At 40.0% G+C, this 121,896-nt stretch overlaps 1 protein-coding gene and 1 pseudogene across 3 annotated transcripts; one reads left to right on the forward strand and one right to left on the reverse strand.

Annotated features, from left to right (window-relative positions):
* Window positions 1-3,759: 3,759 nt before the first annotated feature.
* Window positions 3,760-117,134, reverse strand: EIF2B3 (eukaryotic translation initiation factor 2B subunit gamma). Of its 2 annotated transcripts, XM_086385299.1 has the most exons (12): window positions 117,095-117,134; window positions 114,125-114,281; window positions 104,619-104,767; window positions 75,647-75,806; window positions 63,665-63,776; window positions 45,757-45,846; window positions 28,011-28,138; window positions 26,682-26,872; window positions 24,802-24,879; window positions 24,122-24,270; window positions 11,723-11,826; window positions 3,760-3,921 (listed from the first exon to the last, which is right to left on the reverse strand). In XM_086385299.1, exons 2-12 carry the CDS (start codon window positions 114,270-114,272, stop codon window positions 3,872-3,874), a joined length of 1,359 nt encoding a protein of 452 aa, XP_086241425.1. In that variant the 5' UTR covers window positions 114,273-114,281; window positions 117,095-117,134; the 3' UTR covers window positions 3,760-3,871. The 2 variants fall into 2 exon arrangements, with proteins under 2 accessions (XP_086241425.1, XP_086241435.1); XM_086385309.1 differs by lacking the exon at window positions 104,619-104,767.
* On the forward strand, window positions 72,188-75,271 carry LOC147375220 (glycine cleavage system H protein, mitochondrial pseudogene; annotated as a pseudogene). The gene has a single exon (XR_015158018.1). The product of XR_015158018.1 is annotated as a glycine cleavage system H protein, mitochondrial pseudogene (transcript).
* Window positions 117,135-121,896: the final 4,762 nt, after the last annotated feature.

The raw sequence follows: 121,896 nt of genomic DNA on the forward strand, positions 1-121,896 counted from the left end.
TGCTTCAACTATGGAATAGCCTGGTTCACAGTCACTTCCACTGGACCTGGGTATGTGTCTTTGGCCCAAACCCGAGAAATTCTCCAAAGACAAACAAAAGAGAAAAGGAATCCTTCATCACCACCAAGGAGTAAATCTAATTACTGGTTTATGGGACAAACATTCCTTAATGTCTCTTATGGATCCACCCTTTTCTAAACTCTGAGGTTGTAGGGTACCTGCTTTTTAAAAGTTCATAGCCTAAGAGGGTTAAGCACAGAGACCACAGGGGAAACCCCTGTGAGCTAGAATACTCAGGGAAATTTCCAGAAGTGAGAGGAACTGGATGGGAGAAGTGGGAGGGTGACAGAATCTAAAAGGAAAGGACATGGTTCAAGGTCTGGATCTTTCATTTACCGGCTATGAGATCTTGGGCAGATTACATAGTGTGACATTTCCCTAAGGTTTAAAGGAGATAATATATGTAGGCTAGCAGCAGTGCCAGGAAAGGTGAGGCGAAACACACACAGTCATACTGTTAGGGAAAGTGGTCAGCCTGGCTTCAGGGTAGGGTTCATGAGGGCGGACTAGGTCAAGCTTTCTTTCCCTGCCATTCTCCAAGCTACTCACTCTCCACGCTTTGGCTTTGGGCTGGCTTCTGTTATCTGGGCCAAAGTCAATAACCCTGAGATGTGGGGGTGAGAAGCAAAGGCCCTAGCAGCCCCCCACTGCCACCCACTATGTTTAGGGACCACGTCTGTATGCCCCTTCCCTCTAGGCAGATTTATGCCAATAAGACCTGCCAAGTCGCTAGTGCTAGAGGATGCAACCAGAGATCAGAGAATGGCCTTTTACCCTGGTGGTGAGGTAAGGAGAGAGGATTAAGAATCAAAGTAGAGGCAGTTTCCTGGTGGTTCAGTGGCTAAGACTGTGTCCCCAGTGCAGGGGGCCTGGGTTTGATCCCTGGTCGGGGAACTAGATCCCATATGCCACAACTAAGACCCTGTGCAGCCAAAAAAAAACAATCAGAGTAGAATTTCCCTGTTTATCCATGGCAGAAAACCCCCTGATGGAAGCCTCCTGGGTGGTGGCAGATGGCTCAGGTTGAGGACAGGGCATCCTGACCTCTAGTAGAATGTGTTCTCCTGCTTAGCCTCTTTCCCTGTCAGCTCCTTCAGAACTGAGCTTTCTGGACCTTCTGTCTGGGTGGTCCTTCCCACATCCCTCTCCCCTTTCCTCAGACACATTTAACTATTTAGAAAGCAGTATACCAAGACCTGGCTTATGTATTAATACTTCCTTAGGGGGAGGGATGCTTGTGGATTAAAAAAAAAAGTATACTCTTTGCAATTCTCTGGAAACAGAAACAGCTTCTAAACTAGGCTGTGCAGACCCCTAGATCACTCTTGGGGGTCCAGCTAAAGAGAGTTTTCCCCACACTTTCCCATGCAGATGGGAGTGGGCTAGCAAGAATAATGTGGTGAAGTGGGAAGAAGTTCAGCTTCTGGCCTTGGCAGTCAGTCCCTTTATAGGCTCAGGGAGCTCCTGCTAGCAAGTAGGGGAAAGGTGTTACTGGGGGTGGAGGTGGGGGTTCTTGGAGCAGTAGCCATCAAATTGTGTCTGATCTGGCAAGCTCCCAGAACCCCGTTTCTCACCTCCTCAGAGACCTCCTTGATTTGCCATTAAAGGCTCCCTGCCCTTCTCCTTCACTCCCCTCATGCAGCACCACTCAGAGAGGCAGGGCAGAGCCTGTCAATCTTTTGCCTGCCTAGCCTTCTGTCCCATGAAGAGGTAGCTGGCCAGTGGACATTCAGTTGCTCATTCTATTTCAAACCTCTGGAGATGTTGCCAAAAGAAAACAAAAACTGTCCTGCCTTCTGGCAGACAGAGTGAACAGAAGAGAAATCAAAGCATCTTGGGCACCCAGCCAGTTTTGGAGTTGGTGGAGACAATAGCAGCAGTGTCCCAAGCTGGGGGATGCTCCCAGCTGGGACTCAAACTCAGCAAAGGCCTTCCCCTGGGGAAGGCTCCCTTCTTTCAGCTCCCTTCTTTCCTTGGAGTAGGAGCAAGGGAAGGCAGAAGAGAGGCCTTTTCCTCTAGCCGAGGGCTCGATGGGGAAGATCAGAAAGGAGAGTGGGAAGGTTCTGGGACAGTATAACCAATCCTTTCCCTTCCCTGACCCCACCCTTCCTCCAAACCCACCCACCTCTAGCCCCTTTCTGAGGTCAAGGAGCCATCTCTGCACCTGGACCCCAAGCATCAGAAAGCTCTGAGAGGGGATAAAACCTGAGATTACAAGGGCCCTTAAAAGTCACCCAGTTCAACTTTTCCATTTTGCAGGTGTGTAAACTTAGGGGCAGTGACCTGTCCAAAGCCAGACTACATTCCAGAGCGCAGGTCTTCTATCCAGGCCAGGACTGTCTCCAGCACCATCGCTGCCCCACACATTTAATTTCAGCTCCAAACAGGATCATCTTGGGCACCACCACAGCTCTTTATTTCTACCTCCCCACAGTCTTCTCGGTTTCAACCACTCTGCTGGGCCATTTCAGCTTCTCTCTGATGAGGGCAGACTTTCAGGAACCTTGTCCTGACCAGTGGGGAGAATGTGGAGCGCTAGAGCAACCCAGAGGGCTGGTGGAGGTGGAGCTCCCCCAGAGGAGGAATGCTCAGTTACTCTCTATGAGTTAGTCCAATGACAGCAACTAAGATTCAGGCAGGATCACTCAAATGAACTTGAGAGACTTCAGATTTTTGAAGCAATGTAGAAACCAGTATTTCAAATCATTCTTTATAATTACTGCCACCCACAGTGAACACATCAAGAGAAACCTTTACTTTGATAATTCTAGGAGGTGAAATCTCACCCCAGGAACCACTTTCATCTTCCAGCCAGCACCTGCAGGTGGTAAAAGCGGTGTAGGGAGAGGCAGGAGCGGAGTACAGTATCTGGGAGTAGGGGTGGTGCAGACAAGGTGGATGGGGTTCCAGAAGAGCTGTGAGAACCGAAGTCTCATTTCTCAATTACCTGAAGCAGCAGAGTCTATATAATTAGGATATAAAGGAGTGCAGCTGGAGAAGAATCAGTAAGAATTTCAAATGATGATCTGGGTTCCTGGCTCTTCCTTTCCCAGTTGGGCAGACCTCCCTAAGAAGAGGTGAGAAGGGGTCTGGCTTCTCTCAGCCCACAGCTTTCTTTTATTGTCCTTGCTTCCACTAAAACCTGTGGGGATAGCATTGCTGGCTAGGCAGGGGCTGCCTCCTGCTTGCTTTAAGGGTCTCCAGGGTATAACAGTTGGGCTGGATGCCTCCCAGACACTGGGAGGATGGGAAGTAAATGGCAGGGGTGGGAGGGTGAGGCTGGGGTGGCATGGTGGCAGGGGCCAGGAACCTGTGTGGGTAGGTATGGGAACAGAGTAGTTAAGTCTGGGGCTGAGGCTGCCCACACTGGCAGCTGCAGGAGGCGCATCACATGCAGAGGTGGCAATGGCAGCAACTAGGCCCACAGATCTAGAAAGCCTGATTAGGGTTGGGGGCTGATGGACCCTCAAGTCCTTTCAGGTGGGAGATGCTTTTAAGGGCTAGGCTGGGCCAGCCAGTTGGAAAGTAGCCCTCCTGGGAGCTTGACCACTGGACAGCTGCTGCCCCTGCCTGATAACCTTGGTGTATAAGAGCCAGGCCACGTGTCCTATCTTGTCCCACACGCTGGCTCTTGACAGTTTTTCCAACAGGAACATACACTGTATCCTCGGAGCCCAACTACTCCATAAGTCTCCAGAATGCCTTTGGGAGCCCTTCTTTTATTGGGAAATAAATACAGAGTCAAACAGGTGGGCCAGCCAACATCTGTACTTCTGGGGGCCAAAAGGAAGGAGTCTGACTTGCTCAGAACTCAGATCTCCAGGAACTGGTCATTCCCCACGATCACATTCACTCGTTTGGCTATAAAAGAAAAAGAAAAGGTTGTTTGAGAACTGGAAGCAAATGAGTTCATTTCAAATCCGATTACTTCTAATTCTGTGTTCATAAACATTTATTCCTCTCCGATGTGGCTCTGCTCTTTAGAAGCTCTTGGGAAAAACAACTTGCCAAAAGGTCTTTGGGAGAGACAGCATCTTCCCACCCAGGAGGTGGGGACTGACACCTGGCTTTCAGGAGACGTTCCATCAGAGGGGAACTGGAACTGAGTCTTAAAGAATGAATAGAGTTTTTTCAGGCAGTGTATCAAGGGGAAGGCATTCCAGGCTGTTAGAACAGCATGAGCAAAGACATAAAGATATAAGAACGAGGAATGTGAAAAACTCTGGTGTAGGATAGGGCATGGGGGAAAAAGAGTGAGAGGAAAAGAGACTAAATAGTTAAATGGAGATACTCAAAGGAGAAAGGGAGATGTCTCCCATGTCATATGTAAATAATATTGCACACTCGATAGGGTTATTGTGAGAATTCAATGAGTTAAAGCATACTGAGTGTTTGATAAACAGTGGTTATTATTTTTGTAAAGTTCAAACCCATAAGGCCCTCTATGACCTGACCCTTGTCTACCTCTCCAGTTTTATCTTCCATCTTTCTCCATTTGTACTTGGAAGCCATATTGTTTTATAGCTCTAGACCTTAGTATATGCTATTTTCTCTGCCTCAAATGCCTTTCTTCTCCTCCCTACTCACCCTAAATACCCTAATCAAGCATCTCCACTATGTGGTGCCTTCCCTTCTGAACCATTCATTTCCTGGTTTGTGAAAACACTCTACCTTGGATGTATCTCTATTTCTCTGTAAGGATTTTGAGTGCAGGGGCAGTGGATTTATGATCATATCTAGCATAGCTGCTGGCACATGAAAGATTTCAGAGGTCTGTAGTTAAATGACAAGGAAAGGGTGTGACTGTGTCTAAAGTTGCAAGGAAGTGAAGGTTGGTGAAGTAGAGAAGATCAGGGAATGGTGAAGCCGAGGGGCTGGATGGTTCATTGATAAATACGCTGAAGTTGTTCAAGATGTTTGGAAAAAGAGAGGGAGGAAGCGGGAAGACTGTGAACCCTTGATACATTTAGGAGACTTCCCTGGGGGCTGACCAATTACGTGGTAAAAGGTAAGAAGAGGGTTAACTTTCAACAAGTAGGAGCTATAGAAAGGGGGCAGTGAACCAATGGTCGGGAAGGGGCAGGGGAAACCAGGCATGCCTTCTTCCCTGAGGGCCTGGGGCAGATGTAGGGGAGAGGGGAGTGTTCAGCCTTCTACTGACTCAGGCAGAAAAGGCTGACCACCTGGCGGACAATGGATTCTTTCTGGGTGAGCCTGACCTCTGAAGGTCCAACAGCTTTATTGCCATACTTGGGACTTTAAGTGTGACCCTGATAGGTAAGGCAGAAACTCTTGACTTTCCTGCAGCTCTACTTCAGCCTCAGAAAGGTTTGGTGAAGCAAAATGAAAACCGTTGATAATGGTACCAAGTTTGATAACACGAGGTGTTTTGGTCTGTTCATAGTGCCCACAGCCTGGAGCCTACTTCTGCTCTGCCAGTAGAAAGGGGGTTTCTGACTGAAGCCCTGAAAACTTTGAGATTTCAGACATGTCTTCTGTTCTACCCACCTTTCTAGCTTTGTTTCTTGCTACATCTCCTTTACATACTGTATTCTAGATTTTCCAAATGATTTGTAGTTCCCAACACAAGAGACTGTTTTTTGCTTGCCTGGTTCCCCTTAGTTTAAGAGGTTCTTCCCTTTTGTATATTTGATGTATAGCCAGCAATTTTAAAATTTAGCCTAAATTCCTTCCTTTGAGATGGTATGCCTGATCCTTGTGCCAAGAACTGAATGATTTCTCTTTTCTGTCCTTAATGAACCCTGACATCATACCCGTGAAACTGTACTTAGTTCTTTACTTATCTGTGTCTCTATAATAGACTGAGCAGCTGGACAGTAAAAGGCAAGTCTTACTCATCTTGACACCCCTAGTCTCCCAGAGCCTAGAATATAGGAGGTGGTATTATTGAAGAAAGTATGTGTGTTCTCGGTGGTTATGTGAGGGTACAGCAGAAGGAAAAGGAGCATGTATAGAGGAGAAGGCCTCCAATCCCCTTGCCAAAGAGAACACAATTGACACACTGGTGCATCACAGCAAAGGTGCTAGGGGTTGAGAGCATCTTTGGGCCTGTCTCTCTAATGTTCTCCAGTAGGAAGAGAAGCTCAGGTCTAGGCCTTTCACAAAGTTTTTGTTATAGCATTGTATTTGACAGAGGCAACCTCCTGTGAGAGGAAAAGGTGACAATGCAGAATAGGAGAGCTCTGAGCCACAGAGCTTTGAATTCTAACTGGACTTTGATCACATTATTCCATGTCTTTGGTTTCCTCATAAAGCTGTGGGGATTCAGTAAGATAACTGATGTAAAAAGCCTTGGTAAGAATTAAATGGAAGTTGCAGAATGCACCTGGGTTTGGCTTGTGTGGTCCTGCCCCAGAAAGCCATCTGCTTCCTTCAGTGAGAAGGATGGGAGGGAGGCCCAGACAGTGCTCAGGCTTCTACATTCCCAACGGCTGGGGCTGGTCTTGGAGTATGACTGTCAGTCAGGCTTGACCTTGAGGTAAGACTGATCAGAAAAGAACAAAGGAAATGCATCTTGGGCTAGCTTCCCAGGAACTTCCAAAAGTTCCTCTTGGCCCTTATGCCCTCTGTGGCCATGAGTTAGCCATATCATCTCATGTCTAAATTCTGACATCTGCCTTCCCTTCACCCAGGCTCCTCCTAGTTCCCAGGCCACTGGAATGTTCTGAAGACAGTCCCAGTTTTATTAACACTCTTCTTGGTCCTTAGTGCTCCAGACCAGAGGGGTGAGTGAGGTGTCAGGCTGAGGCAAACAACATCTTATTCTGCTCTGCTAGGCTCCAAATAAATACCTGCACCTTCTCTGGCTTGCTCACTGGCATTCAGAGGAGAATTATTGCATCTGGCATTTTGGGGGAAGATTTTATGGAGACTTTCAGTAAGGTGGAGGAAACCTGAAGGGGAAAAACAAGCAGTGCTAGTTCTGCTTGGCCAGAGTTGGAAGCAAGCTTCAGTAAACACACTGGAAAAGTTCTGGGCTGGAATCAGGTCAGCAAAGATCCTAAAGAGAAGAGCACAAGGGAGGAAAGAAAGCTGGGGAAAAACCAATGAGACAGAGGGGAATGACAAGTCACATATGAGAAGCTGCACTGTTGGGAGGCTGGGGAGGATTCCTGCTAGGCAGGACTTGACCTATGTACCCATCAGGTCTACTTTCATGGCCAAAGGACTGATCACTGTGGTCCCAGGGAAGAGATCCAAGTTCTCTCTCTGAAAGTAATAAGAGACTCAGATGAAATGTCCAATTAGTCTCCCAGGTTTTGACTTTGTTGGCTATAGCTTTTCAGTTGGCTTGAGCAGGAGGTCAAACTTGGCTGCCAGGATTTTTGCCAGAGATAATCTCATTAACTGAGCATGCTGGGTGGGGTGAGAAAGGCTGGAATTGCTAGAAAATGCCTTGTTCTCTCAGTAATGCTAGAAAAGGGCAGTGGGGCCTACACTGGGTTATGAGAGTCCTGTTTTTGGTGTAGAGTCCCATTTTTGCTATGGATGTGGTGACTCTGTGGCATGCAAATGATTGGGATTTGGAGAGAGGACAGTATTACTTCTGAGGATGAATGTTTTTTCCTAAAATCCCTTCATAGGAGAAAGACTGACTGGGGACCCTGCTATCTCCTGACCTCTTTGCTAGTGAGGACCTAAGTTGATGTTTGTCTAGGTCATCCATAGTAACAGGTTGAGATTGCTACACTGATGGCTGGGAATTTGCTTTCTCAATATAGCTCAGCCTCAAAGAAAATGATAGTGGGAACAGGCTGACGTCCAGGAATACCTGTGGCAGGAAAGCACTGACTACTGGGCTGGCCGCAGCGATCCCTCTAGCATAGAGGACAGAGTAAGAAATGTTGGGGATCTCCAGTTTAGAGACTTCCCTGGCCCCTTCTTCAGGACCCTTAACGAGACACATAGTGTTAGTTAGAACCAGAAAGCGCAGGAGACATTGCAGCCTGTGACATCTTAGGGGTGTGGCAAGCCTAGCCCTGTGCTCCTTGATGGTAGATGATGTGCCTCAAACCCTCACTGTCTGGCATTCATTATTCATTCATGCCTTCTGCACACAAAACTAAGAGGGGTCCTTGCAAAGGAAAAGAAAGGCACACTATGACTTTGTTGGAGGTGGGGAGAGGAAGGAGGAGAAAACTGTGAGGTTCCAGGTTCCAGCATGTAAGAAAGCCGGGGGCGGGGGGTGGGGGTGGGGGGGGGGTGGCGGGTATGACCCTGCAGGGCAGTGGCAAATGGAGTTCACACATTCAAATATGCCTGTAAAAACAACAAAAGGAAGCATCTCCTGGCTCTAGGAGGGACTAAAACAAGAAAGCACTGGGTATTTCTACTTTTTTGCTGAGCAGGAGCTAATTTACAAAGCAAAGAGGCAAGAAAGAGGTAGAAGAAACATTGCATGGGGCCACAAACCCAAATAGAAGAGAACAAAAAGGACAGAGAAATGTAATGAGGAGTCAGGGAGCGGATGGGATTATCCTATCCTGCTTTTGAAGGATCCGTTCCAAGGCCTTCCACAAAGTCAGAGAATAGGCTGAGGTTCTGAATTCTATTTTAAAGAAACAACCAATAGGCCCTAGATGATCAAAAACCAAATTTCTCTTCAAGCCAAGGGTAGGTATGGGTGAACTGGTATGTTGAGCAGGAGAAAGAGCTAAGAGGAGAGAAAAAGCCAGGATATGGAGGCCAAATATATTTTTCCTACCTGTTGGGGAAAGATGGACTAAAGGGAGAAAAAGAGTATCACTGTTAAATTTTGCTAGGCAAGCCAGGAGTGGCTTCTTCCTCTGGTCTTTTTGGAGGCTGTCAATAGTTCAGGCTCAAGACCCAGTTGTGTTATGTACTAGCTGTGTTCAGTTCAGTTCAGTTCAGTCGCTCAGTCGTGTCTGACTCTTTGCGACCCCATAAATCACAGCACGCCAAGCCTCCCTGTCCATTACCAACTCCCGGAGTTCACTCAAACTCACGTCCATCGAGTTGGTGATGCCATCCAGCCATCTCATCCTCTGTCATCCCCTTCTCCTCTTGCCCCCAATCCCTCCCAGCATCAGAGTCTTTTCCAATGAGTCAACTCTTAGCATGAGGTGGCCTAAGTACTGGAGTTTCAGCTTTAGCATCATTCCTTCCAAAGAACACCCAGGACTGATCTCCACTTTTGGTAAATTTCAACTTTCAAAGTCTCAGTTTCCACTTTACCAAATGGGTCAATAAAGAATCCCTACCTCAGAGGGCTTTCATGAGAACCCAATAAGACAGTGCACGAGAGAACATTTTAAAGCTGTATACAATAGCCATAAGCCAGTGCAACACCGCCCCCCCCCCCAGGAAGGCAGTGCCATCCTTGCCCCTTGTCCTGGGGTTCAAGCTGGTGTCCCAGCCCTCTCATCTAGGATCATACCTTCAGCTTGCATGGGATCATGGCAGAAGGTACCAACAGCTGGGGAGCCACTACTGCCCAACACTCCAGCTCAAAGGCTCTCTAGTGAGATACCAGGTGGAGTTTGTCCCCCACAGACTGAACTAAAAATGCCAGCCTTCCCCACAGCAAGGGCATGGACAGATAACCTAGGTTTGACCTGTTAGTGTAGCCACCAGAAACCATGAGCTGGGAACTAGTGACACAAAAATATAGGAACCAGAGAGATTCCACTTTGGGGCTGCTGGGCAGCTGGAGCAGCAGAGCAAGCGTGTAGTATCCAGTGAAGATGGCAGCAGTGTCCTCACCAAAATGATCTGGAGGGTAAATCGTGGCTGTGACCCATTTTCTAAGCTTGATTCTGCAGCCATCGTGGAGCTGTGAGCTATCTAGTATCTTTTCAATGAATTCTTTATCAGTTTAAATCACCCAGAGATAGTTTATATTGCTTACAACAAAGAACTTTATTGGTAAACTAGTATCACCCAGAAAAGGCCTTTCAGAAATGACAATTCTCACATGTAGAGGAAGAAAGTACTTGAAATGTGAGGAAAGGCAGTGAGAAGAAGAGTTATGTCTAGTCTCTAGTGAAGAAATAAGGCTGAAGGGTGGTTTCAGGCAAAGGCAGCATCTCCTCAGTTCATTTATCAGTGTTGCATTTGGTTCTTTCATCAGCGTAAGTTTAGGAAAAAAGTCAGAAGAGATCTCATGATAATTGCAACTGTCTCACAAATGTCTTTTTTGGAACCCTAACTCTCTGCCCTGAAATGCCCCCAAATTCCCTTTACCAAGGGATCCAAAATTTATTTGCTCATCTCTACACTTCCCACATCTACTATAAACTAGGACCTGTTCCGAGAGCTAGGGACACATATTGAAATAAGTCAGTCCTTGGTCGGAGGTTCTTAGTCTAGTAGTGAAGATAGATTCATAGATAATTGCCATTTGTCTATGTGCTTTAATTAAGGTATTGACAAAGGTGTGGAGGAGGAAGGAATGCTCAGTTTGACTGTGAGGAGTCATGGAAAGAGTCAGGAAGGTTCTATAGAGAAAACACTTGGGCAGAATCATTAAGAATTTCAGACAGAGAGAGGGCATGTGCAAAAGCACGGAGAGGCACAAGACCATGGTACATATGTGGAGCTCTAAACCCCATGGTATGCTCCAGAAGTTGTGTGTAATCCTCATAACATTTAACTGTATTTAGTTCTCACAACGATCCTCCAAAATAAGTTATTATTGTCTCAGTTTTTCTAGTTTCAAACATCTGAGGCCTAGAAATTAAAAACAACCTGGTGCCCATCCAGTGATTTGCACAGCTGAGATCTGAACCCAGGTCTGTTTTGAGTCTAAAGCTCACAGGAAAGGTATATGACTTTAAAAAATAAAAGGGAAGGAGGAAAAACGGAAGAAGGCCTTTACTTACTGGGAGAAGGAAAAGGTGGCTTCCACAAACTCAGAACTGGTGGATTTAGTTCTTTCAGCAACTCTCCTACCCAACCCTAGTTTAGGTTTAAGGAATAATCTGAAAAGCAATGTGCCCTCTTTACTGATCTTGAGCTTTGGCTACTTTTTGGTTAAAAATCCTCAGCCAAATTATGGACCATTCCAATTTGCCCAGCCCAGCAGGAAAACCCTGATGTTTGTATGTCTTTTAAGCATTACACAGACTTTCTATAGCTACAGAGCAGAGCAAGCTAACACTAGAGCATCTCTAAGCAGTTGAGGATGGCACCGAGACAATGGCTTTCAAGAAGCTACTAACCTTCTTCCAGGCCAAGAATCCATGGGACTCCTCTCCCTTAATTACCAGGTCAGATGAAGTACCCAAGGACTGCAGGAGGCTGCCAGAGATAGTTCCAGAGCCTCTGTTGATCACTGGCCCTTTTCTCTTATGCCTGACAGCCACCTTAAAGTATTGGTGCCAATCTGGGTCATTAGATATTTCTGGTATGTTTTAAATTTTTTGGTAGTAAGGCTGCATAAATATATATGAAGACTTATCTAACAAGATAAATTTTCAAAGATGGAACTGTGAAGTCAGAATTAAAAAATTTGACAGTGATGTCAATTGCCCTCCTAAGATGGCTTTTATCAATTTATATGTTTTCATCTGTGGGGTATGCATATGCTTGTTCCCCAGTTCTCATCAGCACAGAGCATTATCTTTGTTAGTGTGATATGAAAACAATGGTATCTGTGATTGTAATTTGGGTTCTGGTTTACCTTTGGCTTCAATCCTCTGGCTACTTCCAATTAGGCAGTTCTTGATGTCTGCTCCCTTCTCAATTACGGCATCGTTGCAGATGATGCTGCTCTGGATGTTGCTTCTGTAACACAGTAGCCAAATTAGGGAGTGTCCATGTCTCTCATCACCATCCTCACCCTTATGGGTTGGAGGTTCTGGTTCCTCCATATGCTAGGAATAGCTGGCCAGTCTAGTTAATGGTTACATGATTATGTTAGAAGATAGACTGCCTCAAGAGAGGATTGGGCTTTAGAGAAGTCCAGAGTCTGTATATGCTCATAATGATATTCACCCAAAGCCTGCAAAGAACAAACAGTATGACTTCAGTTCTTTAGGCACCCCAGACCTGGAGGTCTAAATTCCACCCAATTGCTCTTCCTTTGGTCTGGGGGTGGAAGCTGGCCCTGACCCCTGGGCTGATCCATTGCTTCTGCCTCTCATCTGGGAATATATAAAAAATTTCAGTGGAGGCTCAGATCCAGTGAATCTTCCTAGGAGATAAGCTATAGAAATAATGGGTACCCCACAGCTCTTACCACAGACCCTGGTTAATCAAAACCATAATTATTTAGAAAAATAGGATATTTTAAAAGCCAACTCCATGCTATATAAGAGACTACTCTAGACCCTAAAGCCACACTCTCAAGAGTAGCACCACTGGCTCTTAGCATTTGAATGTGTTTAAAAAGCATCCTCTTGGCTTCTGAGGATGGGGGGTGGGGGTGGGGGGAAGTCCTTCTGAAAATCTTCACTAGCATTTATTCCATACCTACTTCAGGCCAGGCACTATGCTAAGCAGGCTACATATATTACAGAAGTGAGTTACCTAGATGATTCTAGGAGTATCATTTTTACCTCTGATAAAATAACCAAATTTTGCAGATGAGATGACAGATTAAGAGAAGTTAAATCATTTACCTAAAACCACATTAACTGCCAAGTAGCAATTTCAAAACTAAGTCTGCCTGACTCCAGAATCCATACATGCATGGTCAAACAAAGAAATTAGGGGAGAAGACTAGAGGAAGCCTGGGACTGCTGAGTTGTTTTTCTGGGCCAAGATGGCTCTGTGGAATGAGATCTATCCTAATAAGGGAATATTCAGTCCCTAAAGAGTCAGAAGTGGGCAGCTGGAGGGGAGAAGGAGGTAAGTAGGAACGGTCTGAGTGTCCATTTAAACAAAATAAAACATCAACTAAGGAAAAATCCTCAAGCAATCCAAGAGGCATGGGGGATGGAAAAGAGGCCATTCCAAGGACTGAAACTATCATCCACAGGTCATAAAAAAGATCCTTGCCAAGTGCCAAAATTTTAGTAAAATGCAAAAAAGTAATTCTAGCATTTTATGGCATTTCAGAGCCTTCTTTATTCTCCTAGAAGGCTAAAGCTTGTCAGAAAGTGGCAAAGGTCAAAGCCATAGTACTCTGCTGTGGGCTAGAGATGGGCAGAGAAAATATTAGGTTTTTTTTTGGCTGCTTGGTGAGGCATGTGGGATCTTAGTTCTCAACCAGGGATCAAACCCATGCCTCCTACAATAGAAGCATGGAGTCTCAACCCCTGGTCCACCAGGGAAGTCCCAGTACTAGTTTTTTTGGCTCAAACTCAGGATATGCTCAGTGGGTGGGCATTAAGGGACCTTCCAGAACTTTTCAATTTGCCCTCCCTGAGAGAAAGCAATCCAATCAGCAGTTAGGGTGATTCCGGATCCTGGGGTGAAAATTCACCCCAAAAGAGTAGTAAGGAAGCATACAGAAAGCTTCAGACACAGAGGCTTCTGAGGTATAGTAGTAGGTTTATAACTGGCCTCTAGTTTGTCATTGAAAAGTCTCACTTCTTTTTTCAAAATGGGAGTAAGGAGATGCTTCTTGCTCAGTAGTTAAAGAGTATATAGTATATAGTATGCTCTGGAGTTGGGCAAGAAGTAAACATAGTCAGTAAACGAGAAAGAGCCAACAGGAACTCAAGCAGCCATAATCAGAGAGTACTAAATGACTATTTTGGAATCTGGGACACAAGTGGGAACCATCTCTGGAAGAAGAGTCTGGAATGACTGAGGTCAGATTTCTATAGCAATGGAGAGCGTGGGTTCTGATGTTTTACAGGTCTCACTGAAATCTTCAGGAACCGCCCATATTGCTTTGTTGTTTGTTTCATCTAGTTTGTGTTCCTCTGAGACAAATAAACCACCACTAGTAAATCTGCAGATGTGATCGGGAAAAAGTGGAAGCTCTTGGTCAGTGGATCTGTGGAAGGCTTTGAGATGAACACCTGAAAAAAGGCCTTAGTGAGTATGAAACTATTTTCTACTACTTGTTTCTTCAATTGTTTCCCATGATCACTGTTGCAGTCACAAGTCACCTTCATTAGTAAGGCTGAGGTACTCTCGAAAAATTTTAAGCCAATTTAGCTTTCCCCCTGTTGAAAAAGAACTCCAAGGTTAAGGATTTTACTGCAAGTATGTGTGTTTGCTCAGGCTGGAGAGGAAGGACAGACACTACCATATCTAACAAGCCCCCTCCACGCTGCCAGTCCACAGTAAAGACTGCCTTGTGCTTAAAGTAGGAGGGGGGATGACTTCCTATACAGCTCATGAAAAGACCCGGTCCAATACCAGAACTACAGCTTCTACATTCTACTTTAAGCTCTCAGCTGGGTACTAAGGACTCTGCTTGGAGATGGCTAAGATTAATGGACTTTTGATGTTCACTTCTCCTTGTGTGTGTGCACAGTTTCTAAGTCATGTCTGACTCTTGTGACCCTGTGGACTGTAGCCCTCCAGGCTCCTCTGTCCATGTAATTTTCCAGGCAAGAATACTGGAGTGGGTTGCCATTTCCTATTCCAGGGGATCTTCCCAACCCAGGGATTAAACCCACATCTCTTGCATCTCCTGCATTAGCAGGTGGATTCTTTACCACTGGTGCCAGCTGGGAAGCCCTCACTTCTTAATGCTGTCAAACTTTAAGCAAAGCTGCAAGCCTTGGGAAATTACCCTGAAAACCCTAAAGCTTCAGTGGACAGGAGGCCATAAGAAAAACACAGAGGCCTATAGTAAGATCATTGCTTAGCCAGGCATACCATGTCATATCATGGCACGTGGCATGAGGAAGAAGCCCTCACCTGGGAATCAGGGATGCCTCCAAATTCTCATTCCTCTTCTGGTTTTAGTTAGGACTTTTTTCAGTTTATTTCAGGACAGAAGGGAACTTATATAAATGTAATGTCTAATACAGCTCAGTCACTACACAAAGCACTTTATATTCATTATGTAACTTAATCCTTTTAGCAAACCTGCAGGAATGGTGGTATTTATTCTAATTTTTACACAAAAAACTGGGGCTCACAGAGATTAAGCCATGTGCCCAAGCCTACACAGTGGGAAGTGACCCTCCACTGTGCCACAGGCTTCTGCCTCAGCTGCTGACTGGCAGTGTTTGGCAAGGAGCCATGAAACTTTTCAGTAACTCTGAGGACAGGCAGGTTCTTCTCTGGAGATTAGCTGGCAGGCTTGCTAAATTTATTCATAACCTTGGGGGAGAAAAACTTTTTAGGCATATGACTAAAGGTCCACTCTAGGCCATCCGGTGCTTCAGTCCAAAGATTATGGCTGAGTTGCCCATATCTCTCCAGATGCCAGAGGCTCCTTGCCTTGGCCCAAGGGGCTCTGGTCCAGGTGTCTTCTTTTAGAAGAAGAATCATGTATTATTTTCAATGAAATATTTCAGGCATAGATAAGTCCCAGGTGGTACTAGTGGTAAAGAACCTGCCTGCCAATGCAGGAGATGTAAGAGACGCAGGTTTGATCCCTAGGTTGGGAAGATCCCCTGGAGGAGGGCACGGCAACCCACTCCAGTGTTCTTGCCTGGAGAATCCCATGGACAGAGGAGCCTGGCAGGCTACAGTCCACAGAGTCACAAAGAGTCGGACACGACTGAAGCAACTTAGCACTCAGCACAGCAGAGAAGAATACAGAGAATATAAAGAACCCTCCAAAAAATAATACAAAAATACAGCAATTTTCTTTGTTCACATTTCCCCCCCTCTCCTCCCAGAGGTAACTACTGTTTGACTCTGGTATTTATTGTTCTTAAGCATTTTTACTTCATATAATAGTAAATGATACATTGTATTCTTCTGCAAATTTTAAAAATTTTATATAAATGCTATCATTCTCTATATCTATATATCCTAGTGCAACTTCCTTATTTCCCCTTCAACATCATATCTGTGACATTTACCCAGGTTAATTCATGTAATGAGATATAATACTTGTAAAAATATCTCACTTTCTGTCTGTCTCTAGTCACTCTTGCCCTTCGGTCCTATAGATTAATATGTACTGTCTCGGGGACGTCCCTAGTGGTCCAGTGGTTAAGAACCTGCCTTCCAATGCAGGGGACGTGGGTTTGATTCCTGGTCTGGGAAGATCCCACATGCTGAGAGGCAACTAAGCCTGTGCGCCTAGATCCTGTGCTCCACAAGGGAATTCAACACAATGAGAAGCCCACACACTGCAACGAAGAGTAGCCCCCACTCTCTACTACTAGAGAAAGTCCATGCCCAGCGTTGAAGACCCAGTGCAGCCAAAAAATAAATAAGTAAAATGTACTGTCTCCAGTGAGTAGGCTGAACATTTCTTCCTTTTAGTTCTATGTCTCCCTTCATTACACAAGGGTTTAGTGGTAAAAATGTCTCCCTCCTAAGAAATTGAATTATATTCCCTAAGCAGAGGCAAAGAAAAAGAAAAAGAACGGTTTGGGAGGGAATCAAAATAAAGAGGTAACAATTAAAAAATATATATATTATTATTATCTTTTTGGTCATACCACATGACTTGCAGGATCTTCGTTCCCCAACCAGGGATTGAATCTGGGCCCACAACAGTGAAAGCATGGAGTCCTAATCATTGGACTCCCAAGGAGTTTCCAAGATGTAACAATCTTAAAAGAAATAAGCTGGAGTATTCTCAGAAGATGGGTTTAGTGCAAATGGTTCAAATAGAGAATGAATCAAAAGTCCTGAGGAGCCCCTTAAGTCCAGGGGATCTTGTCAAAGTTTTATAATTTGCTTTTTTTTTTTTAATATAAAAGTGTTATTGAAGAAACATGGACAGAATTCTTTTAATAATTATGATCTTTTTGCAACTATCACTGCCACAGACTTACACTCAATCTACCCACTTATCAGTATTTTGTTTCATTACCTATTTGGCTTTTATTATGTCTTCAAGCAGAGTTTTCTAGAGGGTTCATGGGCACCACATCTCCTAAGCCTTGGAGTATTTTTGATGATTTTATACTTTAACCCTAACTTCACTATCTATAGGATTCTTAAGTCACAACTGTTTCCCTTCCAAATTTTCTAAATGTTGTTTTACTGTCTTCTGGCCTCAAATGTCATTTTACTGTCTTCTGGCCTCAAATGTCATAGAAAAGTATGAGACCAGCCTGGTTTTCTCCTTTCTCTGTGCCCTGAGATTTTGTAAAAGTGATGTTTACCATTTCTCCTTTGGACTGCCCATGTCACTGTTCCTTATGCTGGTCCAGTCTTGGTGTTCTTTTTGGATTTGACCTAAATTTCTTTGTGTCCTTTGTGTCTGGCAGATACTCTCTAATCTGTGTACGGGTACATGGCAGTTATCTAGTTTTATTACAGATGAAGCTTCCTTCTCTGGTTTTGTTTTCATCTTGGTGAGTTTCAAGGAGTTAAGTACTTACTCCAAGAAGTAAGTACTTTACTTTTCTAGAAGTAAACAGGGCTCTCTTGACAGAAATCCATCAATTATAGTAGGAGGGCTTAAATCAGGTATCTCTATTTTTCATTTAGTAAATACTCACAAGGTATCTAGTATATGAAAAGTATAGTACTGTGAATTAAGGGATACAAAGATACATGAGAAGTATTTCTGCAGAAATTATAGTCTAGTTGAGGAAAAAAGAAAGATGCATTAAATATCATACAAGCATAAGTGATGGTTACACCAGGAACATAGAGGTGGGGGAGATAATATCTGGCTAGGAAAATTCAAGAAAACTGCATGAAGCAGCTGGAATACATATTGGACCTTGAAATATGGGTAGGATTTCTACAGGTAAAGATCTCTAGAAAGAGACAATTCAGGCGAAGTCAATGTCAGGACTAAGAGGAGTGGAAAGGTAAGGGGCTCAGTGGGCAGGAAAGTGGTTTAAGTGTTGGTACAGAGGACACTCAGGGTAACAATGTGAAACAGTAACATATTGTTTGGTTTGGAGGGCTGTACTTGCTGCCTGTAGAAAGCATGGGAAATCCAGGTAAAATCCTGGTTCCCCAGCCTGCCTGCATGTGAAGGTGTTACCCTAGACTGCTGCTTGGGTCATTCACCTTGGACTAGGAGGAAATGCAGGTGTTAAACAAGACCAGAAGATCAAAGACGCAGAGCATGGGATTGACAATTAAGTTTTCACCATACTTTGGATTGCTGAGCATCAGTTGTCATATAAATTGGAAGTGGCAGAAAATGAGAAAGACAGGCAGAAGCCTTCTCTGCACAGTCTTGCCTACACATTTCCCAAGGTGGTTCTATTAGCATCCTTCAAACCCTGAGGACCTCAGGCAAGTGTTCAAGCCACTGTCCAAACCACTGCTGGCAGAGACAAGCAGACCAAGAATATGAGAAACTCCTTTCTAGACAAATTCATGCTCCTACTCTGCCATTTAGTCCAGATGTAATAGCATCAGGGTAATCAAGTCTCACATGACTACAATTTAATCACCTTCCCTAAATTTACTGTAAGTAATTAAAACTAAATGACCTGAAAATAATGGGAAAAAAGATCATATGGGATGCAAGATGTCTGATCATATCACGAAGAGCTAATCTGCAGGGTTGGGTATTCTCTAATGGCCTTCCAAGTCATTAACCCCAGGTGGGCTACCTAGAGCTTCACTTAAACTTTTTTTTTTTTTACAAAAACAGCAGCAGCCACCATTTACACCTTTACTGTTTCCCCAGCTAGATGCCTTATTAGGCTATCCGAGATTATACCTCCACCAAATATGACTCTGGGATATTATGCTAGGTCTTTCTATGAATTTCTCTCATAAATAAACTGGAGTTCCCTGGAAGCCTTAGTTTCCTCACCAAGTTTATTTATATCAATTCAGGACACTAACAGTGGGCTTTAAACAGCTGCTCCTTTGTCTGCCCATCCACAGGGAAAGAGGGAGAGGTTACCAATTAAAGCAAACAAGAAAGTTATAGCACTCTCTTTGCTGGAAGGTCTGAGGTAAGATGAGACAGAGAGTAGAAGTTATAAAGCCTCATGAGCTACTCTAGAACTAAGTGATCAAATGGACAAATACAAGTGTAGTTCTGGTTTTCAAGAGAATGGTGACATCTTCAGTCTTATGCAGGAATCTGGAATGGGACATGGAGTAGCACAGGTACAATAAGAAAAAAGTCTGGATTGATACTACCATTTATTCCTTGTAAAAATGCAGAAATTGAGCTGGATGATTTCTAAGACCCCATTTCATTCTAACATTCCAGGACCCAGTGTTGGAGCTAGATCATGAAAAACATGAGAAACCTTGAAGTTGAAACTTCATTCTAAAACTGAATCAAGGAGCAATAGATAACTAGAACAGACCAATCACTAGAAATGAAATAGAACTTGTAATAAAAAAAACTCCCAACAGACAAAAGTCCAGGACCAGATGGTTTCACTGCACAATTTTACCAAATGTACAAAGAGGCACATATACTGATCCTTCTCAAATTCTTCCAAAGGATTGAAACTTTATTCTAAAGATAATGGAATGGATTCTTCAAAAGTTTTTGAATAGAACAGGGATATGATCAGATATTCTTTCAGACAACAACACAGGGAACATGCCACCTCTGTGAAGTGAGATAAAGTAATGAAGAAGATGATGGTGATAGCAGCTAACATTCTTTGTGACAAGTGCTGTTTTCACTGCTTTATGTCTACTAATTCATTTAGTATTCCTAGTAAACCTCTGAGGCAATTGGGTTTTTATTCTATTTTATTGTGAGAAAATTTGGCTCAAGGACATAAAACCAATCCCCTAAGTGACTAATAACTGATAGACCCAGTATTCAATCTGGCAGTCTGATCCCAAAGTTCATGCTCTACTCCATAAAAAAATGCTGAAAGCGTGGATTTGGCAGAAAAAGAAAAATGGAGACAGGAAAGTATGTCAGAGAACACAGCTCAATGATTCAGGAAGAGGTCTCTGGGTCTGACCTCTTTTCCTAACCTCTACTCAGAAACTGGGGTCTTCCCTAGAAGCTCAGTGGTAAAGAACCTGCCTGATAATACATGAGAAGTGGGTTTGGTACTTGGGTTGGGAAAATCCCTTGGAGAAGGAAATGGCAACCCATTCTAATATTCTTGCCAGGAGAATTCCATGGACAGAGGAGTCTGGTGGTATATATAGCTCATGGAGTCGCAAAAGAGTCATACACAACTTAGGGACCAAACAACAACAATCACTACTTAATTTTTCAGTTTTAAGCATTGTCAATAGGCTTTGCGTAATGGAAGATGAAGGTTTAGCTCTCTTTTCTTCCTGACACTGCTTCCTTTCTCCCTTCCTACCTTTCATCCTTTCAATGTAGTTATAGCAAAATTTTGGTTAATGATCAGTGTTTGTTTATTCATTTTTTAAAAATTATTTTAACAATTTTCTTTCTTTTTGGCTGTGTTGGGTCTTCATTGTTGCTTGGGCTTTTCTCTAGTTGCAGTGCACAGGCTTCTCATTGTGGTGGCTTCTCTTGTTGCAGAGCACAGGCTCTAGGCATGCAAGCTTCAGCAGTTGTGGCTCCCAGGCTCTGGAGCATAGACTCAATAGTTGTGGCCCATGAGCTTAGTTGTTTTGCCACATGTGGTATCTTCTTGGATCAGGGATCGAACCTGTGTCTCCTGTGTTGGTAGGCAGATTTCTTTACCACTGAGCCACCAGGGCAAACTGAGCCACCATAGCAAACTTTGATGCCTTTTCCTTTATTGTACAACTTTTTTTTTAAAAACAGAGTTAATATCTGTTTTGTTTTAATTCAAACCTGACTTTTTAGCCAATTATCTAAATTTTTCAAGATGTTTATATGTATTTATCAGTTTCATCTTCCTGTATAAGTGTATCCTGGATTCCACTCTGGACTAATTGTTCCCTTTATGCTTCATGCATAGCAGTCATCCTTGGATGTGCCTTCACTATCTTCCCATGGATTCTTTTCAATGTTTATTTTTGGCTGTGTTGGGTTTTAGTTGCCCCGAGGCATATGGGATCTTAGTTTCCCAACCAGGGACTGAATCCATGTCCCCTGAATTGGAAGGTGGGTTCTTAACCACTGAACCACCAGGGAAGTCCCCATATCCCACAGTTCTTTTTGTCTTTTTCTGAGTGAGATTCTCTTGTTTCTCATCAGTCTCCTTTTGGTTTACTTTTCATTTTGGTGGGACATACCTTTTCATGTCTGAAAATGTCTCTATTCTACTATCACATTTGACTAACACTCAGCTTGAGTACAGAATTCTAGGTTGAAATTAATTTTCCTTCAGATTTTTGAAGGCATTGTTCTATTACCTTCAAGTTTTCATTGTTGCTACTGGTAATAAGTCTAAAACCATTCTGATTGCTGATTAGTTGTTTATGACCTATTATTTCTCTTTGTAAGTTGGTGGCATGCTTTGTATCCGATGTTCTGAAGTTTTACAATGATGTGGGCTTATTTTTACCATTGGGCTGGCCCCTTAGTAGGCCCTTTCATTCTATAGATTCATATTTTTCAGTTTTAGGACATTTTCTTATATTATTTCTTAAATAATTTCCTCCTCCGATTTATCAACTCTCTTTTTATGGAACTCCTATTCAGATGTTAGACATCCTGGACTTTCTCTCTTACTTTCTATCATTTCTTTTATATGCTCCATCTTTTTATCTTTTTTTGCTGCTGCTGCTAAGTCACTTCAGTCGTGTCCGACTCTGTGCCATCCCATAGATGGAAGCCAACCAGGCTCCCCCATCCCTGGGATTCTCCAGGCAAGAGTACTGGAGTGGGTTGCCATTTCCTTCTCCAATGCATGAAAGTGAAAAGTGAAAGTGAAGTCGCTCAGCCATGTCCGACTCTTAGCGACCCCATGGACTGCAGCCTACCAGGCTCCGCCGCCCATGGGATTTTCCAGGCAAGAGTACTAGAGTGGGGTGCCATTGCCTTCTCCTACTTTTTGGGAAATTTCAAATTTATCTTCCTATTTTTTTTACTGAGGTTTTCCCTCTTTGTTACCATATTTCAAATTTCTTAAGAGTTTCTTTCTTGTTCTTTGAAATGAAAGGTTGTCTGAAAGCATCTTTCTCTCTCTGAAGAGTCTCTGTCTCTTTTTAAGTTGCTTTTTTCTCTGTTTGATTTGGTCTGTATCTTTCATGATAGAGGCTTTCTTTAGATCTCTGGTAATCTTTGATTATCTCCTCATATTTAGGAAAGAATTTTAAAACAGTACATGAATGGAATCTGTCATCCATAATTTTAACTATAGGGTGATTTGACTGGGCTGTTAGAAATGTCTTATGTAAATAAATTCAGGTTCTTCTTCTTGGGCTGGTCAGATTCTCCAGCAAAGATTCTTCCAAACTCCCAACAGAAAACTTAGGCCTATTCACCAGGGTTCTGGGAATCGTCAGGTTGTAGGCTTGGGGGAGGACATATTATAGTACTTTTCCTTTTCACCCTGTCTCTGTCGTCTTCCATCAGCCATTCTTTTTTTTTTAAATTAATTAATTTTAATTGGAGGCTAATTACTTTACAAAATTGTCATCAGCCACTCTTTCTAAAGAGCAAAGGCTTAACCTTTAGCTCTATCCCTATGTAGTACCTCTCCCCAAAATGTTTCGTTTAATTCCAAGGACAGTTGTGAGAGGTAGTTCAGCTTTTACTGGCCTTTATAATCTTTCCGTTGGAGAAGGGCATGGCAACCCCTTCCCGTATTCCTGCCTGGAGAATCTCATGGACAGAGGAGCCTGGTGGGCTAGAGTTCATAGGGTCATAAAGAGCTGGACACAACTGAAGCAACTTAGCACAGGCATACAGTCTTCCCCTATCCTTCCCTCCTATCAGTTCCTGGACAGAGAAATCAACAGATGTCAGAGGTAGAATCAATCTCAGGCTGACCTAGCCTACTGGCTTTTTTTTTTTGGCCGAGCTGAGTGGCTTGCAGGATCTTAGTTCCCTGACCAGAGACCGAACCCCGGCCCTGGCAGTGAAAAATGCAGAGTCCTAACCACTGCACTGCCTGCCGGGGAATTCTCTCACCTAGTGGTTTTAGCCACAACTCCAGGGCAGTCCAATGGTTAAGACTCTGCCTTCCAATGCAGGGAGTGAGGGTTTGATCCCTGGTTGGGAAACTAAGATCCCACATGTCATGGGGGGTATGGTCAAGATTTGGGGCTTCCCTGGTAGCTCAGACGGTAAAGAATCTGCCTGCAATGCAGGAGACCAGAGTTCGATCCCTGGGTTGGGAAGATCCCCTGGAAAAGGAAATGGCAACCCCGTCCAGTATTCTTGCCTGGAAAATCCCAAGGACAGAGAAGCCTAGCAGGTTACAACTCATGGGGTTGCAAAGAGTAGTTTTTAAAATTTGTTTTATAGATCAATTTGCACCTTCCATAGGAAGGATAAGTGCCCCTCCCCCACTGTATTCCAAACAACAGTGCCTTTACCAGTTTTAAACAATGAGTTTCTGCTTATCTTAAGAAAAAGTTTCCTTTCTAAAAAGTCTGGAGACCATTGGTAATATCCTTCTTCTCTTCCACCACTAACTTTGCATTTTATACAAGGTAAAAAACCTGAGGTCCATATAGAAGAAGAATTTTATTAAGCATCATTTAAGTCTTACTCCAAGTTCAGGTTGTTCATAAACCAAGATTTTAGGGCATTCCACAGCATCTTAAAATGGGAAAAGATTCTTTCTAACTAGTAACAGAGAAGCTTTCCTTTGAAAATGGAACGTGTCTTATACGTCCACTCCTTGCAGGCCTCTGCTTTCTGTGGGACACTGAGAGGGGGCAGGTGACTCTTAGACATTGGTGCAGTGTCATTCCAGCCCTGCCACGGGCTCACTACTGTGGTCATCCCATCAAGCAGGATACTAAAGCAAGAGAAGGCAGCTTATCTCAGGACTCCAATTGTCATGAGAAAAATGCGAGAAATGCTTTCTGAGACTATGTTATTTTTGGCACTGAAACCAAGGCCTAGGAACTATTCCTTCCTTTCCCCTATCTTCCCCTCCCGAAGCTGATCACCTCCCTAGGCTAGGGTGGCCTCCAAAGCCTCCCAGAGACATCAGGGGCCTGGCCTCAAGGGGTACAAGGGGAGACATACCCTTCCTCCACGGTAACTGAGTTCATGAGAAGGCAATTGGTGACAGTCACTCTATCTCTTATGACACAGGATGAACCAATGACCGAATGCTTAATGGATGACTTCTCTCCAACCTGTGTATCTGGCCCAATGAGGCTGTCAGCTCCAACCTGTAAAAGGCAAATAAAAATATAAAATATAATACCTTGTCCCTTCATCTCAACCAACTGCAAACCAACCCTCCAGATTCCTTAAGCTGGGGTCTAGTGAGATCTTTTCCTAGAGACACTTCAGCAAGAGGGATCATCACCAGTATTTCTCAGGGCCACAAGGTCCCATAATATCTCTGAGACCAACTCAGACTTACATACTCATGCACTTGTGTATACTGAGGTGCTCTCCTGAAGGCAGTGCTCAAGTCAGGGTAAGAAGAGGGACAGAAATGGAAAGATCCTGTGTCTGAGTTCAAAGGCTGTAACGAACCTTCCTTAAAGGGTTTGTGTGGCTGGGCTCAGCACCTGTCCAGGCAGTCTGCTTGAGAGCCTGGACTGGAAGGTAAGATTTTATAACCAGAATCCAGTTTGGGACTTCCCTGGGGCCAGTGATGTTCAGGGCTTGACACCCCAAACCAGCTTCTCAAGGACAAGCCTCAGTGTACCCAGACAGTGCCCCATACCTGCTCTGCCCAAGCCAGCACTTACCATGTGTTTGCTGACAATCTGGGCTGATGAGTGAATCAGCGATTCTTCTGGACAGATAACAGGTAGCAATTTGGACACCTTGAAGAAAGAGGTTTGGTCACTAAAGTAAGACCAGAAAACACCTGAAAGCATGTTAAGTATAACCCCGTGTTCAGTTAAGAGATGTGGGGAATTTTTAGCCACTGCCTCCTGTCTGGATGAGGCAGGCTGATGTATTTCCCCCAAGACAAGGATCATTTATGCAATAGCTTCTATACAGTCTCATCCTCAGTTTCCTAGCTGAGAGCCTCCTCCCTGAAGTACTGCTATGTCCCTCAACCGGGAGGCTGTGAGACAGGCCTTCGAGATAGCCAGGCAGCATTTGGGAGAGGAAGTCTAAAGAGAGCAAGGGGAACCCTGAGGCCTAATCACAGTCACCCTAGGTTCCTGTTCACCTCCTGAACCACAGCGACCATGCAGGAGGGGAGGATGGGAGTAATGATAGATAACTCCACAATCAGGACACACCCTAAGGAGGCATCCATGTTCTTTACCAACAAAATAAAATGCCTAAGGGGACATTCACACTATTCTCTTTCCAGTATGAGAAAACTGAAAATGTTATGGGTGTGGAGTGTTTTAGTTCTGGACCCTTTAAGGTAGAGATAGTATATCTGTGATTCTCAGTGTGGACAGAATGCTGGTCAGAACACTGTGTGTGGTAGACACTCTAACTGAGGGAGGCCTGGCCAGACTGGCTATACTGGTGATGTGAAGGCTAATCCCTCTGTCCCTATCCCTGGGATCTCCTCTGTTATACTTCAGCCAATGCCATCCAGGCCTATCTGACGCACAGCCCCCGCTGACACGCCAGAGGATACTTCTCTGGCCTCAGGGTATCCATCAACTTGCTTTCAGACCAGCCAGACAGACTCTAGTCATAGAATTGAATAAGGAGAACTAAAAGTTAAATTAAGGAAGCCTTCTATATACCTCTAATGCTACATAGGGGCAACTTTCCCCAGGACTGCCCTGGGTAAACATGGGACTAGCTGGGACTTCTCATAACCCTGTGGCTTGGATTCCCTTGACTATAACCAATCTAGTTTGAGGCTAGCTTGAGGTCTGGGTCTGAGACTGCTACTACCACATGGTGTGGGTCCTAAAGATTCTTGAGTCAGGTTTTCTTCAGAGATTCAATTCCAATTCCAGTTTTCCCCTCCTCCTGTCCCTTCTACACAATAAAGAGCTCTTGCACAAAAGCTGCCTCCTTATTGTTCTGCCTCTTCACCCTCGCCTTAAATAAAACCTGGCGGGCCTTAAGGCCACTGCTTCCCCTTCAATAGAGTCTACTCATTCTCCACACTTCACAAACCTCAGGGTTAAAAGGATGGGTTAGCAAGACTCTGCATGCTCTAATGCTGTTCTCCAGATTTCTCTCACAGAGGCATTCCTTCCCTGATGCTTTGCCATCTGGGTACTCTATACTCTGCTCCTTCACCTTCTAAGGAAAGCCTCCCCTGTGTGCCTGGTTACCTCCCCCGTGTGCCTGGTTACACAGTATTTATCTGCTTGTTTATGAAGTGTTATGGATATCCCCATGCTGAGCAGAATAGGAGAAATCTGTTGAACCTAGAGGCCAGAAGTTAAGCCTTCCTGGAGATCTTGGCCTTTCTTTGGAGCCACAGCGGCTCTGCCTCTGCATCATGCCCCTCACTCCCCCTTTTGCTGTACTTGGGTACCCCTGTGGTGTCTCCTGACACACCAGGTTTTGCTCAACCTTAGGAATGAGGGATTCTGTACAAGTTACTGTGCACCTAATGAAGAAATAAGACAAAAGGCTCCGGTCTGTTCCTGGGAGACGAATCCCCATGATTTCTCTTCTGAACTCATCTTCTCACCTGTCTGTTGGCTTCCATGTAGAGTCCTAGGGTGCTTACTCGAGAGCAGAGTCCCTCTTTCATGATGTGGACATAGCAGCGCACCTGTGATCTGGACAAACCTTCCCAGCTGTCTCCTCGACAGGCGTTCCAGCAGGTATCATAGGGAGCAAGGGTCAGTGTATTGGCTTCTTTTATAAAACTGTAAATATCTTCAGAACCAAAAACAAGCAAGTACATGAGACAGATAACAGAAAGGATATAGACTCAGTCAAGTTTTGAAAGAGGGTACAGCTCAAATCTCTTCCCCTGCAACTCAACCATGCAGCATGGACCCAGGGGAAATCCCACTAAAACCTGAAAGACTAAGTCAAAGATTAAAAGAGGCAATGTGCTTTCATGTACATTTGAAATATTATGACACAAAAATGTTTTAAAAAAAGGTCCTGTAAGTGAGTTTGACTGATGATCTAGGACTACTGGGGAAGATAAAATAGACTCTTGTACACCATGGAGAAATACAAGTGGCTGTCCAGGCTTTAGTGCCTAGCCCTGTTGGCTTTGTGCTGCTAGCCTCTATTAGCACATCTGGTAGTTGTGCTGTGAGAGAAACAGCACAGGACCTGGGCCCCAATTTTTCAACTCCTACAACAGTCATTTGAAATCTTTAATTTTATGATAAAGAAAACTGGGGCTCAAAAGCCTGAAAAATCTGCCTTAGGTCACAGAACTAATAAAAGGTAGAGTCAGATTTCAAACCCAGGTCTGAGATGCTAAGCCCTGATATCTTAACCATCATGCTATACTGTCTCGATTTACTCCTTTGATAAACACATTTTTTGGGAACATCTACTATGAGTCCAGGACTGGGCCAGGGACTAGGCAAGAATATGAGAGCAAAGACTGACCTCATCCCTATATCCTTGAAAGGAGAAAGTCTGTTGGCTCTGGTTGGACTGTCATTATACAGCCCTTCACCTTTCTTCCCTTGATAGGAGAGGCTGAGTTTAATCAGCAGTGGGGCTTCCCAGAGTCTAGAGAACAGGAGAACTGAGAAATGGTGGGCAGAGTGCAAAGTCAAAAAGGTCTAGAGACGAACATGGCCAAACCAGGCCTGTTAACCAGAGAACAGACCCGAGGTACGGTTAGCCTGTCCCTGAAGAGCATAGGGACAAGAATCTGCTTGAGTAAGCCTGCCCAGAGCTCAGGGAGTGGTGTAAGCTAACCTGGCCTGCCGTTGGCTGGATTAGAACCTGATGCCTTGAGACAGGCATCTTGGGATGGGCTAAGTTGTCCAGCCACTCTTTCCATAAGTGTCATTACCCGTACTGCACTAATTCAAGCACTGACCTAAGGATTTCAGCTCCTTTTTCTTTAGATCCTCCTCTTTTTCTTCTTGTCCTTGTTGTGATGAAGCTGAGGAGAACTGCTTTCTTACTAGGTATGGAATCAGTTCACTCCGGATGGAAGTGATTGACCTAGGAAGAAAGAGTAGCCAAATATCAGAAATCTGATGGTCTGGATTCAATTAGAATAAAAAACTGTGCATCCAAGGAAAAGCCAAATTCCTTCCTGTCATGCCACCTTGGGACTGAAAGAGATCAGAAATGGCAAGGGCTTGGCAGTTTTGGAGAAGCAGAGAATCTAAGTTTTCTCAGTTCAGGCTGGAGCTGGGCGAGCAGTGTGTTGAATCTGAGATGCCTTTCCCCTGATCTATGCAGAAAACAGTCTCTTACAATTCCTGTTTACAAAGTATGTGCCTGAATGTTTGTATGTGTGTGCATATGTCTTAACATGGTGTCTAGACTATTAACTGACAATAACTCATGAGAAGGCAGAATGTTCTGGCCTTTTGAAAAAAAAAAGTTGTTTCAAAATATTAAAATTTTTTCTACAAAGGCCTTGTATTTTCCATTAGATTAATCAGAGTATCTTAATTTTGGAGGGGTTAGTATTATAGATGGTGTCTTTTCAACAATTATTTTCTTCTTATTGGTAAAGAGAATCTCATTTTACTATATTTCAATCTTGGGGCCAATTGCCTTGATAAACAATCTTAATATTAATAATTTATTTGTAGATTCTGACAATCATATGAACTATGTAAACAACAATTTCCCTTCTTCCTTTCTAATTCCTATTTTTCATTATCTTACCATATTGGCTAAGACTTTCAATACACTAATGCTGAACGGAAGCACTAACAGCAGTTCATCCTTACTTATTCTTGATTTTAAAGGGAATTTTCCTTTTTTATCATTTAGACTAATGATTGTTATAAGTTTTATCACCAAAGCCACCATTTATTGATTGTCCTCTATGTGTAGACATTGGGCTTTATACTTTATAGCTAATACTTGGCACATGTTATTGGTTTTGTAGATACCCTTTATCCAGTTAAGGAAGATCTCTCTTATTCCTAAATTTGCTAAAAGCTTTCATCAATGAATGGGTATTGAATTTTCTCTTTTTGCATCCATGGAGCTTATCATATTTTCTCCTCTTTTGCTCTGTTATAGTAGTGGATTAAAAATTTATCTGATACTAGGACTATTGATGCTTTTGAACTGCGGTGTTGGAGAAGACTCTTGAGAGTCCCTTGGACTGCAAGGAGATCCAACCAGTCCATTCTAAAGGAGATCAGTCCTGGGTGTTCATTGGAAGGACTGACGCTGAAGCTGAAACTCCAATACTTTGGTCACCTCAGGCGAAGAGTTGACTCACTGGAAAAGACTCTGATGCTGGGAGGGATTGGGGGCAGGAGGAGAAGGGGACGACAGAAGATGAGATGGCTGGATGGCATCACCGACTCGATGGACATGAGTCTGAGTAAACTCCGGGAATTGGTGATGGACAGGGAGGCCTGGCGTGCTGTGATTCATGGGGTCACAAAGAGTCAGACTCAACTGAGTGACTGAACTGAACTGAACTGAGGACTTCCCTGGTGGTCCAGGGGTTAAGAATCCACCTGTCAATACAGGGGACACAAGTTCGATCCCTGGTCCAGGAGGATTCCACATGCCACAGAGCAACTAAGCCTGTGCGCCACAACTACTGAGCCCACGTGCCACAACTACTGAAGCCCGCATGCTCTAGGGCTTGTGCTCCACAACGAGAGAAGCTACTGCGATGAGAAGCCCGTGCACTCCAACTAGACAACAGCCCCTATTTGCCACAACTAGAGAAAGCCTGTGTGCAGCAACAAAGACCCAGTGCAGTGAATAAATAAATATTAAAATTTTTTTCTGATACTAACAAGTTGAACAACACTATTCAAAAACCATTTATACAATTTCTACTCTATACTCTCTTACAGTAGTAGAATTATGGATGATTCTTCTATTCTTTATGCAAATTATCAAATTTTATAATTTAAACCATTCTTTATGTTTCTTGTCTTTTATTTTCTCCTAGATTCTACTCTTACGGATTCTACTACTCTCTTGGTTTGATTCCAGACTCTACACATTTAAAATCCATTTTAATGACTAATCCATCCAAATCCATTCAGTGTTTCCCACACAGATTTCAGCCTCCATTCTACTGAAGAGTGGGCTCCCTCATATTAATAACAGTTGTACTCATTTACCAAGGCTACCAAAGAATTTCCACAACAAAATTAACTTCAATTTACTTTCATGAAATCAGATCAGTCTAGGACAGCACTTACAGAAAGAAAATCAGACCAAAGCTCAATATGTAGAAAAACTTTTAGAAGGCAAGAAATTTCCTATACTATTTTGTATCACTCAGATACAAGCAGTAAGCAACCCTGGCTAAGAGGCTTGGAACACTTCCATTTGGCCCCTCTGAGTCCCAGGAGGCATGGTGCTTCCCCATGGGTGCTGAACCAGGATGTTTGGTTTAAATGACCAGGAATCTGTAATGGGGAAGAACGACCTGATCCTTAGTACAGTGAGTATGCTTCTAATTTATACTTAGCAAAGGAACTGCAAGACTACCATATGATTTTTAATTTCTTCTCTCACACTGTGGACCTTTTAGAATTTTAAATCACTAATCACCTTAGAATTTAACAAGACTAGTAATCTGCCAGTGACTTTGCTAAACCTTGGAAATACACTTTTTTTGACTTCAAAAAATTCATAATCTAGTGGACAATAACCTGAGTATGGATTTAAGGAAAACAGTAGAAGGAGATGAAGCTGCTTACGGAGGCAATGGAGCCAGATCATGAAAGCTTTCTGTGGCAGTCTAGAAAGTTTGGACCGAGACAAGCCAGAGGTAGTTTTTAAGCAGGAAAGTGACATGATGAGTTTTATTTCTTAATGAGGTGATTCTGGTAGCAGTGAAAATAGGCTTGGAATAGGAGAATGAAAAGAGACCAGTTTCAAGACTCTGAAAGATGAGATAACGTGGCCTGAGAGAGGGGTTAATGTATGAAAGCCCAGTAAATCTGACTGCTGCTTCATACTTCCCATCCCCTCTCCCAGCCCCCATTCAAAGAAGTTCTGCAGGCTGACACAGGACCACACAGATGGAGTGTAGGTAGGAAGGCAAGACAGAGGCGGAGGCTGAGGAGGGTAAGCAAAATTACAAACCCTGGAGCTACACAGTTCATGGTTTTTGTCATTTTTTAAGGATCAAGTCAAACACCTTTGAAAAATTCTGTGTAAGCTGGAAGCTCTTGTATTGAATTTCAATGTGATTTTTCTTCTGATCTTTTGATGAAGATTAAAAATTTCCATAAGAATACGAAGAATGAAACAACACTTATTCTTAGCTTTTTTCTCCCCTTTTAATACTCCAAGCCAGTGTGGGTAGCAAACGTTCCTTGGCCCCACTCTAGTGGAAAACAAGTCAGTTTCCTTTGAAGAAATGACAAAGCATGGACAGCTGGGGGATTTCAGAGCCATGATGTTTACATTATAGGCCAAACAGAACTGTCCCTGCAAGAGGGAAGCAAACAAGCCTTGGCACACAGCCTCTTTAGGCAGGACCCTTTAAGGAGATCAGACAAGGATTTGAGGAGAGGACCTGAAGCATTCCTGCCAGGTCCCACCTGCCTCTGCAGGCACTCAGCAATCACGTCGATTCTCATAATGCAGTTGGCTTAGCATCATGACGGAGGACAAAATTATACTTCCTGCTTCCTGGTCAAACTAAAAGTAGCTCAAAGCTATACTAAGAAGTGGGAAATGCCACCGTGAACCACTGTGAACATCCATTGGGGCTGAAGACCAGCAGCTGGATCCACTGCCCTGGGCCTTGGCAACCTCACTTTCTCCTTTTCTTCTTCTTTTTTAAAAAAAATTTCACATTTATTTATTTGGGTGAGCTGGGCCTTAGTTGTGGCATGTGGGATCTAGTTTCCTAACCAGGGATCAAACCCAGGTCCCCTGAATTGAGAGCAGTCTTTAGCCACTGGACTACCAGGGAAACCCCCTCTCCCTTCCCTCTTAGATAGTTTTCCCAGAAACACCTGCCTCATGTCATAAGCTCCTAAGAGATAAAAAAAATCACAAAGGAGAACAAAAGATTTGACTCCTAGCTGCAAACAAGCAACTCCACAAAGTAAGATAAAATAATTGCTACAAATAGAACAAAAAATTAATATTCTTCACAGATAAATAGATTAAAATGTTTCAAAATATATAAAAATATTTAAAAAATTAGTATTAAAATAAGATGCAATTTCTCTCACAAATTAGCAGATTTAAAATAACTCACACATTAGTGATAAGGGTACTTCTCATACTTGTAAATACATAAACTGGTAAAAATCTTTTCTAAAAATTGGCAATACATAACAAAGGTCTTGAAGATATTCATATTATTTTATTCTATAATTCTATTTCTATACATCTGTGCTCAATAAATATATGCTGAAAAAATAAAATAATCAGATAAATAATATAGGATCTTTGAACAAAAAGATATTTAATGTTTTTTATAAAAATAGCATTGTTATTTATAAAATAATAAGTTATGAAATAGTTATTAAAAAATAACTCAATGTTATTTATAAAGACAGAGAACCACCAAATAGTCAACAATGGAAAAGCAATAAAACACATATGTAATAGAATAGCATATAGGCAAAACTCAGTAAACAATGACACAGGAAAATGCTTGTGAAAAAATACTGAACAAAGAAAGCAGAAGGCAGTTATTTATACAGCACAATCTCAGGTGTGTATATGTATATATATAAAAAAATAAAATGATGGAAAGAAATACATTAAAATGTTCAACGGACTTCAATCCCTGGTCAGGGAACTAAGGTCTCTCATCCCACAGGACTTGGCCAAAAAAAAAGTTAGCAACTATCTCAAAGTAATAGAATTATGAAAGTGTTAAGTTGCTCAGTTGTATCCGACTCTTTGTGACCCCATGAACTGTAGCCCACCAGTCTCCTCTGTCCATGGGATTTTCCAGGCAAGAATACTGGAGTGGGTCCAGGGAATCTTCCCAATCTAAGGATTGAACCTGGGTCTCCTGCACTGCAGGTGGATTCTTTACCACCTGAGCCACCAGGGAAGCATGAGTAGAGTTACGGGTAGCATTTTTTTTTTCTTCCTTGCTGCAGGGCAGGCAGGATCTCAGTTCCTGGACCAGGGATTGAACCCATGCCCTTGCAGTGGAGGCATGGAATCTTAACCACTGGACTGCCTGGTAAGGCCCCTATAGGTAGAATTTTAAAAATATTTTCTGAATCTTCCAAATTTCACTGTCATAGGTCATTCGTTCCTTACTTCCTGTGGTATCACTTTGTTGATCTGTTTCTATTTCTGATACCTCTTTCTTTGTTTCCTCTAAAATATTTGGTGTTTCTCAGGATTTTCCTTTTTGCCTGTATTTTTCTCATGCTATTCGTCTCCCTGAGATAGATCACTTGGTGACTTCTTTGCTACTCATTCTTAAATGTAAACCCATAGCCAAGTCCTCTCTTCTTTTTAGTCTCATATTTTCAACAGCCTGATGGACCCTGTCATTTAGGTGACCCATAATACCTTAAACACAAAGTCTAAAACTGAATCCATCATCTTTCTCCCAACCCTTCTCCTACCCCCCACAAGCACTGATTACTTTGCTTAGTGATATGGAGATTCATTTAGTCACCCAAGCTAGCAACATGTTAATAATCTTGACTCCTCCTTCCACTCTTCACATACAGCCAGTCACCAAACACTGCTGATTTTATCCCCTAAATCTCTTTCAAAACTATGAACTCACTGCATCTCTACTGCTACTGTCTAGTCTAACCCACTGTCATTTTTTGCCTGGACTCCTTCAGCTGCTTTCAATCGGTTTCTCTTCCTCCAATCTTACGGCATAAAATCTATCCTTTGTATTGTAGACAGAACATCCTTTCTAAAGCACAATCTGATCATGTCTCTTCTTCCTTCAATCCACCCTCTGTGTTGCAGGCACAGTGATTTTTCTGAAGTACAAATCTGATCTTATCTTCTTAAATTCATTTAACACTCAAGATAACAGTTACTTTTGTGTGCAGGGGATAGTTGCTTAAAGGGAGCTTCTGGAAACCGGGTAATATTCTACTTTTTTATCTAAATAGTAGTTACAAGGGAGTGTTCACTTTGTGAAAATTTACTGAGCTATAAAACCGCTCTCAAGTATTATCTCTACCTGGAAGCCTTTTGTAACACTTATAGGTTTCTGTACTGTCATAGCAAAGACAGTTATTTGTATTGTTTTTGAATCAATATCAAGTGTGAGTTTCATGCTAGGAAATTAATACATATTATCTCATTTTCTTATAGCAATCCTAATGGTAGGTATTGTCATCCTCATTTCATAAGTGAGGAAATCAAGGCTTAGAAAGGTTAGTTATTTTGATTAGGTCAACACAGCTTTTATAAGTGGTAGAGTGGAAACTTAATCTACCTCAAAGCCCAGGACTCTTTCCACTACACCATTCTAATCAGTATCCTGTGTTTTCTGCAACCACAGCACTTTCTACAGGGTTGAAAATTTTCTGTTTATTGTCTCTATACCAATAAACACGTAGTCAGTGCTAAATAAGTATTTATTTGAATAGATGAATGAGTGGATATGTGAATGACTAAGTGTAATGCCTTTAAGCCAGACAGCTGGCAATAATTTCTTCTTCTGATTTTTGGAGACAGAAAGAAGAACTTTCCTGATTTGGAAATGTACTGAACTCTACATATGTTTCTGTATTATTAATATTACTAGCATTAAAAATCCAACATCTAAAAAAAACACATGATACTAGTTCTGCTTAAATCTATTATTTTTAGCATTTTGCCTTGATCTGGGATCAGGTCTTTGTTGTAGCTATAAGTTTTTTTTTAGGGAAAGTCTAAAAATTATGTCCATGGTAAAGGGAAAAAATTGGTTACTTTTACATTCTGCCTGTTCTGTTTTTGTAAGCAAATTTAAAGAGACTTAAAATCCTCTGTCTTCCACTTCAAGTCAGTCCTTAAAAATAGTAGTTATCAAAGAGGCAGAACAGAAAACCTACTTTTTAAGGCCTGCAACTCAAGACTGCAGAGAAGAACACTAAAGGTTTGGGTTTCCTGCCTTTTCTCTCAGTGGAGCTGTAACTGGAAAGAAAACATGATTGCTGAGTTAACCCTATGCTTTGTTTTCAGGCTTTTTTTCTTCCTTGCTGATAAAGGAAATAGATATAACCTGGAATAGTAAACAGGAAATTGTTTTAGATTACAAGGTATTGACTTTAGAACCAAGTATTTGGTATACAATATTCTGAGATTTTTTTTCCTCTTTTTAACAAAATATTGAAAGCTTCTATAAGAATAAATTTTTGATGCTGGTGCATATGTCTTGAGAAAGACAAACATATTCAGATCCTAGCAAGCCTGGCAAGACTGCTTAGGCTTAGGGCAAGTCAATGAATATTTTATTCATTTGAATTTATTCACTGAGTACCCCAAATGTGTCAGGCACATTTTAGACTGTAGGGATATAACAGTCAAAAAAAAACAAGTAAATCCATGCCCTCATATTGATAGGGACAGAGTAAAGGGACAAAGTTGGTAATTAAATAGTTAATCCCAGTAGGGGAGTGTAAGTGAAGAAAAAAGTATGGGAGACCCCTGTAAATTAATGATCACTCAAGAATTCAGGTCTGCCTAACTACAAAACCAAGCAAGTCCACTTTGCAACAAAACCATGGAACAGAAGCATGAGCCACACCACTGAACAATCATGGTATGAGACCCACATCCTGCCCAGTGAGCTCAGTAAAATTTAGGACATGTTCTCTGCACACATGAAAAACAATACTTTATAGAAAAGTGATGTTTCAAAGTGAAAGATCCTCATTGTACTAAGACCTGAAATAATGTTTCCAGAGTGCCATAACAGTCCTGGCTTGACCAAGTAGGGACAAGAAAACTCCCCTGCCCAACCTGGAGGAGGAGCTGATGATGGAAGTGTGACATCTACTCAAGAATGAGGAATAATGAGGTGGATGAACCTAGAGACTATTAAACAGAGTGAAGTAAGTCAGAAAAACAAATACTGTATATTAATGCATATATACGGAATCTAGAAGGATGGTACTGATGAACCTATTTGCGGAGCAGCAATGGAAATGCAGACACAGAGAACAAACTTGTGGACACAGATAGGGAAGGAGATGGTAAGACGAATTGGGAGAGTAGCACTTGAAACACACTTTAGTGAAGTGAAAGAGAAGTCGCTGAGTCGTGTCCAACTCCTTGCGACCCTATGGACTGTAGCCCCCTAGGTTCCTCTGTCAGTGGGATTTTCCAGGCAAGAATACTGCAGTGGGCTGCCATTTCCTTCTCCAGGAGATCTTCCTGACCCAGGGATTGAACCCGGGTCTCCTGCATTGTAGGCAGACACTTTACCATCTGAGCCACCAGGGAAGTCCTGGTGAAAACATACTTTACCATATGTAAAATGGATAGCCAGTGGGAATATGCTGTATGACACAGGCAGTTCAAACTTCATGCTCTGTGACAACCTAGACGGGTGAGATGGATAGGAGGTGGAAGGGAGGTTTGAGAGAGAGGGGATGTGTGTATATCTATGGCTGATTCGTGCTGATGTACAGCAGAAACCAACACAATATTGTAAAGCAATTATCCTTTAATTAAAAATAAATAAAAAATAAAGAGAGAGGGGATGTGTGTATACCTATGGCTGACTCAGGTTGATGTATGGCAGAAACCAATACAATATTATAAAGTGATTATCCTCCAATTAAAAAAAAAAGATAATAAAAAGAATGAGGAAGAAGGTGGTTTTTCGCCCTTCCTTAATTTTTCTTTGATTATAAAACTGCAGCCCACTAAGTTCTTGGCCCTCTTGCCCACCAGCCTGTAAGCCTCGCAAACATCCTACTAACAAATCACTTCTTATATATCACTTTGTCTCTTGTTGAATTCTTTCTGCGCTGAGACATTAAGGACTGGAGCTCCTCGAAGCCCCTTGAAATAGCACTTAGAGGTTTCAGGATGAAGTTGATGATCTGGCTGCCTTTTTATTTATAGAGCATCTACTATGTGTCACAAGATGAATCAGAGTTGGTTTCTGTCTTCAAGGAGTTAACAAAAGTAGAAAAAAAAGACATGCAAATCCAATTTAATAGGATGCATGTGATAACTGAAGATTATACAAGATCAGAAGAGAGAATGATTTCATGCCTAATGGAGATAAACACAGACTACTATGGTAGCACAAAGCAAAGGTACCTATTCTAAGTGGAAGTGAAGAGAAAAAAAATTGAGAAAAAACTTCCTAGAGGAGTAACATCTAGGTGAGTTTTAATGGATATTTAAGAATGTTGTCAGAGAAGAAAGAAGGCAAGCATACCAGTTAAGCATTACTACTGAAGCCCATGGGCTCTAGAGCCCGTGCTCCATAGCTAGAAAAAGCCTGTGTGCCGCAATGAAGACCCAGTGCAGTCTAAATAAATAAATAAATGAAAATCACCATCAAAAAACCAAAATGAAACAACAACAACAAAAGTCAATGTGCTGCTAGGACTTTGTCCCTTTCTCAGCAGCAAAGAAGTCCCAGAGATCAAGATTACTGTAACCAAGAAGTCCCGAGAAGACTACCCTAGTTTAATTTTGGTAGCATCTATATATTCAGATATCAGTACACAGCTACCATATAACAGCTCTGGTTAGAAGATTATGTAAACCATAAATTCTTACCTTAGTTTTATTTGGTTGTTTAGGTAAAAGATACCTCATACAATCTCTAGCACATCTAAGGATAGGAACACAAGTACAGATAAGTTCATATGGATACATGTACTGAACAGTAAGAAATCAAGGTTCCTGCCTATCTCCCATGGCACTACATGGTCCCTCATCTGTCTGTCTCTTCTCTGCTTTCCTATGTGACTCATGGCTTTTCTAGGCAGTCTATCACATTATCTTCCATGCGGCTTTAACTATCACCCTGATTCTGACCATGTAGCATAGTTGCCTATTCCCAATTCCTGACTTCAGTTTGTAGAGCCCATCCTTACTCCCCTCCATCTCTATTTAGCTAAGGCCAGGAAGCTGTGACTGCTCTCTTATCCTTCCAGGTATACATGAACATGTGTGTGTGTCTGTAACAGAGAGACATCTGAGATATGTGGTGGACATTGCTAGCAATCAATTCATCAACAGTAGCTGATTTTATTAGTGCCCTGACTGTATGACATTGAGCAAATTATTTGAAGCTTCATTTTCCTCTTCTATAATATGAAATTAATACCAAATGAGAGAATTAGTTTAAGGAGTGAATGAACTGAAGTGTGTAAAGTACCCAGAACAGTGCCTGGTACATGGATGGTGCTCTGAAGGCCAAACCCTAAGGGTGTATGTCCTGCATACTGGGTTTTAACACTAGGAGAGGCTGATTACAATTTTGGGTTCTTCTGAACAGAAAGGAAGTATTCAGTTTTAATTCTTCCTTTTTTAAAGATTAATCTCCTCTACATCTCTTAAACTAGCTAGCAGGTCTAACAGGTCAGGAAAAGGAAAAGAAAGACAATTCTTTCCCCGGGTTTCTGTGCTAAAGGAAACCAGTACTAATTCTGGTATAAACTTCCTGTCTTCCAAGGCTTCAGCTCAGACAGCCAACATACTGCTTGAGTGCTTTACAGGGCCAGTCTCCTTTTGGAGCAACTGTTGCTAAGTCACACAAAAAGTTCCAAAATGGCCAGCTTCCTTAAGCTTAGATCAGATTACTTTGTAAAAGAGGAGAAACTTTTAGTTTACCACTCAGCCTCAAGAGACATCACAGTGATAATACTCAGTCTAAGCTCTGCTCTGGCCATAAAATCCAACACATTTTTGAATTAAAAATTTCAGACAATCTTTGGACTATCCATCTGTCAAACTACATTCAGAAATGGATTAAAAGACCTTCTAAAACATATTTATGTATATCTTTTTATTTCTTTAGAGCAAATAATTGAATTACATTACACTGAAAATATACACTAATACTGCAGTTTGCCTTTTTTTTTTTTTTTTTAAGTAAAAGTATCTTGGAAATCTTTCCACATCACCACACAGAGTCATACTTCATTCTTTTTAACAGTTGCACAATAATATAATTAATTATCTTGTTTAAACTGTTACAACTTTTCCCTGTTATGAACAATGCTGCAAAGAACATTTTGCAATGAATATTTCCATACTTTTAAGTAAATATTTCTGTGGGATAGAGTCTTTGAAGAGGAACTGCTTAGGCAGGGAGTATATAGTTGTAAGTTCAGATAGGTATCATCAACTACCCTACAAAAAGTTTATGTAGAAAAGTATAAGAGAATTTCCCCACAGCCTTGCTAGCTTCATCACAAAATTTAAAAATCTCTGTCATACAATAAGGATAGTATTTTAAAACTGCTTAACATACATTTTTATTTATGAGAGTAGGCATCTTTTGATGTATATTAGCTTTTTCTACAAACCCACTACTTACAGCTTTTATCCATTTTTCTACTGAGTCATTAGTCTTTTTCTTATTGATTTTAAGTGCTCTTTGTAATGTACAGAAACTAGTGTTTGGGATAGCTTGGTATTTGTTATTTATTTCTGTTGTTCTTTAGTTGCTAAGTCGTGTGTGTCCAACTCTTTTGTGACCCCATGGACTGTAGACTGCCAAGCTCCTCTGTCCATGGGATTCTCCAGGCAAGATATTGGACTGGGTTGCCATTTCCTTCTCCTTCTCCAGGGGATCTTTCCAATCCAGGGATCAAACTCACATCACCTGCATTGCAGGCAGATTCTTTACCACTGAGCCCCTTGGGAAGCCCCCCTTTATTTTTATACCATGTTTACTGGATTTTTTTTCCCCCACAACACAGAACTTTAAAAACTGGTATTAGTCAAACTTATCAATCCTCTTTTTTTTTTTTTTTTTTAATGACTTCTAAGATTTATTTGATACTTGGAAAGCTTGAGTTAGAAATAACTCAAGATCACATATTGATGAAGCTAAGTGCCTTAATGCACATGTAGACTAGCAGACATTCAGCACGACATTGGCATCCAAGTCAAACAGTGGTATCCCTAAGGCAACTCCTGCCACATCTTTATTACCCCAGGCACTACTTCCTGGGCCAATGCATTACTTCAACTGGTAAATGTTGGACGTGGCGATGCTCGTCAACTAGATATGATGCAGTCAGATTTGCAATTTAGAAAAGTCCCCAGTAGTTTTGTGAAGGATGAATTAAAAGAGGACAGGCTGGAGGCAGAGGCCTAGCAAGGAGAATGCTATATTAAGCCAGCTGGGAAACGATAGACTCTTAGCTAAAAATCAATATTGAACGACATTACCTTATTAAGCTCAGCCCAGTAACTGTTCAGTCTCTCCCTCCCATTGCTGCTGGAGCATCTTTCTAAAGCATAGCTGTCATGACACTCCTGCTGCCTGAAGTGTCCTTTTCACATTTATTAAGACTGGGGATCTCTGACTCATTTTTTCTCTTTTGTTTCATAATATAATTTTCTCTAGGTTACAGAGACAATGGTCTGTAAAACTGTATTCATCTTGGTATCCTCACCCCCCAACATAGCAATTGGAATATATTTAGGTATTTATTAAATGTCTATTGTTCTGAATTTTTTAAAAATTATAAGTCCAATTCATTTTTTAAACTTTTAAAATATATATATATATATTTTGTAAATTAAATATAATAAAATGTACCTATTTAAGAGTTCCTGGTGGCTCAGATGGTAAAGAATCTGCTGGCAATGCAGGAGACCCGGGTTCGATCCCTGGGTCAGGAAGATCCCCTGGAGAAGGGAATGGCTACCCACTCCAGTATTTTTGCCTGGAGAATTCCAAGGACAGAGAAGCCTGGTGGGCTACAGTCCATGAAGTTGCAAAGAGTCGGAAATGACTGAGCAACTAAGACTTTACTTTTATTTAAAACACACAGTTCAATATGTTTTATCAAATATATACTACTGTAATCACTACTCCAAATCAAGATATAAAGTACTTCCATCTTCCCTCCCAAATTCCCTTGTGCTTCTAGCTCACTATTATACTACTCTTCTATACTCTCGTACTACTTAGCACATTTACTGTAATAATTTAACCTGCCTGCCTCTCTCTAAACTGTGAGCAACCTGAAGGCAGAAACTATTGTTTCATCTTTAGCATCCAGCAACACAGGTGATCAATGAAGTCTTTACTGTGCACCAAGTACTACTCTAAGCTCTTCACAAGTATTTTTCACAATCACCATTATGTGTCAGGTACCATCTGTTCCAATTTCCAGCTGAGGAAAGTGAAGTACAGAAAGGCAGACACCTGTCTAGGGTCACACAGCTCAGTTTAAGTTTCTCTTGTCAAAGACTGTACAGGTTTTCTTCTTTCCACACCCTTCCCTATAGCTTTTCTACTCAACTGCAGAAATACTCATCTTCTTTAACGACTGATGTACCTAATTACTTCTGCTGTCTAAACTGTCACAGCATCTCCTTTTCTTCCATTCATCAAGCATATATTGAATGCCTTATCAATCCAGGTAGGAATCTAATCTCAAGGAATCTGCATGGAAGACATTAATATGTATTAATAGACAATTAAAATTTACAGGGCCAAATGGTAATTTTCATAGGTGAGAGAAAGGATTGCTAAAACAGTCCTTTTTTGAGGCTGTATCTCCTAGGTTTCCTTTTCCCCATCTATCTCTAAAGGAGTCATTTTTATAACCAGATTACTATAAATGCCTCCTTTACTCTCACCAAGTCTGAGAGGTAGAGGGGGAGAAGGAGGGGGAGAAGGAGGGGGAGAAGGAAGATATAAAGGTTTTTAAGACCCTGAGGTGGGGAGGTTGTTTGAGCTGAGGCTCCGTATCCTCCTCTGTTACAGCAAGCTCTGGCAAAGTCCCATTTGGTGGAGCTTCTGGCCAGGAGCCATAGAATCACCAAATTGAGGCTGGTCCTCCAGGTACATACCACCACAGTACACTTGCCAGGTGGGGGACCTGCTAACCAGTGGGGGTCAAATGAGCTACAAAGGAGCTGCAGCAGCCAGGATGAGGCTGGCTTTGTTGCAAAACTACTGCATATTCAGATACCAAAAGCTAAAATCCCATTTGGTAATGCTGTTAGATTTTTTTTTTTTTAAGTGCAAGAGTAGTACTGAAGTATTGTTTAGGGATACTGAAATATTTATACATAATTACAATTGAAATCATAACAGATGAAATTATAATAATTTGCTTTAAAATAATCTGGTATGACAGTGGCAAGATTGGTGGTAGCAAATATAAACTAAGATTAGCCATGAATTGGTGACTACTGAAGTTGTATGAGGGCTTGCTCAAAATTCTCCAAGCCAGGCTTCAACAGTACGTCAACTGTGAACTTCCAAATGTTCAAGTTGGATTTTGAAAAGGCAGAGGAACCAGAGATCAAACTGCCAACATCCGTTGGATCATAGAAGAAGCAAGAGAGTTCTAGAAAAACATCTACCTCTGCTTTATTGACAACGCCAAAGCCTTTGACTCTGTGGATCACAACAAACTGTGGAAAATTCCTAAAGAGATGGGAATGCCAGACCAGCTGACCTGCCTCCTCAGAAATCTTTATGCAGGTCAAGAAGCAACAGTTAGAACCAGACATGGAACAACAGACTGGTTCCAAATTGGGAAAGGAGTAAGTCAAGGCTGTATATTGTCACCCTGCTTATTTAACTTATATGCAGAGTACATCATGTGAGCAGAGTACATCATGTGAGCAGAGTACATCATGCGAAATGCCAGGTTGGATGAAGCACAAGCTGGAATCAAGCTTGCCGGGAGAAATATCAATAACCTCAGATACGCAGATGACACTACCCTTATGGGAGAAAGCGAAGAACTAAAGAGCCTCTTGATGAAAGTGAAAGAGGAGAGTGAAAAAGTTCTCTCAAAACCCAACATAAGATCATGGCATCTGGTCCCATCATTTCATGGTACACAGTCAAAGGCTTTGGTGTAGTCAATAAAGCAGAGGTAGATGCTTTTCTGAAACTCTCTTGCTTTTTCTATGATTCAGCGGATGTTGGCAATTTGATTGCTGATTCCTATGCCTTTTCAAAATCCAGCTTCATGACAAATAGATAGGGAAACAGTGGAAACAGTGAGAGACTTTATTTTTTTGGGCTCCAAAGTCACTGCTGACGGTGACTGCAGCCATGAAATTAAAAGATGCTTGCTCCTTGGAAGAAAAGCTGTGACAAACCTAGACAGCATATTAAAAAGCAGACACATTATTTTGCCAACAAAGGTCTGTCTAGTCAAAGCTATGGTTTTTCCAGTAGTCATGTATGGATGTGAGAGTTGGATTGTAAAGAAAGCTGAGTGCCGAAGAACTGATGCTTTAGAACTGTGGTGTTGGAGAAGACTCTCGAGAGTCCCTTGGACTGCAAGGCGATCAAACCAGTCAATCCTAAAGGAAATCAGTCCTGAATATTCATTGGAAGGACTGATGCCGAAGATGAAACTCCAATACTTTGGCCACCTGATGCAAACAACTGGCTGATATGAAAAGACCCTGATGCTGGGAAAGATTGAAGGCAGGAGGAGAAGGGGATGACAGAAGTAGACATGGCTGGATGGCATTACCGACTCGATGGACATGAGTCTGAGCAAGCTCTGGGAGTTGGTGATGGACAGGGAAGCCTAGAGTGCTGCAGTCCATGGGGTTGCAAAGAGGTGGATGTGACTGAATGACTGAACTGAACTGAAGCTGTATGAGGGGTACATGGGAGTTAACCGCATCACTTTCTCTACTTTTTTATCTATGTGAAATTTTCCATAGGAAATAATTTTTTTTTAAAAAGTCTCTACCGTTACTGTATCCTCTCTCAGCATGTCAAGGCCAGGACCTGTTTGACAGTGATTCATTTTCACTTGAGATTAAAAAAATAAACCCTTTCATGGCAAAGAATTAACTTCACTTTTAAAACATGGATAGCCCAGACACTGGTAACTAGAAAATGGGTCCTGATAACTTTAATTCTGTAAGGGCAGAGCCCCTATCTGCTTATTCACCATGGATCCCACAGCTAATTTAGCACAATGCCTGCCTTGTAACAGGAACTTAATAAATATGTGCTGGTTGAATGAAAAAACAGAATAAGTCAGAAGGGAGCAGGGCAATACTGTCCTGGTGAGAGAAAACAGAGAAACAACAATAGCTGGGAAAGCTTTCCAGGAGCCCAAATAATTTGTTTTACCATTGGCTCTACATGGGGTTTCTGTCTATGGGGTCGCACAGAGTCGGACACGACTGAAGTGACTTAGCAGCAGCAGCAGCAGGAGTTATAGGTGGTAAGGGTTAGGATGCTGCAAAAAAATATTATATTGGGCATGGAGGGACAATTTCCCTTCCCCTCAATATTCTTGTATATATCCAAGTCCACCAGTCAATAGCATGCTTAGCACTTAAACTCAGGTTCTCAGACTTCCTTCCCCAGCTCGTCTGAGGGAACTTATTGATGTCGTACCAGCCTGACTGCTTTCCAGTTACCAGTACTATGCAAGGTAGAAACTTATCCAGAAGCCATCAAGGAAGACTAGCTGTTCCTCTTCTTAACCAGGTAGTTATTAAATTTTTTCCTACCTGTTCTTCTGAGGACTCTAGTTGCATTGCCTATCAAAATCCTTGAGATTAGGCTTCCATGTTGGCTCAGTGGGTAAAGAATCCACCTGCCAATGCAGGAGACATGGGTTCCATTCCTGATCTGGGAAGACCCCACATGCAGCGGACCAACTAAGCCCATGTGCCACAACTATTGAGCCTGTGCTCTACAGCTAGTACACCACAACTACTGAAGCTTGTTCACACTAGAGCCTGTGTCCACAACAAGAGAAGCCACTGCAATGACAAGCCTGTACATCACAGCTAGAGAGTAGACCCCACTCTCTGCAACTACAGAAAACCCGCGCGGCAAAGAAGACCTCAGTAAAAAAATAAACAATAAATAAATAAAATTATGTATGAAAAAAATCCTTGAGATCAACCACAAATGGAAGTTTTCTTTCTGGAAACCCACCCACATCCTGTGATCTGCCAGACAGTCTCTGGCAAGTGTTTAAGGCCCACAGTTCTATTATCAAAGCAAAACTACACAAAGTACCAAATTTCTTAATTCATGAAATTAATGAATTCATGAAATTCATAAAACTTCACTCGGAGAGGTGGACTTCTTTTACAAAATTGGAGGAAAACTTGCTTTTCTTTCTTTTCTTCTCTTGGGTAAGTGTCTGGCCCTTTGCTAAGAGGGCCCATCTATGGGACAATTGCCCAGGGAAAGGACATCCTCTTGGAGACAAATAGCACAACAGTTGGGGAGCTCACCCTTGCAGAAAGAAGGAAGAGCCTGAAGCTGTGTAGAAAGATGCTTCATACGTGAATATTAGTTTTATAAAAGTAATTTGCTGGTTATCATGGCACAGGCCCCCAAAATATAAGCTGGTATAGATGAATTATGCTGATAACATAATTTCGTTTCTATAATAAACTATGTTATTTATACAAACTAGTTATTTATATAACTGGTTATTATCAAGGTTTAAAACTGTTAACTAAGTCACAGGGTAGCTTAAGTGTTGTGAGTTTGACTCAATCTCCCTCCTTCTTACTTATTTTCCATTAGGAAGTCCACAACGTATTTTTTCAAGCAGTAGAGGTGGGCGTCCACAAGGCCTGTGTGGAAACGTATTCTTGGGTGCCTGCAAAAAGAATGAAAGAGAAGAGGGTCACATGAGTTCCATTCTATTATTAGGTAGTACGCGTTAGGAAGTTTCTGAGGGTCAGAGTCATGCTGCCTACACCTCACTCTGGGGAGACCAAGAAGGTGATTATCGGCTCTGATGCTATCACAGAAAAGGTTGTCTCTTTATTGAAGCCCTATTTCACACTTTATGAGGTCTTTAGGCTTCCAAAGACATGAAACCAAAACTGGTAAGCCACCAAATCACTGACAAGTCATCTTCTATTTTACTACAAACTCCTACCCACGATTCTTGTAACTAACATTTTCTTGGTTCTACTCCAACTGCCTCACTTCCTGCAGGACATACTTAAGCCATGCTTTCCTTTAGTATTTGATATACATTACTCCATGTTCATAGAAGATGAAGTAAAATTTTATGAATACTCTCTAACTCCCTACTCTTAATTATTCATCAGGAGTTTCCTCAGGTTTACTTTCTTAGGAAATCTTCCCTGAGGACCCAAGTTTGTGTTCCTACAACACTTGGTACCCACTTCTACCAGATAACTTAGCATAGAGCAAAGTAACAGCCTACTTACTTGTGCTCTTTCCCACTAGACTAAAAGTTAACTGAGGGCAGAGATTTATTTTTTAAAATATTTATTTGGCTGTGTTGGGTCTTAGCTGTAGCACACAGGAGCTTTTGTTGTGACGCATGAACTCTTGAACTGTGTCCAGGCGGGCTGCACTATGCAGGCTCAGTAGCTGTGGTGCACAGGCTTAATTGCTCCCTGGTATATGGGATCTTAGTTTTCTGACTAGGGATCGAACTTGCATCCCCTGCATTGCAAGATGGATTCTTAACCACTGGACTACCAGGGAAGTTCCAAGATTTATTTTTATAGTCTTAGTACTTAGCACTGGCTCTCACACAGAATGGATGTTTGATAGTGGCTGAACAGACAAACACACAAATAAATTAGGTCAAATTAAGGCATTTGCCTAGTTGCTATTTATTGGCTTCCCTGGTGGCTCAGTGGTAAAGAATCTGTCTGCCAATGCAAAAGACATGGGTTTGATCCCTAGGTCAGGAAGATCCCCTGGAGAAGGAACGGCAACTCACTCCAGCAGTCTTGCCTGGAAAGTCCCATGGATGGAGGAGCCCAGCAGGCTAGAATCCATGGAGTCGCACAGAGTTGGACACAATTGAGAGACTGAACATGCACTAGTTCCTACTTAGTCTACTAACTTTGGTTTCAGCCTGAAGAAATGGCATGTTTCTTTAAAATGTTCAAAGTCATTTTATTTAATAAAATAAAAGATAGTTGAAGGAGAGGAGGGGAGGAGTAGGGTGGAAGAATAGCAGTTAGTTCCAATTGTAGCTGCCTGGTTGTTATCTTCTACTCTGTGTTACTCTCCTTTGACTGCTTATAGTCTGAATGAAAATTATTCTCATAGGATCTAGATACTTTAGAAGTAATTTCCCAGGTGGCACAGTAGTAAAGAATCTGCCTGCAATGCAGGAGACAAAGGGGACACAGATTCAATCCCTGGGTGCGGAAGATCCCCTGAAGGAGGACATGGCAACTCACTCCAGTATTCTTGCCAAGAAAATCCCATGGACAGGAATCTGGTGGGCTACAGTCCACAGGGTCCATGCGGTCGCAAAGAATCATACACAACTGAGCAACAGAACATACACACACACCACCCTGGGCTTCCACTCTTTTGGGAAGAAGGGGGAACAAAATGCTTCCAAAAGAGCAAGAGAAAAGTCGGATTTCAGATCTCACATCTATAACACACACACCCCCCAAAAGCCAATTACTGTATACAGTGAGGATAAAGAAGAAAGTTACATCCCAATTATCACTTCCTGAAATTCCTGAGTTCTAAGAAATTCTTCAGGAAACAGAATTTTGCAAATATGGTTACTTACCTTGTGGTGCCCAGGTTTGATTTGAAGTTCACACTATGATAATTCTCCCTTGATCTAACCCATTTGGAAAGCTGAACTCTCTTGTTCAGTTCCTTGGTTTGTGAATTCCTTAACTCATTCAACATATTCTACTTAAATTATTCCATCCTTGCACTACCTTATGAATTATATATCTCATATTTATAGCTGAAGTCAAGTTGTATCATACACCTGGGGAAGGAATAACTTAAAAGTTTGAGTAATCATCGTCTAAATTCTTACCGATCCCTACCTCATATGGCAATAATATTCAAATAGCATTTTACAGTTTATAAATTTTTTCAGCGTTTTACTCTCATCATATAAAGTAGGCAAAACAAAAAAATTCTTCCTTTAAAAACAATTTCCAAAAATTTAGCTGGTACACTCAACTCTAGAGATTTAGCTACAAATTTGAAATACAGTAAAGGAACAGAGATGGGCAATTCAGAGACTTTTTTTCTTTCACATGAAATTTGTATTGAATGCAAATCTTGGGACCAGGATTTAATGCCATTTAAGTTGCCCAAAAGGTGTTTTCTTATTTTATTTTTCCCCATTTAATTGTTTTTAAATGGCATTAGAAATAATTGATATTTTAAAATAAAACAAAATAAAACCAAAAAACCTCAAAGAGGCACCAGTAAATATGGGTAACTGGTTGATTGCTCTGGGCCAAGAAGATGTTTTTGATTTGTACAAAATAAAGAAATCAGTAATAGAAATGATAAGACATTTAGAAATAGTTATAATATTTCTAGGACAATATAAGCCATCAGGATTATTTTTATAGACTTATTTTTTAAATAGTAAGTTATATAATCTAGAATTCAAATTTATAGTGTTTAAAATTTAAGGGAAAACAAGCATCTTTTTATGATCTTAAAAACAGGAATACCAGTTTTTAAAGCAAGGGAAAAAAAGCCAACAGGCAGTAACTATAATTATTAATATTATTTTAGAATAAATGAGGAATGTATAAATGAAATAAATACTGGGAAAGATGCGAGGATAAGCATTTACTGTTTAACTGCAATCGATCTTTGCAGTTAAACAGTAAATGCTTATCCTCGCATCTTTTAAAGTATCCTCAAGAAAGTCCTTAGCTGGTTTGTACAATTTACTATTTTAACCATTTTCAAAGATATATAGTTCTGCGGGATTAATTACATTCATTTTGCAGTACAACTGTCACCAACATCCATCTCCAATACTTTTACATCTTCCCCAATTGAAACTCTGTATCCATTAAACACTAACTCCCCATTCCCTTCTTCCTCCCAGCCCCTTGCAACCACCATTCTACTTTGTCTTTATGATTCTGGCTACTCTACTGCTGTCGCTTCAGTCCTGTCCGACTCTGTGGGACCTCACAGACGGCAGCCCACCAGGCTCCCCCGTCCCCAGGATTCTCCAGGCAAGAACACTGGAGTGGGTTGCCATTTCCCTCTCCAATGCATGAAAGGGAAAAGTGAAAGTGAAGTTGCTCAGTTGTGTCCGACTCTTTGCGACCCCATGGACTGCAGCCCACCAGGCTCCTCCCGCCATGGGATTCTCCAGGTAAGAGTACTAGAGTGGGGTGCCATTGCCTTTTCCAGGAACCTCATATAAGAAGAATCATACACTCGTTCTTCTTGTGACTGGCTTATTTCATTAGCATAATGTCTTTACAGCTAATGTTGAAGCATGTGTCAAAATTTCCTTCCTTTTGAACTCTGAATAATATTTCATTGTATGTGTGTATCACATTTTCTTTACTGATTCATTTGTCTATAGATACTTGAATTGCTTCCACCTTTTGGTTATTGTGAATGATGCTGCTATGAACACGAGTGTACAAATATCAATTTAATCTGTTTCACACACACATTTCTTAAATTTTAATTACGGAAATTTTCAAACACACACAAAATAAGAGAAAAACATAATAAATTCCTATGTGCCCAAATAGTTTCAATTATCAACATTTTCTAATCTTTAAAACTTTTTGCTGCAGTATTTATTATGGGTTAAATTGTGTCCCCCCCAAAAGATAACACACAATACCTGCGAATATGATCTTAATTGGAAATATGACAACTGTAGATGATCATATTAAGGTTAGGTCATTCAGTTCAGTTCAGTTCAGTAGCTCGTTGTGTCCGACTCTTTGCGACCCCATGAATCGAAGCACGCCTGGCCTCCCTGTCCATCACCAACTCCCAGAGTTCACTCAGACTCATGTCCATCGAGTCAGTGATGCCATCCAGCCATCTCATCCTCTGTCATCCCCTTCTCCTCCTGCCCCCAATCCCTTCCAGCATCAGAGTCTTATCCAATGAGTCAGCTCTTCACATGAGGTGGCCAAAGTACTGGAGTTTCAGCCTTAGCATCATTCCTTCCAAAGAAATCCCGGGGCTGATCTCCTTCAGGATGGACTGGTTGGATCTCCTTGCAGTCCAAGGGACTCTCAAGAGTCTTCTCCAACACCACACTTCAAAAGCATCATTTCTTCGGCACTCAGCTTTCTTCACAGCCCAATTCTCACATCCATACATGACCACTGGAAAAACCATAGCCTTGACTAGCTGGACCTTTGTTGGCAAAGTAATGTCTCTGCTTTTGAATATGCTATCTAGGTTGGTCATAACTTTTCTTTCAAGGAGTAAGCATCTTTTAATTTCATGGCTGCAGTTACCGTCTGCAGTGACTTTGGAGGAGCCCTAATCCAACAGGACTAGTACCTTAATAAAGGGGAAACTTGAACACAGAGACAGATATGCAGAAGGAAGACAATATGAAGACATGAGGAGAATGCCATCTACAAGCCAAGAATGCCCGAGGTTTCCAGAAGATGGAAGGGTGGAACAGATTCTCCTTCATAAACCTCAGGAGGAACCAATGCTGAAAATGTCCTGATTTTGGATTTCTAGCCTCAAGAACTGTGAAGACAATAAACTTCTGTTGTTCTAGGCCACCCAGTTTATAGTGATTTGTTAATAGCAAACTAATATAGTTTTTAAAAGCATATTCCAGACACAAAATCATCTTACGGTAAATATTCCAGTATGTGTAGTATGTATTTCCAAATGATAAGGACTATGAAATACAATCATTATGTCACCACACATAATAAAATTATCAACAACTTCACAACATCTAATATCCAATCCAAATCCAGATTTCTCTTTTTATAGCTAGTCTGTCTGAATCAGAGCCTCACAATGCATTTGGCAATTTCAGTTTAAAAAAGTTACCCCTTTGTATTTCCCTGACAAGCCATATGATTAGAGTGAATCATCTGTTTTGTAGAACACTGACTGCTTTGAAATATCATTAAAAAAAATAGATTTATTGATACATGCCACTGAGAAACTAAGCCTGCACATCTTAACTAGAGTCTCAAGCAGCCAAATAAATATATTTTTAAAGATGTATAACATGATCCTTGGGGCTCAGACTATAGCACACTGATTATCCCAGGACTCTCCTATGCTCAATTCTCTTCTCAGTTATCTATCGCTTTGTGTAAGCTTTTTTTTTTTGGCAGACAGGAGTCATGTCTTGAGGCTGGCGAGATCAGTTCCTGACTTAGAATAAAACCTGTGCCCCCTGCTACTGAAGCATGAAGTCTTAACTACTGGACTGCCAGGGAAGTCACAGTAAATAGTTTTTTGTTAATTTTTGTTTTTGAAGGCATAACCCCTGTCTTGCTGTCCACTGAACTCAGGGTAGGCAAAGCATGAGTCGGGAAGCTGGAAGAGAACTCGAGGAGGCGTAGGAACTGCAGACATGTTTATTCTCTCCAGGATGGCACAATAGCAAGACATGCTATATTCTCTCTTGGTGGACCCAGCAGGCAGTCACAAGGGCTTTTCAGGTGGTGCTTATATAGGTCATGATGCACATGTGCAGTGCTACAAATGATCTCAGCTGTTACATAACCATGCAAAGTTATTATTCACAAAATGTGGGGTAAGAGCAAGAGGACATGGGGGTGAGAGGGCCTGACCACCACCATATTGACTAATTTGCTCTTTCTCTATATTCTACCCCTTTAGGGTCTCTCACCTCACAATCCAGGCGCAGTCCATCTTCTGCGATATTTCCTTGGCTTAGTAACACTGACCCTTGAACCCACATTCTGCAACAGCAGTAGATGCTACAACAGCACATAGTTACATCCCTAATACATAGCAAAACCCAACTCCAGGTATCACCTGGAACTCATGCTGCAGTCCTTGTCCTCATGGGGTTAGAAGAGCCACCCACCACATGTGGAGTGCCTTTATCTTCCATGGCCAAGTCTAGTCCACTGTCTGTCCTTGTGAAATTGCAGGGCCCTGAAATTTCAGGGTTTTTATTAAGGACCCACAAAACCCCACACACGCACCAGGCCCACCCCTTCAAAGAGCAGATTTTTGGAGTTTTCACAGCCCATCCACGTGACTCTGTATGCCTTATAACCTCTGGTGCACACTGTTCTAAATCTGCAAGAGCATCAGAGGTTAGTAGCAATCATGGAACACAGCCTTTATAGTATACCTCCGCACAGGGAGCCATCCAATTTCTAAAGGTAAGCACACAGCCTTTACAGTATTTCAAAGTGGAAAAGGGCATCCGAAGGAACATCCTTGGATGCCATGTAATTTTCTAGCTGAACCACCCATATCTCTTGCTGTCGGTGTTTCCCAAACTTGGTAAACTGCTGTTCCGGTCTCAGTTGCCTCCATAGCTCTAGGAGCAGAGCACTAGGCTGTTCATCAAATTTATTTCTGTCAACTCCCGCTGCCAGCAAATCAGCCCACATTTGCATCTGTGAACCCGGATGGGGCCTTTACCAGTTGGCCCACCCTCTTCAGGGTCTTCACACGTCTAATCCCCTTCGCCTGCCACCATTCCACTACTTCTCCCAAGCCTGCCACTATTGAGGTGGCAGTTAAGGAACCAAAAGGGTGGACAAGATATTGTTGCAAATGGCAACTTGCATGCCACCTATAAAATGCTTGTCATCTTCTGGAGGCTCCTCCGCCTGCCAGACCAGTACAGAAGCTGATAGGGTGGATGTCCAGCCAATTCCAAGCATGGTGATGGTTTCCCAGTCATCACCCACCACCTTGAAGTCCAGGTCCTCATTGTATTTTCTGAGCTTCACTTGCCATCCTGTGAAGCTGTCTGCAGACTCAGTGGTTTCCTCGGTGCTCCACAGAGGTGGGTTCAGCAGGACCTGATCCAGCTCTAAACTTGCCACTGTGGTTTCACTTTCCCTTTTTCCTTTCTTCTTTCTCTACAGTGGGGTTGCTCCTTGCTCACATTTCTGGACTTCACCCTGGCTGCAGAGTTGGTGCCGTTCCTCTTCTCTTTGGCCTCCTTGGTACCCAAGGCCTAGCGGGACTTCACCTTCTTGGCCCCATCCTTCTGCTGCATGACAAGCCTTACTAACAAGTGGGGGCCTGGACCTGTAGTCCGAAAAAGATACAATTCTGTCTCACTGTCAGACACACTGGGTTCTTTAAGGCCACGAAGTTCTTGCTCTAATTCCAATATATATTGCTCTAGTTCTTCCAAGCGTCTCTGCACAGCCTTCAGGGCAGTCAGGAAATCCACCCATGGTGCCAGTGGGAGTCCATGCCACCTTGTCCGGCAAATGGGAACTTATCACCTGCAACACCTTCTCAATGCTATATGGTGATTTGTCCACTGTCTCCCGATCTTCCACTGGGGCCCATGCTGACAGGACCATGGCCACTGGCTTCCTCCATCCATTGGAGCCTCAGGCTCCTCTACCTGCTGTGTATCCTGCCGACTACGCCAACTATCTCACTGTTCACTGAAGCCAGGTTAGGCAAGGTGCCAGCGAGGAAGCTAGAGGAAACTTCGAGGAGCTGTAGGAACTGCAGACATGTTTATTCTCTCTGGGCTGGCGCAGCAGCAGACATGCTATAGTCTCTTGTAGCTGACCCAGCAGACACAGCCTCAAGGGCTTGATAGGTGCATGCAGTGCTACAAAGGATCTCAGCTGTTAGTAACCATGCAAAGTCATTATTTACAAAACATGGGGTGAGAGCAAGAGAACGTGGGGTGAGAGCGCCTGACCACTGCTATCTTGGCTAATTTGCTCTTTCCCTACAAACCCAAGGACAAAGACCAGGAGAGGAAAGTAACTAAATTTTGGAAGCTGTAAAGAAGGATAGTGGTAACAGACTTAGCATACCTAAGAAAGCTGAATTCTAAACCAGCCATAAAGAAAGCTGAGCACCTGATTTGTACTGCAGAAGCCCTGAAAAGATCAGAAATTGGCAGCATAGCTTTTACCCACTAGAAAGTTTAGAGGAGTACTTGAGGAGTTTCAGCTGGTTAGTAGCAGTGGGGATCCTAATGTAGATAAACAGAACGCATTTCAAGACTTTCCACACCATCAGCAAAATAATCAAGAATGTGAACCCATTTCTCATCATCTGTAGTCCCAGAAATAGAGATGTGGCCATGATCCTTGAGGTTTTGACTTAAGTTCCTGTCTTTTTCCAAGATGAATGTGTGAATATTTTATTCAATTTTTAAAAGACATCGTTTAGAAGCTTGTTTTAATATTTTCATTATCCTTCCAGTAAAAAACCTCGACTAGTATTCAAAAGAAAACAACTAACATTGGAGAAAAGCCACATGATTTTCTTATTAAATATTTGGCACAAACACGTTTACTTACAAATTATTAAAAACACATGTCTTTCAGAAATAGGAATTTAAGAGCTGGGGAAGGGCCATTAAAGAACAACTGAGCCAATTTCAGCTGGGGAAATTGAGGCTTAGAGAAGCAAAGTGATTTGCTCAAGGTCATACAGCTTTTCTCTCTCAAGATTAAATTCCAAATTCTCTGGACTTGAATTTCTAGTACCATGCTCTTTCTATCAGTAACATTCAACATTCTTTTCCACTACCTATACTGCCTCTCCAAGTCAGTAATACATCAATTTGATAGGGGGGAAAGGTGCTTGATGGATGCTGTGCCTTCTCCAAATCCACTGAGGCAGGATGAATTTGGGCCCACTGGAATAAAGTTATCAGTACTACTTGATGACAGAGGGAGAATGTCTCTGTACCTGACCATAGGCTGAGCAGAACTCCTACTTCAAGTGTCTTACACTATCTTATTTTCCAGGACCAAATACGTCCAAGGCCCAATAGAAGAGAACATTATTTGCAGTCAAGCAAATACTTCATCCTCTACTGGACAGTGAGAAAACATGGGATGTACATTCCATCCTCACTGTCCTTTTCTGCTACAACCAGTACATATAAAAGTAAGAAAACTTGAAAACAAGAGGCTTCTGGCTCTGTAACTCCTACCTTTGGAAATTCAGTTTGAAAAGAAAGATAGGAAGCACTGTCTTCTGGTATTCAAAAAATGCTTGAAAATCTGCCCCAGCATTTACTCAAGGCCCTGAGATCAACAGGTATGAAGGAAAAATATACCTCCATCTGCTCTTCATTTTCACCTTACCTCTTGGCTATGTCCATCTTCTTTGCTCCTATCATGCTTAACCTTGCTCTCTTTGGCAGGGAACTCTGAGGCTAAGATATTTACTAACAATTCACCATACAGAATAACAAACTAGTTCCCAAGGAGGTTAAAGAGAAAGCAGGAGACAATCTCCAGCTTCTAGCTGTGATTACAAAAACATAGGACTCTGGCTTCTAAGAATTTTATGAATAAACCTGCCAATCTAATGTAGCATAAACATCAGTGCTTGGTGGATGCATAAATGAGTCAGATCCCTTGTTTCACATAATAATAGATGATCACAAGTAGTCCCTTCTGCATTCCAGAGGACACAATCCCTTTGCTCTTTGGAGTCTTGTGAATTTAGGAATGCAACACTGGATTTCTTTTCAGGTCTTATACCTTAAACCTGTCCTGCACACTGCACACTGTCAGATTACCTTTCCCAAGTCCAGAACTGAAAGCATTCTCTCTCTGCTCAAAATGTTTTTAATAATTCCCCAATATTCAAGCCCCTCTATTTTTGTACCAATTTACCAGCCTCAACTCCTGGTGCTCCCCAATAGAGAGCTTCCATTTGGGCCAAACTGTTTCTAAACAAGTCTTGCATACCCTGTCTCCCACACCTTTGCTCAGAACATTCTCCCCACACAGGATTCAGCTTCACATGTACCTTTCTATATCAGACCCAAATCCATTTTTCAAGCTGAAATTAATCTATTTTGCTTTCTTGATCACCTCAGCCCCTAGAGTTTGATGCCTCCCTTGAATTTTTAGAACACTGTTGGCCTTATTGTTCAGAATCTGATATTGTTTACTACTGTTTGTTAGGCTTTTATATGCATAACCTTCCCTTCCACCAAGGCTAATGTGAACTCTTTGAGATAGTCTCCTGCCTCCTTAAATACCAAAACAGTGGTTTAACAAGAGGAGGAAACTCAATAAACATTTGCCAGTTGAATATAGTATTCCTGAAAAGTATAAAGCATGAACTAAATGGAAAAGGCCTGTCTCTAACTAGATAAATGATATGGAACAACTTCTTCTTCCCTTGGCTTCCAGTATCATTATCTGAAATATATGGGCCAAATGACCTTCTAGCTGTGATAGCATGATTCTAAAATATCTATAAAAAAGATCATATTGTCAATACAATAAGAGATATCCTTTAATTGCATCTTATGTTCTTGGCTCTTCTAAAATATAAAGAAATCCTCCTCTGTTTCCTAAAATTTTATTTTGATAAATTGTTTAGGAAAAATAATCTGTAAGAACCCTCTTACTTCTTTCCTCAACAGAAAAAATTCCACATCCAGTCTGCCATATCCTGACTGCTGTCAGAAACAAGCTACGTTAAAATGGCTCCATCATAGATACTCTTTATAGACAGGGAGAGGAAAAAAAAAACTCTAATGGGGCTGGTAAACTACAGCCTGCCAGCTGGCTTATCCTGCTTCCTGTTTTCGTAGATAAAGTTTTATTGGAACACAGCCATGCTCATCTGGTACATATCTATGGATGCTTTTGTGCTATAACAGCAGAGCTGAATAAATGCAACAGAGACTAGATGGTCCACAAAGTCTAAGATATTTACTATTTGTCCCTTATAGAAAAAGTTTGCCAATCCTTGTTCTATACCTCAACGTTCATCAGAGTGCCAAGCCCTAGATTATAGACTTTCAATCATAGCTGGTCACTAGGTGATTTCCCACTTATTCATTCAACAAATATTTATTGGAATTTCTTATTTCTAACTAATCCTTGTTCATTTCCTCATCTGTAAAATGGCATATAATAGAATCTACTTCATAGAAGTATTGTAAAAAAAAAAAAAGCTTTAACACAATGCCAGGCACAAAATTTGAAAAACTAGAGCTGCTGTCTTATCGTCTTCCTTGTCATCATCACCATTACCACCACCACCACCACCACCATGATGCTTTCCTTATGTTAGAGGAAAAGTAGGCTCTCTCTGATGGCCATGACCACTTAAGGAGAGAACACTAGCATTTCTCAGGGTTTACTTTGTACTTAGGAAAGAGCTATACGTTGATAGCACTCAGACTGCAACCACAAGAATAAAAGAAATGTTCCTCTGATATGAAATGGCAGTTGATCATTTAGGCTTCTGATACCAGAAATAACAAAAACTCAGTATCTTTTCCAGAGTTAATGAGGAAGAAAAAAATGATTTGAATTTATGAACACCGCTCTTGAGAACTTAGAGATTGCTGGCAGCCTCAAACTCCAGCAACATTAAAAGGCAACGTGACATTAAATGAGTCCATGGACGGATTCATATGTGAAATTAAATGAGTCCACTGACTACCTTCCAAATCAACCATCTACCGAATTTGGTTACAAACAAATTTTCTCAGTTTTTGTGAGAACTATGATTTTTTAAAAGTCCAACAGCCTGATATATGTATGTAGTTTTTTCTAATTCAATCCAACAAGTAAATGTTGGACTGAAATGGGTGTCTACTTTTCTCTAACACAGTGTTTGTCACGTCTCTCTAAAATGTATAGTTGTCTGAGGAAATAAGTATGCTTTATGTTCAGATATGCAGATGATACCACCTTTATGGCAGAAAGAGAAGAACTAAAGAGTCTCTTGATGAAAGTGAAAGAGGAGAGTGAAAAAGTTGGCTTAAAGCTCAACATTCAGAAAACTAAGATCATGGCATCCAGTCCCATCATTTCATGGCAAATAGATGGGGAAACAGCAGAAACAGTGGCAGACTTTATTTTCTTGGGCTCCAAAATCACTGCAAATGGTGACTGCAGTCATGAAATTAAAAGACGCCTACTCCTCAGAAGTAGTTATGATCAACCTAGACAGCATATTAAAAAGCAGAGACATTACCTTGCCAACAAAGATCCGTCTAGTCAAGGCTATGGTTTTTCCAGTAGTCATGTATGGATGTGAGAGCTGGAGTATAAAGAAAGCTGAGTGCTGAAGAATTAACGCTTTTGAAGTGTGGTGTTGCAGAAGACTCTTGAGAGTCCCTTGGACTGCAAGGAGATCCAACCAGTCCATCCTAAAGGAAATCAGTCCTGAATATTCATTGGAAGGACTGATGTTGAAGCTGAAACTCCAATAATACTTTGGCCACCTGATGCGAAGAACTGACTCATTTGAAAAGACCCTGATGCTGGGAAAGTTTGAAGGTGGGAGGAGAAGGGGACAACAGAGGATGAGATGGTAGGATGGCATCACTGACTCAATGGACATGAGCTTGAGTAAACTCCAGGAGTTGGTGATGGACAGGGAGGCCTGGCGTGCTGCAGTCCATGGGGTCGCAAAGAGTCAGACAAGACTGAGCGACTGAACTGAACTGAACTGATACTCTTTTTGGGATCCTTCATAATTCTGGATAATAAAATCCTAAATGATTCACTGGGGGAGTAAAAGAAGATTTAAAACCAAGTGCTGGATTTCCCTGGGAGTCCAAGTGGTTAAGACTCTTGTGTTTCCAATGCAGGGGGCAGGGATTCAATTCCCAGTCAGGGAACTAAGATCCTGCATGGCGTGCCCCTCCCCCAAATCCTTAAATTATTTTACCAAGAATCCTTTGTATCTCTGAATGCATCTTTTGACCACATGAGATATTAATTATATTGAATTATCTTTCTCTCTTATGTCTACTAGATTCTAATTTCAAATATTCTCATTTTCATCTAAAGTACTGGATATCTTAAATTCTTCCTTTATATATAAAATTTGATTTTCAGTTGTGTCACTTCTGTTCTACGTAATTTTAAAATTAATTAATCCTGTAGTTATTTGGTCCTCAATTTATTTTCTTGGTTCTATAATATTTTCTTTTATCTCATTTTGTTTTCATAACACCATCTCATCACTGAACTCTTATTTATTAAATTCACAGTCCATTGAGTTGTTCTGCAGTTGTAGAATTATATATATATTTTTTGCCTTTTCTTTGTTTAAATATAAATTTATTTAGAATTATATATTTGTAAGGAAATTCTTTGTATTCAGTTCAGTTCAGTTCAGTTGCTCAGTGGTGTCCGACTCTTTGTGACCCCATGAACCGCAGCATGCCAGGCCTCCCTGTCCATCACCGACTCCCGGAATCCATCTAAACCCATGTCCATTGTGTCGGTGATGCCATCCAACATCTCATCCTCTGTCATCCCCTTCTCCTCTTGCCCTCAATCTTTCCCAGCATCAGGATCTTTTCAAATTAGTCAGCTCTCTGCATCAGGTGGCCAAAGTATTGGAGTTTCAGGTTCAACAAGAGTCCTTCCAATGAACACCCAGGACTCATCTCCCTTAGGATGGACTGGTTGGATCTCCTTGCAGATCTTCTGCAACACCACACTTCTTTATAGTCCAACTCTCACATTCATACATGACCATTGGAAAAACCATACCCTTGACTAGACGGACCTTTGTTGGCAAAGTAATGTCTCTGCTTTTTAATATGCTGTCTAGGTTGGTCATAACTTTCCTTCCAAGGAGGAAGCGTCTTTTAATTTCATGGCTGCAGTCACCATCCGCAGTGATTTTGGAGCCCAGAAAAATAAAGTCAGCCACTGTTTCCCCATCTATTTGCCATGAAGTGATGGGACCGGATGCCATGATCTTAGTTTTCTGAATGTTGAGCTTTAAGCCAACTTTTTCACTCTCTTCTTTTACTTTCATCAAGAGGTTCTTTAGTTCTTCTTCACTTTCTGTCACAAGGGTGGTGTCATCTGCATATCTGAGGTTATTCATATTGCTCCTGGCAATCTTGATTCCAGCTTGCGCTTCCTCCAGCCCAGTGTTTCTCATGATGTACTCTGCATATAAGTTAAATAACTTATATGCAGGGTGACAATATATAGCCTTGACATACTCCTTTTCCTATTTGGAACCAGTCTATTGTTCATGTCCAATTCTAACTGTTGCTTCCTGACCTGTATACAGATATTCACTGAGTTGTTTTTCTCAGGACAGGTTTTTGCAGTACATTTTTCTTGCTTTAATTTTTGCTGTAAGTTTGCACAGTTGGATCCATTGACTCTTTTGGTCTTATTCAGCTTTTTTTTTTTAAAAAAAATAGTTTTATTCATTTTTAGCTATGCTGGGTCTTCCTTGCTGCACAGGCTTTTCTCTAGTTGCAGTGCATGAGTTTCTCGTTGTGGTCACTTCTCTTGTTGCAGAGCATGGGCTCTGGAGTGCACAGGCTTCAGTAGTTGTGGCTAGTGGGCTCAGCATTTGCAGCTATCAGGCTCTAGAGAACAGGCTCAGTTGTGGGGTGCATGACTTAGTTGCTCCGCAGCATGTGGGATCTTCCCGGATCAGGGATGGAACCCATGTTTTCTGCACTGGTAGGCAGATTCTTTACCACTGAGCCACCAGGGAAGCCCATGCTTGTTTTATTTAGTGTGATATATTATAGGTGAATTCTTTTTTTTTAATGTTTATATTTATTTATTTGGCTGCACTGGGTTTTAGTTGTAACATGTGGGATCTTTTAGTTAGAGTACGTGAGGTCTTAATTGTGGCACGGGGGATCTAGTTTCCTGACCAGGGACTGAATCTAGGCCCCCAGCATTGGGAATGCAGAGTCTTAGCCACTGGACCACCAGGAAGTCCCATAGATGAATTCTTATCTTTCATCCTTTCATATTTGAGAGTGGCTATCATGTAAGTCTTGGTTATTTTGTATTCTGTGTACTTTTCTAAAGCTTCAGGGAATGATGTGCATGGGAGAGATGGAAAGGGTATAAGGAACTCACCAAGGTACCGTAGAGTCTTTGTTCGATTATTTCTCTTTCCCAAGATTCTGTTAAACATTCTTGTTTCATTCTATATACCTAAGGAGTTACCCCATTCCTATGGAAGTCTCTAGCTTCACCTTATTTCACCTGTTCATTGTTTAAGGTCAGATCTTTTGTTTCTGTTAGAGTCAACCTCAGGGAAAATTGTTCATTTTCCCTAGTGCATCACTTACTCCTCAGCAGTGTTTCCACTGCTTCTCAGTCAGAAGATAAGTGTACAGATAGGTACTCAGTTTGCTTCTTTTCAGATCTGGAGCTATTAGTGAGAATTTGCAGGATTTCATTAACACATCAGTATGGCTTCTGGGGAATGCTGATAGGGTGGAGCTGAGAGCCCACTGCTATTCCTTTCTGTTCCTCATTGGAATCTTGCTTCTTTCCTTGGTCACCAATTTTTGAGCTTTATTGTGTTTAATTATCCTACTGTGTTTGCTACTGTTGGAACTCTGCCAGTTTTTAAATTTTTTAATTTATTTACTTAATGGTTGTGCTGGGTCTTCATTGTGACGAGCAGGGGCTACTCTTTGTTGTAGTGCCTAGGCTTCTCAATGTAATGGCTTCTCTTGTGGTGCACAGGCTCTAGACACACAGGCTTCAGTAATTGCAGTACTCGGTCTCAGCAGTTGTGGTGCACAGGCTTAGTTCCTTCATGGCATGTATAATCTTCTTGGACCAGGGATCAAACCTGTGTCCCCTGCATTGGCAGGTGGATTCTTACCCACTGTACCACCAGGGAAGACCCTCTGCCGGTTTTTAAATTATTTCTCACACTTGATTAGAAACTAGTAGTAGGAAGTTCTGTGGTATAATCTGAAGTAGCCACTTTAATCCACAAGTGTTTTTCTCAAGAGCTGTTTATTTATAGGTGATGTTTACTATGTTTTGGTCACCTACTATGGAACAGGCATTATGCTAACTGTTTTACATACATTTATTGGAAGGACTGATGCTGAAGCTGAAGCTCCAATACTCTGGCCATCTGATGTGAAGAGCTGACTCATTGGAAAAGACCCTGATGCTGGGAAAGACTGAAGGCAGGAGAAGGGGATGACAGAGGATGAGATGGTTGGATGGCACCACTGATTCAATGGACGTGAGTTTGAGCAAACTCCAGGAGATGGTGAAGGACAGGGAATCCTGGTGTGCTGCAGTTCACGGGGTCGCAAAGAGTTGGACACGACTGAACAACTGAACAACAAATTTCCCATAGCAGCCCTATTATTATTAAACTCATTTTTACAGATGAGACAACCAAAGCTCTAATATAGAACTCTTATCCACAGGAGTAACTGGGCCAATTGAAACTAGAGTTTAACTTCATTTTCATTAAAATATATACTCTAAAATATGTCTTCTACCTCTACTGTGCTGGAGAGCAAAACAAACAGGAAAAAACACACCAACCAGTGGAAAAAACATACCAACCAGTAAGACATTTTTCTTTCCCAATTTTCCCTCTCACATTCATTTCATCCAGGCTCCAAACATTTATTAAGCATTACTATGTAGTGGCATCAGGCAGTGACGCCCACTGAGGATAGTGGGTTCTGAAGTCCAAGCTGAGGAAGTAGTCAATAAAATGCTGATTAAAGAAAATGTGACTATGTTGCCTATGTGTAGCCATTGGGATGACTACTATGAAAAACAAAACAAAACAGAAAATAACGCATGTTAATGAGAATATAGAGCAATTAGAACCCTTGTGCATGGTTGGTGGGATTGTAAAATGGAAAACAGTATGGACACTCCTCAAAAAATAAAAAACAGGAACTATCAAATAATCCAGCAATCTCACCTCTGGTATATATCCAGAAGAATTCAAAGCAGGATCTCAAAGGGATATTTGTACATCCATGTTCACTGCAGCATTATTCACAAAAGCCAAGAGGTGGAAGCAACCCAAATGTCCACTGATTGATTAACAGAGAAAATGTGATGTATATACACAATAGAATTTATGAAGCCTTGAAAAGGAAAAAAAATTCTGACACATGCTACAATGTGAATAAACCTAGAGGACATTATACTAATTAAGTGAAAGAAGCCAGTGACAAATACAAATAGTATATGATTCCACTTATAAATGGTACTTAAAGTAGTCCAATTCAGAAAAACAGAAAGTCAAATGGTGGTTACCGGGGACTGGGGAGAGGAGATAAAGGAGAGTTGTGAGTTTCAGGTTTGCAAGATGAAAAAGTTTCAGAAATCTGCTTCACAACAATGTCAATGCATGTAATGCTACTGAACTGTACCCTTAAATATGGTTAAAGTGATGAATTTTATATTGTGTGTTTACCATAGTTAAAAAAAAAAACAGGAAGTTCTATAACACTGTCAGAAAGATAGCTCTGTTTCCTGTTCTCTCCACAGCCACTTGCTCTGCTCTGAAGCAGGATTTGATTCTACCTTGGCCAAAAAAGACAGGGAAAAGCTAAGCTTGTGTGGTGAAGAAAAGCCTCTATCCTACCTCATGGGAAAACATTCACATACTTTTGTCAGTTTCACACAGATTAATCTAGTTTTCATTTTGTCTTTCCCATCCACTGGGTGGTTTTATTTTGTTTTAAGACAAGGAGAACTGCCAAAAAGAAAAACCCCAGGGCTTACTTCTGTAGGATGGATCCCTTAATGATCAGCTCCTCATCCAAGTCTGCTTCATTAGCCATGAAGAGCAGCCTCTTGCCTGTGCTGTCCACTCCAACGAAGTCACGCTGCTCCACTGAATCACACACAAAAAGGAAAATCAAACAAAGCCATTGGCCATGCCTGTGTGACTAAGTCAGGGGACAGGGCACCTGCTCACAATGCTTTTGGAACCAAATACAGGAGTGAGTATTATTTAACACATACTCATCACAGTGTTTAAAACATGGGCAGTCACAATTTTTTTGTATTGCTCTAGAGGATATAATTAGGTTAGCTGGTAAACTTGAATAAAGTCTGCAGACTAAAGTATTATGCCAATGTAATTTCCTGTCTTAGGAGATTGTCCTTTTGGGGTGAGGAGTATGGGGGAAAGACACACATTGATGTGCTAAAGGCAAAGGGAATCATATCTGTAATTTATTCTCATAAATCAGAAAAATAATGATTATATAATATATTGTTTATCATCAGGTATATTGAATACATAAGAGGGAAAGAGGGAGAATACTAGAGCAAATGGTAATTGGGGAATCTGGGTAAAGGATATATGCAATCTCTGTACTACCCCTATAACCTATAAATGTGAAATTATATATAAAAAATGAAAAGTTAATGAGATGATGGATATTTTAATTAGTTTGTGGTAATCATTTTATAATGTTTACATATATCAAAACATTATGCTGTTTATCTTAAATATATAATTTTTATTTGTTAAAAATAATAAGTAAATATAAAATATGAAAAGTTAAAGAAAAAGAGGGGCAATCAAGATACTGCTTAGCCAAATTAAGTGGATGAATCTCAAGTTCACTGCATGGAACAGAAGGAAAGTACAACTGCTTCTCTGTAAATAATAACCTAGGTCTGCTCACTGTGTAAATAAATGGGAATAGTGTTTAAGGACATCCACATTTAGCCAACAGTAACTATATGTGTATTATGTACTAGATTCTATGCTGTGGATGGGAGCAATGAAAGAAAATAAGGCACATATTTACTAGATGAGGAGAGTTCTCTGGCAGACAGTGATCTTATAGGCTGCCATATTATTGCTGTCTTCTGTGTCATATTTCTTTCCCCCAACAAGATTACAAATTCTAAAAAGGCAGATTTATGATTCCTTTAGATCTTCCACAACATCTAGTACAATGTTGAACACTTAATAAAATCTGCCAGTAACATCCGTTCAGTATCTGTTTATAGCTTACAAAAGCATTTTCACATAAAGACAGCATAGTGTAATGATTAAGAAGAGAGCTTCTGAAGTTAGACTACTTGGGTATGAATTCCACATACTAGCTGTACATCTTTGAGCAAAATACTAAACTTCTATTCCTCAATTTCATCTGTAAGAAAGAAATATTAGTGCCGACACCTACCTCACAGGATTGTTAGGAGAACTAAATGAATTAATAGTTATCTGTAAAACTGTATTTAGTGCTTTTAACCAGAACATCAAATAAAATGTTTAAGTTTAAAAAATTAAACAAAAAACACACTCTCATTTGATCTTTACAACAATCAAAGCAATGATTTAATACCTCTTTGAAAGAGAAAAACTAAAAGTTGAGTTCTAGGAAAAATGGCCATCTCTAAAGATGAACTTGTCTACCTCCTATTGACAGACAATGGCCACTATATAACCTAATATGCTTCCCTGTTGGCTGCAGCTGCCTATACCTAAAACCAAATGTTTCACTCAAGTGTACAATGTGTTTAGTTCAGGTTCTTGAAAGCATTCATTCTTTCAAATGTTTTTGGTTAGCTCACATGCAGTGTTTTAATCTGAATAGGGAGAAACTGTCATAAAAAATTACACTTTTCTTTTTGTTACCAAGATAAGTGAACTCCAAAGAAGGAAGGATAAATAATGCCAATATGCTGCTATCAAAAGTCTACAAGCAGTAAATGCTAGAAAGGGTGTGGAGAAAAGGGAACCCTCTTACACTGTTGGTGGGAATGCAAATCTAGTAGAGCCACTGTGGAGAACAGCGTGGAGGTTCCTTAAAAAAATGGAAATAGAACTGCCACCCAGCAATCCCACTCCTGGAAATACACACCGACAAAACCAGAACTGAAAGAGACATGTGTACCCCAACATTCATCACAGCACTGTTTATGATAGCTAGGACATCCTAGATGCAACCTAGATGTCCACTGGCAGATGAATGGATAAGAAAGCTGTGGTACCTATACACAATGGAGTATTACTCAGCTATTAAAAAGAATACATTTGAGTCAGTTCTAATGAGGTAGATGAAACTGGAGCCTATTACACAGAGTGAAGTAAGTCAGAAAGAAAAATACCAATACAGTATATTAACACATATATATGGAATTTAGAAAGATGGTAATGATGACCCTATATGCAAGACAACAAAAGAGACACAAATATAAAGAACAGACTTTTGGACTCTGTGGGAGAAGGCAAGGTTGGGATGATTTTAGAGAATAGCACTGAAACATGTACATTATCATATCTGAAATAGATGACCAGTCCAAGTACAATGCATGAAACAGGGTACTCAAAGCCGGTGTACTGGGACAACCCAGAGAGATGGGATGGGGAGGAAGGTGGGGGGTGGGGTTTGGGATACGTGGACACGTACACCTGTGGCTGATTCATGTCAATGTATGGCAAAAACCACCACAATATGGTAAAGTAATTAGCCTCCAATTAAAATAAATAAATTAATTTTAAAAATTAAAAAAAAAAAAGAATGCCAATATGAAATTTACAGAGAATTTCAACTGAAGCTATATTTTACAGAGAATTTCAAATGCCTCAAAGCAACTGTGACATATATCAATTCATCCATTACATGGAAACTTGAGAATATAACAAAGTCTGCAAAGGTCTGATTACAAGCCAACATTTTAAAAAGAAATAACACAGAGATGTTATTTTTGGATATATTTGGAGTGCTTACCCTATCCAACTCCTCTGGCCCACAGAAACCTTGAATTACTCAATGTCCTGGGAGCAATAATTTCCAACAAATCAATTTTTCAGCTATGTTGCACTTCAGTCACATTTCCCTCACTCTCAGGCCCCCCTCCTTCTATTGGCTTCTTTGTAGCTACCATAGTAACTAGGACCTCAGAATATGATACAAATTATAGAAACTTGGACAGGTTTCTTTCTGTTCTGCATTAACAAAGTGAATTCCACCTGGGAAGCAGAGCAAGAACATCCTAAGATTGTCCATCCTAAGAGAAAGTTTACACAAATAAGGTTAAGAAGGCAGGTAAAACTATGAACTCCCATCTTAAAAAATTGTCATAACCATATCCATATATTTTTCCAGTTGTTTTTTCCTTCTGTTTCCTCTTTAGTCATTTACTTATCCATTCATTCATTCAACTAAGAAATATATCTGTGCACCACCCTGTGACAGGTCATATGTTTGGGGTGGGGAATTTCATCTCATTTTATGAGGCCAGTATGATTCTGATGCTAAAACCAGACAAAGATATGAGAAAGGAAGATTACAGGCAAATTCACTCATTATATAAATATATGAATCCTGAATAAAATATTAGCAAATAAAAAGTAACAGTGTATATTGTAGATTTAAAAGGGTTACAGATTTGTTGTAGCTCTTCCCATCAAGAAATAGAGCCTAGAATGTAAAATGGTAGCCACTGTGGAAAACAGCATGGTGGTTCCTTAAAAAATTAAAAATAGAATTACAATATGATCTAGCAATTCCACTTCTGGGTATATACCCGAAGGAATGAAAGTAAGGTCTTAAAGAGATATTTGTATACCCATGTTCATAGCAGCATTACTCAAAATAGTTAAAATGTAGAAGCAACCCAAATGTCCATCTGTGAACTAAGCAGATAAGCAAAATGTGGTATATACACATAAGAGAATATTATTCAGCTTAAAAAGGAAGGAAATCCTAAAATATGTTACCACATAGATATACTTTGAGGACACTGTACTAAGTCAAAAAAAGACAGTGACAAAAAGACAAATACTATATAAGTCTATTTATATATGGTACTTAAATTAAGGTAGCCAAAATCATACAGACAGAAAGCAGATGGCATTTGCCATGGGCTAGGAGGAGGGAGAAAATGGGGATTTATATTTAATGGCTATGAAGTTTCAGTTTTATAAGATGAGAAGAATTATGGAGAAGGGTAGAGGCGATGCTGCTCCACATTATAAATATATTTAATGCCACTAAACTACATTTTATGTTACATGTTTTTTACCAAAGCAAAAAAGTGTGAGGAAAAAAGAGTGCTGACCAGAAGGGAAAAAAAAATTAATAAGGTTAGCTCCCCATCCTTTATATCTAGGTTGGTCTAGTGACTAACTTTGACTAACAAGAGTTTGGAGAAAGTAACACAATGTAAGTTCTGATTTTTGGCCTCAAGAGATTGTGTAGCTTCTGTTATTTTCTTAGAACCTGCTGCTGCTGCCATGTGAGCAAGCCTGGGCTAGCCTCCTGTGTAAGAGACTAAATGAAAAAAGAAAGGGACTTCCCTGGTGGTCCAGTGGCTAAGACTTCACATTTCCAATGCAGGGGGGCCTGGGTTCAATCCTGGTCAGAAAATTAAATCCCATATGCTGCAACTATGAGTTCACATGCCACAACTAAGACTTGACACAACTAGATAAATAAATAATTTTTTTTTTTTTCTTTAAAGAAAGAAACGTGGCTGTCCCAGCTAAAGCCCTAGACATATTAGTGGGTTCAGCTTTGGCAGGCAGGCTCAAAGAATTATAACAGCTTCCTAGCATTCATACCCTTCTGTATCCTCTCCCATTGAATATGGGCTGGCCTAGCTACTTGCTTCTATCCAGCAAGGGGAAAAAGTAATGAGATATTATATTTGTGATTAGGTTACATAAATTCATAACTTATGCTTTGCTAGAAGATTCTCACCTTGGAGAAAAGGTCCATTTAACAAATGGAGCAAGGAGGAAGGGACATCTACATGGGAAAAAAAAAAAGCCAACCTCATACCATATACAAAAGACAAATCTGTTTGGATCAAGGAATTATGTGTCAAGCATAAAACTTAAAAATTCTTAATAGAAAATCTAAGTTAACACTGTTCAGAACTTGCAGTACGGAGTTCTTCAGCAAGACATAAAAAAGAATGAAAATTTGCCATTTGTAACAACATGTAGGGACCTGGAGGGTATTATGCTTACTTAATGAAATAAGTCAGATGAGAAAGACACACACAGTATGTTATCACTTATATGTGAAATTTTAAAAATAAAGAGAAACAGACTCACAGATATAGACAACACTAGTGGTTACCAGTGGGGAGAATGAAGATGGAGGCATAAGAGAGGTAGGGTATTAACAGGTACAAACAACCATGTATAAAATAAATAAGCTAAAAAAAATAGATTGTATAGCACAGGGAATGTAGTCAGTATTTTATAATAACTATAAATGGAATATAATCTTTAGAAACTGAATCACTATGATGTACACCTGAAACTTAGATAATATACTTTAATAAAAAAAAAAAAACAGGCAAACAAAACAGAGAATTGGAGTTTAAGAGGACATTAAACATGTATGAATAAAAGTTCACTTAATTTTTTTTAAAAAAAAAGGAGATTAATTTGAGAAAAAAATGTCAGAACTGAGGACTTGAATTTTCAGACTGAAAAAGCCCAAGAGATCATCCAACACAAGAGATGTCATTCAACACAAGAGATGACGATTAAACACTAAGGCATATCAATGTGAAATTTTAGAAGTTTGGAAATAATAAGACTCTATAAGTTTCTAGAAAGGGAAAAAAAAGTTTCATACAAAGACTCAAGAATCACTATGCCATTGGACTTCACAGAAAAGCTAGAATATAGTGAAATAATACCTTCAAAATTTTGAGGGGTCAGGATTTCCATGAGAATTTTATATCCAGCCAAAATATCCAATAAGTATTAGAGCAGAATAAAGATGTACAAAAGCTCACAAAATTTATTTTTCACAAACCCCATCTTAGGAGGCTACCAGAGGATATATTTTTATACACACACACACAAAGGTACATTAGCTAAGAAAGAGGAAAATATGAGGCTCAAGATATGAGAATGAAGGGTGAACCTAAAAAGACAGTTCTATAGCAGAGCAACTAATCCAGAATCTAGGAGAGAGATCTTCAAGAATTTGAAATTCTGGGAATACTTAAACTGTTGGAAAGTAATTAGAGGAGGAAATTCACACAACTGGGATTAAGGCTGAATTGGTAATAAATACATAGAAAATTAGGCAAATGAAAAAAACAGGACAAATTATAGGAAAATAAAGAGAAAAATAACAACATACTACAAGGTTCTGCTGTGAATATCATTTGTAAGTTCATAGTAATGTAAACATATATTCAGTTAATCAACACTACAATATAAGCCACTATATTAGGAAGCTGAGGAGACTGGAAATTTGCAAGCCTTGTGTGTAGGGGGAGAGGGTGTGGTAAAACAGAACTAAATCTTTAAGTTTCACAGTAGAAAGTAAGTAGATAATTCCTAAAACTAAAAACATCAAGACACAGCAAACAAAAGCATGTCATTTGAGATGTGGGATTAAATGTGAAAAAAAATTGGCTAAAAATGTTAAGTGGCTGCCTCCTAGTATGGTGAGGATAAACAGGATGGGGGTTGCTACTTATTATAATATACCATGAAAAATTACAGTACTTTTAAAATTATGGGCATATAAAACACTGATAAAAAATTAAAATTAAATAAAAAAAAAAGAAAGAAATGAACTAGAAAGTCCAGGCTGTGGAGTTAGAAGCCATGAGTTCAAATTCTGATTCTATCACTTAGCACTGATGTGACTTTTGAACAACTATCCACAAAGTGTTATTAGGCCATAGATGGATTATACAAGTTGGGAAAGTAACAAAACTACCTAGCCCCATTAATTTTATCTTGTGAACAAATCTTGATTATTTATGTTTCTCATATAGGGCTTAGTATAGATTTCATATATAATATGTCCTAAATTCAATGACTACATCAACATTTAATGTATTTGTTAGTCAGGGATCTGATTTCATACCAGCTACCCCTTCTGTACCTAAGTAAATCACTCGCCTCCTCCTTTTCAAATATTATGCCTTGAAACACATTTCCCTGTAACTGAAACATTAAATTGCCCCCTGTATTTTGTACATGTTCCTGCTATTGTACCTGTCACACCATGACATACAATTTCTACTATATTTGAACTTATTTCTCTACACTGATTCCTTAATCATAAGAATTTCAGTTTTGAGTATACAGGGGTTTCAATCACTTCTGTTGGACATGATTAGGGGGAAAAAAGGGTTGGGGCAGAAAGAATGAGATTGAGAAGAGAAAAAAAGATAAATCAGATGCCTAAACAGGAGTAGAAGTTTGCTTGTTGAAGTAGAGCTTTGAGAGAAATAAAGGAAGCTGAAGCAAAAGAAATACAGACTCAGAACTGCCTGCCAACATGTGTTAATATAGAGGGAGCTAAGCTGACTGAGAGGTGACAACCAAGTGACAGCTTTCATTTGTGAGATTCTGAAGCACCCTGATATATATTGATCTTGTTTGGACCCAGGTAAAGAACCTGCCTGCCAATGCAGGAGACATAAAAGACAAGGGTTCAATCCCTGGGTCAGAAAGATCCCCTGGAGAAAGGCATGGCAACCCATTCCAGTATTCTTGCCTGGAAAATCCCTTGGACAGAGGATCCTGGCAGGCTACAGTCCATGGGGTTGCAAACATCTGAATACGACTGAAATGACTTAACACAGTCTGGACCAAAGCTATCCATTATTCTGAGAACTAGGAAAGAGTTTGAGAAATACTACAGTGAACTGGGTAAGTTAAATAACAGTTTCCTACAACATTTTCCATTTCAAACATTCCAAGAGACACAGGAACTGTAGAGATAATAGTCAATAATTTGTATCATAAAACCATAATTTTAATAGCATTAAACAGTTGAACAGAGGAATGCCCTGGAAAAAAAGCCTCTTAGTAAACATGTTATCTGTGATGAAGCAAAATAAATACAATATGTTTTCACTGAAATTGAGAGAGAAGGAAACCTTGAATTTTCTAAGCAAGGATGGTGAATGGAAATCTTTATACAACTGGTTGGTTGAATTCATATTGTGAAACCCGGATATAGATGACCAACTATGCTGTTTCAAGAAGTAGACTGCCTGATTTATAGACATCTCATTTAATTCTCACACAAAAATCCTCAAAGGATTCAGTCTCACTTTATAGATAATGAAAATGAAGTTCAGGTTAGTTAGATAATTTGTCCAAGACTGCACAGTTTTTGAGCACTGAAGCCCACTCAGTCTGAATTCCAGAACCTGTGCATTTAACAACCATACTACAGCAGCAGCTGTTTAATTTAAAAATCTTGGAAACATTTCTAAACACAAATTAATAGGCAATGGGAATTCCCTGGTGATCAAGTATTTAGGACTCTACGCTTCTTCTGCAGGGGCTTAGGTTCGATCCCTGGTCAGGGAACTACGATTAAACTAAAAAAAAAAAAAAAAAAGGCAATGTAGTGTCAGTATATTGTATATTGCTGAAACTCAGACTCTTATAATACGCATTCATGAACCCAACTACAGCTTAGACTCAAATTTTTAGGACTTAAACATCTAGGGCTTGAATATACTTCCTCTTACCTTGAGGGCAATAGAGATATCTTTATAGGCAGGCCCCTCAACCATTCTAGTAGTATCTACTGACTGGTCACCATGGGCCATAACTCAGCCAGATGTGGGGATAAACCAAACAAAACAGACATGACTCCTATTCTCATGGAGCTTATAGTTCAATAGAGGAGAGAGTAAGTACAAGAGTAGGGCTGCCATATGTAGGCAAATAGGGGTTGAATTAGAGGGTCAAGGAAGGCCTCTCTTAGCAGATAACTTGAAGTTAAGTTGGATTTAGAGTGCATGTGTTTCAGGTAAGGGGAGAGTATTTCTGGCAGAGAACATCACATGTAAAGGCTTGCAGTATGAATAATAAGCTCCAAAAATCCAAACATAAATTAATTTGATCCTGCCCTCCTCAGTATCTTTAGTTCCTAAAAATCTGAGAAGGAAGTGGCAACAGGAAGAAAGATGGCTCCTGAAACATCTAGCCATTAGCCATTCTCCCATAAGCCAGTAAGAACACTGTTTGGGAAACTTGGATCTAACGGATCCAGACTATTAAACAATATCTGAGAAAGAGAGGACCACTGGCTGTTCTGGCACATAAGAGCAGTCAAGAGGCAGACCAAACATACAATCTGAGATATTTATGATTCTTAAAAAAAAATGCTTATCATTGAAATGCATAGCATTCCATGGTAAGAATTTAAAACTTAGTCCTCAAATACAACAAAATATAGATACTTAGGGGTTCAAAATTTCATGTAAAGAATGAAAAAATCTAAAATACAAATCTGATTATGACATTCTCTTATTTAAAATTCCTCAAGTACATCCCTACTGTTTCAGGGATAAAGTTCAAACTCATTAGTCTAATCCCTGTATTCTCTCCAGTACCATTTCCAGCTTCCCTGCCCTCCGTACTCAGAATCTAACCATATAGCAAGTTACCAGTGAACATCATACTTTTTCAAAAACAGAAGAGCCACCTTAAAGAAAACTTCCAATAACCATGTTGTTACGATTTAAGCATCAATTTTTAAATGGACAAATAGTTAATTTAAAATAAAATTATGAAAAGCTACTCATCTATAATGATAATTAAGACATAAAAGCTAATATACAATGTACAAAAAAGTTATAATACCAAGAAGAGTAACTATAGTAAGGTATTTGATTTTTTTACATTGTTATAAGCAGATTTTTTTAGATTGTTATAATAAGATTTTCAAAAAAGAAAACAATAATATTTGTAAAATATACATATGTTGATAAAGTCTGACAATACACTTGCTTCTATCTAGTAGGTAGAAAAGGATGAATACAAGGAATTGTAAGCAAACCAGAGCTCACAAAAGTAGAAATCACGTCAAGAACCAAAGGACTGATCCACGTGGGAAGTATACATAATAACAAGGTACAAAGAGGATTCAACAATTAATCTGTATCAGTGATTGCTTTAATACAAAAAGTACCTAGAAAGAAGTTTCAATGCTATAGTTCAAAATAATAAATTAACCAAATGTTCTGAAAAAGAGAGCTAAAAGTATAAACTACATTACTAAAATCCTATGAATGAACATTCTAGGTGGCTCTATTAATAATAATCAGATACTAATAAACCATACATAGCTTCTAATAATTGTAACAGACCATGTCAATATATAATTACAGGACAATGGGTTATATAATGCTGGCTAAGAAAAATCTAAAGGACACATCATTCCAGTGGGAAAAAGCATATTATAGGAAAAACTAAAACCTATATTAAAAAGTATGATCTCACAAAGTGTTTTGGTCATAAGTTCAGTTATTAAAAGTAGCCCAGTCATAATATGAATGACTCAGCTGAAATACTCTGGGAAAAGCAGTCATGAACTATGCCTTAACTAAAAATCAACAATAAACCAAAAGCCCAAATTCTATAACCCTGGCTGGAGTAGAGTATTATTCCTTTTCTTTTGGATCTGGTAAGATTACTATAACTCTCTGAAAATTAAAAAAATAACCCACTACTGGAATCCGGGGAAATATCAAGATATTTTGTCATCCCAAGACAAAACATGGTTAATGACTGTTTTGTTTACTGGCTATTTAGGGTTCATGGTGGCTCAGCTGGTAAAGAATCCATCTGCAATGTGAGAGATGGTTCAATTCCTGGGTTGAAAGAACCCTTTGAGAAGGGAAAGGCTACCCACTCCAGTATTCTGGCCTGGAGAATTCCATGAACTGTATAGTCCATGGGGCTGCAAAGAGTCAGACACGACTGAGCAACTTTCAGGGTCACTGGAGTATTCAAAAGAATCAACCATTCTAGAGGTGCCGCGCGGAGACCCTCTGTACCTGTGCGAACATGGCGCTGTGCACGGTGCGGAGGTTGCTGGCCGCAGTCGGCAGCTTGCGCGCCATCTCGGCACCCAGCGGGCCCTGCTCGCCGCGGCCCTGGGGACTGCGGGCAGGTGCCGTCCGGGCGCTGCGCACCGGCCCTGCTCTGCTGTCGGTACGGAAATTCACAGAAAAACACGAATGGATAACAACAGAAAATGGTGTTGGAACAGTGGGAATCAGCAATTTTGCACAGGAAGCTTTGGGAGATGTTTACTGTAGTCTGCCTGAAGTTGGAACACAGTTGAACAAACAAGAGGAGTTTGGTGCTTTGGAAAGTGTGAAAGCTGCTAGTGAACTCTAGTCACCTCTATCAGGAGAAGTAACTGAAATTAATAAAGCTCTAGCAGAAAATCCAGGACTTGTCAACAAGTCTTGTTATGAAGATGGTTGGCTGATCAAGATGACATTCAGTAACCCTTTAGAACTAGATGAACTAATGAGTGAAGAAGCATATGAGAAATACATAAAATCTATTGAGGAGTGAAAATGGAACCCCTAAATAAACTACTTTGAAACAACTTTAAAAAAAAAGAATCAACCATTCTAAATGTGCAATAGTAATCTTAATTGCTTAAAGATATCTAACTTGTCATCGGATTTTAATTATGTTTTAAAAAGTGATTTTAAATTAATTTTTTTATTTCTTAGGTATATGCATTCAGTTACACAATGCAAACAGTTTTGAGTGCTCCTCTCTGTAGACAAAAGCCTCTTGGATAATACATAATCAATAGCTATAAGCTTCTTTAAATCAGGGACTGTGTCTTATTTGACTTTATGTCATCCACCCCTAGCACAGTGCCTGCAGCACAGTCAGTTTTCAATAAATATTTCTTTTTAAGTGAAAGCATGTATGATAATTATAAGAAGTTGACAAAGAAATAAATCAAATTCCACCCTCCTTACCTGCTTTTTTTTTCCCCTTTTGACCTGGAACTGGTTCTAAGCTTTCTTGACCTTTTCTCATTAACATGGCAAGCGATGCATCATGAGCTCTGAATAGGTCCACAACCTCATGTAAGGCAACATCTGTTATCAGATCACAGCTCAGGACCAGTACATCTGTCTGTCAAAGGAGAAGAGGAAAAGTCAGTATCACAAGGGACAAAGGATCACACAAAATCATCACAGGATAAACTCACAATGTCTCAGAAGCACACACAAACTGGACACTTGTCCTTAAACCTTTTTCACAGTGGTGGAGTAGGTAAACTAAATAGGTTGTTCTAGCTGAACTGTGTTGGGGGAGGGTCTGGAAATCCCACCTCCCCTTTGTGTGTGCCTTACTGCTGCTGTCCCTGAGGCACCTCTGGAATCCTGGGCTCTAAGGAAGAGAGTATGAAAACCATCACACTGTCTATTTCTGTGTATGGAGTTAATGATCTTAAAATTTTTATGTCTCTTTACAGTTTAAAAGGTGCTTTCACACAGTCTGATGATCCAATAAGATTGTGAAATACTTTATTTTAAAGCAGTCACTTTGCTATAATACTAGGAAATAAATAACAGGATGAATATATTATAATGTGCCCCTCTTTGGGAAAACAGTCAAGCTAATAAACCATTATACTACAACTTTAGGTATGTATAAAAGCATCCATTTAATCCTCATAACAATACAAATTCTGCTATTTTAAAAAATCTGAAAAACACTGGACTACATTATTTAGGTTAAAGAACAAAGTGAATATCTAGAGAAATTTTTGTAAGTGGCTGCAACTTTTCTAAAATTTTAATTTAAAATCAAGATTCTTGCTTTGGGGGAAAATAGACAATTTCAACTTACATTCTAGGAAAAAGAATCGCACTTGCTCAGAAAGTGAGACTCAACCATCAGAATGCCTTATCTTACTGCCTGTAATTTCTTATTCCAAATATAGAATCTGTACTAGGACCATCATTTCTTTTTCTACATAAAATTCATTATTTATAACCTAAACAATTCCTTTTGAAGGCTTCAGGTTTAAGAAGTTCAAATTTGGATTTTTTTTTTTTTTTTCCTACTCTTCTACTTATTAAGGCTCTCCTAGTTCTTTCTGGATCTTAACTGAGCTTAAAAAAAAAAAAAAAAGTTCCTATAAACATCTTCTTTTTAGGAAAAAAAATTCCTAAGCCTGCAACTCACTATCCAGGAACCGTCAAACATTAACAAATCAGCCCACATACATGCAAGCTAAGGAAGAAATGGCCTGCAGAATCCCACTTCTTGTTAACAGTACTTAGAAAGGCAGGAAGCATGGGCCATTACTAAAGACATGTCACTAGAGCCGCAGAGAAGTTACCCCATTTCATTACAATAAAAATGACAGTTTGTTGAAGAAAAAAAATCCTTTCTATTTTCCTAAGTTTCTCTAATAAGATGACTGGTTTCTGCAAGCTGACTGTTCCACAATAAATTATTAACTGTACTCCAAAGTGAAGAAAACGACCCCAATGCAGATGCTTCTGAAGTGGTGACAATGCTGTCTTAGAAAATAAATGCTGTTATCATTCAATATCTGCAGAAAATAAATCTGTCAGCATAACGAATGCCAAACAAGTCCTGCATAATTGTGAGCAGTCTGCAGCCTCATTTTTCTCTCTGCTTTTAGATGACTTTTTGCTAAGCTGAATGCGAAATCCCCAAGGAGCACAAGAAACAGAGCCCTCCTCCTAGTGTCTGGTTGCCATCTGTTCTCAGTGTGAAATGAAAGGATTCAGTCTGAAAGGGCAGAACCTGGGATACAGATGGAGGTGCTATTCTGTCAGGCCCTCTTCCTGCCTGTTCCCAAAGAATGCACCACTCTCACTGAGACCAAACACATTCCTGTTCTCTTTGCAACTGCATTTCCAGAGGAAAAGTCTTTGCTGACTGATCAATGTACTTTGTTTCCAAGGCTAGAAATCCTGGAAGAAGAAACTAAAGTCTAAAAGGAAAATGAAATCATCCTTATATCTTTTTAATACTGTTTATTTTTGTTTAATAAAAGTTATAATTGTAAGAAAATAAATGACTATTGTTTTAATTTTTATTCTAAAAATGTAAAGGCCATTCTAGAAATGCAAATGTTCTTCTACTAACTGGAACCCACAGAGAGAAAGTGGAAAAACTCTTAAAAGAGCCAGAAGTATTTCTGATCACGTGTGACCACAAACCATGAATAAACATAGACTGTTTGGACTGTGAAGCAACTGTATATCTGAAATGCAATTAACTTGAAAGTTCCTGGGAGACATCAACCCTCAGTTGCCTTGTGTTCTTTTCTAACATCAGAGTATGCATCATCTGTAGAGACCAACTGGCATCTCCACAGACCTCCCTATTCACTATCCTAACAGTCCTCAGTAAGCTTTACCGAAGCCTGCTCCTGTAACGGAACAAGGGCAACGTCAAGGGTGAAAAGCACAGTTCTTAAAGGACAGTAAATGCGTGCATTTTTGACCAAGTGGAAACATACAAGGTCTTCAAGGGAAGGTAGAAGATAGCACTTTAGTGTTCAAGATACCCCAGAATTCAAACTTGAACTGCTGCCGATTAGTCTTGGCTAAAGCAAACAAATAGAGCTTAGAAAACCAATTACAAAGCCATGGCAAAGTCCAGAAATCTGTCATTATAAGAACATTTCAATCAAGCCAAAACCACTGAGTAAAACTAGAAGAAAAAAATAAAACCGGATGTATGTGTGTGTGGTGGTAATGGTAGGGTAGGAGGAGGGAAGAGCTACTGGGAATAGCCTCTTTTCTTTTCCTGGCAGCTGTTCCATGATAGATTGTTATAAGTAACACAATCTGGCAAACAATTTCCTACAGCAAGGAGAAAGAAAAACACACTTACTCCCCTGGGAAAAAACTGTCAGGGTAAGGTAACTACCATGCTTTTACCCACTCAGCACTTCCACAAACAATGACTATGACCCAAATCACCACCCAATACCCACCCCTGCCAATAAGGAACTAATGAATTCAGCTATTTGGTACGACTGTGAATTGTCACAATTTACATTTTTCTATGTGGTCCAATCTCAATCCAGTCTCCAAGAGTAGTTTGGTGCTTTAATAATTCAGTTCAGTTCACTCGCTCAGTCATGTCTGAGTCTTTGCAACCCCATGGACTGCAACATGCCAGGCTTCCTTGTTCATCACCACCTTTTGGAGCTTGCTCAAACATGTCCATCGAGTCCGGCGGTGCCATCCAACTATCTCATCTTCTGTCGCCCCCTTCTCCTCCTGCCTTCAATCTTTAATAATTACCCATGAATAGAAAGCTCAGAGATAAATCCACGCACTTATGGACACTTTATCTTTGACAAAGGAGGCAAGAATATACAATGGATTAAAGACAATGTCTTTAACAAGTGGTGCTGGGCAAACTGGTCAACCACTTGTAAAAGAATGAAACTAGAACACTTTCTAACACCACACACAAAAATAAACTCAAAATGGATTAAAGATCTAAACGTAAGACCAGAAACTATAAAACTCCTAGAGGAGAACATAGGCAAAACACTCTCTGACATAAATCACAGCAGGATCCTCTATGACCCACCTCCCAGAATATTGGAAATCAAAGCAAAAATAAACAAATGGGACCTAATTAAACTTAAAAGCTTCTGCACAACAAAGGAAACTATAAGCAAGGTGAAAAGACAACCTTCAGAATGGGAGAAAATAATAGCAAATGAAGCAACTGACAAACAACTAATCTTAAAAATATACAAGCAACTCCTACAGCTCAATTCCAGAAAATAAATGACCCAATCAAAAAATGGGCCAAAGAACTAAATAGACATTTCTCCAAAGAAGACATACAGATGGCTAACAAACACATGAAAAGATGCTCAACATCACTCATTATCAGAGAAATGCAAATCAAAACCACTATGAGGTACCATTTCACGCCAGTCAGAATGGCTGCGATCCAAAAGTCTACAAGCAATAAATGCTGGAGAGGGTGTGGAGAAAAGGGAACCCTCTTACACTGTTGGTGGGAATGCAAACTAGTACAGCCACTATGGAGAACAGTGTGGAGACTCCTTAAAAAACTGGAAATAGAACTGCCTTATGACCCAGCAATTCCACTACTGGGCATACACACTGAGGAAACCAGAAGGGAAAGAGACACGTGTACCCCAATGTTCATCGCAGCACTGTTTATAATAGCCAGGACATGGAAGCAACCTAGATGTCTATCAGCAGATGAATGGATAAGAAAGCTGTGGTACATATACACAATGGAGTATTACTTAGCCATTATAAAGAATACATTTGAATCAGTTCTAATGAGGTGGATGAAACTGGAGCCTATTATACAGAGTGAAGTAAGCCAGAAAGAAAAACACCAATACAGTATACTAATGCATATATATGGAATTTAGAAAGATGGTAACAATAACCCAACGAGACAGCAAAAGAGACACTGATGTATAGAACAGTCTTTTGGACTCTCTGGGAGAGGGAGAGGGTGGGATGATTTGGGAGAATGGCATTGAAACATGTATAGTATCATATATGAAACAAGTCGCCAGTCCAGGTTCGACGCACGATACTGGATGCTTGGGGCTAGTGCACTGGAACGATCCAGAGGGATGGTATGGGGAGGGAGGAGGGAGGAGGGTTCAGGATGGGGAACACGTGTATACCTGTGGCGGATTCATGTTGATATATGGCAAAACCAATACAATATTGTAAAGTTAAAAAATAAAAAATAATTATCCATGGCTAACTGGAAAGTTATGACCAACCTAGATAGCATATTCAAAAGCAGAGACATTACTTTATCTAGTCAAGGCTATGGTTTTTCCTGTGGTCATGTATGGATGTGAGAGTCGGACTGTGAAGAAGGCTGAGCGCCGAAGAATTGATGCTTTTGAACTGTGGTGTTGGAAAAGACTCTTGAGAGTCCCTTGGACCGCAAGGAGATCCAACCAGTCCATTCTGAAGGAGATCAGCCCTGGGACTTCTTTGGAAGGAATGATGCTAAAGCTGAAACTCCAGTGCCACCTCATGCGAAGAGTTGACTCATTGGAAAAGACTCTGATGCTGGGAGGGATTGGGGGCAGGAGGAGAAGGGGACGACAGAGGATGAGATGGCTGGATGGCATCACTGACTCGATGGACATGAATCTGAGTGAACTCCGGGAGTTGGTGATGGACAGGGAGGCCTGGCGTGCTGCGATTCATGGGGTCGCAAAGAGTCGGACACAACTGAGCGACTGATCTGATCTGATCTGACAGTCACCGTCTGCAGTGACTTTAGAGCCCAAGAAAATAAGAACTAGAGATTCTAATATTTTCCTCTGAGACTCTATCCTGCACACCCTCTGGCTCTGAGAACACTCTATTTTGGAGATCATCGCTCTACAGGATTAAGTTCAAATTCCTTAGCATGACATTAAGGGTCTTCAAAATGTGACTCCACCTACCTAATTAGCCAGCCTCTCTCCCACAATCCACCCTCCACATAGTTAATGTTAATCTGCTACAGTAAACTGCCAAGAATGCATTCCCAATTCTCTCTTTCCACCGCATCAAGATTCAGGTCTTACCATAGTTACTGGAAAACAAAGAGTCAATATATTGTCTCATCTAGAGATGAAGTCTTTTCTGATCCATTACTGACCTTAAATCACTAAGCTGTTTTTTTCTCCATCTAGACTTTGATCTTCATAAGGAGCTCTTATATCTTTGTATCCTCAGAATTCAATCTGCTATAGCAAACAAAAGCATCAGTAAATACTGGCAATCTTCTTGTTACCTCCTTCTCCTTGTTTAAACTGACTCAAAGATTAGAGCATCCAATTTTAGATGTTTAGAAACAGCATACTTTCTGACAGAGCTGACTGTCCTGTGTAGAACTTGTGACTATTTGGAGTTAAGGCAGGGATCACAGAGGTAACTTGGCAGCCTCCTGAAGCAATGAGGTAGGAGACGAATCTGCTGCTTCCAAAGAAAAGGCAGAGATGTCTGAAAGCAAAGAAATCAGATGCCATTGTCCTGGACAGCATGGCTAGAGGGTGATATGCCAGATTTATAATTTTAAAATGCAGGTTCAACATTTACAGTTATAATATTTTTAGCTCATTCACCTTTCTACAATAAGTTTTCCTCTTCAGGTTAAGAACAAACAGAAGAATTCTACTCATCTTTCCTATGTGAAGCTAAAAACTAACTGAGAATGTGTTAATTTCTGTTAAATGAGTTCTACATAAAAATGCTGATTACATCTCTTTCAGGATTTAGATATCTACAATTTAATTTTAATCTCCAAATGTACTGATATTAATAGAGAAATAACAAAGGCTTTTTATTCTCTCAAATCAAACTTTTACTTTGAAATAATTTATTATTCTGAATTTATAATAAATAACTTCATTCTTTTTCTTTGTGTCAGACACACATATGCCACAGGATAAATGTATCACTGCCCCATTTCAAGACCACAGAGTATGCTCTTACAATTACATTATGTATTTTCTGCCTGTAACTTGAATATTAATTTTACCCTGAAGTATATGACATAGAAATAGTGTCCAGTTTACTTAGAAACCTAAAAGTTTGGAAGAAGATCAGCAGAGGGTTATGAAAGAGGGGCATTTATAACAACATGAGAAACAAACAACTATCAAGTTTAAACAAACAACAAAAAAAAGAAACTAAAATTAGAATTTTATCATCCCCAAAAAGTAACTTCTAAGATTAGACATGTTTATTTTTCCTATTAATTACACATGTGACTTTGAATAAGTCATTCCCTCTTTGAGTCTCAGTTTCCTCATTTATATGATAAAAGCCTGCACCAACTTTAAAGCCCTTCATGGCACAAAACTCTATGATTACCAGGGTCAAGCTATTATCAATTCTTTATCTAGACCCATGTTCTGGGTTCAGTGGCATTAATAATAGTGGCGACCTTAAAGTTCACTTTGGGAATCTATATGAAAGATTAAATCATGTTAAGTGTAATTCTGAGGCTCACCAAATTTAATTAAACTTGAATTCTTTCTGTACAACATGGGGAATACAATAAATACTTATAGTAACTATAGAGTATAACCTTTAAAAACTGTGAATCACTATGTGTGTTGTGTGTTCAGTCATTAGGTTGTGTCCCACTCTTTGCGACCCCATGGACTGCAGCACAAGAGATTTCCCTGTCTTGCGCTATCTCCTGGAGTTTGCTCAAATTCATATCCATTGAGGTGGTGATGCTATCTAACCAACTGTATGCCTATAACCTATACAATATTTATATCAATTGAAATATACTCAATTAAAATAAAAAACTTGAATTAATTCCAAAGTAATAATCCATGTATGGCAATTCTCAGTTAATCAGAGAAGTCAATTAGGCACAAAAATCCATAACAAGCTAACCATTCTGGTTAAAGAGATGTTACCATCCAAGTTCATTCATTAAAACATGTGTCTCTGAAAACCTTTTTAGCAACAGCCTGACAAATCACATACTTTTAGAATTCTGATCCATAAAGATTCCAGTTTGGAAACTAATGACAGTCTACCTGCTACCATCATCAGTTCAGTTGGTTTTCTAAGGCTATGTTATCTCTAAGTTGATGGCAAAAACAAGTAACTTAAAATTGGACAGCATTTTACCATTTACAAAGCTTTTCCATATATTTCATTTAATTCTAAATTCACATAATTCTAAAATATCAAAATAGTTAAACTCATTTTATAGACAAAAAGTAGGCTCAGAAATACTATGTGATCTGCCCCTTTGCCATCATATTGCCTTCCAAAATACACACACACACACACACCAAAAATAGATGTGGTGCTAAATGAATCTATTTCTTTATACATACCTATGTTACATTTAAATTCGGTCAGGCATCTTGCTACTTAACACTAAATCACAGTTGATAAAAAAACTAGAAGATAGGTTAAATTACAAGATACTTGAAAACTGTAAAGTACTGTATGATTGTAAGACTTTGCTTTTATTGAAATTAAGAAATCTGTGGTCATTTTGTAATGTATAAAAATATCAAATCATTATGTCGTACAACATGAAACTAATATAATACTGTAAGTCAATTAATGATACTTAAATAAAAAATTAATAAATTGCTCATAATAATGACCTCCAAATCATAGGATGTAAATAATACCACTGTCACTGTTCAGGCCACATTTCTGAACATAACATTTTGAAAGAGACTGACAAATCAGAGACATCAAAGGAAGTTACAGGGATGCTGATGGGTCTGAAAATCATGAGACCTAGCAATCCTTAAACAGAAGAAGAGAAGAACTTAGGGATCCCTCATGCCACATGTTGGGGCCAAAAAAACAAAATACAACAAGAGGAGCGCTGATGAGTTCAACATTACCGAAAATGTTCTAATATCTAGAACCTCATGAGAAATACCCACTGGAGGTTTTCAAACAAAGCCTAGCATAATCTCCATGGGAAACAGTCATGAAACGATTCTTGTGAAGGGTAAAAGATTAGATTAGATGTCTTTATAAACCTTTTCTAATTCTAAGGTCCTAACAGTCTATCACTCATAATTATAAAAGCACCAAAGGAATTTTTAGGACGTTTTCCCTGTTCTTCATACTGTCCTCCAACCAAAGGGGAGGGAGGACAGTATGAAGGACTGCCCAGAGGGGAGTAGGCAAACTCCTTACACATTACCATTTGCAGGTTGTTTCTCTCACTCCATTACCCCAGCTCATGACATGAAGCAAATGACAACAGACAAAATCATATATTCCTCCATGTTGCAGCTATGGAACTCCCTTGTCACCTCTTCTTCTTTAGATATTGTGAAAGTTTTAAAGTAAAGATGATACATTGAAAAGGCACAACTATAATTTCCTTTCTCAAAATATCAATGAAATAGTAGTAACAAGATTTTTTAAATGGGCACAACCACACAAAAACAGGAAAATGGGAGAGGAGACAACATTGGAAAAAATGACTCAAGTCAGTTGTAGGAAAACTGAGAAGCAACTCAGTTTATACCAGACTCCCCAAAGGGCTCAGAAACTGATATGAGTATATAGCTAGAAAGGGAGAAGTTAAAATTAAACAGGTCCTTTGAAAGATCCCTCTTGTCTATTCTGCAACCCAACTACTGCATGGGTCTCACCATGGCAGATGGCTGAAGAGAATAAAATAGAGGATATCTGGACTGGGGTAGCATAATCACAACTGGCAGTAGGGAGAGGGGATGTACCTTACAGAAAAGGAGGGATTTAAAAAAAAATGCATACAGGATTCCTAGACACTCAATTCCCCTCCCTGCCTCAACCCCAGTCCTGACCCTCATGTCTTCACCTTTCAGGCAGCAGAATTTGACTAGTCTAAGAGGAAAAAACCTAAAGATACAAATATAAGAGATTCTCCTGAAACACCCCAACCACATTACCATATTACCCTACAGTGAAGCTCACAGTTAACATGCCCCATCCACACACAAAACTTGAGAAAAAGATAAAGAAATAGAAGATATAAGAGAACAGATAAGAAAATTAAGAGTACCAGTCTAAGAGATCCATTATCAGAATAGTAGGTTTCCAGAAAAAAACAGGAAAAAAAACCAGATAAGAATCATCAATAAAATGATTTTTTAAAGGTCCCCTAAACTGAAGGACCAGTTTCTTTGCCAAGAAAATGCACTGGTCATAACAAACACCCTCTTCTAACAACACAAGAGAAGACTCTATACATGGACATCACCAGATGGTCAACACTGAAATCAGATTGATTATATTCTTTGCAGCCAAAGATGGAGAAGCTCTATACAGCTCTATACTGTGGCTCAGACCATGAACTCCTTATTGCCAAATTCAGACTTAAATTGAAGAAAGTAGGGAAAACTACTAGACCATTCAGATATGACCTAAATCAAATCCCTTATGATTATACAGTGGAAGTAAGAAATAGATTTAAGGGCCTAGATCTGATAGACAGAGTGTCTGATGAACTATGGAATGAGGTTCATGACATTGTACAGGAGACAGGGATCAAGACCATCCCCATGGAAAAGAAATGCAAAAAAGCAAAATGGCTATCCGGGGAGGCCTTACAAATAGCTGTGAAAAGAAGAGAAGTGAAAAGCAAAGGAGAAGAGGAAAGATATAAGCATTTGAATGCAGAGTTCCAAAGAATAGCAAGAAGAGATAAGAAAGCCTTCTTCAGCGATCAATGCAAAGAAATAGAGGAAAACAACAGAATGGGAAAGACTAGGGATCTCTTCAAGAAAATCAGAGATAACAAAGGAACATTTCATGCAAAGATGGGCTTGATACAGGACAGAAATGGTATGGACCTAACAGAAGCAGAAGATATTAAGAAGAGGTGGCAAGAATACACAGAAGAACTGTACAAAAAATATCTTCACAACCCAGATAATCATGATGGTGTGATCACTGACTTAGAGCCAGACATCCTGGAATGTGAAGTCAAGTGGGCCTTAGAAAGCATCACTATGAACAAAGCTAGTGGAGGTGATAGAATTCCAGTTGAGCTATTCCAAATCCTGAAAGATGATGCTGTGAAAGTGCTGCACTCAATATGCCAGCGAATTTGGAAAACTCAGCAGTGGCCACAGGACTGGAAAAGGTCAGTTTTCATTCCAATCTCAAAGAAAGGCAATGCCAAAGAATGCTCAAACTACTGCACAATTGCACTCATCTCACACGCTGGTAAAGTAATGCTCAAAATTCTCCAAGCCAGGCTTTAGCAATATGTGAACCGTGAACTTCCTGATGTTCAAGCTGGTTTTAGAAAAGGCAGAGGAACCAGAGATCAAATTGCCAACATCCGCTGGATCATGGAAAAAGCAAGAGAGTTCCAGAAAAACATCTATTTCTGTTTTCTTGACTATGCCAAAGCCTTTGACTGTGTGGATCACAATAAACTGTGGAAAATTCTGAAAGAGATGGGAATACCAGACCACCTGACCTGCCTCTTGAGAAACCTGTATGCAGGTCAGGAAGCAACAGTTAGAACTGGACATGAAACAACAGACTGGTTCCAAATAGGAAAAGGAGTACGTCAAGGCTGTATATTGTCACCCTGCTTATTTAACTTCTATGCAGAGTACATCATGAGAAACGCTGGACTGAAGAAACACAAGCTGGAATCAAGATTGCCGGGAGAAATATCAATAACCTCAGATATGCAGATGACACTACCCTTATGGCAGAAAGTGAAGAGGAACTAAAAAGCCTCTTGATGAAAGTGAAAGAGGAGAGTGAAAAAGTTGGCTTAAAGCTCAACACTCAGAAAACGAAGATCATGGCATCCGGTCCCACCACTTCATGGGAAATAGATGGGGAAACAGTGGAAACAGTGTCAGACTTTATTTTTCTGGGCTCCAAAATCACTGCAGATGGTGATTGCAGCCATGAAATTAAAAGATGCTTACTCCTTGGAAGGAAAGTTATGACCAACCTAGATAGCATATTCAAAAGTGGAGACATTACTTTGCCAACAAAGGTCCATCTAGTCAAGGTTATGGTTTTTCCAGTGGTCATGTATGGATGTGAGAGTTGTACTGTGAAGAAGGCTGAGCACCGAAGAATTGATGCTTTTGAACTGTGGTGTTGGAGAAGACTCTTGAGAGTCCCTTGGACTGCAAGGAGATCCAACCAGTCCATTCTGAAGGAGATCAGCCCTGGGACTTCTTTGGAAGGAATGATGCTAAAGCTGAAACTCCAGTACTTTGGCCACCTCATGCAAAGAGTTGACTCATTGGAAAAGACTCTGATGCTGGGAGGGATTGGGGGCAAGAGGAGAAGGGGACGACAGAGGATGAGATGGCTAGATGGCATCACTGACTCGATGGATGTGAGTCTCAGTGAACTCTAGGAGTTGGTGATGGACAGGGAGGCCTGGCGTGCTGGGATTCATGGGGTTGCAAAGAGTCAGACATGACTGAGCAACTGATCTGATCTGAAACTGAAGGGCATGAAAATCCAAGTTGAACAGTTCACTGACAGGAGGGCTCACCTGGAAAAAACAGATTCACATGAAAGTACATCATCATGAAATTTCAGAACATTCAGGACAAAGAGAAGATGATACAAATTTCCAGAGAAAAAGGTGATCAGATTTAAAAGGTTAGTAATTATAAAACTTTAGGACTTAACAACACCGGAAGGTAAAGACAATGGATCAAAGTCTTCAAAATTCGTAAGGATCAGCTTTTCAACTGAGAATTCTATACCTTGTCAAACTATCAATCAAGTATGAGGGTAGAATAAAGACATTTTTCAGGCAGGCCAAGTCTCAAAAAAATTAGTTCCAAAACAAATTTTGTCAGGAAGTGCTAGTAAGTTTTTCAGAAAACAAGGGGAGTACACCAAGAAAAAAGAAAATAAGGATTCCAGGAAACTGAAGAAAAGAGGCAAAGTAAATTCTCATGATGATGAAGGGAGATGACAGAGTGACAGCTGAGCACCAGGCATGGAAGGCAATCTCTACTACTCTCGGAGAGACTTCTTTAGGAAGATGAAATTGATAGAATGGTGAAGGAGTCTAAATATCTTAGATGGTTAGACAACTAGTAAAAAGGTTGGGGTTAATCAGTAAGTGCATAGAAGGACTTCCTTGGTGGTCCAGCAGTTAAGACTCTGCACTCCCAGAGCAGGGCGAATGGGTCTGATCCCTGGTCAGGGAAGATCCAGCATGCCCCATGGTGTGGCAAAAGAAAGTTCATAGAAAATAAAGCTTGGGAAAGGACAAGCTATGATAATTACCCTGCAAGCAAAAAAAAAAAATGGTGTGGTAAAGGAAAAAAAAATGTAGATGACAAGGCTCAACAGTATACATGGTCAAACTACACAGTCAAATAAACACTAAATATTTATCTTCTAAAATTACAATATAACTATATTGTTGTTGTTGTTTAGTCTCTAAGTCACGTCTGAATCTTTTGTGACCCCATGGACTATAGCCTGCCAGGTTCCTCTGCCCATGGGATTTCCCAGGCAAGAATACTGGAGTGGGTTGCCATTTCCTTCTGCAGGGATCTTTCTGACCCAGGGATTGAACCCACGCTTCCTGTGTTGGCAAGCGGTTTCTTTACCACCGAGCCACTAGGGAAGCCCATAACTATATTAGAAGGAGCAAAATCCTCATGCTTCATAATAGGGAGTCAATAAGTAGTGTCTATAACCGAAAGTAACAATTTAAGCATGTTATTTAGAGATACACGGGTGAATACCAAAATAAGTAGCTAAAAGAGGAGGATGTGATTACCTTTATGGAAAAGGCTATGAGAAGAGGGAGGCAGGGCACTAATATTTTTAGGAACAAACTCTGAGCTAGAAATACTAAGTATTTTTTTGAAAGACTTTAAAACTATCTTCTTTTCATTCCTTCTTTTATCACCTCAGTAAAATGTCAACATCCTCATTGTTAGGGTTCCTTGACCTCATTTTTGATTATTTTTTTCTCCACTTCACTCAACCATTTTGTCATACTCTATTCCTTGGCATTACCAATAATTGCACTATCTCTAACGTCTCATTTTAAAATATCCTATTAATTCAAAAAACATACGTATACTGAATCCCTAATGTGGCCAGGTGTATTGCTTTCCTACTTTCATTAGATACCTTTCTCTGAAAGAAGAGAGGTGAGCAAGATGCCAACCCTACCCACCAGAAGCTCACAATCCAGTGGGGAAGGGAGTCATGTAACCCAAATTAAAGTACTGTATGGTAAGTACTGTAATGTGGGTACCAACAGTGTTCTGGGTTAGACCTTGTTTTACTACAGAAAGAAGTCAAACATGAAGACTACTAAAGTCAGGTGATGAGAGGTAGCAAAGGTTCTGGATTCCACATGGTACCCACATGTATTATGCAATGTGAAAATTTAATATGCTCTTAAGTTTGTTTTTTTTTTTTTACAGTAAAGTTTTCATAAAATTTGTTTTGAAGTTAATAGTCCTCATTCTTTTTTCAAATTAATTTTTATTGGAGTGCAGCTGCTTTACAATGTTGTGTAATTTCTGCTATATAGCAAAGTGAATCAGCTATACATATACATATATCCTCTTTTTTGGATTTCCTTTGGAAGTCTGTATTCTTTTCACTATGCCACCCTACCCCTCCAATAAAATAAAATAATCCTCCCTCTGGGATAACTTGCTTGGGATAGAGGCCTAGCAATGTCAGTAAACTTAAGGCTTGGTGGGAACTTACAGATGTAAATAAAGTGAACACCAAGCAGCCAGTGTTATGATCCCTCTGGTCTACAATCACTGAATCTCATCCACTCACACTTAGGCTCACATAAACATCTGTGTCTATATTAAAGGAGTAAGAAGCTTGTTCCAAATGTTTACGAAGAGCTTACCTCTGTCTGTTATTCATTAACAAATACTGAACATCTTCTCTGGGCCTCTCTGTGAGGTCCAGATATGGTTCTTATTCCACAGTCTAGTGAAGGGAGATGATGCTATAACAGATAATGTAAATTTTCTATGTGATTATAGAAAAATGGCAGCTAATCCAGTCTTAGAAATAGAAAGCTAGGGAAAGCTTGTTGGAAAGGATGATACCTAAGGTAAGAGCTGAAAAAAGGTTGGGTAGCTATAGGCTACTTCAAATGAACTCTGGTCATGCTGACAGAATGCTTACTGACTTCCCACAGATCGTACAAATGGGTCCATTTCACTGGTCAGGCTATGGTAAGAGCTGAAAAAAGGTTGGGTAGCTATAGGCTACTTCAAATGAACTCTGGTCATGCTGACAGAATGCTTACTGACTTCCCACAGATCGTACAAATGGGTCCATTTCACTGGTCAGGCTATGGTTACCGTATGATTCAGAGCAGGATAGGTGGTCCTACCAAGAGTTTCAAAAAACCTAAGTCATGTGGGCTACTTGTCACCCAAGGTATCGAGAGCTTATGATGACAGCCTGGGCTTTCTATCATAATCCTAATTATCACAGTTCCCTCCTACCCTACAGCCCTCATTCCATGAAAGTTTCCCAGTAGAAGGAAAGAGACTCAAAGGAATCAAGCTCACACAGAACTTGCAAGTTTTTTCTGGCTACTGAATGTCGTACAGAGCTGCAAAATCCTATCCTATAGATCAGAGTTCCAACAAGGATAAGATGAAAACATTTCAAGCTTGTGAATACATATACTAGATTACTACAGTCAAAAGAAAAGCTCCATCGAGATTTCCCAGAGTAGGGGTGGGGAATGGGAAAAAAATGTTCAAAAATTTTCTCAATTAACTTTTTAACTTGTTTCTGTCATAACTCCTGGGCTTTTCACTATGCCACCAGTAGGTTCAGCAAAGGCATATTCGGGATATACTGAGGCCCTCCCAGGCAACCTCAGCCCACCAAAGCAGTCATAAGAAGGAAAGTTGCCACTTAAAAGTCTTCAGGCAAGTTGGGGCCAGTTCTCAGATGTTACCCTGACCAAACTGTACTCATTCTTTTCAAGAAGATAAAAATCTGCCAAAAACAAATCCCTGGGCAAAATGAAAGGTTCCAGGAAAGAATGACAGAGATTTATAATTTGATACAGACATCAAACACTCAACTGAAAACAACTTGCACTTAGCTTTTTGAACATCTAAAAATAGCACATACGCTCAATCTTTCTAATAAGTTGTCTCTCCAATGGGGATTTCATCAGCATAGTTTGTTCTTTGTTGTAGCATGCTAGGTGTTTCATAAGACATATAACAATAGTTCTTTTTCGACATCAAAGGACTTAAATAACTAAACCTCTAACTAGTGTGTTGGTATTATTATCCCTATTTTCTTGGTCATGAAACTGAGGCAGAGGGTAAATGAGGCTTTCCTGAGGCCACAGAAAGATTCCTGTCTAGATTAAATAGAAAATTATCAGCTCCACAATCTCTAAATTAAAGGAAGCCATGAGATCTGCAATGTAAGTGCTTTAACCACAGGTTATAGAACGCCACTGTGGATTTAGTCTGCTGAGGCCTCTCAAATATACTTCACTAACCTGTTCTCAAAACATGTACCTAAGGAATGGTAGCATTGTTTCTAAAGCACAAAAATGGCACCAAAGCCTAATTACTTCAGTCCGAGGAGCATCTAATGTAAGTCAGGCTCAATGTCCAAGGACTCAGCCAGCTTTGCTTTATGTGGTGATCACAGACTGAATCCTTACTTCCTGCACAAGAGACAGTGCTCCTCCTGCACAAGAAGAGCCAGGCTTCTTGCTCATATGGCGCTAAACAGGACAGAAAATTTCCCTGGGTCTCCCTCCACTTTACAAAGATATCAAGGAACAAAAAGCAGCACTCTTGGAAGACAACATAGTTCCCTGAGTCTCAGTAGGAGATTTGCTAATTTTTAATGTTTTACATAAACATATTTAAGAGTTCTACACTAAATCGCATATTTTAGAAGAGTTCTATATATAAAAATAACTATCAACCACAAAGAAGAGGAAAATATAATTCTGAAAAATACCAGACCACTGAACTTGTTCTAAAGCCAAAGTCTAAAGTAGACTTTTGGACTACATGATAAAGTAAAAAAAGCATGGGCATCTGAAATGTACAAATGTATCTCAAAATCCAGGACTGGGTTCTACCTCTGGCTCAGCATCTAACCAGGGATGGGATTTGGAGCAGGTTATTTAAGCTCTCTGAGTATGAGGTTTCTCAACTGCAGAACAGAGTAATACCATCTACCTATCAAGGTGGCTGTAGGGATCAGAAACACAGGCCAGACACACACAGTAAATATGAAAGATTTCCCTTGCAATCTTCAGAGAAAATGTTCTAGGTAACTCCACAGAAAATGAAACTTACATCCTGATATTTAGCCAATAAATTAACTCCCTACTTTAGAGTAGTCTCTAAGAACAGAAGTAAATTAATTAATTTCTCAAATGTATTCATTTATAAAGCTTTAGCCAATTTAATTATCCCTATAAGTGCTCAACTGGCTGTAGAGAGAGATCTTGTGTGAATAATCAGCTGTTAATACAAAGCAGGTTGCTGTTGCTTCTCACTTTCATCTTTTATCTGCTTTTCTGTTCTCTTCCAAATTGTTCAACTTAAAAAAAAAGAGATCAAATTAACCTTTAATGGATATAATTCAGGCTGCCATCCAGAAAGAGTGAAAAGGCTGGCTTAAAACTCAACATTCAAAAAGCTAAGATCATGACATCCAGTCCCATCACTTCATGGCAAACAGAAGGGGGAAAACTGGAAACAGTGACATATTTTATCTTTTGGGGCTCCAAAATTAATACGGACAGTAACTGCAGCCATGAAATTAAAAGATGTTTGCTCCTTGGAAGGAAAGCTATGACAAATCTAGACAGAATATTTTAAAAGCTGAGACATCACCTTGCCAACAAAGATCTGTATAGTCAAAGCTATGGTTTTTCCAGTAGTCATGTACAGACATGACAGCTGGACCATCAAGAAGGGCCAAACACCAAAGAACTGATGCTTTTGAATTGTGGTGCAGTCCCTTGAACAGCAAGATCAAATCAGTCAATCCTAAAGGAAATCAACCCTGAATATTCATTGGAAAGACTGATACTGAAGCTGAAGCTCCAATACTTTGGCCATCTGATGCAAAGAGCATCAGATGGAAAAGACCCTGATGGAAAGACTGAAGGCAGGAGGAGAAGGGGGTGACAGAGGATGAGATGATTGTATAGTATGACTGGCTCTATGGACATGAGTATGAGAAAACTCTGAGATATAGTGAAGGACAAGGAAGTCTGGTGCTGTAGTCCATGGGTCACAGAGTCAGACATGACTTAGTGACTGAACAACAGCAACCCAGAAAGAAAAAAAGAGTACCAATTAAGTTATTTAATTGATATGTTTTATTTTTTAGTACATCTCAAAAAAACATAGACTTGAGTATAAGTTTTAAAGGTATATATGCTCAACACTGGGTGAGGCCTTCAGATTACACAACTTGGAGGTAGAAATACCCTTCATATCTCAGCTTTGTAGTAATTCCTCAAGAAAATCTACCAATATTTTCATGTTTTTTTCTGGAGCTATTCTAGCTCCTTCATACTAGTAACATCTACCTTTCCTCATCTCCACACCATCACAAATTCCTATTCTTCCTACAAGAATCAATTAGAAAGTGTCAATATGCTATGCTATGCTAAGTCGCTTCAGTCGTGTCCAACTCTGTGGGACCCCATAGATGGCAGCCCACCAGGCTCCCCCGTCCCTGGGATTCTCCAGGCAAGAACACTGGAGTGGGTTGCCATTTCCTTCTCCAAGTAGTTTCCTCTAGAGGGCGCACAGTACTGTAACTCTGTGCTCAGTTGCCCAGTCGTGTCTGCTTGTTTGGGAACCCAGGGACTATAGCCTGTCAGGCTTCTCTGCCCATGGGATTTCCCTGGAAAGAATACTGGAGTGAGTTGCCGTTTCCTCCTCCAGGGGGTCTTCCAGACCCAGGGATCAAACTTGCGTCTCCTGAATCTCCTGCACTGGCAAGCGGATTCTTTACCACTGAGCCACCTGGGAATCCCACCATGTTCCTAACCCACTCCAGTACTGCACTCTCAAATAAAAATTCAATTTCCGAGAAGATAAGTGCCATCTGACTGTACCCAGCAGACATGATCCTATTAATCCCTCAATTACTCAATGCACTCAGGAGAAGGCAACGGCAACCTACTCCAGTACTCTTGCCTGGCAAATCCCATGGACAGAGAAGCCTGGTAGGCTACAGTCCATGGGGTTGCTAGGAGTCGGACACGACTAAGCGACTTCACTTTCACTTTTCACTTTCATGCACTGGAGAGGGAAATGGCAACCCACTCCAGTATTCTTGTCTGGAGGATCCCAGGGACAGGGGAGCCTGGTGGGCTGCCGTTTATGGGGTCACACAGAGTCGGACACGACTGAAGTGACTTAGCAGTAGACTTTGGCACCTAATGTACAGTCTTTCTTTCCACCTGAAGTGTAGGAAAGTTATTCAACCTCTATGAGCCCTACTTTCCTCACCTGTAAAATGGGAACAAAGATTCAGCTTATATATACACGTATATATATAAAATATTCTGAAGATTTATTTATATATATAAATAATATTTTTAAGATGTATTTATATATAAATTCAGTTTATATATATATATATATTTTTTTTTTTTTTTAAGATTCTTTTCCATTACAGGCTATTACAAGATCTTGAAAAAAATGTAAAAACAAAAAATATGATTCAGGAAAAGTACACTTAGATATAAGGGGTCTTTTGTGATTCCATATGAATTTTAGGATTTTTTTTCAATTTCTGTAAACAATGTTACTAGATCTTTGACAGTGATGGCATTGAATCTGTAGGCTGCTTTGGTTAGTGTGGACACTTTAAACGATATTAATTTTTCTAATTCATATATATGGGATATCTTTGCAAAAAAGAACAAAAGAAAAAATGGAGATAAAGAGAACATACCTCAGAATGCAGTTGGAGGATTAAATTAAATCATGCATATTAAGTGTATAGCATGGAGGCTTCTGGTGTTGGAAATCTCATGGGCTAGGAACCCCAAAACTGTTACAAATACCTAAAAATTATGGATAAGGCACTAACAAAAAATTACTCCAAATGTATTCAAACTTATGAGAAAGAATAGGAAAATACCAAGTGCCAGAATTGAAGAAGAAAATGAAAACTACGTTGAAAATTTTGCTGTTATTGCTGAGTTGCTAAGGTGTGTCCAACTCTTGAGACTCCATGGACTGTTGCCTGCCAGGCTCCTCTGTCCATGGGATTTCCTAGGCAAGAATACTGGAGTGGGCTGCCATTTCCTTCACCAGGGGATGTTCCTGATCCAAGGATCAAACCCACGTCTCCTGCATTGGCAGGCAGGTTCTTTACCACTGAGCCACCAGTTACACTGGGCAAAAGATGTAGGTTGAAGCTGGTATGAAAGCATGAAAGCTGGGAGTCTGAACTGAGATTCTGCATAAATGGGACTTCAGTGAAAGGGTAAATTTGGAGGAAAAAAATCTACCTGTAGCACAGGGAGTCATCAAGGACGTTTGTCTGTTTGGTCCTGGGACAAAAAATTCTGAGAGAATATTATTTCTAACCTAGAATTCTATGCAAAGATAAGTTATCATTCAAGAGTAAGGATGGAATAAAATTTTTAAACATGCACTTCTCAAAATATTTACCTTTCATGCTCTCTTTAAAAAGCCAATAAGGACTGTGTTCCTTTGAAATGGGAGAGTAAACCAAGAAAGAATAAAATGTGAGATATAGGAACCAGGGTATCCAACACAGGAGAGAAAAGGGGATTCACAGAATGATAATGAAAAGAAGTCCCAGGATGACAGATCTGTAGCAGGCTAGAGCAATGAGTAGAAATTGCAAGAGAGAATAGATGGCTTCCAGGAGGACAGTCTCAAAAAAAAAAAAAAAATGATGGACAGAATACCTAAAGTGTTTAAACAAATTGACATCTTTTCATTCCTTTTAAAGGACCTGAGGATGAATTAGTGATAGAAACAAAAAACTAAGCAACTTTAAAAGGGAGGCAATTAATAACTCTAAGAAAAACAAATCATTGTATTAAAAAAAAGGAACTTGGAACAGTTGACAGAACTTCTGGAAGAGTTGATAGAACTTTTCTTCTTTATCTTGATATATACCTTCCATATCTATATCTTTATCAAAACTCAGTATACAACACACACACTACTATATCTAAGATAACCAACATGGACCTATGGTGTAGCACAGGGAACTCTACTCAATATTCTATGATAACCTATAGGGGGCAGGGGGGAGTCTGAAGGGGAATGGATATATGTATGTGTGTAACTGGGTCACTTATTTGTATGCCTGAAGCTAACACAACATTGTGGATCAACTATACTCCAATAAAATTAAAAAAAAAAAACTTGGTATACCAAAAAAGGTAATTTTATGTATGTAATTTATACTTCCATAAACCTGATTTTTAAAAAAAAATCAAACTGTACTTTTAAAATGGGTATATTTTATTGTATACAAATTATAACTCAATAAAGTTGATTTTTTAAAAAGGGAAATATAGGGACTTTCCTGGTGGTTTAGTGGCTAAGAGTTGGTGATCCCAATGCAGGAGACTTGGGTTTGATCCCTGATTAGGGAACTAGATACCACATGCTACAACTAAAGGTCCTGTATGCTGCAACTAAGACCCAAAGCAGCCAAATAAATAAATGTTTTAAAAAAAAGGGGGGGGGGGGAATGTAACACTAGTACACTATATAACTCAGCTGTAAATAAGTCCCTCATAATTGATTTAATAAAAATTTTGATGCTACTTTATTGGGAGATTAAGAAAGGGGGAGCTTATGTACATTAGAGAAGGGCAGACAAGGTGCTAAATGAGTCAAATCCTTACTTTCCATAGTGCATTACAATAGATAATATCTAAAACTTAAAGAAAACAGTACTATAAATATGGTACTTAGAAATTTTGAGGGCATTATCAGAAGGAAAAAAAGAAGAGCTGAAAGCAGTTGCTTCTGAAGAGTAAGAATAATAAACAAGGAAGGACAGTGCAGGAGACCCTTGTTATTTACTCTAAGTCTTGTAACTATTTGACTCTTTAAATTATATATATATATATGTATATTATTTGCATATACAATATATATACTAACACAAAGATAGCATGAAAACATAATCTAGGAACAAACCTAAAAAAGGTAAATAAGATTTTTATGAAGAAAATTATAAAACTTTATTGGGATATGTTTTAAAAGACTAAAATAAATGGAGAAATTCTAAGTGAATTAGAGCCTCAAATGTAAGAAGCAAGATTAAACTTTTATATGAAATTTTAAGAAAATCTCTTTTAAGATGTTAAAATAGGGAATAATTTCTAAAGCAAAAACCAGAAATCACAAACCATAAAAGAAAAACTGAAAAATCAATTTCAATAAAATTTAAAAGCTTCTATTTCTCCTAGAGCCCAGATTATAGTCCATAAACATGTTCCACAAAAAGAAACCATTTGAGCTGTTTCTTTAACCACTTTATTAAGACTGACATCATAGTCAAAATCAAGGCTTTTAAAAGAAATATCTGATTTCATTTCTGAATATAAAGTAATATGAAGTAAACACATGAAGTATTATTGTCAAAAAAAGTTGACACTGAATCTAATTAAATTTAGATCCAAACTCCAGTTTACAAGAAAATACTGAAAAAGAGAAGGAAGTTAGCCAATGTTCACTGCAGCATATATACAACTGCCAAGATACGTAAACAACCTGTGTCCATGGACAAATGAATGGATAAAGAAAATGTGGTATATGCATACAATGGAATATTATTCAGCCATTAAAAATAGTGAAATCTTGGCATTTGCAACAACATGGATGGAACTTAAAGGCATATGCTAACTAAAATAATTCAAACAGAGAAAGACAAACACCATATAATCTCACCTACACATGGAATCTAAAAACAAATAAACAACAACAAAGCCAAGTTCATAGTTACAAAGAATAGACTAGTAGTTGCCAGAGGTCAGCGGTGGGAGGTAAGCGAAATAGGCAAAGGGAGCTAAAAGGTACAAACTTCTAGTTATAAAATAAGTAAGTCATGGAGATGCAATGTACAACTTGGTGACTATAGTTAATGATACTGTATTGTCCCAGGTGGCGCTAGTGGTAAAGAATCTGCCTGCCAATGCAGAAGACATAAGAGATGCGGGTTCAATCCCCAGGTCAGGAAGATCCCAAGGAAGAGGGCATGGCAACGGTCACTCCAGTATTCTTGCCTGGAGAATTCCATGGACAGAGGAGCCTGGAGGGCTACAGTCCATAGGAGTGCAAAAAGTCAGACACAACTGAGCACGCCCACAAAGGAAGGGAAAGGCCATGTACATATCTGAATTTTTTGTTCTTTAGTGTACAGGTAAGTTGAAAATATTAATACATCTGTTTGCAGTCACCAGAAATAGTAGGACAAAGTTTTTTCAGACATAGGTAAGACTGAATCCTTCGTCAGTCTGATAAATATGAAATACTACTATGAAGAAAATACAAAATCTAAGTACTTTTATATTATCAGCACCAGTTATAAAAATGGAGCTCACTCACCCAGGGCCTGGGAGAATGAATGAGCCAATAATCTCTTTTGATAAGTCAGAGAAAGAGGTTTGGGCAGCTGAAATAAAAAGTGATAAGCCAGTAAATCAGTGAAACTGTATGATGAGATAAGGCAAAATGAAGTAGAAAAGAATGCCACAAGGATAAAACCAAATGAAATATGTTGAAAGAATACAACATAGCTGATATGACGTCCACCTCCAATAATCTATAAGAATATACATTTAGCAAATGCAATGCAAATGACAAAGATGGTAAATTAAAATGGTAAAATACATTTTAAACAACGAAGCCAAATAAAGCTAATATACTACTGTGGTCTTTCTCTGAGAAAAGCAGAAACCACATGGGATAACCTCACAGTAAAATTTGAGGAACTCAATCTGTAGGAAGTGGGTAAAAATAAAAGAACCAAAAGCTAATAAACTCAAAACTCAAAGGTAATATTCTTATCTACCAAAAATCTTATTGAAAAAGAATCAATGTTTAGGAAGTCGCCTTTTAGGCTTCCCTGGTGGCTCAGATGGTAAAGCATCTGCCTGGAATGCGGGAGACCCGGGTTCAATCCCTGGGTTGAGAAGATCCCCTGGAGAAGGAAATGATAACCCACTCCAGTACTCTTGTCTGGAAAATTCCATGGACGGAGGAGCCTGGTAGGCTACAGTCCATGGGGTTGGTTGCAAAGAGTCAGAAACGACTGAGTGACTTCACTTTTTCACTTCTTTCTTGTGGGCAAAAGGGAAGAGAAATAAATTGGCTCAAAGAAGCACTGCTTTTAAACCACAGCACAGCTGGAGGTTGTTACTTTCTCCCTTAAGGAGCTACGTGTCATCCCTTAGCAACAACTGCCTCCTCAGGCTGTCTCAACTCTTCAACTGTTTATATGTATTTCCATTGCGCTTCCTACAAGTTCACGTTGATTCCAATCAGACAGTTCTGAATTTTGGCTCAAGTTTGACTTTGTTCTTAATGGTTATTCAGGAGGCTACTTATGTTCCTCCACAGGTCAGTTCTGTTGCCTTCTACTCCAGGTGAGAATGCAAGCTGACGTGACAAAGCCAGGATTTCAGGAGTCAGTGGTACAAGAGAAACCAAGCAGATAGCAAAGAGAGCAGAGACCTGCTAGTCAAAGTCACAACTTAAGAAAGCTCAGAGGTAGGAGTATAGGTAAAGGATGCTGTGTAAGTGATGTGGAAACAGGAGTAAGGAAGGAAAAGAAATGAGATCGTGAAGAATGAGTTAACAGAGAAGGCAATGGCACCCCACTCCAGTACTCTCGCCTGGAAAATCCCATGGACGGAGGAGCCTGGTAGACTGCAGTCCATGGGGTCGTGAAGAGTAGGACACAACTGAGCGACTTCCCTTTCACTTTTCACTTTCGTACATTGGAGAAGGAAATGGCAACCCACTCCAGTGTTCTTGCCTAGAGAATCTCAGGGACGGGGGAGCCTGGTGGGCTGCCGTCTATGGGGTTGCACAGAGTCGGACATGACTGAAGCGACTCAGCAGCAGCAGCAGCAGCAGCAGCAGCATGAGTTAATGAGGATTCTGATCTCAGGGATGAGGAGAAGCCCTAAAATAAGAAGTGATCAAAACCATAAGAAGAGGTAGTGGCTTGGGAATAAAATGTCCTTTTGGCAGTTACTTTACTCTTTACCTCATGCCCTCTATTAATAGTTGCCCCTAAGCCTCTATGGGTTATAGGAACTTATTTGCATGGAACTCCCAGGATCTCCAGTTCCAGACTAGGGCAAAAATAGCATTTCTAAGATCTACAGATTAGGGAGTAGACAGTCTAGTTTATATCTCCATACTAAACTTTTAGACAGTAACTAAAACAGCTCTTGGGAAGACCACTAAACACCCTAAGCTTCTTGGTAAACCTGGCATCTAACCCTGTGAAAGAACACAGTTCTCTTCTCATTATCCTAGAGAAATCCTCCATTTCTTCCCTAAATAAGAAACTGTACTCAAGAAAGCCACACACCCAACATGATAGTATTAGAGATCTCCCTTCTGATCAGAAGCACCAAAATCTACTTGTATGAAAGCACAGAAAGACAAAAGAAGGCCAAAAAGTAAAAGGAAATGTCTATATACACTAAACTTCTGGAAGCCCTGGCCAGGGAAATAAGACAATAGAAAGAAATGAAAGGCATTAAGATTAAAAAGGAAGATGTAATACTGTTTTTATTTGCAAGCAACATGCTGTATATAGACAATCTTAAAGAATCTATAATTTAAGAAAGTTAAGGGGTAAAAGGCTAATACATAAAATCCAGCTGTGTGGCTATATACAAGTAATAAACAATTAGAAAATAGAATGAAAAGTACTAGTTACAATATTATCAAACTGATGAAATAGGAATAAAATTACTGAAAGATGCTCAAAATATCTATACTGAAAATAATTTAAAAAAACACTACTGAGAGAAATTACAGGCAATCTAAATGAGTAGATGTCCAAGGATTCAATATTAAGATGTCAATTCTCCCCCAAAATGACCAAAAGATTCAGTGCAATGCCAATCAAAATCCCAGAAAGCGTTTTTCTGGCTAAAAACTGGCAAACTAATTCTAAAATTTATGTGGAAATGCAAAGGACTTAGAATAATCAAGGCAATCTTAAGGAAAAGGAACAAAGTTGGCAGATTTATAGTACCTGATTTCAATACCAACTTTATAAAGTTAAGATAATCAAGACTTTATTAAATGTAGTACAGAAGGAGACAAGACAAACAGACCAATGGAACAAAGAAGAGAGAAGAGAAATAGCACACACATCATCAGTCAGCTGATTTTCAACTAAGGCACCAGAGCAACTCAATGAGGAGAGCAAAGTCTTTTTAACAAATGATGCAAGAACAACTGAATATTCATACAGAAAAAAGTAAACCTTTATTCCTATAACACTTTTAGATGTAAACACAAAAGAATATCTTTTTATGCTTAGGGTAAGCAAAGATTTCTTAGGATACAAAAAACACCAACCACAGGGGACTCTGCTGGCAGTTCAGTGGCTAAGACTCCATGCTTCCACTGCAGGGGGCACAGGTTCAACTCCTGGTTGGGGAACTAAGATCCAGCATGCCTCGTGGTATGGCAAAAAAAAAAAAAAAAGTACTAACCATAAAAGAAAAAATCGGTAATTTGGATTTCATCAACATTTAAGACTTTTGGCCATCAAAGTCACCATTAAGAATATAAAAAGGCAAGCCAGAGACTGGCAGAAAATATTCACAACACATATCTGACAAAAGGCTTGTATCTATAATATACAAAGAATTTCTATAATCTATAATAAAAACTGAAAAAAAAAGGCAAATGTCTTGAATAGACATTCCATGAAGATAAACAAATGGTCAATAATCACATGAAAATGTGATCAGCATCATTATTATCAGGGACATGCAAATTAAAACCGCAATGAGATAGTGTTACGTAATACCCACTAGAATGGTTAAAATTAAAAAGATTGACAGTACCAAGTGTTGATGAAGATGTGAAGCAAATGCAATTCTTATACACTGCTGACAGAAGTATAAAATGTACAACCACTTAGAAAACTATCTGGCATTTCTCAATACAGTATATTCTACAAACTGTAATGTAATTTTTTTCAAACTGTAATATTTTTACAAAAAGATGTGCAGAACAATGTTCATAACAGCTTTATTCATAATATCTAAAATTTTGAAACAATGCAAATGACCATCAACAGAAAAATGGGTAAATAGTGGTATTCTTATTCAATGGAATACTACTCAGCAATAAATAAGAACAAACTAGTTATACTAGTAATAATATGAATTTGAAAAATACTATGTTGAACAAAAGAAACCAAAATAAAATTATATGATTTCATTTATATATAGTTCATGAACAAGCAAAATTAACATATGGTGACAGAAATCAGAATAGCAGTTGACTTTAAAGGTGGGGGATTAACTAAAGTGAAGCACAAAGGAACTGTGAGAGGTGATGGAAATGTTCTAGATTTGGATAATGATAACCTAGTGGCTCAGATGGTAAAGAATCTACCTGCAATGTGGGAGACCTGGGTTTGATCCCTGGATTGGGAAGATCCCCTGGAGGAGTGCATGGCAACCCACTCCAGTATTCTTGCCTGGAGAATCCCCATGGACAGAGGATCCTGGCAGACTACAGTCCCATGGGGTCACAAAGAGTTGAACACGTTGAGCAACCGAGCCACAGCACAATCTGAGTGTATATAACTGTCAAAACTCATCAAACTATATACTCAATATCTATTTTACTGTATATAAACATAAAATACATTTATACACAGTAAATGGGCACTGGGTATACACATACCCTGGTGGCTCAGTGGTAAAAGAATCTGCCTGCCAATGCAGGAGACTCAAGAGATGAGGGTTTGATTCCTGGGTGGGGAAGATGCCCTGGAGTAGGAAATGGCAACCCTCTCCTGCATTCTTGCCTGGACAAGAATAAAAAACTGGCTACAATCTACAGGGTTGCAAAGAGTTGGACTCAACTGAGCATGCATGCAAAGGAAGGGAAAGGCCATGTAAATATCTGCATTAATTTTTTGCTCTTTGGTGCACAGATAGGCAGAAAGTATTAATATATCTGTTTTCAATCACCAGAAATAGTAGGAGAAATTTTGCTCCCCAACTCAAACAAGATGGCAACATTATCAGAATGAATTTTTTCCAAAGGACATCAATTTTAGAAGAGTCAACAGTGGATCTTTCTCAGTTTATGTGCCACAAACCATGGGGGAGACTGCATCCTCATATCTGTAGGCTCACAATATAATTTTTTTTAAATTTTTATTTACTTGCTATATCATTTTTAAAATAATTTTATTTATTATTTATTTATTTTTGGCTGTGCTGGGTCTTCATTGCTACACGGTCTACTCTCTAGTTGAGGTACTCAGGCTTCTCATCGTGGTGACTTCTCTTGCTGTGGAGCATGGGCTCTAGTGCGTGGGGGCTTCAGCAGCTATGATACGTGGGCTCAGTAGTTGCGGTTCCCAGACTCTCGAGCACAGGCTCAACGATGTGGCGCCTGGGCTTAGTTACCCTGAGGCATGTGGAATCTTCCCAGATCAGAGATCAAACCTGTATTTCCTGCATTGGAAGGCAGATTCTTTACCACTGAGCCACCAGGGAAGCCCATTCATGTTAGTTGCTTAATTAAAGGAGACTAAACTTCCAAATACTATCATGTGAAGGAGCCGAAATTTTTTTAAGTTTCTTCCTATTTCTTTCCACTCAATCTCTCATCTGCAGAGTCAGTTGGTGGTCTGATTTCTATTACTATACATGAAAATGAAAGTGAAAGTTGCTCAGTCATGTCCAACTCTTTTGACACCCCATGGACTATACAGTCCGTGGAATCTCCAGGCCAGAATACTGGAGTGGGTATCCTTTCCCTTCTCCAGGGGATCTTCCCAACCCAAGGATCGAACCCAGGTCTCCCACATTGCAGGCAGATTCTTTACCAGCTGAGCCACCAGGGAAGCCCCTACTATACATAAGTTTTGCTTATTCATGAACTTTATATAAATGGAATCTTCTGAAGTACATTAGAAATGTATCTTTTTTATAAAGATGTAGTATGACTGAAAAATACTGGAAACTAGTGACTGTGACAACTGAGTGTCTAAATCTTTACTAGTAACCAAACTAAACAGCAGCTGAAACATGGGCAACAAAATATGGGGTACTAGAATATATTTTTTAAAACACATTGTAAACTGCAATGCATTGGGAAAACAAGATGATATTTATTTTCAACAAATAAACAAAAAAAATCAATAAATAGTTTTTCACCTTAAGTTTCTGATATATGTGGCGCAGAGAATCTGCAGTTCCCATGTCAGCTTCATCAGGAATACACACGATATCTAGCTTCATTTTCATCTTGTTGAAGTCTGCACACAAAGCCTTTTGGACATCCTTGGTTGTAATGACAATGACTTCTATAGCATGAAAAAAAAGGAAGGAATAGTGCAAAAACTCTCATTCATTTAGACCGTGGTTACACTACTTCAATTAGATTTGGTCTGTTTCTAGATTTAGTAATGACAGCTAATATTATTGAGATTTTGCAACATACTTTACATGCATCTTCTCAATTAATTCTTACAGAAAATTATTTAAAAATTGTAAAATTCCTCCATTTTACAAATGAGGAAACTTGGACTAAAAGATATGAAGTGACTTTGTTCAGGGTACATAAAACCAGTAAGCAAGAGATCTAAGATAAAACATGTTAATATATTAAACACTACTTCTTCCTGACATAAAGAATGCAAAAGAGCACTTATTAAACCATATACCAATGAGATTCTATTCTATTCTAGTTTTAATTTTTGGTCACACCATGCTGCATGTGGGATCTTAGTTCTCCTGACCAGGGATTGAACCTGTGTCCCCTGCATTGGAGGCATGGAGTCTTAACTACTGGACCACCAGGGAAATCCTGGGATCACATTTTAAAACTTCACTCACTACAAAGAGAGAGCTATCACCACTTCCCATCAGATGGCTATTAGTGTTTCACTGATGATCATAATGAATCCAGTAACAGACAATTTCCATGTAATAGATGCCTTCACCTTATCCATATAGGCATCAATTAACAAAAACTTGGGGTTCTGTCATAGATCTTTGGCAGGGTAATGTAATCCACTGCAATATAACATGTGTTGCAGATATTTGAAGATTAGATTTTAGCATCTCTAAAGTGTAACAATTTCTATATGTGTTTCATGATAGTGCTCAATTACCTCTCCCTTTCACTATAATCATTCTTTTTTTCACTTTCTTTTCTTTCTTCCTTCCTTCTTTCTTCCTTTTCCCACTTAGCTTTCTTTCAGTCATTAACTCACTCATTCAACCAACAAATACAATTATATTTAATATGTAAATTCAGGCACTGAGAATTCAGAAATGAACTAAACATGGCTCCTATTCTTAAGAAACGTAACATGAAATTTTAGACATGAAAATGGTTAAGGAAGGCTTCATGGAAGGGATGGCTTTTGAGGCAGGCCATGATGAACTCAAGTCCAATTTAGTATATACCGTATATAAAATGCTGATGTTACAGAGATGAATTAGACACAGTACCTGCTCTCAGGAAGATCAGTCTAACATGCCACTAACTACAGCATAAAGCAGACCTTAAAAGGTACTGAGAGAGAAAAACGAAGTGTGATGAAAACATAGAGGACAGGGTGACTGACACTGTTTGGGATTTCAAGAAGGTGACATTTCCATACGGTGGAGAGATTTTAGGTCGAATGAAGGGAGCTAACTATAAACATGGGACAGTCTCATAATTGGACCAGTCAGTTCTGTTCAGGCACTCAGTCATGTCTGACTCTTTTTGACTCTACGGACTGCAGCACACCAAGCTTCCCTGTCCATCACCATCTCATGGAGCTGGCTCAAACTCATGTCCATCGAGTCAGTGATGCCATCCAGCCATCTCATCCTCTGTCGTCCCCTTCTCCTCCTGTCTTCAACCTTTCCCAGAATCAGGGTCTTTTCCACTGAGTCAGTTCTTCACATCAAGTGGCCAAAGTATTGGAGCTTCAGCTTCAGTATCAGTCCTTTCAATGAATATTCAGGACTGATTTCCTTTAGGATTGACTGGTTGGATCTCCTTGCAGTCCAAGGGACTCTCAAGAGTCTTCTCCAACACCACACTTCAAAAGCATCAATTCTTCCCCACTCAGCCTTCTTTACGGTCCAACTCTCACATCCATACATGACTACTGGGAAAACCATACCTTTGACCAGACGGACCTTTGTCAGCAAAGTAATGTCTCTGCTTTTTAACATGCTGTCTAGGTTTGTCACAGCTTTTCTTCCAAGGAGCAAGCGTCTTTGAATTTCATGGCTGCAGTCACCATCTGCAGTGATTTTGGAGCCCAAGAAAATAAAGCCTGTCACTGTTTCCACTGTTTCCCCATCTACTTGCCACAAAGTGACCAGATGCCATGATCTTCATTTTTGAATGTTGAGTTTTTCACTCTCCTCTTTCGCTTTCATCAAGAGGCTCTTTAGTTCCTCTTCACTTTCTGCCATAAGGGTGGTGTCATCTGCATATCTGAGGTTATTGTTACTTCTCCTGGCAATCTTGATTCCAGCTTGTGCTTCATCCAGTCCCACATTTCACATCATGTACTCTGCATAGAAGTTAAATAAGCTGGACGACAATATACAGCCTTGACATACTCCTTTCCCAATTTTGAATCAGTCCATTGTTCCATGTCCAGTTCTAACTGTTGCTTCTTGACCTGAATACAGATTTCTTGGGAGGCAGGTAAGGTGGTCTGATATTCCCGTCTCTTTAAGAATTTTCCAGTTTGTCGTGATCCATACTGTCAAAGGCTTTAGCATAGTCAATGAAGCAGCAGTAGATGTTTTTCTGGAAATCTCTTGCTTTTTCGATGATCCAACGGATGTTGGCAATTTGATCTCTGGTTCCTCTGCCTTTTCTAAATCCAGCTGGAACATCTGGAAGTTCACGGTTCATGTACTGTTGAAGCCTATCTTGGAGAATATTGAGCATTACCTTGCTAGCATGTGAAGTGAGTGCAATTGTGCAGAAGTTTGAGCATTCTTTGGCACTGCCTTTCTTTGGGATTGGAATGAAAACTGACCTTTTCCAGGCCTGTGGCCACTGCTGAGTTTTCCAAATTTTATGGCATATTGAGTGCAGCACTTTCACAGCATCATCTTTCAGGATTTGAAATAGCTCATCTGGAATTCCATCACCTCCACTAGCTTTGTTTGTAGTGATGCTTCCTAAGGCCCACTTGACTTCACATTCCAGGATGTCTGGCTCTAGGTGAGTGATCACACCATTGTGGTTATCTGGGTCATGAAGATCTTTTTTGTACAGTTCTTCTGTGTATTCTTGCCACCTCTTCTTAATATCTTCTGCTTCTGTTAGGTCCCTACCATTTCTGTACTTAATTGTGCCCATCTTTGCATGAAATGTTCCCTTGGTATCTCTTCATTTTCTTGAAGACATCTCTAGTCTTTCCCATTCTATTTTTTCCTCTATTTATTTGCATTGATCACTTAGGAAGGCTTTATCTCTCCTTGCTATTCATTATGGAGAGACTAATGCTAAGCAGGGCTATGAACTTCCTAAAATAATGAACTATATGAACAGAATGAACAAAGAGTTTATAGATCAACTCCAGAATATCATGTTTAGGAGTCATTCTCCAAATTCTGAGTTAGCCTCATTCAGAAGGAATTTTCTATATAACAGGCATTTAATATACCACAAAAGACTATCCCCAAATATAACTAAAGATATATAGCAAGAGGAAAAAAAAAAAGTGATAAATGACAAAGCCATAAGAACTTATTAAAGGAAAGTAGTATATTTAAAAGTGTATTAAGATGTGTCATTCACCTGTGATACTGAGTTCTAAAAAGAAAATCTTTTCTAAAACACATTTCAATGTCAATATCATACAGACCACTGCAAAGAAGTGTTCATGGGTCTGTCTCAAGAAAGTATGAGTGGAATAAACACTGGATCATAAGCCTAGGGCCCAGGATCTGGCACCACCTCCATCTGGTATTCTAATCTGCTATATCTAACCAAAGGACACCCCAAACTCATTGTGGCCAAAGCCAAACTCACTGTCTTCGTTCAAACCTGTTCATTGTCTTACATTTCCTCTCCTATTACTGACATCACCATCCACTTAGCTACTTACCGAAGCAGAAAGTAGAGGGAACTCATCCCTTTCTTTCTATTACCCCTCCGCATGAATCAACAACTTTCCCAAATGGGCCTTCTTCACCATCCTTAGCACTAATGCCTTAGTTCAGGCCCTCTTTGTTGTTAGCATGGACTTTTGTATCAATCTCTTAACTCATCTCCTTGCTTATAGTCTTGACCCCCTCACACTAATTCTTCATACAGCTCCCAAAGCAATTTTTTAAAAAATCTGTATTTCAAATTTATTACCATGAAGTTGTTCACATTTGCTTATTATCTTTTTTGTTTGTTTGCTTGTTTTGACTGCGCTGCATGGCTATAGTATCTCAATTCCCCACCAGGGACTGAACCTGGGCCACGGCAGTGAAAGTGCAGAATCATAACCACTAGACCACCAAGGAACTCTCTTGCTTATTAACTTTTAATGTCTGTAGGATTTGTGGTGATGTTTCATCTTTCATTCCTGTTATTAGTAATTTGTGTCTTCTCCCCTTTTTTTGATCAGTCTAACTAAAGATTTAACAATTCTATTGATATTTTTTTTAAAGAGTCACCTCTTGGTTTTACTGATTTTCTCTAATGCTTTTGGCTTCTATTTCACTTACTTCTACTCTTATCATTTTTATCTCCTTTCTACTTGAGTTTCATTTGCTTCTCTTTTTCCAGTTTGTCAAAGTAGAAACTTAGATGATAATTTGAGACATTTCTTTTCTAACAGAGAACTTAATGTTATAAAATTTTCTCTAAACATTGCTTTAGCTACATCCCTCAAGTTTTAAAACACTGAATTTTCATTTTCAGTAAGTTAAAAACATTTTCTAATTCCCCTTGTGGCCAGATGGCCAAAAAGCACAAGAAAAGATGCTCAACATCACTAATTATTAGAGAAATGCAAACGAAAACTACAATGAGCTATCACCTGGCACTGGTCAGAATGACCATCACCCAAAAAAAATCTAAAAACAATAAATGCTAGAGAGGGTGTGGAGGAAAGGGAACCCTCCTACATGGTTGGTGGGAATGCAAATTGGTACAGCCACCATGGAGAACAGTATGGAGGTTTCTTAAAAAAACCCAAAATTGAAACTACCATATGACCCAGTAATCCCACTCCTAGGCATATACCCAGAGAAAACCACAATTCAAAAAGATACCTAAAAAAAAAAGATACATGCACCCCGATGTTCAGTGCAGCACTATTTACAATAGCCAGGACATGGAAGCAACCCAAATGCCCATCAACAGAGGAATGGATAAAGAAGATGTCATATATATACTTGGTGGAATACTACTCACTCATAAAAAAGAACAAAATAATGCCATCTGTATCAACACTGATGGACCTAGAGACTGTCATACTGAGTCATGTAAGTCAGACACAGACAGATAAACATCATATGATATTGCTTATATGTGGAATCTAAAAAAAAGGAGTACAAATGAAGTCTGTATAGAAGCAGAGCCACAGATGTAGAAAACAAACCAGGGGGCAAAGAGGGAGAAGGAATAAATTGGGAGTTTGGGATTGACGTAGAAATACTACTATATAAAATAGGTAACTAATAAGAACCTACTGTATAGCACAGGGAACTCTACTCAATACTCTGTAAAGGCCTATATGGGAAAAGAGTCTACAGAAAGAGTGGATATATGTGTATGTATAACTGATTCACTTTGCTGTACACCTGAAACTAATACAATACTGTAAATCAACTATACTCTAATAAAATTGTTTTTTAAATTTCCTTTGTGGTTTCCTCTTTGGGTTATGTACAAATATGTGGTTTGATTTCCAAACACTTAGGGATTCTCTTGATAGCTGTATGTTATTGATTTCTAATGTAACTCTACTGTGGTTAGAGAATATATTTTGTATTATTTTAATCTTCAAAGAATTATTGAGACCTGTTTTATTTAAAAAAATACAGTCTATCTTAGTAAAAGTTCTTAGCATTTGAAAAGAATTGTGCATTCTGCTTTACTAGGTGGCATGTTCTACAAATGTCAATTAGGTAAAATTGTAAAAAATCCTAAGGAATCCACAAAAGGCTGCCAGAATTAATAATAAGTGTATTTAGCAAAGTTGTAGGATACAGGGCAGCATAAAAAAGCTATGTTTTTATGTACTAGCAATGAATTTTCTGGAAATTGAAATAATTACCATTTATGATAACACCCTCTTCCAACAGCACAAAAGAAGACTCTACACATGGACAACACCAGATGGTCGACACCAAAATAAGATTGATTATATTCTTTGTGGCCAAAGATGGAGAAGCTCTATACAGTCAGCAAAAACAAGACCAGGAGCTGACTGTGGCTCAGATCATGAAGTCCTTATTGCCAAATTCAGACTTAAATTGAAGAAAGTGAAGAAAACCACTAGACCATTCAGGTATGACCTAAATCAAATCCCTTATGACTATACAGTGGAAATGAGAAATAGATTTAAGGGACTAGATCTGATAGACAAAATGCCTGATGAACTATGGATGGAGGTTTGTAACATTGTACAGGAGACAGGAATCAAGACCATCTCCAAGAAAAAGAAATGCAAAAAAGCAAAATGGCTGCCCGAGGAGGCCTTACAAATAGCTGTGAAAAGAAGGGAAGCGAAAAGCAAAGGAGAAAAGGAAAGATACACCCATTTGAATGCAGAGTTCCAAAGAATAGCAAGGAGAGATAAGAAAGCCTTCCTCAGTGATCAGTGCAAAGAAAATAGAGGAAAACAATAGAATGGGAAAGACTAGAGATCTCTTCAAGAAAATTAGAGATAGCAAGGGAACATTTCATGCAAAGATGGGAACAATAAAGGACAGAAATGGTAGGGACCTAACAGAAACAGAAGATATTAAGAAGAGGTGGCAAGAATGCACAGAAGAACTATACAAAAAAGATCTTCATGACCCAGATAATCACCATGGTGTAGTCACTCACCTAGAGCCAGACATCCTGGAATGTGAAGTCAAGTGGGCCTTAGGAAGCATCACTAAGAACAAAGCTAGTGGAGGTGCTGGAATACCAGTTGAGTTATTTCAAATCCGGGAAGATGACACTGTGAAAGTGCTGCACTCAATATGCCATAAAATTTGGAAAACTCAGCAGTGGCCACAGGACTGGAAAAGGTCAGTTTTCGTTCCAATCCCAAAGAAAGGCAATGCCAAAGAACGCTCAAACTACCACACAACTGCACTCATGTCACACGCTAGTAAAGTAATGCTGAAAATTCTCCAAGCCAGGCTTCAGCAATACATGAACCACGCAGAGTACATCATGAGAAAAGCTGGGCTGGAGGAAGCACAAACTGGAATCAAGATTGCCCGGAGAGCTATCAATAACCTCAGATATGCAGATGACACCACCTTTATGGCAGAAAGTGAAGAAGAACTAAAGAGCTTCTTGATGAAAGTGAAAGAGAAGAGTGAAAAAGTTGGCTTAATGTTCAGCATTCAGAAAACTAAGATCATGGCATCTGGTCCCATCACTTCATGGCAAATAGATGGAGAAACAGTGGCTGACTTTATTTTTCTGGGCTCCAAAATCACTGCGGATGGTGATTGCAGCCATGAAATTAAAAGATGCTTGCTCCTTGGAAGGAAAGTTATGACCAACCTAGACAACATATTAAAAAGCAGAGACATTACTTTGCCAACAAAGGTCCGTCTAGTCAAGGCTATGGTTTTTCCAGTGATCATGTATGGATGTGAGAGTTGGACTATAATGAAAGGTGAGTGCTGAAGAATTGATGCTTTTGAACTGTGGTGTTGGAGAAGACTCTTGAGAGTCCCTTGGACTGCAAGGAGATCCAACCAGTCCATCCTAAAGGACATCAGTCCTGGGTGTTCATTGGAAGAACTGATGTTGAAGCTGAAACTCCTATACTTTGGTCACCTGATGCGAAGAGCTGACTCATTTGAAAAGATCTTGATGCTGGGAAAGACTGAGGGCAGGAGGAGAAGGGGACGACAGAGGATGAGATGGCTGGATGGCATAACCGACTCAATGGACACGGGTTTGGGTGAACTCCGGGAGTTGGTGATGGACAGGGAGGCCTGGCGTGCTGCGGTCCATGGGGTGACAAAGAGTCGGACACAACTGAGCGACTGAACTGAACTGAACAAATAAATACAATAAAATATGTGTAAGTCCTATACACTGAAAACTATAGAGTAGTTGTGTAAGTTAAGAGAAATTACAAAAGGCCTAACTAAAAGGAGAGTTATATCATGCTCCTCAATCAGAAGGCTCAATACTGTTAAGATGTGAGTTCTCTTTCTACTGATATATGGATTCAATTCAGTCTTAATCAAAATTCTAGCAAGTTTTTTTGTAGAAATTGATAAGCTGATTCTGAAATTTATATAAAGATACAAAGGACTTAAGAGTAGCGAAAACATGAATTTAACCATTTTAAACTTTAGTTTAATAATCCTTTCAAGACTTCCTTGTGCTTCCACTGTAGAAGGCATGGGTTTGATCCCTGGTTAGGGAACTAGGATCCCACATGCCTTGTGGCACAGCCAAAAAAAAAGGCTCTTCACTGATTTCCCACTGCTTTCAAGAAAAAAAAAAATCTAAATTCCTCAACATGGAATACAAGGCCCTTCACAGTATAATGCCTGTTCATTTCTCTCATTACATTTTTTCCCTCTTACGCTTGATATTGCTGCTGTTGTTTAGTCACTAAGTCATGTCCGACTCTTTGTCAACCCCATGGACTAGAGCCCACCAGGCTCCTCTGTCCATGGGATTTCCCAGGCAAGAATACTGGAGTAGGTTGCCATTTCTTTCTCCAGGGGATCTTCCCAACCAAGGGATCAAACCTGTATCTCCTGCATTGCCAAGCAGATTCTTAACCAGTGAGCCACCAGGGAATACACACTGATGTTACAGCCAAATAAAATGAAAAGTAGTTATAAAAAAAAGAAAAGAAAAGTCGTTGCGAGAATATGTGCTGATCATGACTCTATCTCTGCAAAATTTACTACTTCTGTATGGAATACTTCTGGTCAGAATGTCAATCTATTTTCCAAGAGTCAATTCAAGGGTCAGCTACTCTGTAAAGTCTTCTCTGAATCTCTCAAGTTCAAACAGTATCTTCCTTATATTAATAACAAGCACTTATAATGTGCCTCTGTTATAACATTTATCACATTACACAATGATAATCTGTTTACATATGTATCTCTCCACTAGACTTTAAGGTTCTAGAAATCAGGGCTTGAGTTAACCTTTTCAATTCCGTACTCCAGTGTTTAATATACTACCTGGCACATACAGGTTCTCAGTAAATACTATGAGGCATGTGGTCGTTCTCATATTATGTTCTGATATCCTTCCAGGGTTATCTTGGATCACTGTGGAGACCAGCTCTAAAAGAGAAACACTTAGCACTATCTTCTCAACCTTTTTCACACAGCAATAGAATACTCCAAAGTTTCTAATTTAAAGAGGCCAGTCTCCAGCCAACATTGAGTCCTAGTCTTCTTTCATTCATTTCTCTCACCCTCATAAAGCTGATAAATTACTAGGATAAAGAACCCTAAAAGTTTTGTGAGTATATCTCATTGCCATGACTCACCTTCAAATCCAACACGCTCAAGCAGGTTCAGTGGGTACCAAATTAAAGGTTTGTTGCCGACTGGAAGCAGAGGTTTCGGAATACTGGAAGTCAGGTCTGTCATTCGCGATCCCCCTCCAACTGCCATTACAACTGCTTGAAATTCCATTTTTAAAAACTGTAATCACAGAGAAAACCAAGAGAAAAACGTAATAAAATCAATGTACACACAGTATTAATCTTATTTTTATTTAGGTTATTGATATTCACTTATGACAAACGTCATTTCCAACACCAATAACCAGAATAAGAAAGACTCCTTAGCCACAGTATAAACATCACATTTATCCTATTCTCTTACTGATAAATACTCTCATTTCCAGCCTGGGATTATGGGCTAGAGGGGGGACATGAATAAAACAAAAATCTGGCTCTTGCTCTTGAATTGTTGACAATTAAGAGAAGACATGCAGTAAATTACAATACAACATCATTAATGCCATGACAGGGATATATCTAAGGTACAGTAGGCATATATAGTGACAGTAACACCTAAATCTTCCTAGAAAACATAGGGAAGGTTTTATAGGAAAGTGATGCTTGAGCTGACTCTTAAAGGAGTAAGAGTTTACCAAGTTGGTTTCTGATATGTGAGTTTGTATTCCCTGAAAAAAATTTTAAAACTTCTGACTAGAATTAACAGCACAAAGACAAGCACATTAGATCTCTGAAAAGTATGAAATGACTTAAGATGCTTCTATTAATTCAGCCACCTGCTCCCATTTTTTCATTACCCCCAACTTGAAATATAACACTATAAACTCAAATGTAGGCTTGTATCTTAACCTAGGTTTGCAGAGCCCAATTACAGAAACAAACCAAGTTAATTTCTTTTTTTCAGACTCAAGGTGATAAATGAAACTGTTTGACATTCAAAAAAAAAAATCTCTTTACAGCTGCTACCACATAAGAGAGGCACATTAAAAGCTCACAAATCCTTATTGATTTAAAATAGAAGTACTATTTGACTTACAACAAATGATGTAACCTTTTAAAAACAAAGTGAAATTCAATGCTCTGGAAACAAAAACGTATTTAACACCAAACTGGGAAATAATGTTGCTCCTTTACCATAATTTTGATCAGTCCTGGGCTCCTCACATCAGTATCTAAACTGCAACACACACACACCATACACCCCAGCACAAAGTAAAGGCTCTTACACAACATCCACAACGTAAAGATACAGTACTTTCAATTCCAGCAGGCACTGCCTCAGATTGGTATTTAACTTCAATCTGGCATTATATAAATCTCATAACATCTGATGTTACTATGAAAAGTATTAACACTGGATCCTTAAGAGTTAAAAGACCTGAGTTTGAGTTCTGGTTCTGTCACTTACAGGTGAGGTAACCAGGGGCCTGACATTTAAAACTCAGCATCCTCAGTTTCTAGAAGAGAGCCTGGTGGTTAAGTTCACAGGCCCTTTAACCAGACTGCCTGGATTTTAATTCTAGCTCTACCATGAATTAGCTGTATGATCCAGGGCAAGCTACATACCTTTCCCAAGCCTCCATTTTCTTAATTTTCTAAGGTGAGGATAATTAGTTTCTACTTCACAGAGTTGTTATAAATATTAAATAAGTTAACCCAAGTAAAGCACACAAAACAATGACAAGCATTATACAAGTTTTTGATAATAGACAGGTCATGGAAACTTTCTGTGCCAGCTGAACCATGCTGTTGCATAATTCTGGTCCCTGAATCGCTATTCTTGCTTCCTTAGTTGCCTTTCTCCTGTGTCCAGTATGTAATCACCAATTAAAGACTCAGTTGAAGAATCACCTTGTGTATAAAGACATTCTTATCCCTTCCCACCCTCTCAGAGAAGTAACTCTTTTCTCCTTAAAGGCTTCCATTCTACTATATACAGATCATCTCTACCTTTCAGGATTCACTGCCCATTTTAATTTTCATTATTTCTTGGCAAGTGTGGCATGTAGGATCTTACTCCCCTCTCCCTCAACCCACCCCCTAGGGATGGAGCCCACTGCCCCTGCATTGGAAGTGTGGAGTCTCAACCACTGTACTGCCAGGGAAGTCCATCTGCCTGTTTATTTAAATGTCTATTTCCTTTGAGTTCCTTGACTGTCATCGCTGTATTCCCAGTACCTGACATAATTCCTGTCAGATGCCAGGCATTCAGTCAGTACTTGTGGAATGAGCATCTGTGAACCTCACAACAACCCAGAGTATGCGTCAAGCTCAAACATGTGCAGAAGGGACATTAGAACCCAGATCACTAGGATCTGAGGTTCCTGCTCTCAATGAGACTCTGGGTGATAATCATGAACATAACTGATAACAGGCAGCCTGACAAATGTCTCAATGTCACTGCCACGACTCTGAGCGATGGGAATCAAGGCAATAACTCGCTAGCCACTCAGGCTTTAGAGAGGGTGTTCTTGTCATCTTCAACCTGCCTCCGATACAGCCCTCACTGCCTTCTCCCTTTGTAAATTGATAAAAACCCCGAATCACAACTGATCTCTCAGCCAGACTTTATTGTATTGCTCTTTGTATTTGTATCTTGCACCTAAAACAACCAAAAACAGAATAAAAGAACGAAGGACTTTTAAGTGGAAAGGATCAGGCACTGTGCGCAGGGCGTCCGGTGCTCACTCGCTGTGACTTCCAGCAGATCCTCCCCTCCCTGAAACAATTTCCTCAACTTTTGCACAAGGTGGCTGGCTCGGATGCTCCCCGAGCTTCCTTTTAGTTCGGGCACTTGGCTCCGCGGCCAGGTCCGGGAGGCACTCGAGCTGGCGACTCGGGCTCTGCACCCCTGCCACCCCCTCGGGCCCTCCTCTGCAAGGCTTGAGGAGCCCGCCTCCCTCCGGTGAAGTGAGGCTCGGCGGCCTCCACCGCACGGCTCCCCCCGCCAGCCCGCTCGTGCGCGGCCTGGCAGCGCAGAAGCCGCAGCTTTACCTCAGGTCCCCGCGCGCCGCCACGGTTCCCAGCGCTCCCCGCGCTCCCCACGCTGCCGCCGACTGACAGCCAAAAGGCGCAGGCGCACGATGGCCGGGCAGATCGATGGGACGCGCTGGGCAGGCCCGCAGAGAAGAAAACGAGCACCGAGTAATAGATGACGGCGGAGACGGGCGCCACTGGGAGGAGGGGAGGAGTAGACGAGGCGGGGCCGCCGGAGCCTTTTCATTCATTCACAAATTACCAACGCCCACGGAGCGTCCCTCACGTTGCAGGAGAACTAGTTCCAGTCTCTTCCTTCAGACAATTCTTCTAGGACCTGGTCCCTACTACCACTCTGCGGAAGGACAGTTTATTGGGAGCTGCGGTTTAGGGCTGGCCAGTGGAGAAATCACCAAGGATTGCCAAGGTTTTCTGTGACCAGTGAGGTCTAATGTGGCCACTCAACGTTGGCTTTCTGAACCAGATTATTATGGTATGGAAAACATCCACCTTTAGCCATCAAAAGTTGGTCGGGAGTGTGGGATTCGGGAAGATCTCACGGTAATGGTGGGGAAAATCCCCTGGAGGAGGGCATAGCAACCCACTCCAGTATCCTTGTCTGGAAAACCCCTTGGACAGAGGAGCCTGGCGGTCTACAGTGCATAAGGTTGCCCAGAGTCAGACACTACTGAAGCGACTTAGCAGCACTGTGATGGTGATACTGAACAGTGGCTTGGAGAGAGTGAGTCAAATGAATATCTTGGGTAAGAGCCTTCCAAGAAGACTAGCCAGCAAGTGCAAAGGCCTTGGAGAGAGAAGGCAACTTCAGAGAACAACAAAGAAGCCAACAGAGCTGAAGAAAAGTGAGCTGGGGGAGAGTGGATGACGGCAGAGGAAGCCAGAGAGACAATGGGGGAGAAGGTAGAGAATTCAGATCCTGTGGGTCTTGTAGGCATTGTGAGGATCTTGACTTGTGCAGAGGAGCAGCGATATAACAGGCTTTTAAAGGATCACTGTGGTTGCTGTTTTGATAAAGAATCTCTGCTTCCAGAGACCAGTTAAGAAGCTGCAACATCCGGATGGAGAACCCAAACAGCTGAGTCTAGACTCCAACAATTGGGAGATAACAATAAAATAATTCTTTTTTGTTTGTTTTGTTTTAAGCAGTACATTTTAAAGGAAGATTGTTAAGCTGCATTATCTGGTTTTGGGTGGGGGTTGTGTGGTTTCTGTTTTGTTGGCTGCGCTGCTGGGCTCAAGCGATCTTAGTTCCTCAACCAGGAATTGAACCCAAACCTTGGCAGTGAAAGCACGGAGTCCTAACCACTGGACCACCAGGGAATTCCGTAAACTACATTGAATAACAGGAACAATGGTCGTTCTCTCTTTTGGAAGCTTCCTCTTTTTCTATCCTTCTCTTTTTAATAATATTTCTTTCATTTAAAAAAAAATGTATTTGTTTTATTTTTGGCTGCATTGGATCTGTTGCTGTGCAAGGGCTTTCTCTGGTTGGGTGAGTGGAGCCACTCTTGCTTGTCGTGCACAGGCTTCTCGATGCCGTGGCTTCTCCTGTTGCAGAGCACAGGCTCTGAGGCACGAGGGCTTTAGCAGTTGTGGCACACAGGATTAGCTGCTCAGTGCCACATGGAATCTTTCCCAGCCAGGGATCAAACCCATGTTCCCTGCATTGGCAGGTGGATTCTTAACCACTGGACCACCAGGGAAGTCCTCTATCCATCTGTTAAAACTTTAGTTACCTTAGCTCCCTGCCAGTTAGGAAGCGGAGTCTAACTTCTGCAATAAAAATAAAGGAATTTGACTTCATTCAACAATATTTATTGCATGCCTAATATGTGCCAACCAGTGTCTGAGATCCTAGATAGTGGGACTACAACAATCACCAAGACAGGACTTGTAATTTTTCCCTGACTTTCAGCCAGAAGAGTAGGAGCTCAGCCTAGAACGTACTGAAAAAAAAAAAAAAAAAGTCCTGTGGCTACATCCATAAAACTAGCCTATCTGTGCCCTGCCTCTCTTTCACTTTAGAATGCTGGTGATGAGTTATTGGAAAATTACTTAGCTCTAAACACTGAGTTGGTAAAGGGAGCCATGGAGTGATTGCTTTGGCCACAGGAGACCTGAAACTTGATTACCATTTCCTTCTGCAGCAAGATTATTTCTCTCTTTGGTATTAGCTCAAGCAAGCAGAAGCCTTGGGAATTACAGCATGGTTTTGAGGTGAGAACTAGTTATGAAGTAAGAACAGCATTCAACCTCATATCTGGCATCCATTTTAAATGCTCATGTTTAAATTAGCAAATGTTTTCAGGGAACTGGAGGACTTTCTCCTCTAGTTGAAGAAAGTAGTTGAAGGATTACTTCAATTTAAACTCACTTTAAATTATTCCCTTGGAGCAGTATGTTTTGGTTTCTGGACTCTCTACAGTCTTAAAAATTACCGGAAGCTTCAAAGAGGTTTTGTTTGTATAGGTTGAATCTGTCGATACCAACCATATTAAAAATTCAAACTGAGAAATTTTAAAAACATTAATTCATAAAAATAGAAACAAAACCATTACATGGTAACAGTTACACTTTATTGAAAACAACTATGTTTTCAAAAGAAAAAATTTAGTGAGAAGAATGCAATGGTTTCATCTTTCTTTTGCAAACCTCATTAATGTCTGGCTTAATAGAAAACAGCTGAATTTTCCCATCATTTGTGATATACGGTTTGGGGTGATGAAAACCTGATCTCACACAGATACATAGTCGGAAAAAAGAAAGAGATTTTAATAGTCTTTGTCAAATAATTGTGAGTATTCTTCAGTACTACACACTAAACTCAAGAAATGGTAGTTTGTTAACGATTAGTTGTGATATAGAATCATTTGTATCAATGAACATTTTGTACTGTTATAATACTTGCATTTTGAATAGGCATTTTACCCATGCATGATTTTGCAACTTGATGCATTGCTCATTTGTAAAATACTGATTCACTAAATTATGCAGATCTTCCCAATGTTGACTCATTATACAATATTTTTTAAATCACACTTGTTAATACCACCACCAATCATTAGAAGAGTCCTTAATGGAGACTTCTGTGGTGGTACAGTGGATAAGAACCTGCCTGCCAGTGCAGGGGGCACGGGTTTGATCCCTGGTCCAGGAAGATTCCACATGCCATGGAGCAACTAGGCCCGTGCTCCACAGCTGCTGAAGCCTGTGTCTCTGGAGCCTGTGCTCTGCAACAAGAGAAGCCACCACGATGAGAAGCCCGTGTACCACAATGAAGAATAGCCCTCAGTCTGCAACTAGAGAAAGCCTGTGTGCAGCAGTGAAGACCCAGAACAGCCAGTAAATAAATAGATAGACAGATAAAGTCCTTAAGAATGCTGGCAAGCTTGGGACAAGTTTCCCAAACTTCTTGTCTCTTGAAAGCTCAGATATCATCGTTGTTAGTGGTTTTCCTTGAAATGACAGGCTTACTTCACTCATCTTGATAAAGTTTGTCCAGTTTGTCAGTTGTTCTTTCAAGAAAATACAGTGTTCTGTGAAAAAAGCAGGAGTTCACAAACGAAACAATGGCGCGAGTTTTCTGGAGACAGTCATCATACTTATTTCGTATGCACAGAAGTGTTACACGTGTACTTCCATTTCATCACATAGAATATTAAAAAGACGTGTGCTCAAGGACAAAGATTTAATAAAATTATTTTATTGCCTCATCAAAGACATTCTTAAGTAGAACTGCCTTTGTTTTATTATTTTTTAGTTTTTTTATGGTAAGCCTGTGGCAGTGAAGAATACAGTGACTTAATGCAGTTTGGCATCACTGCTCTGACTGATGCTAAAGCACCAGCTGTTTTATCCAGCATTGCTTTTGCATGATCAGTGCAAATATCAGTACAGTGAAGGAGGCAGAGTTTCAGTATTATTATGAAAGTAATATTAACTCAACAGACCCCCTGAAAGGGTCTGGGGATGCTGAGGTCCACGGAGCATGTTTTAAGAACGGCTGCCTTGTGGACTTCTTGCTGGCTCCCACTGCTTCTGCTTCTTACATTATGGCACTCACCACAAAGGACTGTCATTCTCCTTTTTCAGGTTTTCTATATCACACTGGGAACCCCCTGAGGACAAAGACTGTATCTTATTTGCTAAAAAGACTTTATATCTGCAGAGAGAGGTCTTTGCAGATCTTAGAATCTGGGACATGCTAAGTAAATAATAATTGGGCGAATTAGAAATTTCTCATAAATTTTCCCTTGTCATCCCATTTGGTAGTACCAAAACTGGGCTGAGGGCCTGGATCACTGACAACACCTCTTCTTCTAAACATTTCTTTTCACTAAGTTAATGATTAGCCCTCATGCCTAGCCTCACTCTTATTATTTACTTTTCATTTACTTTTAATTATTAATCACATGGGAAGTATTTAATAAATGATTATTGAATGCACTATTCCCTAAAATGTTTGTTTCTTTCCTGTTCACATTTCTTCCCCCAAAGGATGTTTATGTGTATGTGTCTGTATGTGGTAGGGAAATAGTTTAAGAAGGTCAAGCTCTAAGTTCGCTTTGAACTGTGGGAGACAAAAGAAACTTTTCAAAAGTTGGACCTTGGCTCAGAAATAGTCTTCCCACAGTCTGCAAGAAATCTCTCTTTGGGAATTTACTGGCCATATCACAATATTCATCTACTCCATCTGGCTGAGGACATGTCCCTGGGACAGGGAATTATTATTTTTAGAGTGCTGAGTGAAGGATAAAAATGGAAAGAGAAACTCTACTTTGGCAACCAATTTCAGGTCC

Source organism: Bos grunniens, chromosome 3, assembly GCF_055505025.1.
Source record: "Bos grunniens cultivar Pamir isolate PY7600 chromosome 3, Bosgru_T2T1.0, whole genome shotgun sequence".
Lineage (NCBI taxonomy): Eukaryota > Metazoa > Chordata > Mammalia > Artiodactyla > Bovidae > Bos > Bos grunniens.

Excerpts from the sequence above, each read along its gene's own strand:
- EIF2B3 (XM_086385299.1), bottom strand. The coding sequence starts at position 114,272 with ATGGAATTTCAAGCAGTTGTAATGGCAGTTGGAGGGGGATCGCGAATG. Across the intron at positions 75,807-104,618 it reads ACATATATCAGAAACTTAAG|ACAGATGTACTGGTCCTGAG; the intron begins GTGAAAAACTAT and ends CTCCTTTGACAG. Across the intron at positions 3,922-11,722 it reads CCAGAGGATTGAAGCCAAAG|CCAAACGAGTGAATGTGATC; the intron begins GTAAACCAGAAC and ends TTTCTTTTATAG.